The sequence below is a fragment of the Pleurodeles waltl genome, chromosome 3_1 (genome assembly GCF_031143425.1).
Source record: "Pleurodeles waltl isolate 20211129_DDA chromosome 3_1, aPleWal1.hap1.20221129, whole genome shotgun sequence".
Classification (NCBI taxonomy): domain Eukaryota; kingdom Metazoa; phylum Chordata; class Amphibia; order Caudata; family Salamandridae; genus Pleurodeles; species Pleurodeles waltl.
In genome coordinates, this window is record NC_090440.1 from 703,544,224 (window position 1) to 703,688,402 (window position 144,179).

At 45.3% G+C, this 144,179-nt stretch overlaps 1 protein-coding gene across 1 annotated transcript; it reads right to left on the reverse strand.

Annotated features, from left to right (window-relative positions):
• Positions 1–43,723: 43,723 nt before the first annotated feature.
• On the reverse strand, positions 43,724–99,626 carry SYNC (syncoilin, intermediate filament protein). The gene is made up of 4 exons (XM_069223386.1): positions 99,131–99,626; positions 85,872–86,658; positions 77,844–77,968; positions 43,724–44,508 (listed from the first exon to the last, which is right to left on the reverse strand). The coding sequence occupies exons 1-4, from the start codon at positions 99,220–99,222 to the stop codon at positions 44,454–44,456; spliced, it is 1,059 nt and encodes a 352-aa protein (XP_069079487.1). The 5' UTR covers positions 99,223–99,626; the 3' UTR covers positions 43,724–44,453.
• Positions 99,627–144,179: the final 44,553 nt, after the last annotated feature.

Below are 144,179 nucleotides of genomic sequence, written 5' to 3' on the forward strand. Positions count from 1 at the left end.
GGCCAGATCCAGAAGGAACCTGCTGCAGTATTTTGCCATTCCCAGGAAGCTTGAGAAGCTTCTGTAAAATTCCTTGGCACTAGCACTTCTTTGATCACTGTTGATTTCCTGGGGTTGACTTATAGGCCCTCCTGTGAGAACACACATCCAAATAACTCGATTCTGGACTCAAAGAAAGAGCACTTGTCCTTATGCAGTGCAAACCACTCTATTTCAGCCTCTGAATGGTGTCCCTGAGGCACTTGTGATGATCAGCCAGAGTGGCATTTTGGAATAAAATGTCATCACTAATGTTTAGGACCCCTTCGAGCCCAGACAGAGTGTCATTCATAGCATTCTGGAGTACTTCTGCAACTGAAGATATCCCAAAGTTTAGCCTCTTATAGCTCTGCAGTCCTAAATGCATTGAAATGGTAGTAATATACTGACTGTCTGGATGGAGCCCTACATGGTGGTAGCCTGCATTTAGGTCTAATTTAGACAACAACTTTGCCCCATTAATGTCAGCTATGATGTCAGCCTTCTTTGGTGTGATGTGACGCTCTTTCTTGATTGCTCAGTTAGGCAATCTCATGTCAATGCAGAGTAGAATTGCTCCCTGCTGCTTAGGTTTTTCTGTGATCACTATTGATGATTCCCATGGGGAAGGCCCAGAGATTTTTTCTATCACGTCCATTTTCTCTAGTTTTTCTAGAACAGCTTCTACCTGATGGCATAGGTGGAATGGAACCGACCGGTGTCTCAGTGCAGTAGTTTGTATTGACTTTTCTATGTACAGTGTAACTGCCCCTTTTCTGCATCAGAGCCCTTGAAAGAACTCTGAAAACTGCTCCAATGTGTTGTTTACCTGTAGGTCATGAACGTCCCTGGCAAAGAAGACAAGCTCCACGTCTTCGGTCCTGTGGCACCTGAGCAGCATGCCTTCCCCCTCCGCTGTCACATGAAATTGTATCCTGGTTTCTCGGTCTCCCTGGTGAACGTCCTCTTCCATGGTGCCCATTAGGAAAAGTGACTCTTTGCCTCCATACATGTACATTCAGTTACACAATCAGCTGAGGGGCAAACTTGGCTGTAGCAGTAGATACTGCTGATGAATCATAACATTGACTGATGCTCCTGTGTCAGTTAGGGCTGACACTGTCATGCCTATGATGACCACCTTGCAGAGGGGTTGAGACTAAGGACCTTTGCTGTCTGGGGCCACATAGGATATGAGGTATACGTCTTCAACTTAGGGGTCTTCTTACTCTGCCTCACCTTCCTTCCACCAATCTCCACTCCTATTGGCTGACGGGGACCACTCACTGACAGAAGAATGATGGATTGCCCTTGTTGGCATCTTCTGCCTCAGACCTTGAAGGCCATGTTCACCCTTTCTGCAAACCCTTGAGAATTGGTTGGGTTTGTTGCATGTTGGGTATTTTCGGCCTGCCACCGAGCACCTCTCCACAGGTTGATATTCCAACCCACAGTTCTGCAGGAAGCCTCTATGTTTGGAATCATTCTCTCTTTTTGGGCCTGCTGCAGACAGCATCGACTGTCTCTGACTTGATGGCTGACCCCTTCTGAGGGCCTGCATGCCCCTTCCCATCGCTGAGCGCTGTCTCTTCTGCTCTGGCACTAGAGAGATCATATGTGCCTGCCAGAACTAGCATATCCTCTAGCTTTATCCCTGGTTGTCATAGTATGAGCCTCCTCAACCTAGCTGACTTGCATCCTTGTATCAGCTGCGACCAGACTTCTACTTCTGTGCAGGTGCTTATTAGGGCCCTCAAGCATATGCAGAAGTTGTCTGTCGACTCCTCTTTTCTCTGCTGTACTTGGCGCAGTTTAAAATGCTCAAGATCAGGGTTTAATTAGGGGGTTGAAGTGTGCGTTCAGGGTCATTATGGCGATGTCAAAGTTGCCAACGTCACTGGTGTCCAGAAGGTTCAGGAACAGCTTATAGATCTCATCTCACCCAAAATGCAGCAGTAGTGACCTTTATACTTCATTGTGTTTCTCTCTGGTAGCCCTGAAATCGTTCTGTAGTCTCCCCACCCAGACTTTCCATCAGGGGTAGCAGTAGCTGGGTCCACAAGTTCACCAAACAGTGCAAGGACAGCAATGACTGAATAGGCTGGTGGTGCCGCCACAAAGGGACCTGGGACAGCCTTTTGGGTGCTGCCTGCCTGCGCATTATCCACCATTCTAAGCCTCAATCAGCAGCGTTGGGGAAACACAAGGACACCACACACTTGGTCTTGCTTTGGTACTGAGCCGGGAGCAACTCTTCCCCTATATATCACCTCGGCTGCACCAGGCCAAGGTGTTGCGTGCCTGTGCCACCAACCTTGTGGTGAGCCCGATGCCTCACAAGAGTAAAGACAAGGCTTTCCATCTCATCGTAATTGAGCGTCTAGACATCAGAAAGCTAAATCCAGGAATCTGCTTGCCAGACCTTAGTGCTTGTAAAGTCCTAATAGTGTAGTGCTCTACATTGTACAGTTCTTGGTAGCCAGTGCTGATTTCCCTTCAGTAAGCCCCTGCAATAGAGCAGTCCATAAACATGTTTAAAATCATCTTAAGGGGAGAGGCAATTTGAGCTAGCCAGTGCATAGATTTTGCCCAAACGTGCTGGAGTGAGATAGGCAGGATGCTGTGCTGGATATATTGAAATCTGGAATTATGAGAAATCTTGTGTGGGTTCCATAGCAACTTCTCCCATTCCATATAGGTGCAAGCATGGCCAACTTCAACCTATCATTGTACACGCAGCCAAGCCAAGAGGTCTACAGACTGAATGTGAATTGATCTAGCAAGCAAAGAACTCAACTTCCATCCTGAACCTATGGTGAATTATGTTTGGAGTAAAGGGTGAGTAGGTGGCTCAGTGTCATTTAGGTACTAGATGAAACTGAGTGCTGTTGTGAGGCATGAGTGGGTTACAAAGTGGCCCAATGGAATGCCAGATTGTTCAGTCAGTGAGTCAAAAGAAGTCAAGGCTCCATATTGGAACAAAACACCTATATAATTGATCTGCAAATTCTCCCATACCCCAGTTGTACTGCCCGTAATGCCCACTCTTAAATAATGAATGCTTTTAAAGAGAATCCCTGGTGCATATGGTATGATATTTAATGAAATGGCGTAAGCATTGCACTTGAATCTATTGGAGAGTTTGGGTGAGGTGGATTTAGGTATGAAAAGTTTCTGAATCCTATCCCTGATATCCTGTTTGACAATTTCACCATTTTCATATAGGTTACGGCTGGCTACTCAGCAGGCAGACCACTGTAGCTGTGCCGCAGGATAGAAGCGATAAAATCTGGAGCACCTGGAAGCATATATTCTGGGAAGATCAGGATGCGTCCAACCCTGAAAGTCAAGTTGGCCTGCTTATCTCGCCGTCTTCAGGATCACAACATCTCAATTTCAAACCTTTGAGCTTGATCTACAATAGGGCTAATCCACTATTGTTCGGGCTAATGTTCTACTCCAGCAGCAATAACAATCTATTTGCCAACCATTCCATCTGCTGGACGATCTAATACTACTTCATATTTCTGCAAGACCTTAATGAGGAAAGTTTCACCAGTTCTATACTTTGCTCAGAAGTTTAACCCTCTAGCCTAAAATGATTACGAGGAAATCTGTTCTTGGTTTGGAATCAATGATCACAAGTTAGGTGCTAGCAAGAGGTATTGGTGTCATGAAACACTAGTTGACTTTTCTGTGGCAATTCTCTTCAGAACTAAATGGGTCGCAATAATAAATTAGAAGAAGATTGATGAAAATAAACAATATATAAATGAGCATTGTTTGGAAATTACATACGATTAGATATGATTTGACCCACCACTTGCGATTTGTTTTAGAAGTTATTAAGTGTTTAGATATGTTTAGTCATTTGTCTGTTTTCTACATAATTTTAATTGAATTTGGAATAAATAGATTTATTCTATAAAATTTGTGTCTAAGAAGTTATGTTATGTGTAGTACTCCCCACTAAAAATTTGTTGTAGTATATCTTTCAGGATCACACCTTTATCGCATAAGTTTAATATTTTGGCAACCGCTAGCGTAGGAGGCGCACCCAGACAAGGGTGGTAGGCAGAAGTTGTGAGCATGCTCCACCGTGAAGGACGGGGAAAGGACAGTTGGCGCTATTTTCTTTGTCAGCCAGCCCTCGATGAAAGCAGTAAGGTCAGAGCTTTCAGGCACCTCCAGTAAGCCAACAATGCGGATGTTGTTGCTTTGCCCTGCCTTCTAAAAAAACAAACCCTGTCTAGGAGATCAGTCAATTATTTTTGTCAATAAGCTTGTTTTATTAACATTTTAAGCAGTAAGGAGTACAGCACTGCATCTTCAACCAGCATATAATCCAGCAATTTCACTGTCTAACATGGTCTCCAGCGTCTTTCAACATGTGAAGTTGGCGCTATTTTCTTTGTCAGCCAGCCCTCGATGAAAGCAGTAAGGTCAGAGCTTTCAGGCACCTCCAGTAAGCCAACAATGCGGATGTTGTTGCTTTGCCCTGCCTTCTAAAAAAACAAACCCTGTCTAGGAGATCAGTCAATTATTTTTGTCAATAAGCTTGTTTTATTAACATTTTAAGCAGTAAGGAGTACAGCACTGCATCTTCAACCAGCATATAATCCAGCAATTTCAGTGTCTAACATGGTCTCCAGCGTCTTTCAACATGTGAGTCCACCCCTTCAGCAGGGTCCCATTTCCCCATTCCTTTAGCCTAGCCGGGCCCGAAGGTTGAGTCTAGTACCTCCCTCATCCTATTCCTTCTGGCAGTGGGTCCAGGATCCTGCCAAGTATTTCCCCCCCATGTCTCTAGGTTCTCTCCCATCTAATTGTCTCTATGAGTCTGCTTGATTGGTTGCTCATCTGCTAGCACCTATTCTATCAGGTCTGCCTGCCATGCTTTACAGCAGGGGCCCTGGTGCCTTCCAATTTATCACCACTCTCCTCCTAGCCAGTACCACTCCCAGTGCCACCAGGCACATTTGCATCTTGAGGTGTTCCTGAGTCACTTGTTTTTGGAGGTCAACTTGTTGTGTAAGGGGTTTCTGTGGGGTTGCAACATTCTTCACTCATTCCATGAGCTTATGTTGGTTTTTGCACAGCAATCCCAGCTCGATCACCACTCTGTCCACTTTCTTTTTCAACGCTGATTTTGATTCTGTGATGGCTTGGAGGATCTGATTGAGTTTCTCTTATAAGGGTGCGGGGGGTGGTAACACCACTTAACTCCTCCATAGCTGATGACGCAGGCTTAAGAGATTTTCTGAGAGACCTTCTCACCAGCTGGTCTCGCATCATGGAGGAAGATGCGAGCGAGGGAAGAGATTTACCAGCTCTGAGTCTTCCCCTCTGGGTTGATGATAGATTAGCAGAATCACAAACCTTCCTCCTCCTCCCAGCTTCCCATCCAAAAGGGTACACAAGAGTGCTGGGGCTAGGCAATGGTGACAGTGTGTTGTGTTGTTACACTGAGGTCAGGGAGGCAATCCATATAGTGGAGGCCCGCCCTACCCTTGATTTGACAGCTAGTGCATCAATGATCAGGAAGGCATGAGCAGTCCCGACCTCTAACAAGGATGTCAGAGAGTTAGTACAGGGGTGCCACAGGACAGCGGTTAGACACCTTTGCCCCTGTTCAGTAGTGGGTGCCAAGGTTCTGCTCTAAGACTGAAGATGATGAAGCTGCAGGAAGTGCCACGTGTCAGTACCATTGGTGTAGGCCGTCTAAGACACCTGATTGTGGTGTACCTAAGAGGTACCATATAAGTAGGACCCACTGTGGGGGCGTGGCCAGGGTCCGGAACATGGCGGACGTCTGAATAACCAGCTCCGGAGGGGCCGGCCGGAATAATCCTGAAAACCGCGCTGGTCCGGGCTGCCCACTCACGGAGTGCGGGCGCCTTGCAGCGGACTGACGGGCGGTGCGGCCGAGCCCCCGCTGCGGACTTGGGGCATGCGGCGGACCGTGCTGATCCTCCTGATGCGAGAGGAGGCTTGCGGCCCCTCCTCTCGCTTGAAGCCGCGACCTTGCGTGGCACAGCAGGCCGCGTCGAGAGTGGAAGTGAGCGGCCCGCGAGCGGCGGCGCTCACGTTTGAAACACGCAGCCGGATCGTGGGACCCGGAGCACCCGAGGTGAATTGAGGGCCCTGGAGGGACCTCGGTCCGGCGGGCGCTTTCCCTAGAACCAGTGGAGCGGCCGCGGCCCTGATCTCACTGGGGCCAGCTCGAGGGCATTGAATCAGGCCCAAGTGGAGTACTGTGGAACGGCGACGGTGACGCGGTCAGCGGGCCTACTGAGAGGATCATCCGTGGAAACGCTGAGAGGGGGGGTCCTGGAGTATCCCGCCCGACAGGGAGTTTCTGTTCGTCTGCCTGACATGGGGGGGACCACGGAACTGCTGGACGTCCTGGGGCACCACTGACCCCTGAGCGAGAATACTGTGCACGAACAGGAGAACAGCCACGGGCGCGGAAGAGGCGCTGGAGAGTGGGTGAGTGCCCCACTTTGGGGGGGACAGCCAAGCCACGGTCACAGCCATACCTGATTCCGGTTGGCGGGGAGGGGCCTGGTAGGAGGAACGAGCGAAGGAGCCAGAACTGAAACAGGTGGCAATCGGCAATAGTCGGCTGCAGTAGAGCCCCCTGCCCTTGTAACTGAACCCCGGACGTGGCCGGCGAAGCGCCGGGAGATCGGCCAGTAATGCCCGTGAGCAGAAGTTAAAGCTGCGGAGACTGAAACAAGGGGGCAAACTCAGTAGTGGTTTGCACGAAAACACACAGGCCGTTTGCCGGGCCCCCCTGGGGAATACCCCCTTGCCTGACCGATGCCCCCCAAGGGCCACCACAAGAACAGAGCCATGGACCCCTTGACACCGCCTGGGGATGGTGAAACGGACTCACTGAATCAGTCACAAACCAAAGTTCAAGACACCCTAGACAAGATACTGGGGGCCATAGAGGATACAAAGTCAACATTGCAACGAGACATCAACCAAGTTGCGATTGAGGTGGGGCTCCTGAGAGCTGACCATCATAAACTGGCTGACAGAGTCAAAGAAGCGGAAACCACGTTGGCGGACATCGCACCGAGGCAGAAAGACATGGCAGCGGAGGTAACCTCGCTGGCCGGCAGAGTGGCAAGACTGGAACAACGTGCCGAAGATGAAGAGGGAAGAAACAGGAGGAACAATGTGCGCGTGGTGGGCCTCTCTGAAGGGACCGAAGGGACAAACATGGTGGAATTCCTGGAGAAATGGCTGAGCACGGTGGTTGCACCGGGGTGCCTGACCTCCTTCTACACGCTGGAACGGGCCCACCGAGTGCCATCGAGACGTCTTGCCCCTGGCAGGCCACCCCGTGCTGTAATCGCTAAACTCCTGCACTACAGAGACAGGGACATCCTCCTACAGAAAGCCAGAGAGATGGGCCCGTTTAAAGTAGCAAACGGGGAAGTGACACTATTCCCGGACTTCACACTAGAGGTCCAGAATAGACGAGCCTCACTTCTAGCGGTCAAAAGAGCCTTACGAGATGAGGGGATTATGTACTCGCACCTATATCCGGCAAGGCTAAGAGTGATTGTGGAGGGAAAGGCCACATTCTTCCAATCCCCGGAGGAGGCATGGGAATGGCTCGAGAGGCACGGGTCCCAAACGGTGCGAGCTGCGCATGAGAACTCGGGAGCGAGCAGGACCCGCCGAGCCCCGAGGGGGAAGAGGTCCAGAGATCGCCCACGGCTGGCGCCAACGCAAATGCAGAGAGAAACGGGCAGAAGGACGGCCAAGGAGGCAGCGGCCCGGGTGGGAGGTGAGGTGTCCCCCCAAGAAGGATCTGAAGAAGAGTCCGATGACACGATGGTGTCCTCTGCCGGGGACTCTGAGAGCTTGTCACGAGCACCGAAGAACGGCTCAGGCTGAAGAACGGCTCAGATCTCATAACACGCAAAAATACCTGGCATCCCTACAATCAGAGGAGGGGAGGTCGGGTAAGCTACTGGCATGGTTGGTGCGCCCGAGCGGGGACAACGAACCCATCACAAGTGTATTAGACAGAGGGGGAAATCTTAGACTTTGCCCAGGCCCCATCAATGACGCATTCAGAGATTATTACACACACCTGTATAGGAGACCTATCAGCCTGGAAGCGGCGACATTTGACAATTATTTGTTGCAGATCCCCCTGCCGGTGCTGAGTCTTGAGGACAGGGACAATTTAGGAGGGCCGGTGACTGCGGAAGAGATAAATGATGCCATAGCGCAGCTAGCCCCTGGGAAGACCACTGGTACGGACGGTCTTCCTGTGGATTTTTACAAAAAATATAAATCCTTACTGGCTCCCTGTTTGGCGGAGGTGTACACGGAGGCAATACAGAAGGGAGAGCTGCCATGCACACTGCGTGAGGCGCTGGTAGTCCCACTCCCCAAGACTACCAACAGGGAAGCCTCGGTGGCCGATTTCTGCCCATTATCGATGCTAAACAGCGACTTCAAGATCCTCAGCAGGATCTTGGCCGGCCGACTGCTTCCCCACATGTCCACACTAATACATGCTGACCAAAATGGCTTTATTCCTGGTTGCAGCACTTCCCTGAACCTTAGGTGATTCTTCTCTATCTTGCACATGCCCGAAGAATTGAAACCGCCGGCGGGGATCCTGTTGGCGGTGGATTTCGAGAAGGCTTTTGACTTGATTAGGTGGGACTATCTGAGGTCGGTGATGTTAAAAAATGGGCCTGAGGGAGAGCTGGGTTAGGTGGGTGGACCTGTTGTACTCATCCCCACTGGCAAGAGTGAAAACGGGCAGGACAATCTCTAGTGCATATCCAGTGTTTCGTGGAACCAGGCAGGGGTGCCCTCTTTCCCCACTGCTGTTTGCCCTGGCGATTGAGCCCCTGGCGGCCCGGTTGCGGGGGGAGTGGGTGGGAAGGGGGATCGAATGGGGGCCAACTGAGCACATTGTCTCCCTGTATGCTGACGATATACTAATTTATCTTAGGGACGGTGCTGGTGGTCTCCCCTGGGCCCTGAGGGCTTTGGAGGACTTTGGGGAAGTTTCGGGACTGCGCCTTACCGCGGCAAAACGTATGTGTTTCCCTTAACACCTGGTTATGCGTGTCCAGCAGCATTCCCGATAGACCTGAACTGGGCCCCACGGACCTTCAAGTACCTGGGTATTCAAATATTCCACGAGTTGGGAGATCTCAGAGAGGGTAATCTTGGAAAAGTGCTTCGATCCTTGAGGTCCTCGGTTGGGTTTTGGCACTCTCTGAAATTATCAGTAATGGCCAGAGTGGCACTGTCCAAAATGATTATGCTTCCCCGACTTCTCTACTACTTCGTCAATTTACCATTGCTGATCCCCCCGGCATGGTTCCGTGACTTGAACGTGTTGCTCAGAGAACTAATTTGGAATGATGGACATAGACGCACCGCACTTACGACCATTTGTAGGCCGACCCATATGGGAGGACTGGGTGCCCCCGACTTTGAGGCTTATTACTTGGCATCCCAACTACAGTGGGTGTCCTGGACCTGTGTACCGCCCAGGGGGTAATGGAAATGGCATGGATTACGGCACGCATGACAGACAAGAAAATAGCCCTACCTGGAAACAACATAATGATAGGTGTCGCAATGGCATGCTGGAAGAGGTGTGCGAAAAGGGCAGGAGTGGGCCCGCCATACTCTCCGGCTTTACCACTCTCGCCACTGGCTTTCGAGTCTGGGGGGAAGGGATCGGGAAGTCTGGGGCTTGGTCCCTGGACAAGTGCAGGGATTGAGACAGTGGGTAGGCTTTTTGAGGGGGGTGTACTGAGGGGTTTTGCTGACTTAACGGGCGTGGGTGTTCCCCGGGGTCAGTTCCTGCTCTTCGGGAGGCTGGTGCATACACTGAAAGACCACTGGCGCACGATAAACGCGTAGCCCACCTCCCACGGGGTGTTGCACCTCCTACTAACATCAGGGGAGGAACCTCACTTGATAGCCAAAATATACCGGGCCCAGGTTCAGACTGTATTAGATCCTTTGCATTCACTGAGGGAACAATGGGGAAACATGATCGGGCGGGACTTGTCTGACTCAGAATGGAACAAAACACTGGCTCACCCCCGGGTGATCTCACGTAACGCGCGGTTAAAATACATTCAATACAATTACCTACACAGGACTTACCTAACACCACACCGACTATTCCGTATATACGGGGGGCCCCCAGGACATGCCCGAGATGTTGTGGGGGATAAGCGGACTTTGACCATATGGTGTGGGGGTGCCCAGTACTTCGGGTTGGTTGGAAGGAAATATTGTCTATCCTATCTCAGTTATTTGGGACGGAGTTGCGCCCCACCCCGGACCTGTGCTTATTGGGTCTCAGACCGGCTGCGCTAAGTGGGAAAGTAAGAGGGCGTTTTATGGACCTAACCCTGGCCCTTTATAAAAGACTGATCTCAAAGGACTGGAAAGCCTCAGGCCACCCCTTGCTGGCTGACTGGAAAAGGGATGTTACGAAATGGTCCAGGGCTGAACTGCAGGTCCTGAAGGCCGAGGAGGCCAGGGGCATCCTACAGGTCCCTATTGCCTCGGCCTGGGAAGATTTAGTGGCGAGTTGGGATGGACTATTGAAGAGTGCAGTAGTCCCCGAAGTAGGAGTAGGAGATAGTTAGCACATTCTATGAGATCGACCCAGGGGGGAGGACTACCAAGCGGTGCCCTGGGTTGTCCGAACTCGCGCATAGCCCGCACCAAGGAACGCAAAACAGAAACTAATGAACCGCTAATTGCCACATCACCATTAGGGACGAGGGGTGGAGCGAATGGACTGCTGTCCCCCCTATATACTGGTGCGCCCCGGGCCTGGCCTCCCCTTTTATGTTGCCATGCTTTAGTTCCTTAAATATTATGAGCTACAAATCCCACCCATACAAAGCCGTAAAGTTGTTTTGCTTATATACTCCCCCCCCCCTTTTTCTTTCTTGTTTTCTTTTACTCGTTTTACTTTTTTCTTTTGTTTTCTCCTCCAAGCTATAGCTTAGTACGGGTTTAGGTTTGTTGTTTATACGCGTGATTTAAAACGATACTGTAGAGCAACAAAGAGCATAACGCAGTTTGTCAATGGGATTAGTTTATTAGAGGCAAGGGTTAACGAACGCATAAAAAATACTAACAGTACCAAATAAATATGCAACGAATCTCAAGTAATGCATACCACAAAAGCGGATTGTTTAATGGTCAGATATAACGAGTGCAAGATGTTAATTTGAACAGACATACAAATGTAAAGCAACAAAATGTTAATAAAATATTTAAAAAAAAAAAAAAAAAAAAAGGTAGTACCCACTGTAGAGATGCTTCCAAACATGCAAAGGGCAGCAGGTGTTGTAGCGATTAGACGCGCACCCGGGCATTGATTGACTGACTGGAGTGGAATGCGCCCTACCCTGTGACCTGTGGAATGGGTGCAGATGATCAGGAGAGGCACGAGCAGTCTCCAGTGCTGACCAGTGAGGGCATTATAAGATAATCAGCAAATGGAGAGGTGTGTCTGCAACAGTTGGGGTGGCCCCGGGTGTCTTTCGGATTGCAAGAAGGTAGAGAGGCCTCTAGGGAGTCCAAGGGTGGACTAGCCCCCAAATCAGACTGCCGGTGATCACACTTTGCAATTCCGGTGGGAAATCAATTTAAAGCGCCACATCCTGATCAAGAGGCAATCTCTGCTTTTCCACTCTTCTCTAGGAGCTGACTGACCCAACCATTCCAGGTCGCAGAGGCCACCACGTGTAACTCACAGCTTTGGGGGTGGGAAAGGCATACTCAGCAATATTTTCCGTCCCTTGGCAGCATTGTGGTAGGGTTGCTGTAATGAAGGATGTACTTGACGAGTCAGGGCTGTTCAGAGTCTGCTATGTCAGAATTCTTAGCCCCCGATGCACACCTCAACCGCCACACAGGAGCAGTTCATATGGGGAGCTGCACTAATCTCAAATTACAGCGCTATGAAATCCAGGAATATTGTGTAATGCAGGGTTAGGAGTCTTTATTTGTCAAGTATCTTTTGACAAACTTTTTTTTTTTTTTTTAAGTTTTGATAATATACTGGAAAGGAAAGAAACATATATTTTGTGTGTAAATACAGTTTTCATTGAGTCTTAGAAATTAATGTATGGGGAGCAGGGTTTTGATTGATTTATTTATCATGAAAAACAGAGGAATGTATTATGCAGCTGTGGCCTGGCAAGGAGAGGTGCTAGATGTCTGGAGTTCCCATCTTCTCACAAGCAAGACAAAATCACATTCTTTAAATCTGCAGTACTGGAGAGATTAGAGTAAGGAGCCCAGCCTCCATCTGCACTGTTCCTGGCTCTCATTCTGACAAGGAAGGGCAATGGTTTGACACACTTGTCAAAAAGTTAATCATGTAGCAGCCACAACCCTTAAGCCCTCCAGTGTGCTAAAAGCTTTAGAGAATTATCACAGGCAAATATGACATAGCTCATTTTGTTGCTGTGATAATAAGGAAGCTGTGGATGAGCACTTTCCTAAAGAGGAAATAACATTAGCTTACATTCAGGGCATCTCTTGTTCCTGGAGCCAACCTGCACCCAGAGCTGTGTTGAAGGCTGGTACTCATCCATGGTTTCTTATCATTGCACATTGTTCCCTTTGTTCCAACATTGCCCCTCGTAAGAGATCTACCAGAATTAAGGGAAAAGAATTCTGGTGTCGAGATGTAACCGAAGCTGGACACTTTAGGATTAATTAACACTAGGAGAACCACTTTATTCAAGATCTGTTAGCCAGACTCACTTACTTGTGGAGCTGGCACACTGTATGTTTGGACTTTATAGGATCCATGGGAGGAGATTATCTCTGAATTTAGGTTTGCTCTTGTAATGGTGGATGTAGTAGTAAAGGGCATGCATGAGATCACAACAGAAAGTACTATCAGAGTTCTGGAAGAAGTGTTCAGTGAGGAAGGATATCTGTTCAAATTGATAATAGACAATGGTATCCAATTAATATCAGAAGAGATGACAAGGTACTTGAGTTATTGAGGGATTTTACATTCTTGTACCTCCTTACATAACCCCTAGGCAAATGGAATAATAGAGAGGGCAAACCGCATGGTTAAGGGAGTGATTCAATTGGCCCTTGCAAGAAAGGGTGATGTCAAAAGGTTGGTGAGTGACTTAGTGTGGGCGTATCGCACCACTGAGAATAGAGTTACGAAAAACATTATTTTCAATGTGATGAGGTGAAGGAAGGCTAACACAAAAATGTCTCCAGCATGGGTGAACATTTTGGTGAGTCAAGGAGATACTGATCAAGGAAAGGAAGAAGTTGACAAACGGATAAGAAAGGGAGATTGGGTGAAGGTGAAATCAGTCCAGATTAGTGGGGGGGTTATCTAAGTTTCGTGGCCTGTACAAAGTTAGGGAAGTACATGGATTGTTTGTAATTTTAAGAGAATGGAGAACAATGGAACATGCGAAGAGTGGCGTTATATGAAAGGAATAAAAACATTAAAATGGGAGAAATATGTTCTCACAAAACATCAGAAGTGTAGTGGTTATATGATGATGGGTGATGAAGAAAACAAAAGCGCAAGAAGAGAGTGCGAGAAGGAGATGTGGTGAGGAAGAAAACTATAGAAAACAAAGTGAGGGGGAAGATAAGCGTGAGTACCATGGCAAAGAGTACCATCAAAATATTTAGAGGATTACACATGTTAATAGGAATGTATATGTCCTTGTATCTTTCATTAATAACATTGTTACATGTTTAATATTTTATGTAGTATAATTTTTTATATAGAAGCTTTCTTCTGAACATACTTAATCTATGCAGGAGACTGTATGATTTCTGTAAAGGGAGAAGATGTGTTGTAATGTTACTATGTCTTTAAGTACTTGGTCTTGAAGTATAGAATTCTTATGACTTATGAAGGTTCTGTGTTCTACACAGAGCTGGGGGGGTTCTCTCAGTTGAGTGCTTGCTGGAGAAGGAGCACCAGGGGTGTCAATTTTAAATCATCTAATACACTACTGTTAGACTGTTCATCCCTGGCGTGGTCTCCCTTAACTTTTTGCCTCAGTTTCCCAGGTTGTTGATGTATGCTGGACTCTGATTTTGCTGTTTTTATTACTCTGGGCACTTTACCACTGCTAACCAGTGCTAAAGTGCAAGTGCTCCTTTACAAAATGTGTATGTAATTGGCTTATCCATGATAGGCATATTTGATTTATTAGTAAGTCCCTAGTACAGTGCACTAGAGGTGCCCAGGGCCTGTAAATCAAATGCTACTAGTGGGCCTGCATGACTGGTGCCACCCACCTACGTATATTTGTAATCGTGTCTCAGACCTGCCACTGCAGTGTCTGTGTGTACAGTTTTTAACTGTAAATTTGACTTGGCAAACGTACCCACTTGCCAGGCCTAAACCTTCCCTTTTCTTCCATGTAAGGCACCCCTAAGGTAGGCCCTAGGTAGCCCCAACGGCAGGGTGCAGTGTACAGTTAAGGTAGGACATATAGTAATGTGTCTTATATGTCCTAACAGTGGAATATTGTTAAATTCGTTTTTCACTGTTGCAGGGCCTGTCCCTCTCATAGTTTAACATGGGGGCTACCTTTAAATCTGATTAAAGTGTAGATTCCCTTTGGGAGCGGATGGACATGTGAAGTTTGGGGTCTCTGAGCTCACAATTTAAAAATACATCTTTTAGTAAAGTTGATTTTTAGATTGTGTGTTTTAAAATGCCACTTTTAGAAAGTGAAAATGTTCTTGCTTCTACCATTTCTGTGACTGCCTGTTTGTGGATTCCCTATCTGTGTCAGTTTGACAGTTGGGCTGGTTGCACTTCACACTAGACAGTGCCACAAAGGGAGCTGGTGTGTAGTCTGCATTTCCTGATGAGCCATCTGTGCCAGGAGGGAGGAGAGGAGTGGTCACTCACACCTGAAAGGGCTGTGCCTGCCCTCACACAATGCAGTCTCCAACCCCCTGGTGAGTGTCTGGGGCCTGGCCTGGGCAAGGCAGGATTTTACATTCAAGAGAGACTTTGCTTTGAAGTAAGCCTACTTCAAAGGGGAAATTGGGTATAAGAAGGGCACCCAAAACCACAGAGTTTAGAACACTTCTGGAAACCCTAAGGAATCTCTGCCTGGAAAAGAGCTGAAGAGCTGAGCAAGAAGAGCTGCCCTGCCTGTGACTGTGCTTTGTGGAGCTATCCTGCAGTTGCTGCTTCTGCCAGAGTAAGAGGGCAAAGACTGGACTTTGTGTGCCTTCCATCTTGTGAAGATCTCCAAGGGCTTGATTTGGAGCTTGCCTCCTGTTGTTTGAAGTCTCAGGGACAGCAAAGACTTCTCTCTGCCAGCACCTAGAGTCTCTGGAGAGACTCCTACTCTGCCAAGTGGTGCCCATCCAGTTCCTGGGACCCTGAAAGGAGAAGCTGGCAGCCTAAGAGGAAGAAATCCACGCACAGGACGCCGTGCGGGGAAAAGATCGACACAACTCCGATCTGCTGCTGAAAAATAGATGCGCCACCAGCTTTGCGGCTGAAAATCGACGCACAGAGCTGGGAGAAATGACGCGCAGCATCGCTGATGAAGGCTGGTGAGATCGCAACCCACGCTGTGTGGTTTTCGGATCATCGTGTGGCTGGATTTCCAATGCAAACATGGCTGGGCGTGTAAAAACAACGCAAAGCCTGCCCGGACCCGAGAGTGCTGACCGGATCTACGCATCGCTCTCCTGCGGAGAGAAGACACGACACGACGCGCCCCGACCCAACAAAAGGAGAAAAGACGCAGGGTCTCGCTCGTGAGTGAAATCAATGCATCGTAAGCCATTTTTGACGCACACTCGTCCGTGCAGGGTTATTTTTGACGCGCCCAAGGTACATTTTCACTCTAACAGTGTTAGTGTGTGTTTAAAATTACATGAAGACTCTTTTTGCATTTTTAGTGATAACTTGACTTGTGTATTGTGGATTTTTGTTGTTTTGGTCTTGTTTGTTTAGATAAATATTCTCTGTTTTTGTAAACCTGTGTTGTCATTTTGTAGTGTTTTCATTAAGTTACTGTGTGTGTTGGTACAAATACTTAACACCTAACACCCTGAAGTTAAGCCTATTGCTCGTGCCAAGCTACCAAGGGGGTAAGCAGTGGTTAGCTGAGGGTGATTCTCTTTTACCCTGACTAGAGTGAGGGTCCTTGCTTGGACAGGGGGTAACCTGACTACCAACCAAAGACCAGATTTCTAACAACTACATTGATGAACCTACTACAAGAGAAGAGAGTATGAATTATAAGACTGATCTAGTCCTCAAAGAAGAGTACAAACCCTCAAAAGAGGAGTGCAAGTCCTCATCTTTTGTACTTAATTGGTGATAGTCTTTCAAAAGAACTGCAGTGAAGAACATGCAGGCCTTGGATATGTCCATCACAGTCCCCTGGCTATGGTCCACCACAAATGGGCTATAGCCTAAGATGCGAGGCAAGCTGATTAAATGGCTAAGGTTCCTACTTTTTTATCCTGAACACGAATCTCGCCTGGCCCTGTGACCAAAAAATCAGGTGGATCTGGGAGATGACTACTAAACCTGCCTGTGCCTAAACAGTTGAGGCTAATGAGACCCCATATTGGGGAGCAGAGGACGCCCCCTCGTGATAACACTATGACGTTGATTGGAAATAAAGGCATTACGCATGGCACTTTCAACGTATTACCACAGCTGCACATTACATGTTATTGTGTTCCTGACAGTGACTGTCATGTTTTATGTTTACGTGAGTTACGTGATAAAACTTAAAAATACAGCTTTTTTTTTTTTAATATGTGCCTTAGAATGAACATATGCGACGTAATGATGTAATTGAAGGTATACATTAGAATTTACGAACCTGACAGCTTGCTCGCTGGAGGTGGTCTATTTTCCTGGAAAATACCAAAGACCTGAATGTTTCTCTAAGTTCATTGATGCACTCAAACAACCAACAAACAGAACCAGCTCTGTAAGGACGCTGAAAAAGCCACCCCTGTTCCTGAACCACAAACTATCTCTTAAAGAAACATCATCGCACGGCATCAAATGGGGATTCTGAACAGACCCATCTCAACAACCATTTTTGAGGAGATCCTAAATATTAAAGTTTATCAGAAAAGCTACGCAGTCATCACCAGTCCTTTATGGATTGACACCATCATAGATGAATTAAATGTGCATTCAGTAAGCTAGAACTTGGTGTTAAAAAGCCTGCACATTACAGTCCAGTAGAAAACAATTGGTTACTTAAGGTGATCTTTATTGATCTGATTCCTTATCTTCCATGTCACCATTGGCGTCTGCAGAATTGTTCTCAGGGGGGATCCACGGCGTCCCAGACTGTTTTTGACAGGGGCGCAGCAATACTAGTGCAGGCAGTTTAACACTAAGGCGGCTATAGTGTTACGCTGCACTGTGAGCCTGCACACCAGGGTGTACCTAAATCCAGGGGGCAAGCACCTTCACACCCCCAACCCCCACCCATGTCCATACATGTCACAGTCCTAACATTGTGTAGTTTACAGACCTACGCTCCCGGTTAAAGTACTTTCACTTGGAACTTGCTCGTACTCCATCCCCCTGTATGCCTTAAAAGGTTCTCTTAACTACACTGCTTCTTGAAGTACTAAGCTCCCCTGGGCTACTGGCCATGTGCAGAGGGCCTTAAGACCGTGATGAGAAAGACCAGGACATGGTGTAAAGAGGATTTCTGGTAAGTAACTGTCATTACCTTTTAGTCAATCTTTCTCGTCTCGGTCATAACATTGTGAACATGTACCAACGCTAAATGGGCCAACAGCAGTGAACAAAATATGAGGCCGGGATATACTGTGACACCAGTGAAGTTTATGGAAGGAGTTTTACAAAATTCATCTAATTTTAAGCTTCTGTAGCTGATGTAACGAGAACCAAAATCTGTTGACAAACAACCAACCATCTGTAAACTGTAAATAGACATAAAGGTATGAGGGGATTCCCAGTGCATGTTGTTTATGGGCCACCCCCATAGTGGAACTATCCGATATTAGCTCAAGTTGAGCGTCTGGTAACTATTAAAATTACCAGATGAATCCAATAGCTAAGGCTTGCTGAAGATGGACGTAGACCCTGACCAGCCAATCCAGAGGTCACATACAAGGAACTCATGTTGCAGAAAGGAGCTGTTTGATCCAATAACACAGGGCCTGATAGTCATCTGAAGTGCAATTATGTCCTTCCTAATCTGAGGTATAAGAGGAAGAAAATGCCAGGAAAATATCCAGTGAGCAGTGAAACCGGGAAGGAATCCTGGGTAGGAAAGGGGGATCTGGCTGGAGAACCCCCTTGTCTGGAATAGAATACAAGAAAGGAGTATGACTCCAAAGAGCTCCCTCGTCTCCAGTGTGATGACGTGAACAAATGGCCACCAAGATTAAGGCCTTGACTAACAGAATTGAAATTAAGTCTACTGAATCCTCAGGTCAATAAGAATCTCCTGTAGAACTAGAGGAATGACTCATGGGGAAATACATTAATGTATAGGTGGAAGTCACAGAAATCCTCAGAAGTCTTGGTATTCGAGATGCCAGGTTAGCGACTGGTAGCCCCTAAAGACCTAAGTAATGACCCGCTGGTTTATCAAACTAATTTTCTAAGCTCTGAATGAATCAGTCTTAGAAAACCTCAAACTGTTGAAGGATAATACAACTCAGTTAAAAGACCTTTAGAAGAACACCAAATCTCAAAATCACACTACTGCTATGCATAAAGGTTGAGAGTACCAGTCTGGCTGGTCTGTAGACAGACACTTCTCTAGAGCAGCCTTTAGCTTTAAAGGCTATCCTTTCAAGTTCCTGACTCCTGAGAAGAGGTGACTGACAGAGACTCTGGAAGCCATGTGGCATAAGTGGAGATGTGAATGTTGGGAATTGTATTGACAGTTGGAGCAGTAGAGGAAACCAAGGTAGATGAGACCATCAAGAGCCTACCATCAGAATCTCCGCTTGGTTGGATCAACACGTCTGATGTACAGTGGGAAATAAAGGTAAAGGAGAAAATTTATAAATTAAATCCATGGGAGTGTTGGAGCATCTTATCTTATATTTTTGAAGGTGGATGAAGGGTGCAAAAACCTAGAAGAAGTGCATCCTTCACTGAGTCAAGCAGATCTGTTCAAGGTTGTCTAAACATGCTGTTACCTCCTGAAACAAGGCACGACTAGGACTGAGGCAAAGGGACTTTGGAGATGGAATGAACTGGCTTAATCAACCTGCAAGTCCATTTACCCTTCTTTGAAAATGCACAGCTTCAGGAAATGTAAGTTGTGCCCCGTACCTAAGGACTACCAGCTTCAGAAGTCGGCCCAAATCTGCCATTGCTAAAAGAAAAGAGTAATTTGGACTGTACTCAAGTAGCCAGCTAGTGACATTACTCTATTATTTTTTCTGGGACACCTTCCTCTGCAGATAGTAGCAAAACAACCTATTTTCTACATGGCAGCGAGTCTTTATAGGTAGAAGAGGAACAAAACTAACCTGGTCTTGGCTGCAAAGGAGTTTTGTTCAGTTACAGAGCAGGACAATGCAGTGACTTTGCTTCTCCTCCTCAGTTTTTCTGCTGCCTTCGACACGGTGGATCACAACATATTGATACTACTGTAGAAAGCATCCGAAATGTGTTGGCCTGGTTTGTTCCCTTACTCAGGGACAGGACACAGACTGTGGTGCTAGCACCTCTCCCCCTCAAAAGTGATTCAGATATCTTGCAGGGTATCACAGGGTTCTTCCCTGCTACCAATTATAATATATGTTTGTCCTCTCACGATTGTTATTAAATATGGATGATACACAAATAATAATCCGCCTTGATCTCCTGGCCCTGAACTCTGCTGACTTCTCCATATGTTTATTTGCAGTTCATGGACTGGCTATTTAACAATTTTCTACAGCTAAAAGTAATCAAGGCGCAGTTGTTAGTGGCAGGGAAACCTCCAGAAAGATGGTTCCCTCCCTTTTCCCCCAGAGAAGCCAGAACGTCTGTAAAGCCCCCTGGAGGTGAAGCCAGTCCTAAAAGGAGCACTTGCAGTTTGAAATGTTGGCCTTGGACAAAATAAATCTCTGAGATTCTCGGTAGGTAAGACATGCAGATAGTATATAGAAGGTAAGGATTTGAGTAAGTCTTGTGACACTAAAATCAGATTGTAGAGTCTGTATTTTCACACGTGGCCTGGGAAGGAGGAATTCAAATGCATTATTTTGAAAACCAAGATAGGTCAGAAGCCCCTGGTGGTTTCCGCACTAGAAACATGGTGGAATAGCACTATTGCTGAATCTGCGCATCTTAAAGAGGAATTATTGTTGCTTTGTCCAGTTCCAGTAAGTCATTTATTCCCTGCAGTAAAGCTTGGTCATATAATGGGCTCTGCCGAACCAGTGCAGGACAGGAAGGGTGTATTTGGAGTTCTCTAAATTGGATTTTGTAATCTGTGTTAACAGTGTTGCGAACATGGCAGCTGAAATGGAAGCATGCTAAGGACTTGATCCATACTCCCACCGGCTCCTTGGACTCTTGGAGATAGTCCTGTCTGGGGAGGGGGATGGTGGTGGTGGAAGATCCAAACAGGGACTTCTCATAGAAGGAGGCTCCCTGCCAACAAATCATCCATTGAAATGACATGTCAGAATCCCTAGGAGCAGTGGGAGTCCCCAAAATTTGCTTTGACCCAAAACCAACTTCTTTATTTAGAGGACAGCCTGGAACCATCAGCATTTCTCCTCATGTCTATCTTTCCCCCAACTTCTCCAGTTGAGAAACGAAGAGTTCTGCTTCTGTAAATAAATAATCAGAAGTTTTTTTTTTGCACATTGTCAGCTTACAGCGAACCTATTCAGGTAAGCCTGTGTTCAGAAATGGTGGAACCAGAAAAAGCTGCACAAAGACTGATAAATGAAATATGTGAAACAAATCGTGTTGCTCCATTGGTGACACGTTGGCAGTGCAACTTGACCCATGCTGCATTTCCTCTGTTAATGTTTGAAAGTATCCCGATATAGATTGGCCTCTATAGTGCCATAGGTAGTGGCCGTCGCATAAAAAATAGAAGCTGAATAAGCTCTCTTGACTACCACCTCCATCCATCCACCTTTTTATCAACTGCATCTGCGGGAGGCGTGTTCTTAAAGTATAGTTCCTTGGGGTGACAAACCTCCATTCAAAAAATGTATTTAACATCTAAATGGACTTTGTCTCTAAAGTGATAAAAAGAAGAAGAACACTTCATGAGAAAACTGATAAAGTTTGTGCGGTCGACTTCGATCCTTTCTCGAGAAGAGAACTATGTGTACTCCATGATGCCGAGGGAGTCCTGGTTATCTTTTCTGGCACTGAAGAAAAAATAAACTTATTGTCCCAGGGCTCGCTGTAGCTGGCGAGCACTTTCCATAAACTGTCTCATTGCACAACCCAGGGGGCATAATCTGGACCCGCCTCAGTCCATTGTGATGTCAACTAACGTGGCCGGGAACCACAGCTCCGGAACTGCAGCAGGCCTGATGATGCAACCCCCTCTCTGTCCACACGAAAGGATCCTCCATGCCAAGCCCCTCCCGATTCCTTCCCAGCTCTGCCTTGAGCACGCGGGGGTGGGGGTGAGGGCTATGAACAGCAAAGGACGAATATTTTAATTTAACAAAAACCTTACTTCATAATAGTGGTCATTATTCCCGGTCTCGCTTAGATTAGTCACACTTCCGTCTTTTATCACAACAAAACAAGGGGAGTTATTAGTAAATTATGTGTTGTAAGGTTTACAGTAAGGGGCGTTGATTGCGAAAGCGCAAAGTAAGTGTATTTTTAAAGTAAGTTTAGGAAGGTAAACTATAATGTCTCGAGGCAGAACCTCGCATTGTTAGGACTGGGACGATAAGGTATTGTATTGTATTGTAATAGTATTTATATAGCGCTTACTACCCCTGACGAGGCGTTGAAGCGCTTTTCCGCGAGTAGCACGCTACTCCGGAACCCAACAAGAATTAGTGATGGATTAGTATCGGGGAATATATGTACAGTTTTAGTATTATTATGAGTTCATTTGAGCCACGGATATGAGAGTTTGTTAATTAGATTGCCTGGAGTAATGGAGGGGTGGAGGAGGAAAGAAATCCAGAAGTGTTAATTGGGAGTACATCCCTCATTTACTCATCCCAAAGGGGATGGAGGAGGGAAGAGTCTGTGGAAGGGTTAGGGAGATCATAGTAGCAGGGTGGGATAAGTGAGGGCGAATTTAGTAGGGTTGTTTGGGAGGTCATGGTAGTAGAGTGAGGTTCGGTGAGTTAGATGTGGAAGCGGAGGGAAGAGCTTAGGCAGAGTTATTTAGGAGATGAAAGTAGTAGAATGGATTTGGGATGAGTCAGAGTGGGAATGGAGGATAGATTGATAGAAACATGACATATGATGATGGGTAGATAATGAGAGCATGGATTCATAAATATTTAGTATAACAACACACCCAGGAGCGCCATGCAATGACCCATGAACATGCCAAGCACAGAACAACATACACACATACAGATATATATATATATACACACACACACACACACACACACACACACACACACACACATACACACATACATACACATACATACACACATAAATACACACACATATGCACACATATGTACATACAATAAGGTAATGGATTAGTCCTGCCTAAAAACGGCCTCCACCCAGTGTCTGGATCTTTTTGAATTTGTATACTTCAGCATGCATAGACTGCATTCTGCCTCTGCACAGGAACTGAATCTGTCCTAGAATCCACCTCAGAGGAGCGCAGGATGATTCTAAAGGAGCAGGTGTGCTGATGCTCCATTTGAACTTATCAATCGTTAAAACCATGACCATTAATACTGCATTTTCTAGTCTGGTTTTCTAATCTAGTCCTCTGTGACCATGATGGCATGGTCTACCACCCTTCATCCAGTTTACTCCTTAGTGCCTCGAGACACTACTCTTCTTCAGGCCTCAGGTGTCTCCCTCTCTGTTTCAGCATCTGCCGTAGCACTCTGCCAGGCCTGATGCAGTCCATTGATGTTGTTTTAGTTATGCTGACGCCACCCAAATGTGCTGTAGGTTCCACATGCGTCATTGGCTACACCCTTCAATGCTTGCTTAATTTGTGTTAAAAATTAGATAGAAGTTTGCCCCAATGCATCGTGGTAAATGCAGTGCATAATAACACTTACTTTCAGTAGTAGTCTTTAATTTTTCACCCTTGTTGGTGCAGCCTGTGCTGTGTAACTCTAGACACGGGTTTCTGGATTCATTCCTTCATCAGTAGAGAGCAACACGTGGTTTTGGGGGTGCTGGAAATGCTTTCCAAAGTCTTCTCGGGCCTCTGTAACACTCACTTGGTGTAGGTGCATTTGAAAGTATGTTTCAACGGGAAGGACCTGTAATCACAAAAAGGAACAAGCACAGGGCTGGGTGCAGGAGAGAAGCGGTTAGACGAGACAGAGGCTATATTGCGTTAACACTACAAGAGAATATCAATAGACGAAGAAGGATTGTAACCCACCTCTGGCTTAAATGTCGTGTAAATATCACTAAAAATAATATTAACAAAGAGTGGGTAATACACCGTCCATCAACTGTGACTAATTAAAGAAGACTGTGTGAAGCTGGTGAGGCAGGTATGTGGGATATAAATGTTGGTTTGAAGGGTAGTATCTGCATATTTTGGGCATCAGAATTGCTATTAGGTTGATTTAGAAGGGTCTATATATGGAAGTAAATTGTCCTGTTTGTGTTACATTACTAAACATGCAGTCAGTGATCAGAAATGTTCTGCATATATCAGATTTGCTCCTGAGGAAGAGATACATCTATTTGCAATTCTAAAATCCAATTTGTTGATAATTCTGAGCCCTCCTCCTATACGATTAAGGGCCTGATTTATACTTTTTTAGCCCCGCATTTGAGTATTTTTTTTACGCAAAAGCGGCACTAACTTACAAAATTCAGTTATATTTTGTAAGTTTGCTTTGCTTTTGCGTCAAACAATGACTCAAATGTGGCACTAAAAAAAGTATAAATCAGGCCCTAAATATATGCAAAATCAAGGTAGAGAAGGTGATAGGGTGGTACTAGTGATTTTGAGTGAGATTGTTCATGTATTTTAGCAGTTATTTATCACTCCTCTCTTTCCCATTGTACTAAGAAGTCTCCCACTCACTTCTACGAGTTTGTGAAAAGATTTACAAACACTAGTTTAAAAGAATCTTTCTTTTAGGTGATTTTCAAAACCTGTTTGGATGAAAATTGATATTTTTTAAGATTTTCTAATTTTATTAGGCACCTTTGCCTTTTACTCAGCCAATACAATGTATATATTTTATATATTGACTGAGAGAGTACTCCATCGTAATGGTAACAGAGTTTCCTCCATTCCCATATAGTAATACCACCACCAAATTTAACTGCAGGCAAACCTTAAATTCACTCCGTTTCCTCCATGCCCAAACCTCTAAGACAGCCCAACAGAGTTAGGGACATTGGAAAAATGGCTATGTGTTTGCCCACCGAGTCAGGATGGGTGGACATATAGCCATTTCTTTACTCTCCTTCACCGCCAGGAAAACCCTGGCAGTGAGGGGCAGTAAAAAGTAAATTATTGCCCATCTGCAATGGGTGATGACTCTCATGGTAAGGGGAGTATTGCTTTTTTATTTCCAAGAAGAAAATCATGTTTTTTTAAAATGAAAATAGAAAACAGTGCGAGTCTACGTCATGCTGATACAACCTTGCACCAAACAGTGATATGCATTGACAGGACCCGCCATGACAGTGGTTACAGCCACTTCATTATAAATGAGCGCCTGCTTGGTTAAGTCATAGAGCCTAAACCTGCTGAGCTAGAGAATCAGCAGAAATTCTGAAATCAGAGGTTTCGGCCAGTCAGCCCAGTGGAAACCGTAAGGCGGCATTGGCCTTGGCCCCTCATGGAGCCGGGGCCAATGTTGTAGGAAAGAAGGTTATCCCCCCAGCACCCTTGGAATGTGCACTGTCTGCTGTGTGCTCTGGCTGAGCACGACTCCAACCACCGTTGGACACTGTGTTCGTAGCAGGGACGGTCTTAAGACCTCCAGCCTTGTAAAGAGGCCCTAAGTCCTGAGTGCTACCATTTTAATCACTAAGGGCCTTTCCCTGTCAAGTACCCCAGTGTGTTAGGATCAGTGTGCTTCCACCACACTGTCCACAAAATGCGACTGGCACTTCTCCCCCTTGCCGCCCAAGAAACAAGGCAGACTGAGTGCAGCTTATCAAAGTCAGACATGACAAAGACTGAATCAGGTACCAAAGTGTGAATGACACATCTGCACTGCAGTGGTCATCTTATAACTAACTCTTGGGTAAAGTGTGCACATACCCTGTAAGGCACAAGGAAGCTGCAAAGTAACTTGATTTACATTCAGAAGCTATCCAGACTTATAAAGATACTAAGCATATTATCTTAATAATATTAAAGTCTTGTCTCCTTCCTAAAAAACAACAGTACTTCTTTGACATAGTTATTTTGAGTGATATATGTATTAGCTGACTTAGATGTTGTACTCCACGCTCCAAGAGTAAGCTTGAACAGTTTGACTACCCCCTGAAAGTCAAAACCTCAAAAGGAGGTTCTTGGCAATTCAGTGAGGTACCAGTAGTGCCTGGTTCCTTTGTTTCAAAGGAAAGTGTCAGTACTTCTCACAAAGATCGCCTAAATGTTCCTTAGTCTCACTACCTCCAGAGTCCTGTCCTGAAGTGGTGCCTTAGTCCGAGCACTGCAGGTGAGTTTTTTGACAGGCATGTTGACACTCGCGTGGTAATAATACTTTACATACTATTGGAGGTACTGTGGACACCTAGGCCCTCATTATGACCCTGGCGGACAGCGGTATTTTGGAGAAGAGTTCTGCCAACAGGCTGGCGGTACTCTTCCCCAAAATATGCCAAACCGCCAATGTACCTCTCTGTCCGCCAGGGCGGTAACAGCCGTTGGGCTGGAGACTTCACTCTCCAGCCAGGCGGCCGTCACTGTCCCACCCGCTGATTATGACCCCGCCTACTGGCATGGTTTTTATGGCTTCCTTATCGCCACGAAAACCATGGCGGTAGGCACTATCGGTGACAGGGAATCCCTTCCCTGTCACTGATAGGGGTCTCACACGCCCCCCACTCCCTCCACATAGTCCTCCTCCCCCTCACGCTCCAGACCCCCCCCATGACATACACGCACATTCATGCACCATCATACACATGCATACACACACTCATACCCACATTCACCCACGCATACATACATCCATTCACACACACATCCACACACACTGACATACATACAAGCACACACGCATTCACACAACACAACATACAAGCACACTCACAACCATGCATGCACACGCACATTCCACACACCCGCATGCACAAACATACACCCACACCCCCACACACACACACACAAAACACCCCCCACCCCCTCCCCTGTTGGAGCACCCGACTTACCTTTTGTGAAAGGGTCCTCTGGCAGGAGATGGGACGGGGCGCTGCTGCCAGCAGAACACCGCCAGGCCGTATCATGGGTCATGATACGGTATGCGGTGCTCTACTGGCGTGGCACTGCTGCTGGCAGCAGCACCACCTTACCGTCGTCCACCGCCATGGCAGCAGCTGGAATTCCGCCATCCTTCTGGCGGAATTCCGGCTACGGTCATAATATGGCGGATGGTAGGTAGCCGAGGCGACGGTGTTTTGGTGGCCGTCGCTTGGCGGTAGGCGGTCAATACCGCCAATGTTACAATGAGGGCCTTAGTGCTACAAGAATATATGCTTGTTTACATGAAACTGTCTTACAAATCTATATCAGAACTATTACCTAATTTTGCAGTACTCGGGGGAACACTATTGACGAGGCTGTGCCAACTTTATACTTTTCATTTGAAGCTTTAACGTAGCAAGAGCCTTGAGGAAGCATCTTATTGTAAGCCGCAGAACATGTTGGCTTTCCCGTTAAATTGGAAGTGAGGTCACTCTCCTGGATGCAGCACCAGAAGATAAAGAGGTGCTTCTGATCATTAAGCAACAGGAGGAATCTCCTCATTTCTCCTCTGCACCCTTGATTTTTGGCAGCTTCTGTCGATCAGGAAACTTCTTTTCATAAATGCAGGTGTAGAGTCTGTGCTGAGGATGTTTCCCATTGATTGTGATATTGTAGCAGTTAGGGCTCGCACTTCAGTCCCATAAGGTTGGAAGGAAGAGATAATGCTGTGAAACAATTTTAGCATTATTCTTAATGATGGGTTGAACCATGTTTGCCATTTCTTGATAAGACAGAAAGCACTCAGGGCATTTTCTTTGTTTCTAGTGTAAAGTTTGCAAATGCACTTCTTCTTGCCTTCTGGGAGGTGGTATAGTCACATGCTGAAATTTTTTGTTATTTACTTAATTCCTGAAAAATCATAATTTTTTAATATACCTTTGGAGGTCTATATTCTCGCTGTAGTATTCAAGGAGATGAACATTGCGCTTAGGTTGGTGGTAGGTTTGTCTAGCTCCCCTGCATAAAACAGCCCTTTTTAATTTATAAACTCATTCTTCAGCTTTGGCCCCTGAGATGTCTTTAGCAATGTTGGCAAGTCACTAAATGCACAAAGTAAACACGCTCGTACTGAGGTTGAATAGTTTCTCAAGTCTTTGTGCATTGCACTTGTGATGTACCTTATAAATTTAGAACTATAAGTTACAGAACACAAAGAATAAAATCAGGAGTATATGCACTGTTCCAGACCCACACACAGCCCCGAACCTTGGAGGAGAGCTACCCTCACACACTCACAATGTCCTCTGTGGAGCAATTGAAATCAAAATATATTGTATTGCTATTTGTATAGTGCGTTCATGGCGTTGCAAGGCTTAAAGCACTTTCTGGACTGTTGAGTAAGTAGCTACTGTGTATTTACCATTTTTATAGCGCTTCTTATGTAGTACTCCGTAGCCCAGAGTTTATGTAGAACTTGCCACTTTTATTAGCATGTGGGTGCCCTTCATGTGTATGTTTAAAAGGGTGTTGGTTGTAGTTTAAATGGTATGTGAAAGGTTGGGTGCAATTTGTGAGGTTCGAGGGCAAGGAAGAGGTGGTGCATAGGTTTCACAGTGCATAAGCCTAGGTGTTGTAGGGAGTATAAGAAAAGATGTAGTCATAAATTTACCATGATGCAATGGGGCTGACTGCATGCTGGAGTGTGAGGAAGGGTGCTTCCATCTGTTTCCTGTTTAAGAAGGCTCCCTTGATCCAGAGAGTTGACGAACTCTGGTTGAAATACCTGCGTGCCAGTGAGTGGTACAGAAAACTGAGAGGACTTTTGGCAGCAATTCCAGCAACCCCACAGACAAAGCTGCTCTCTGCTGATGAAGGGCTAAACCCAGAAACACGTGTCCAGAGATGTACAGCACTATCTGCACCCACTAAGGTGAAAAACCACAGACTACTATATGGAGGAAAAACGAATTTGTACTGCATTTACCATGATGCAATGGGGCTGATTGCATGCTGGAGTGTGAGGCAGGGTGCTCCCATCTGTTTCCTATATGAGTAACGTTTAAAGAAGTCCATATGCTCAGATAGTGGGGACAAATATACGTAGAGGCGAAGACAGGTAATTGTCTATTGTGAGAATGGTGCTGAAAATAATGGAGCCAGGAACATGATTTGTGGTCTGTGATTTAGGACTGAACCAGTTTCATGGTCCAAACCTGTATTCCTGTGTCATTTAGATTTTCAAGTGGAAGGTGTTTGTCCATACTGTCAAAAGCTGCTTGTCAATTAGGTGGATGTTCAGCCACTCTGTTGAAGTCTACTGTATTCTTGAGATCAATTGAGATAGCCAGTAAAGCTAGTTGACTACCTCTCCAAGTTGGTAACCTTTCTGCTAGTCACATAAGTAGTTGTTTTTCTAAAGGAAATCTGAATGAAGTCTACTTTGTTGATCATTTTGCCTAGACATGGTCCTCTGGATTTTGATCTGAAATTTGTTGATTTGCCAGGATTCAGCCTTTACTTTTTCAAGACTGGCTTAATGTATGATGTTTTTAATTCATTAGGAAATTCTCCAGATAATAATGATTCATTATTGAATGTTCACACCAGTAGGGTCACAAAGGTAGTTTTGAGAATATTCTTGATTATATTTGAAGGGCATCGGTAAGCAGGCATTTTAGTGATATTCATAGTTTTAGTTAGTTGATATGTGTCTGTTATTGATGATATATTAAACCAGCAGAGGTTTCTATGTCTGTTAAAATGGCCCAATTAACAGTGACTCACTCACGAAGCATCTTCACTTGAAAGTGAGTCTCAAGACTCGAAAACTTTGGCTTTTTCAGTCCAGTATTTTGCAATAGAGTTACAGAAGTCTGTAGAGTGAATGGCATGGTATAGGATGCAGTGTTTTTCTGCAATGTGCAAACTATTTAGAATATTTATTAGATCTGGTAATTAGTCTTCTAAAGGCATTGAGAGCAGTAACATTCAATGGATTCTAATGGTTGCCTTATGAATTATTCAGTATTATCTCTTTACCAGTTTTTTTTCTGGTCATGATTTCATTTTTTGTGGGTTTATGACTGAATTAAGCCACTCAACCATAACGTACTGTTGGCTGTGTCTTAAAGGCATAAGTGGAGCGATGTTGTAAAAAAACATAGTAAGCCTGTGGTTTAGTTGGTTAAGAATTCTGTCTGGAATGGGTTGATGATGACATTTTTAAGGGGCATGGCATTTTGTGTTGGTGACAATGGTGGGACAGTTGGAGGGATTAGGTATAGTAAAAGTAAAAGTTAATATAATTGATATAACTATTGTTTCAGGTGAGAGGCTGTGTTCATTAACTCCTTCCTTTGAGGCAAATACGGTGTCAATAATGTAGCCTGCATCATATACAGCCCCAGCTACAGGCTGGTGGTAACAAAGTGCTTTGAGATTGTTGAGTAGGTGTGCCATCTGGGGGTATCAGGTTTGTCGAACCACATGTTCAGTTCTCCGAGGATACATACAGTACAGGAGGGAGTCAGTGAAAGCCTCTATCTGTACCCCAGCCCGCTCCTTCTGATAGGCATGGTATTGAGTAGATAGTAAGGACTTAGGCTAGGAGAGGAGACAGGGAAGAGATGCGTTTTGCTTGTTGTGGTAAGGTGTCTCTATTTTAGTCATAGCTCAGTGACAGGATGGTGCTGGATGTTGAGAGAAAAGTTGAGTTAAGGCATAAGAGAGCTTATACGAAAGTGGGGTGTCGGTTGGCAGTGTGAGATATGGGAAAGGCGGAGGAAAGATAGGAATAGGAGGAAGAGATGGGTGGAAACTCATGGAAGGGAAGGAAGAGTAGGGTAACTGGCTACATGACGTGGTTATGCAAGACCTTGTCAATGGAACAGAGATTTCATCTAAAGGTATGGGTCAGACCAAGAAGATTCAGCGTAAGTTTGTGTCAGGATGCACTATACTTCGTGCTGAAAACCCAGTGGGTCAATGCCCTTTTCCATCTCTTTCTACCCCGCCAATGACCACATACATAAATATATGAGAGCCAATAGGGAAAGATGAATGGGATAAGAGAAAAAAAAAAAACAGAAGACTCTGTCACCTCGATTCTTCACTTCGGTTGAGCAAGTGTGTCTGCAGGTTACAGTAGATATCTACAAAATAAAGAGATCCCTTATGTACCTTGTTATTAAAATTTCTGTGTTTCATTGTAATAGTGGATGTATATACCTTAGCAATATCTCTGTCTAACCACCTCTCTGTACTTTGATGTGAAACTGGTAATTCCTGAAAACTACACACACAGGAAATGAGTACTTCAAATATATATGCCCTAACACTGCTCCCTAAGTTTTGTATAACTACCTCAAGCTTCGCCACTGTGCACACTCTCTTATTAAATGAGTTATAGTTACTACTTGACTTATGTAGAACTAAAAATAACCTACACGTTTAATATTCTGGGGTTCCATATTCTTTATTTCTTTAAATTTTTGGTTCATACTAGAACTCTAATCCCTTGTGCATGACATTCATATATACATATGCTAAGCAACCTTCCATTTCTGTGATAGGATAACATTTAACAGAGTGTAACAACCCCAAGTCTTATAGGAGTTCAGATGAAATGTTCAAGAAGTAATTCAACATTTGTTTCATCAACAATACAACTTTTTTGGATACCTCTCTGCGTTCCTAATGTACATCAACACAAATCCATATGAAGCAATAGGTCTTGGCAGGGAGAATCTGAGATCCATGTAGCAAGGACCTGGTGGCAACAACACTGTATAACGACTGCCTAGCAGACATGCTAGGAAACATGATGGAAGGTATACGGGTAATTTAAGATAATCACTGCCTCTCGAGCAACCACAAGAGTTAGTGGCCTGCTGGGTATTTTAGTTCATTGTCAGCATGCCCCTACATAGCTTATTCTCTGCAAGAAAAAAGGAGTTCCCTGCTCGGTACTGTATTATTAGGTTAACAAAATTTGTAAAGAGCCTGGTTACTCTGACTGGAGTGTCCCTGCGCTAGGGCCCGGCTTACTATCTGCAAAGGTTCCTGCTCTAATCTAAAGTGTCCTGAAAAAGCCAAATCTTAAGTTTTGTCTGGAAGATTGGCTCCTGGCTTTCTGATCTCAGATCTAGCGAAGGGGAATTTCATAGTTTCGGGGCCAGGAGCCTGAAGGAGCAACCTCCCATCTCTGAACTCTAGGAATTAATGCCAGAGCCATGGTAGAAGATGTAAGACTTCGAGATAGACAGACACCATGGGGAGCAAATACTGGGGGCATTTGCCCTGCAGTATTTTGTGACAAAAACACAGAGCCCTGAAGGCCACTCTCTTTCTTATCAGGAGCTAGTGAAGGGAACTGAGAGTCTGTCCCATAGAAGAGAATTTTGGAAGATTGAGTAGCAGGCGTGCAGCAGCATTCTGCACTTTTTGAGGTTTGAGGAGTCTGCTCCTGGTGGCTCCAAAGTAGAGAACATTATAATAGTCTAGCCTTGACGTGATTAAGGCCTATACTACCGTTTTCTAATGGCAGTAAGTCTACGATTTTCCGAAGCATCTTTAGAATGCCAAAGCAGGTACCTGTCAAACTAGAGATCTGTTTTTCAAAACTCTGTTGGGAATTAAACCAGATGCTGAGATTGTTCACTGCAGTCTTGGGGGTTGGTACTAAACCCAGGGCATCAGGCCATCATGCTGAGGACCAGATTGAAGGTTGCTTTCCTATTTCTACTATTTAGGTTTTTCCAGCATTCAATTTAAGGCACCTCCATTCCATCCAGCTTTCAAGGCTAGCCAGGCAAGATCTAAAGTGTAATAAATCAACATTCACCATAAATGTCCCAGTGATCAATATGGTTAAGCAATTTTTAATTCTTTGGTATTAAATAATAAAAAATCTTGTCTGTCAGAGGAGCGGATGATAGACCAAAGAGCAGACATACAGACTCCACAACTTCCTGCCCCACCATAATTGCAGAAACCTCTAGAGTGTTTCCCATTTTGGGATTGTATGATACACATCCTTCAAATCTAATCGAGTCAAAAAGTCTCCTATCTGAACAATATCCCTCAACACATGCATCCCTTCCTTCTTGAAAATATGGTAAACTACCCAATTGTTGAGACTCGTCAAAATTATCACCAGGCACATCACTTTGTCTTTTTTCTTCACTAGAATTATATTGCTTATAAACCCAATCAATTTCTGATGAGCTTCTTCTATTGCACCTTTGTCCAACAATTCCTGTACCTCTTTATCTACCAACTTTGTCAAATCTGTTGTGAAATTTAACATTTCTGGAACCAGAGATTGAACCGGTTCTGCAGTGAAATCTATGTGATAACGTTGTACCTTTTGCAACACCCAAGGATCTGCTGCTATCCGCACCCAACTGTGATAAAACTGAGCAAGTCTGCTGCCCAATTTTAATGGGATTAAAAAAAGGGTCTAACATTACCTGTTCCCTGGGTGCGATGAGATTATCTTCCTCTGGATCACTGTCTCTATCGGTAGAGGCCACCTAATTGTATCAAATCCTGTTTCTGTAAATAGGTTCAGAATCCCTGAGAAAATGAATTTCTTGTGATTCCCTGAACTCGTACGCCTGGCCCATCCAGAAACACAATCACTGAACACTTTATTTATCTCAACGTTTTGACTTTTGTATGGAACTAAATGCACCCACAAATTTAGACATTTTCTTAATGAATGCATGACCGAACAAAAGACCATTACCCGCTGGAACTGCCTCATTGTTTGCCAAATCCACAAATTTTAGACCAGTCTTCAGAAAGATACCCTTTCTGCATTGTACAGAAATTGCTCTGTTGGTGTTAGCCAAGAGACAAACTGCATGTTGTCCCCATTGTCTCAGGTCTTCAACATCCAAACCTTCCTTATTTACATGTGACTTTTCCATCATATCCAAAAGTTTTGTTAACGGCCTATTATGTCCAGCAATCTATCTTGGCACACTTGCAAACCTTTATCTAGACTCTTGCGTGGAACTCAGCCTCTTTTTCCTATGAAGGGTAAAATCTTTGCATCCAATTCTGGAGCTGCCATCACTTTATTTGTCAAAAAAGGTCTAGGACACTCCGACCTCAACCTTACTCTAACATCCTTTGGTATTTCCCTCCTTAACCAGAATTCAACTAACTCTGCCACATGCGGAGCAGGTGCCCATTCTGGATGCTTTATCATCAAAGGGTCAAACATGGACTCACCCAAAGGACCCACCAAAATATTTGTCAATCTCCTAATAATTTTCAAAACTTCCTTTTTTTTTATTTCTCAAAATATTGTTCCTCATAATCAAAATCAGACGAACAACTTAATTCTATCTCTGCAGAGATTCATCACATTGTGCAACTGTATGTTAACATGCCTTTTTAAATAGTTTCTTTCTTTCCCTGGGCCTTTTATACACCTGCCTTGTGTATCCTCAACACTACCCTGTGCGTTCACAGGAATCTTGTTCTGCCTAAGGAGACCTCCATCTTTTTTTCTGATGGACATGCACTTCAATTGTGTTCCTTTTTCTGGACCCCTTACCCTTTTTTCTCTATATGAGAACTAGCCTCGCCTGCTGACCAACATTCTCCTCTTCAGAACAAATACCTCTGGCCTGTGGCATATAATACCCTCTTTTCTCCATCCTATTACCGACCTCTGAGGTAATCTTCTCAATAACCCCAATCTTCTCAATAACCTTTCTAATATCTCTTCTTTTTCCTTCTGAAACCTTTCCCCAGACATTGTACAGTCTCCTTCATGACAATTCACCACTGAATCAGGAAAACCTCAAAGTGTAAATATAGGATTCAAAACCTAATTCAGTATCACTGACAAACACTACTAATAAGCAGAACCAGATATCAGATGTAACTGACAAACCTGTATCTGAGTTGTCAGCATCACCTGTAATTGTAAGTGTACTGTTCCCCAATCGACCCTTACCACCCCCCCTATTTCTGTAGTTTTCTCAGAACTAGGACTGTTGGTTATAACTGGTGATCGTAATAAGGGACACTGAAGTATTTTTTTAAAGCGTAAACCAAATTAGGCAAAATTGGTGTAATTTTATGTTAACAGATGGTACTCTGTAACTTGTGCTCAGTTTGTTCCTTTAGAGTTTTGTACTGTTGAAAATGTAAAAGACCTATTGCAAATGAGGCCCAAAGTAATTAAGAGTTTCTCAGTTCTTTTGAGAGAGGTGAGTAGGCAAACCTTTGCCAATTGTCAAACAAAGAGATTTTTTCAATAATCTGCTGACTGAAAGAGACAAAAACAGTTTTGGTACATGAGAGAACAGGAAAAAAGAAGCATACTAAACGTTATGGGTCTTACTTGCTCTGATGTCTACAGCTTTGTTTCAGTGAATGCTGGTGACTTTGTAATGACATTTCTTTAAAACTTCGTTGAGCTGCAGGAGACCTACTTGTCTTCCAAGCAGTTGTGGCTCATCTAAAAGGCTTGGTCATGCTTAGGATGAGACAGTTCTGCAAGGGAATCCCTTTTCTGGTAACAGTGGCTTTTCTTCAGCTGGTGTTGCTTCAGAGCTCTGCATCCATCAGTGGTCACCTTCTTGCGTGATCTTGTGTGCTTTTGTTGCTCTTGTAGAAAGCACATAGGCATCAGCAGAAATGTGTGGTGGTGACATGTCCTATTGCCATGGCAATGGTCGGCTTTGTACTTGGGAGCAGCAATACTGTGAAAAAGATCAGGCATGATTCCTGTTTGTGTATGCATTTGGACTTCATTATTTTATAATGTGATGACTTCTTGACAGTGTTAATTTGCATGTGGAAAAATCTCCTTGGCACGATCACTAAGAGGCTCTGGCGCTTACATGTAGTTTACTCTGTGTGGATTGTTGCCTTGACGGTAGTGGGTGTGAACTGCTATACACTTCTGATTGGACAAGTAGTATTAAATGACCACAGAATCAAACATGACCTGAGGGATAATCCCAGAGCACCGAAAAATCGTATAAGCATTCAATGCCGTTGCAGGAAATTTGCCCATTTTGCAGCATCAACCCCAAATTTTTCACATTTTGCTGAACTCTATATTTTTGCTGTCTGGCGAACTATGTGCACTTTACCCCTGCTGCCCAGTTATAATGGGCTTGTGCTTCTCCTTTCAACATGGTGAAATTGGCATATCCCCAACTGGCATATTTAAGTTACCTGTAACTCCCTAGTATATGGTACAAAGTGTACCCAGGGCCTTAAAATTGGACTGCGGACCTACGATATGTTACTTAAAAGAAGGGTGGTGGTTGATGCTAACGTTGCACATCTGAAACAAAGCAGTCGGAAGTCTTATATCATCTGTGAGCAAGTACAAATGGTGCAATCCTGGTACGGAAAACCCAACCACCAAGGGTTTTAAAGGTACACAAGAACACAAGTGGAACACAAGGAGACACCTGTGTTATGTGCTGTAGATACAAAATGCAAGGGAAGAGAAGCAAGACCAGGGCACTCCAGGGTTAATAATAAGTCCATATAAGTCAAGTTGCCGGAGAAAATGTATTCTTTCGTAAGCAGAGGACCGATGTAATGTTCACAAGGTATACATGTCCATACATGAAACAACAGAAAAACAGCCAACACGTGTTTCGTCCTATCGGACTTTTTTTCAAGGCTCAGAAACTATGGTGGAGGAAAAAATGCTGACCGAAAAATACTTCTGTTAAATTATATCGTCCTATATCCAAATTAGAAAATTGCAGTGCGGGGGTTTGTAATGTTGTAAAAAACGGCGAATTTCCAAGATTGAACAGAAATAATGTTCAGTAAGTCTTCAATAAGGAGAAATATCTAAAATATAGGTCTGTAACTGGACCAATATCTGAGTGGTCAACCGTCCCCACATCTTGACAGCGTTATCATGCGCTGCTTGCAACTTACGGACTCGAGGATTTCCCGTTTCCGTATTTTGGACGGTTGACCACTCAGATATTGGTCCAGTTACAGACCTATATTTTGGACCTACGATACGTAGCCTGTCTTTTGAAGGTTTAAACTGCAAATTCAACCTGTCAAAATAACCAATTTTGGCATGTCAAAACTTTCCTTCTAAATATTTGTAAGTCACCCTGATATAGAGTTTATTGACCATCAGCCAGGGTGGATGGTCTGTAAAAGTATGACATATACAATTTAATGTTAAACATGTTCTCACAGTGAAAAATGCCCCACAGCTATTTTCACTGTAGGATGGTAGATTTTTTCATAAGAAAACACTAGGTTATATTCATTGCAATTATTAATGCTAATTCTGGTTAGAAAATAGCTAGAACAATAATTAAAATAACTATTTTTAGTAGTTTTCAAAAATACAGTTCAATAGTGAAGTTGGATTGTTGATAAATATTAAGGAAAATGAAGTTTTAGAAAGTTACCTTTTCAAAGCCTAAAGCCTCTAGAGATCCATTTACGTTTGGTCCTCCACTTCTGCCAACCAGCAATTAGCATTTGAATAAGTGTTCAATGCCTCCTAGGAGCAAACAAAAGGCTGACATAAATGGGCAAAGATGACCCCTCTTAACATGACAGAATATTCAGGGTAGGGCTGTGAGCATCCTCTTTGACATTACAGTGACAAATCCTGCTTGAATATCAAATCCTGCTTGACAGACCTGCTTGGGTTTTACATGCATATTTTGTGGCGTTCTTCAAGGAGGCCTTCTCTGTAACAGGCAAATGTTACTGACATTCTGGCAGGACCCTTCCTTTGTCCCTCCAGTCAATCACAGTGGGCCTCTTTTTGACATTAGAGTGTCAAATCCTGCTTAACAGGTCTGCTGGGGCTTTACATATGACACTTGGGATGCACCTCAAGGGATGAGAACAGGATGCCAAAACTATTCTTGTGTATCCACTGGCTAGTTGCTGAAAAACCCTGCTCTGTTCTACCAGACATCTGTCTGTGAGTTTGTTGGGAGTACAGTGACTGTCCCAAATTAAATTTTAATGTTAGATATGAGAGGACAGTAGTATTACTATAGTACAGTCCATACACACACCACTAGCCCTTTGAGCCCAAGTTTAATGTGGCAGAGGACCTCTTCCATCTTCAAAATTGCCACGAGGAGTAGCCTTGGCCCCAGGAACTATTATCCTATTGGGTAGGGCATGCCCGGGAGTCATTCCCACACTCCAACTTGTGCTTGGCATAAATGTGGCACGTGTATGTAGTCACTTTAGAACACTACTAGACCTGTGGAAGATCCCAGGAGGACTGAACCTGCTGTCTGACACCTGTCTAAGAAGTGCCCTAAAGGCCTGGATCTGCTCTCCCTGTTGTATCAAGGAAAAAGAAGTGGACCTCAAGGGTCATATGGCTGACCTCCTGTGCAAGTTACAGGATACAAAATGCTACATGAGGCCTTTCCTGCAACTGCCCAGCTGTGCAGTGCCACTAGACCTGGACTGGGTCCTACTGTCGGCCTCAGACTGACACCATGTGAATCTCTAAGTGCCTCCCCTGAGGTCCTGGGGCTTTAGAAATGTACTAGTGTGATAGACAGGGACCTAAAGGACTAGAAGCAAAAGTTAAAATATCTGACCAGGACAAACCTGGTTGGTGTATCTGACCAGCACTCCATTGCGGTCAGCATCAAATTGCCCCTATGTCTTATCATATTGATCATCATTGACATTTTATGCTTCTTGGCACTATTCCTGCTTAAAACTTTAGAATCAATCTCTGGTTACTTGATTTGGATTTTTGTCATTGGGGTGTCATTTTGTTAATTACATTTTACTCTATTGTTATAATTTGGTTTGGGATTTTTGTTATTGTTTTGCATTTTTACTTTATCACTGTTTTGGTACTGCATAAATAGGGTTCACCCTGACAAAGGTTGTGATTATTCCTTTTGGTGGGTAGTTACCCACCCCAAATAATAATCCAATTTCTTACAGAGATCTGTCCAGAGGAAGAGTTATTGCTACCTAGGAAATACCTCTGAACCCACAGTAGTTGGTTTACTCTGACAGGCCACCCAGAATGTGGATGTTGCTACCCTGTAGATAAAAAGAAAACTCTGCATAGGTCCGTAGGGGCCACACAGAAGTGAGGGTGTTTTTATTAGAGGGTTAACTACAGAACCCACATAAGTACGACCTATTCCCAGATAGACTTGCTTCTCCTTTGATTTATTGTATGATGCTTTATTCCATCTCTGACCTACATACAATCTTGCCACAAATTCAAGCTGCATGCAAAGCCCTCCCTGGCAGTGAGAAGATTGCTCAATGCCTGCTACTACCTTTCAATAAATCTAGGCGGTGGTGCGTTTATACTGCAGTACAAAGCACTTAGTCTGTGGGTAACTTATTTCTGCTGTGATTAAGTAGCAGCTATGGCTATGCTGATAGCAGACTGAAGTGATCAGATGGCAGCAAGACAGGAATTTCCAATGCAACTCATAAACCCCAGACATCTTGTTCTCTCTCAGGCATAGCTCCAGCTAGGGAAACTTCTTGCTCCCTCTGGGGCAATTCAACATCTCTTTTTATTTGCATGCTCTCCTTACACAATATAGTTAAAGTCTTCCCAAGTGAAGGATCAAAGTGGAAAAGAAAGCTGGGACGAAGGTGCATCCTGCCCTCGGCTTTGCCACGGATACAAGACATGTTCTCTCGTTCTACCTTTGATCAAAAAGACAGTACTTTTTTAGGTCTGACTATAGACAGCTTCAGTTCTGTGCCAGAGTTCATGCTTTAAACACCACAAAACATACAGAGAGGGACTTTGAATCACGACATTTCAGCCAATGACTCATGTGGGTCAGCCCCCTGCAGCCATTGCATGAAAAATTCCTTTCACCTTTTGGTTCAGACCAAAAATGTACTTCAGTCTCACCCCCAGCTGTCAACTACTAAATATGTTATTCTGCAAGTCTATAGAGTTCTTCCCATTGCAGTTCTCGTGTGGTGAGGTGAAGTGTTCGTGAGCTGCTAACGGAGTCCATGTTGTGCTTCGAAAAGTGTTTTCACACTGCTGTTGATTCTTCACCAATGATAAGTTTACACAACTTCTAGTTTTGCTCCTGAGTGTGATTTACACCCCTAAAAGTGTTTCCACACTCCTGATATTATATCAATAGTGGATGTGCACCTAAATATGAGTTTTAAATATGAGTTTGTCCTTAAATAATGCACCAAGGGTGATTTTGCAGGCAGAAGTGATTTGTTCTCTTAAACGCGTTTTACAATCATGTTGATGCTGCACCATTAGTGATTGTGCACCTTAATGTTTGGTCGGCCAAATGTGATGTCATACTGTTGCACTCATTTTACACATAATGTGACAACTTACTATTGCATCTTCTGTTTGTGCTGAGCGGTTTTGCACCTACATATGATACCAAGCTCTTCTGCAGACTTTGCAGCAAAGATGATTTGTGCCTAAATGTATTTACGCACCAAATTGTGATTTTTGCTTCTAAATGTGTTTTTCACTTAAAAGAGCCTCATGCTCCGGCTGCTGATGCAATGGGAGTTTAGAACTGAAATGATAGTTTCGCACCTTAATGTAATTTCTCATCCAATTGTGATTTCACGCATAAAAGTGTTTTTATCTAGAAATGTGATTTGTAATCCTGATTGTGTCCACGTCTCTGATGACAAACCACCAAGGGGCATATTTATGAGCTGGTTTGTGTTGCGTTTGCACCACGCAACGTGGTACATGCGTGACACAAAACAAATGCGATTTATGAAGCCACGCAAGGCCAGTATGCATGGCCCTGAGTGTCTCCATAAATCTTGAGTAAAGCAACACAGTACAGATCACGGTGTTGCCTTACTTTGCCCTGGGAAGGCGTTCCATGGGCGTTGCATGGGTGTTCCTGTGTAACTCCCATGGATATTGACACATTCCCAGATTTTTCAGAATTAGTAAACCTGGGAATGCGGAATAATGCTACGCCTTCCCAGGGAAGGCATAACCAGGAGAAATATCTTTATTTATCCTTGTTACTTTCTCTATGTGTGCTGCAGCACACAGATAGAGGAATATGCCTCAGGGGATTGTTTTTGTATAGGAAGGTGCCTCTTCCTACACAAAGACAATCCTGCATGCAACGGAAGCACCCTTACACCATGGTGCAAAGGTGCCTGCATTGGCGTTAGGCTGCCGAAAGGGCACAAGTGCACGGTAAAGGAAGGAATGCACCATATTGACTTAAATCTGGTGCATTTCTAGCCCTTTCCCTATCACGCAGTGCAGCGCAGCAAGGTGACAATCTCATAAATATGCCCCCTAGTGTGCTTTTGCACCTAAAAGTGATTTTTGCATCTAAATATGATTTTGCAAGAGTAATTTTACCGGTCCGCCTTACGTTTATCTACACTCCTGATGATGTTGCATGAAGGGTGATGTTGCACATAAATGCGATTTGCATCCAAGTGTGATGCTACAATCCTGAATGCTTAGCCCCAAGGGTGGTTTTGCTTCTACCGTTTTTCACATACATGCTGATGATGTACCACTTGTGAAGTCAACCACAGGAGCCAGATTCACCAAATTACTGGTGAGGCCCAGTTTATAGGAGCAGTTCCACTGGGATGCGAGATGACATGCCTCTTTGGATGCCTTTACTCACAAGCATGATGATCTGAGGAAAAGACCCTGGAATAAAAGAACTCGTCCTAACTCAAGAATAAACAAGCAGCGTATTCATTAATTGTGAGTAGTGCCAACCAACCAGTGCTGGACATGCTTGCTATTGCTTGCCCTCGAGGGTAGGGCCCAACTCCTAATACAATTTGGAGAGGAAACTAAGTAGCATTGGCAATGTGAATCAAAAGAAGGGGTGTCTCAGACCTGTCGCCCCCTCCTTTATATTCATAGGTGAGGTAAAAAATTATTAATGCATATTATATATGCATTTAAATATGAGCTCTTTGGTGCCTATTTACATATATAAACCTCATGCAGGGGTCTAAGAGGTTTATGATCATGTTTGGTCTTTATCGGTGCCCTGAAGATTTTTCCTAAATATTTGAGCATTATAATTCATTTTACTAATGTAAATCACTTGCTTATTTTCCACGTATTGAAGAACTGACCTCATGAATTTTTCAAAATGACATCTTAAAACATGGGTTACATTTGCTTGGTACATTTAAAATGGACAAATTTTCAACCAGTAAAATAATGTTGTGCCCAGAATGTTATAATGCTTGGGCGCTAAAGGTATGAAAAATTAAAGATGGCTTTGCATTGTAGCGTTATTTATCACTGGCATCCGAGAAACGCTGATTACTCTTTCACACCCTCTATTTCTCAAAGAAGGTCCCTGGCAATATATGAGCCTCCGCCACGTTTAGCCAGGAAACACTGTGGGAGTTCCTGGCCAAGTCCTTAGATGCGTATGACAAAATATTGGTGGGGCCAAGCCCAACAAGCCCTTACAACCTAGTGCCCTTGTTGCCTACTATGAGGTCATACTGATTTGGACCATTTACTCCCAATATCGCAATTCACCAACACATTTTCCTTCTGCACTGACTGATACTCCATGGCTGCATAATGCAGCTGTTTAATGATGCTTTTCAAGATCGATATCCTACACACTTTCATGTGATTTTAACAAAGCCACCAGACCTAAAGCAAACAAGAGCAACATATCAGATCAGACTCCAGGATGAACCAGACCGAGGTCCGTGGGAGCCGCCTACATTTGTTTCAGTTTTTTTTAGTAAGCCACACCCTCCTGAACCAACATAGAATGCACTTCCTTAGTTTCCAAGGACACACAATTCTTTACAGGAAAAATCTATTTCAGATTACAACCACAACAAATGTGAGCTACAAATCACCACGTCAACGGACATCAACTTCCATATCTGGCATCTTGACGGCGAGAAAGTGTCTACCATAGCGAAGGGCACTGACGTGGATCACTTCGCTCCCCCCATCAATCCATTATCAACCGCAGACCCTCTGGGGAATTAAACCAAGACAACATAATAGCAGCATAAATCTAGGCAGCTTGGACCATAATCAGGCCAAACCAGCTGCTGTATACAACTTCCCTCATCGACCAATCTCCAGGTCCATTGCTGCTACATACAGACAAGAGCACACAAAACAACTGTCCACAGAAGCACTCAACCACCCATAGGCCTGACTGGCATGAGAGGGCTAATTACTTGATTCATACTTTATTTCAGTCAATTGCTGCTGAGCACTGCACATGTTTATTATCCACTCCTCAAAAAGAGCTGGTTGGCATCAAACCGAGTCTGGTTCCCCTCCATGACATGGTACAAAGTCTGAAAACCACTCTCCGTTTCACTATCCAAACACTTCTCTAAAAGTACCTGCCCAACCTACACCTTATTCACCAAACCTACACCTGAAGAGCCCAGCACATACATAAACGACAATGTTTCAGATAATTTCTCTAAATACGCTACCTCTAATGCACGCCATACACTCTGCAGTAACAGACCCCACAACATGTCCTATTACCACGATCTCCAGAGCTAGAGGCCCTAAATATAACCAAAGATGGATCATTGTGTCTGCTCTGTTCTTTGCGAAGGAACCCTGACTACTAATGCCAGGGCTATGCTGCTGTGTGTGTGTGTGAAACAGAAGATTCCACTGTCCATGGAAATTCGTAATGTTTGTGGGTGTGTAGTGACAGCAGTGTGATGCATGTGCTGTTACTGTTCTGTGTGTGGAGCAAACTTATGATTTTTCTGCTTGTTATGTGCGTATTCTGTGCATTCCAGATCCATCTTGTGTCTGTGTGAAGGTGTACGTGTAGATGCGAGCATTGTACTGCATCTGCTGTGTATGTGATGGAACATTGCCCTGTGGCTAACATGCAATATTTTGTGTTTGCTGGTTCTGCTGTCACTGACCCTGCACTGTTCTTTGGAAAGCAGTAATTGTTTACCATGTGAGGGAAGCCTGGTAAAGCGTTTCTACCCCACAAACAAAAATGGCTGCTTTTGTTAATGGTTGTTTCAAGATGGGTTCTGCTTGTGCGTAACAGAGCTTCTAAGAAGTCCTTTCTTCCATTGAGGCTCCAGGCTTGGTCTTGTGATTGTTCTATTTGCACTTTCATCATCAAGAATACTACTTTATTCCACTTTAGCAAAATACTTATACATGGATATAAAACATTTGACATGACAATGCACAATGCACAATGCTTACAAAAATAAAATCAATAGAAGGCCCCATTAGGACTGCACTTCCTCATAATGCACTTAAATTACTCATCGCACATCAGGTACTACATTACTGACGCCTCTCACCCCACTGGATTGATGCTCTCCATGGCCAACACCCTACACATCTCACCACTGGGCATCTAGCCCGGACCTACATTCATAGAGCATTGTGTTGCCTCAATGATGCAAAGGTTTACTGCAGTAATACTGAATACCCAGTCTGGTTGGTCACCCAGGATATCAAGTGAATTTCTGTCTAAATGGAGCTTCTGGGAATCCAGTAGGACTGTGGCAGTCACATTTCAGGTGTTTCAGGTGTACTCAGGCATGGAATTGCCTGCCCAGAACTACCTGCTTTCCAGGTTAGCTGCCCAATAGACCAGCCAGCTTTAGTAAAGGACTGGGATTCTGAAGACTACTGACTTCTATCACTTTGGTGGCCCTTATAGAAGCAGTCTATATAGTGTTTTTTCATTGTGCTAGGGCCAATCATTCCCCTCCCCATAGACAGATGAACTGTCAGCCAGAGAGGTGGGGCAGCAGCCACTTTGCCCCAAAGATCACAAGGAGGCCATCGACCACTCTGTCTCGCAGGTCACCGGTGAGGGCCAGCAGTCACTCGGTTTTGTCCTTGGCTGTGCAAAGCTGTCCATATATTTCAAGGCAGCCTCTGTGGGTGAGAGAAAAAAGTGACACCAGTAAATAACTCTATTCCTGCATTATTTGTTTATTTATTTGTTTGTTTATTAATGTCAATTATTTATTTGCAGTTTTGCAGAACTCACACTAGACCAGTGGGGTAGAAAAAGACTTTTCATAGAAGCATGGGATTTTGAGTCATACAGTCTGACGGTAAAAGGGAAATAGTATGAATCTAATACAAGTTAAACAATGGACACAAATACGCGATGTCGAGAAAATGTGCACATACATGAGGAGCAGATATATATCTAAGTCGGAAACTGTCATCATCCGGGTCCGAGGAGTAACGCAGAAAGGTTAAGCATGCAAAGAACATCTGAAATACATTGCAAGTTTATAGTGAGTGGAATTACGTATCAGCAATAAAACCAATAAGTGGTCTCAAAATGGCTCCTGTAATAGATCCCTAGTAACCACCACATCTCAACATCTAATTGAAGGGCAAATGCACCCTATCATATCCAGGGACGGCTTTACCGCTGGTGGCGCCCAGTGAGACAATGATCGTAGGCACCCCTCAATGACCACCTCTGCCATGGATTCCCTCACTACCACCCTTAAACAGAGCCACTCAAGTCTCCATAACCACCCCCTCTCAGATGCATTTGATTAGTTTTATAGCATCACTCATGCCAGTGTAGGATAGGGTATTAGAGCACAGAGACAATCTATTTGTATAAATAAGTGTATAGGAAGTTTTATGTGGGACAGAGGACTATAAGGTGTAGGAGTCACAGGTCATCCAAACTGGTAAGCAGTATAGTTTAAGAGTGCTTATTCTGAAGAAGCACAAACTCAGAATTTAAAATGTAACATCATGGTTGGGGGGTTCTCTTTAATTATAAGAATATATTTCTACCCAAATGAACCCTTTTGGCAAAATTAGGATAATGAATGACTGGGTAAAACGTCATAACACTGTAATCTATACCTTGCTGTTTGCATGCAGCTCTTTGATGACAGTCAATAGCTTACTGTTCTGTATTATGATTTAAAGTTATAAACTACAAGTAACTAAAGGATCTCTCTTACAAAAGCAGTAACATTCAGTAACCATAGAGTCAACACGTCCACTAGACAGAGCTCTGATCTCTCTCTAAAAAGAACATTAATCACAGAGTTATCCTGACATTGTTATTGTTGTCTGAAAACATCTGTTGTTTTTGCATTTGTTGCCCCAAGTGGGAAGGGTATACCCAGATGTGGGTCCTGTGCTTGCTATGCCACCAGATTCAAGCTAGCCTGGCTGATACCCTGAAACCGGTCCCAGGATGCTTTTTTCTGGTCCAGGGAAGATCTGGCTTGGCAGTTCGGGCTGGACTGTTCCCGTGGGGAACAGGGTCAAGACTGATTTTCATATGGATGGGTCCAAACTGGAATGGCATGGCAAACAAAAAAACTGATGGATTAAACCCAGATCTGTGACTGGGGTGAATGCTTGATTTGCTCTGCATTCCGTCCATCATCTGTTGTTTTTGCATTTGTTGCCCCAAGTGTGAAGTGTATGCCCAGATATGGGTACCGTGCTTGCTATGCCACCAGATTCAAGCTAGCCTGGCTGATGAAAGGTGATACCCCGAAACCGGTCCCAGGATGCTTGTTTCTGGTCCAGGGAAGACCTGGCCTGGCAGTTCGGGCTGGACTGTTCCCATGGGGAACAGAGTCAAAACTGATTTGCATATAGCTGGGTCCAAACTGGAATGGCATGGCAAGCAAAGAAATTTATGGATTAAACCCAGATCTGTGACTGGGGGTGAATGCTTGATTTGTTCTACATTCCGTCCATCATCTGTTGTTTTTGCATTTGTTGCCCCAAGTGGGAAGGGTATGCCCAGACATGGGTCCTGTGCTTGCTATGCCACCAGATTCAAGCTAACCTGGCTGATAAAGGGTGATACCCTGAAACTGGTCTCAGGATGCTTGTTTCTGGTCCAGGGAAGACCTGGCCTGACAGTTCGGGCTGGACTGTTCCCATGGGGAACAGGGTCAAGACTGATTTGCATATGGCTGGGTCCAAAGTGGAATGGCATGGCAAGCAAAAAAACTGATGGATTAAACCCAGATCTGTGACTGGGGGTTAATGCTTGATTTGCTCTGCCTTCCGTCCATCATCTGTTGTTTTTGCATTTGAAAATATCTGGAGCTAAGTGACGCCTGCAGCAGGTGCTTTTAAAATCATAATACACTTGCAAACAGGGTGCCCCCGCCCGAAGTCAGCACCTGGTGCAGTGGCACCAGTCCCACCGCCCCTGAGCTGGCCCTGATCATATCTGGTAATGATGTTTCTTGGAATTGTCATTGCAGGGGTTTGTAGTAACAGCCTTAGGGAAGGGATTTCGTGCTTTGACAGCACTCCCTGAGACATCTTCTTTCAGTGGACGTTTTGGAAGATAGGGTTCAAGATGGAGAGATTGAGCACTTCTGGGTGCACTGCAGCCTCTTGAGATTGTTAATTTGTGAGCCATGTAATTTGCAGCCCTCTGGGTTATCCACGTTGGTTTGAATAAGCTTGTGGCTTCAATGTGAAGCCATTTTAGAGTGGTCAGAATTAGAGTGGTATAATCTGATCTTCTCGAGCTGCATGCAAGTCCTGCTGCAGAATTGAGGGATTCTTTTAATGGGACCAGCTATAGTTGCCATAGTTAAGTCTTGAGAGGAACACCAATTGGCTAACTTTTTTAAAGTCCTGTTTTGGGATAAAGGACTTTATCACTTGGACGGTTAGATCTTATACTTTACTTGTTTTGTTACTGATACAGATTTAGGTTTTTGTCAGGGGTAAAGTCGAGAGCTACATGAATTCTGTTTTTAGGTGGGTTAGGGAGTGTCATCATCCATGTCTAAATATCTTTTACTATCTTAGGGAAATCAGTTATGTTTGCAGGAAATACGTATAGCATTGATATATATATATATATATATATATTTATATATATATATATATATAAAACAATGGGTTGGAATGATGGAGGAGGCAACTAAAGAGTTCCAGGTACAAATTAAAACGCTTTTAGAAGAGGATGGAACCTTGAACTCATTGATGAAGAGGCAGTTACTGGTGAAACTGTTTGAGATTTACCTTGCTGTTATGTGCTGATAAGACAGGAGTTGCACCATCACAGAACTCTTCCACTGTGCCTTACTTGTTCTCCAGGGTATTAGAACCGAGGCCCATTTTACAGTGTCAAACACTACTGACAAGTGAAAAAGTGCTTGTTGGGAAGGGAGTGTACCGTGCATATTGTGCCCCTGCCCTGAGTGCCTGACGGCATGCATCTGGTATCCAGATTTTTTTATTTTGGCCCTACTGTCTCACTAACTTATCATGAGCGCAGAGGCCTAAACTGGTCCCTTGACTTCAGCAAGGTCTTCGACTTGTCCTGTCCCTTGAAAAGGTGCACCAAGCCCCAAGCAACAAGTTAGTGGACTATTGTCCCTTTTTGGATTTAGCATAGAGTGGTGGCAGCAGAGTTTGTTTTTTTGTGAACCCATAGCTGCAACCAGACTTTTTATCTCTGTTACTGAAGTAGAGGTCTACAGCCCACTTATGTAAAGGCCTTCTTCTATGCACTTTACTGGTTCATAGTGCTGACATCTTCAATGTAAGTGGTGCAAGTATGTCTGTGTAACCTATGTAGTACATGAATGGTGTATGTGCAGGTAAGCCAGAGTAATGAAGACTGGTGGGATGCATTCAGGTTATTTTAAGCCTGGCTTTTGCACAAGATGAAGGTGACGTTATTTTCCCAGACAGTAGAAGTGTATTGCTGACATTCCTGAAGCCGGATGCAGGAGATCTAGACACTGAAAGGAGGGGAGTGGAGACAGGGCTCCTTTAGAAATTGTCTTAAAGATTAGGACAACTAAGGAATGCTTACTCCACGCCTGCTGGGTCCACTTCCAGAATGTGGCTCAGCGGACGTAGTGAGGTTCTGTCAAAGACTGGCCATTTAGCCAGGTTTATCTTTCTTGGTGCCGTTTGCTAGAGGAACCAGAGGTAAGAGCGACCCCTACCAGAAGCCATGATGTTACAGGTGCCAGAGAAAACACCAATCAACAATTCCCTCTTGAATGAGCCCCAAAAGAGGAAAGCATAAAGCAGCAACAAAACAACCTAGGATGGTGAGTGGGGTGCACAATAATCCAGGAGTAGCAGAAGATTGAGCTAGAGCAAAGGGATGTCTTCTGAGGCAGAACTGGAGCTACTGAGCAAGGAAGAATGTCTGAGGAAAATACACAAAAGGAAGAAAAAGAGGAAGTATTGGAGGTGAACTACACCACAAAACAATACTTTCTAAAAGTGTTGCGGCATAGGGAAATATGCCAAAGCTCCTCCTCTTGTAGCTGTTAAACTAGAAGATATCCCTTCACTCCAGTTCATCCTTCTTGGATTGGGATATGTTGATTAGCAATTTTCATGTCATCTGTTGTATTGCTTTGGGATATCCAATCTTCTTTCATCTAAGGTCCGTTTGCCTTCTGGGAAATTAGAGGAAACTTGGAATTGCTGACTACTGGGAGAAAACATGTCAGTACGCAGCACAGCTAAATAATTGGTCATGATGCAAAAATCCTTCATTAAGAGCACTATGAAAACAATCGCCAGAGGAGTGTTGGTCACTCCAGTTAACTGTTATATTAGCGAAGCCGCTGCGCGATGCAAGGTCTTTACAGACTGTGCAAGGCATCTGAGATGAGCAAGGTGAGCGCTGAAACCTCAGGGATCACGGCAGCACAACAGTACACCCTCACCCTGATGCCCCAAGTTTGTTTGGAAACTGCTTTAAATAATGATGGAACAGGGCAGGAGCATGGGCTACAGGTGCACCTTCCCAGGATCATTCCCTAGGTGGATGAAATTTACAGTTTAAAGGAAACTGCAGCTTTTCTCTACATATTTGGGAATCACAGATTGCTTGGACTTTATATTCCAGAATATCGCCAACTACAATGGGAAGTGGAAGTGGAAAAGAATGTTAAAGAGGATTTGCACAGAAAGGTTTCAATTGAGAAAAATGAAAGACTGGATGAATCTTCCAAACTTGAGGGCGTTGAATCCTGAAAGTCAGAGGATTAATACACTGGATTAATACACTGTATTATTTTGAATGGCTCACATCATACGTTGAATTTGTCAGTGAGATGGAATGGTAAGAATCTACAGGACAACCATGCCTTATCCTCTACCTTGTTTTGAAGGGTTGGATCAGCATATTTTTACATCTTGACCTTAGACCTTGGAAGACTTTCTTAGAAGTTGAGTTATGTGTAAAAAAAAGCCTTTCATAAGTGAGATATGAATTGAGGCGCTTAGTCTGAGATAATGATTCATAAAAGACCCTCTAATTAAAATATTGTTTGAAAGGTTGGAGCCATAGTCTTAGCTGATGGTAGGTGTTCAGGGCAATCCATTGTGCCATTATCGAAAAAGGGCCCACGCTTATCATAGTGACACTCTTCTCCAATGATGGTGGTAAAGCTACTATAAAATCAGTAGAAAGTGCATACCAATGCTTTGGAAGAGGATGAATTGTTTGTAAAAACTCTGAATGAGATGGTTTTCCTTGGGCTGGGACTGGACAGGAAGCCACATAGTGTTCAGTATACTTTCGAACAGATGGCCACCAAAAAGACCTGGAACATTTTCAGGACTTGCCATTTCAATTCTTGAGTTGGGATGACTAATGCTTGTCTTTTCAGATAAAGGCCCTCATTATAACATTGGTGGTAACTACCGCCTACCGCCACGACAACGGCCGCCAACATACCGCCGCCGTGGCTACCAGCCATCTACGCGTATTATGACCGCCGACGGTATTCTGCCAGAATGCTGGTGGCATACCACCGACGGTCATGGCGGCGGTGCTGCTGACAGCAGCACTGCCACGCCAGCAAAACACCGCCGACTGTTTCATGAGCAATGATACGGCCTGGCGGTTTGCTGGCAGACGCTGCTGCTGATAGCAGCACCGCAGACCGTATCCAGCCAGAGGACCTCCTGCAAGCAGGTAAGTCGGGTTCTCCGACAGGAGATGGGGGGTGTTGTGTGTTTGTGTATGTCATGTGTGTGTGTATGTGGGGTGCGAGTCGCATTGAATGCATGCCTAAATGACTGATTGTGAGTGTACGTTGTGAATGCATGTGTGCGACAAGGTATGTTGGTGTGTGTTGCGGTGTGTGGGTATGTATGTGTGCATGTGTGGGTGGTGGTGGGTATGCGTGAGACATGTGTGTATATGGGTGCGCATGTGGCTGTGTATATGTGCGGGGGAGGGTGGGAGAGGACTCTGGGGAGGGGGAGGGGGAGTGGGGTGGGGATTCCCTGGCACCGATAGTGCCTACCACCATGGTTTTCGTGGCCGTAAGTTTTGGCCCGAAAACCATGGCGGTAGGCTGGGTCGTAATCCAAAGGGTGGGCTTGTGAAGGCCGCCGGGCTGGAGATCGAAGTCTCTAGCCCAGCAGCCGTTACCACCCTGGTGGTCAGTGTGTTAAAGTGGCGGTCTTTCATGGCGGTTACCGCCAGGGTCAAAATCCCTTTTTTTTTTACCGCCGGCCTGTTGGTGGTATTTAACACTGCTTTAACACCTACCGCCATTGTTGTAATGAGGGCTAAAGAATGCTGTGTTGTGTCAAGACTTTTTCAAGAACTTTCATCTCATTGTTCAGCATGTTGGTATAACTTGCCCAAACTCTTTCTAAAAATGATTGAACTGCTCCCAGCTGAGGTGGAATTATGTTTTGGTTATAGTTGACTAGAATTTCTGTATTTCTGTGTAAAAGTTCTTTCGCCAGAATATTTTTTGAACCTGGAATATATGTAATGACAAAATTGTACTAATTAAAAAAACATAGCCAGCATGCCTGGCAACTTTTCTTAGACTGCATATTTGTGAAGAACTGCCTCTGTCTCAGCAATGAATTTCTTCATCAGCCCGGATGCCCCAAGTTTGGAGCCTGAGTAGTCCCAGCAAAACCATTCTTGTAGCAACTCCTCTGCAAGTAATATCGCTGGTTAAGAGGATGAAGTTGTCATTAAATTGCTGTTAAAAGTTGGCTACGCACAGAAAACATTACGCTTCAATTTCATACTTGGAGTTGGCCTGTCGGAAATACAGTTGGTGTGATCAAAACACAACGAATTGTAGATTAAATGGAATAAAACTGCTCTGGTTAAAAAAATATCCATTGTGAAAATATCAGAGACCATGTTTTATAATACTGCTTAAACCCTGGAAGATGTTAGCCCAGAGCAAAATATGAGACTTACAAAATGGTGGGGGCAGTTCAGGAGCAATGTGATGCGTGGTCTGGTTATTTCATTTCTAGCATAAACATCAGACCCAATGTACATCCAAGGGGTTTGCGCTGCGCATTTCAACTGTTTTCTTGAGAAAAAGAGCAGCACAGACTGCATACGCTGGACCGATGTTGGAGGGAAAAGTCTACTTTTTATCAGTGCTCCTCATTCTTGTGTGAAAGCAATGGGGTATTCCTCGTTTTCTGGAGCTGCTTTTTGTGAACTCTTGTCAGCGCTCATCTAGTAGAAAAATTTCCTGACAGTCTGAACATCAAAAGAGGTAAATAGCCAGCAAGCAAAAAATATAATCTGTAGGAATTTATATGAATGACTTAGGAGAAATCTATTATTAAAAGAAATTTAAATGCACAAATAGTCAGCAACCTTGAGCACAATTAAGAGATCAGAAGATGTATATACTTGTAAATAATATGTCCTCATAAACTGTTAAAAGCATAATAAGATTGTAGATGAACTTCAATTATTAAAGAAGCTAATCCGAGTGAGTTGGATATTACTCAGACATCTGGAGAAGACAGTTGTATAAATGTCAAGTTGCATGTTAAACATTGTATGATGTTTAGATTGTAAATGTATAGGAAATGCATGCATTTTAATGGAGTAGTACATACAAGGCTAAAATGTATATTATGTTTAAATTATAGATGCTGAATCACACATACCCATTCAATTGCTTCAAGAAGATTTTAAAGAGGTGTTCAATCAATCAATCAATAATTGAATTTGTAGAGCGCTCTACGTACCCGTGAGGGCTGATGTTACTGATCGAAGAACCAGGTCTTGAGGAGTCTTCTGAAGGTGAGAAGGTCTTGGGTCTGTCGCAGGTTGGTTGGGCGCGTGTTCCAGGCGAGGTATAAGAAGGATCTGCCGCTGGAGGTTTTTCGTTGGATGCAGGGGACGACGGCGAGGGTGAGGTTGGCGGAGCGGAGCTGACGGGTGGGGGTGTAGAAGCTGAGTATGTTGGTTAGGTAGGTTGGTCCGGTGTTGTGGAGTACTTTGTGAGCGTGGGTGAGAAGCTTGAAAGAGATCCTCTTGTCCACGGGGAGCCAGTGAAGGTTTCTCAGATGGTGAGAGATGTGGCTGCGGCGGGGTACGTTGAGGATCAGCCGGGCGGAGGCGTTTTAAATGCGTTGGCGGCGTAGTAGGTCTTTTGCTTGGATGCCTGTGTAGAGTGCGTTGCCGTAGTCTAGTCTGCTGCTGACGAGGGCCTGTATCACCATTCTTCTTGTTTCTATCGGGATCCACTTGAAGATCCTACGGAGCATGCGGAGTGTGTTGTAGCAAGAAGAGGAGACTGCGTTGACCTGTTTAGACATGGTGAGGGAGGAGTCGAGGACGAAGCCCAGGTTGCGTGCGTGGTTGGTTGGTGTCGGTGGGGTTCCTAGTGCGGTAGGCCACCAGGAGTCGTCCCAGGCGGAGGGGTTGGATCCTAGGATGAGGACCTCCGTCTTGTCCGAATTGAGTTTCAGACGGCTGTTTTTCATCCATTCAGCAATGGATTCCATTCCCTCGTGGAGGTTGGTTTTGGCAGTGCGCGGGTCTTTGGTGAGCAAGAGGATTAGCTGGGTGTCATCAGCGTAGGTGAGAATGTTGAGGTTGTGTTGTTGGGCTACTTGTGCGAGGGGGGGCATGTAAATGTTGAACAGCGTCGGGCTGAGGGATGAGCCTTGGGGGACGCCGCAGATGATGCGGTGGCTTCGGAGCGGAAGGGGGGGGAGGCAGACTCTCTGGGTTCTGCTGGAGAGGAATGAGATGATCCAGTCGAGGGCTTTTCCTTGAATTCCGATTTCATGGAGGTGGGTTTTCAGGGTGCGTTGGCAGACTGTGTCGAAGGCGGCAGATAGGTCCAGGAGGATGAGGGCTGATGTTTCGCCGTTGTCCATTTGACGTCTGATGTCATCTGTGGAGGCGAGAAGGGAGGTCTCAGTGCTGTGGTTTCGTCTGAAGCCGGATTGGGAGGGAGCCAGAATGTTGTTGTCTTCGAGGTGGCTGGTTAGTTGTGTGTTGACTATTTTTTCAATCACCTTCGCTGGGAAGGGGAGTAAGGAGATCAGTCTGAAGTTCTTGAGGTCGTTGGGGTCTGCTTTGGGCTTCTTGAGGAGGTCGCGGATTTCGGCGTGCTTCCAACTTTCCGGGAAAGTCGCTGTTTCGAAGGAGATGTTGATGACCTTCAGTAGTTGGGGGGCGAGGGTGGAGTCGGCTTTGTTGTATACGTGGTGGGGGCAGGGGTTTGACGGAGATCCTGAGTGGATGGATTTCATGATCTTGCGTGTCTCTGTATTGTTGATGTTGGTCCAGGAGGTCAGGTGGTTTGCACAGGTGGAGCTTTCGGGAGTGGGGGCTGGCGTGGGAGTGGCGTTGAAGCTGTTGTGGATGTCGGTGATCTTTCGGTGGAAGAAGGTGGACAGTGCGTTGCAGAGTTCTTGGGATAGAGGGATGTCGTTAACGTTGGCGCTGGGGTTGGAGAGTTCTTTTACGATGCTGAAGAGCTCTTTGCTGTCATGTGCGTTGTTGTCCAGGCGGTCTTTGAAATGGGATCGTTTGGCTTGTCTGATGAGTTGGTGGTGTCTGCGGGTGGCGTCCTTGTGGGCTGTGAGGCTGTCGGGTGTGTGTTTGAGGAGCCATTCCTTTTTTAGTTTCTGACAGTCGCGCTTGGAGTTTAGGAGTTCGTCTGTGAACCAGGCGGCTTTTCTTCTGACTTGGTTGTTGGTGGGTTTCTTGAGTGGCGTGAGGATGTTGACGCAATCGTTGATCCACAGAGTGAGGTTGTGGGCGGTGGCGTCTGGGTCGGTGGGTGGGTTCTGGGTGAGGGTGTTTGTGAGCTGGTCTTCCGTAACTTTGCTCCAGCATCGGTGGGGTGGTTGTTAGGTGCGATGGTGCTCTGTATTTTTCTTGTAGGTGAAGTGGATTCAGTGGTGGTCGGTCCAGTGGAGTACGGTGGTGTGGTTGAAGGTGACGTGGGCGCTTGAGGAGAAGATGGGATCAAGCGTGTGGCCGGCGATGTGGGTTGGTGTGTTTACGAGCTGTCTGAGGCCATGGTTTGTGAGATTGTCGATCAGAGTAGTGGAGTTGGTGTCGTTGTTGTTCTCCAGGTGGAAATTTAGGTCTCCGAGGAGGATGTAATCTGTTGAGGTGAGGGCGGCGATGGATTCGCTGAAGGGTCCTCGTGGTCCAGGAGGTCTGTAGATGAGCGTTCCTCTGACAGTGGTATTGGGGTCGGTGTGGATGCGGAAGTGTAGGTGTTCGGCGGTGTTGAGGGTGTCGTCGGTGTGGGTATAGACCTAGAGGGTGGATTTGTGGGCAATGGCTATTCCTCCTCCGATTCCGTTGGTGCGGTCCCTTCGGATGATCTTGTAGCTGTCCGGGATGGCTATTGCGATGTCGAGTGCCGAGGAGTCGTTCCACCAGGTCTCGGTTAGGAAGGCTACGTCTGGGGCGGTGGAGTCGAGCAGGTCCCAGAGCTCGATGGCGTGCTTGCGTGCGGAGCGGGTGTTGAGGAGTATGCAGTGGAGGTGGTTTGTTCCGGTCTTTGTAGGTTTCGTTGTACTGTTGCAGGTGAAACTGCAGTTGTGGCATGAAAAGGGTCCGTGGGTGTTCCTTGGTGAGGACTGGAGGCATGCTGTGATGCGGCCGGGATTGAGGGCGTTGAGTTGGTCGGGCGTGTAGCGGCGTCTGGCGAAGCAGGGGTCTCGCGGACCAGGGGGGGTGGCGCTGGGCGTGGTCCAGGCGCGGACGGGCACAGACGGGCTTGCCTCTGGCGTGGATGCGCAGCGACCGCCATTAAGAAGTGAGGCGGGAGGAAGGAGCAGGTGGGAGGCGGGAGGGAGCGGCGAATGGGGGCACGAGGGGGGCGGGGCCGCAGGGAGGCAGCGACGGGGAAAGCGGCTCAAGGACAGCCGACAGGGTGACGGGGGGTGCGCACAAGGGGCAAAAAAAGCGGCAGAAATAACAGAAGGAAACTGCAAAAAAGAGCGGCACAGAAAATTTAAAGGCACATAAAACGGGTCACAAATAGACGAGAGGCACAATAATTCAAGGCACAGAACGTGAGTCACAGGTAAATGAAAGGCACAATAATTCAAGGCACAGAACCCGAGTCACAGATAAATGAAAGGCACAATAATTCAAGGCACAGAACGCGAGTCACAGATAAATGAAAGGCACAATAATGCAAGGCACAGAACGCGAGTCACAGATAAATGAAAGGCACAATAATTCAAGGCACAGAACGCGAGTCACAGATAAATGAAAGGCACAATAATTCAAGGCACAGAACACGAGTCACAATCACATAAGACGGCACAAAGCACAAGTCTAGTGAAGCTTACCAGAGCCCACTAGACTACAGGGATGAGGCGCAGGAGGATGCCTGCGGGTGGAGGAGGCCTCGAACACGCAATAGGCAGCACATGCAGGGTCAAGGGCAGGAGTGCTGCGGGCGTGGGAGAGCGGTCTCCTGACCAAAAACAGGTCAGAGGTCGCTCACCCTCGACGCGCAGCGACCGCCATTAAGAAGGAAGGAGCAGCTGGGAGGCGGGAGGGAGCGGCGAATGGGGGCACGAGGGGGGCGGGGCCGCAGGGAGGCAGCGGCGGGGAAAGCGGCTCAAGGACAGCCGACAGGGTGACGGGGGTGCGCACAAGGGGCAAAAAAAGCGGCAGAAATAACAGAACGAAACTGCAAAAAAGAGCGGCACAGAAAATTTAAAGGCACTTAAAACGGGCCACAAATAGACGAGAGGCACAATAATTCAAGGCACAGAACGCGAGTCACAGATAAATGAAAGGCACAATAATTCAAGGCACAGAACGCGAGTCACAGATAAATGAAAGGCACAATAATTCAAGGCACAGAACGCGAGTCACAGATAAATGAAAGGCACAATAATTCAAGGCACAGAACGCGAGTCACAGATAAATGAAAGGCACAATAATTCAAGGCACAGAACGCGAGTCACAGATAAATGAAAGGCACAATAATTCAAGGCACAGAACAGGAGTCACAATCACATAACACGGCACAAAGCACAAGTCTAGTGAAGCTTACCAGAGCCCACCAGACGCCAGGGATGAGGCGCAGGAGGATGCCTGCGGGTGGAGGGCCGCGAACGCGCGATAGGCAGCGCGTGCAGGGTAAAGGGCAGGGGGACAGCTTGGTGGTGCTGCGGCCGTGGGGGCGTGGTCTCCTGACCAAAAACAGGTCAGAGGTCGCTCAGAGGAGGTGATAACTTAGAACATTCTGGGTGTGCCTTTATCTACTTCTAAGGCAGTCTCTCTTGTCTTCCATTTCCCCTTTTCACCCCCTATTGCACTGTGGTAGAATCATCCCTATTTGGGTGAATATAGTGGGGGAAGAGAATAGGGAGTTTTCTTCTTCTCCTGTGGAATTCGCTGGCACAAGATAAGTCTGACATAGGCAATCTGAAATTTCTGCAGCTTTCTGAAGATCCATAGAAAGACCATCCATGCTTAATAAAATATTCTACTTTGTTCCTACCAAATTTGAATCTCTTCGGTTTTCAGCATAGATGGCTCTGTTTTAACCAAGATAAGACTTGGACAACATGTTGAAGAGTTTTCATGTATTGTGCTGTAGTGTAATTGCTGAGCTCAAGCACCCCCCACACTACATCCCATAGATGTCTGTGAATGCTCACCTTCACTACCACTGAGAATCAAGTGCTGAAGGAGCTGTATTTGGTCCAGTGTGCAGGGCCATAATAGGTGAACCCATGACAACAGAGGAAAATTGCCTCAACCCCCACGGTTGAAGCCCAGTAACGTCTGCCTTCCTCACACCGACCTGGATGGGGTCTCCTAGAGCTGCATCCTGATCTAAAGCCCAATTGGAGCTTATTGATTAGCAATGCAAGACTTTTACAAGGAAGGCAAAACTTGGATACAGAGCAGAAATTGTTCATATCTACATGGTAGGCGTCCAGTTTTTTTAAACTGAGTGATGAGACTAATTTCTGAGTAGTCACCAACTACACCTTGTAGCAGAGATGTATTGATTGCAGTAGTCGGGTAAGGAATGAGAAACAAGCCTATGTCCTTTACAATCTTTGTTGGGATGGGGGGTTAGAAAAATGAGAAGATGGCTGGTGATCTATGAACGAGACAAACAAATCCTTTTGCTTTACTGTACTGAATGAGGACCATTCGCCCACGGGTTCTCAGGTAAGGTTCTTAGACTGTCAGATTCTGTGGCAGTGGTAGAGAGGTCTATTTAGGTTGAGCGTCTTTAACTTTATCACCATCACAAAGTGTTTCATGTGTCAGTGTTTTGCTGTTGAGCCTGTGATTAGTTTCAACGAGATCTTGGATTCCAGAACAGATTGATTTAAGTCATTGAAATTCTGGCCCAAGTCTTATTTTTGTTTATTTTTTTGCCTTTTCCTTAAGTGTACTTTGTGATGCATAGGAAATAGGAAGGTAGACAGAAGCAAGGAAATATGCCAAATCAGTCTACTGCTATAAAAGTTTTGATCTGAATTATGTTGTTTATGGAGATTAAAAGGTGCAGGATACAACATTTTCCATGCAGCAGTTTTCAGTAATTGTTTTCAAAGTCTTTTCTGTGTGGAAAGAAGGAACACTGTGATACATCACGTGGTATCCTGCTCTCTTCTATCACACATTCTCTACTTTTTTTTTACCTATAATTGGGCAGAATGTTATACTTAGAATGTTCAAGTCTGCTACTTCAGTGTTGCAATCCTTATTTGATGTCTCTGTTGGAGCCCTTATACCTCTGTGGAATAAAGATGCTGCTGACAACACTTTTGTTTTACGAGCATCGTTTTCATCCACTTCACACGTTCGGTCCATTTGTCTCACCACCCTTTATGTTGAAGTCCGCCAAAAGGATATTTGCAGTGAAAGTAGTTCTTTCCGAAAGGAGCTCCATCAATTGTTCAATAAATACATTTTTGGTGCTATGGGAATAGTAAATAATGTGGAATATCACAGGCTTCCTTTCTGATGTTTTTACCTCGATGGACAGACATTGAGCAGTGAGTCCATGGATTAAAAAAATCACACAAAAGATGATGGGAAGATGCCTGCAAAAAGTCTAAACTGGCAATCGCTTGAAGTAGCAATTCGACTCACCCGACACCTCAATTTGAACCCAGTCATATGCAAATCAGTCCTGACCCTGCTCCAACAGAAACAGTCCAACCTGAAATGCTAGGGCAGGTCCTCCCTGAACTGGACCACAAGCAACTCATGACTGGTTTTGCTCTGATTGGGGCTCGTCAGTCGGGTTTAGAGAGACTGGAGCATCTGGAACTTAAGTAGTTCAGCAAGGAGCACTCCCGGCTTATACCTGTACGGAAGGGCATCCTTTTATCAGCCTGTATCAGGCGGTTAGGCCTTTTTTCAACTTAAGCCTCCGTTTTTTAATCCTGCATGTTTGGAGGTTTAATTGTACATAGTACAAGGTTGCAAGAGGTGTTCCAACAAAGACACTGCTCCTGCAAACAGTGTATATTGTTCAACTATGAGGTAAGCAATACTGCCCGATATTACTGTTATAATGTAATTTGCTTCCACAGAATGGCCTGAGCGTGGTTATAGTAAAAGGATACTTTGCTTCTATATATGTCTTTAGTTGTTCCATGGAACTACAAGCCACATGGACGAACCTTTGAAATGGAGAATCGGACAATTTGCGACCGCTAAAAAGCTTTGCTCATCTGGCCCAAACCTCCTTGTTTTGCCCACATATGAGAGGTAGATTCCTAGAGGGCTTGAGAATTCTTTCCATTTCTGCCCTTTGTAGGGCCTGCCGCTTATTTTTTACATGATCTTGGCCTTTTGGTTGGCTTTTTTGTTTGACTCAATTCATGCTCTTTAAGGCACACGAAAATAACAACAGTTTTGCTAACATCGGCCCGAAGGATGTATGGGCTGCAGCCAGTGACTCTTCACCTATATGCAACCTTTTCCACCACAGTGTAGCTATGGGAGTGAAACCTTCCTTCTTGCAAAAGGGCAGTGTCAGATTTGTATCTTTATTGAACGACCTCTTCCATCTTTTCTACAAACTCCCCGCTATTGATTGAATAGACATAGATGGGCCATGAGTTTCTATTTGGAAAAAGACCAAAGATTTCAGAGTTGATGACTAATTGTTCATTGAATTTCCAGTGCTGGGCTATTCCTTACTGTTGTTTTCCAGATGGTTTGCACTGTATACCAAAGATTGTTATGACCTGACGTACAATTCTCGAGAAACTTTCAAAGTCCAATCTGCCATAAGAAAACCCCAATATCGACTCTACTCTGATTGTCTAGGTCTAAATATTTGCCAATCAGCTACTTGTTCTACTTCACAGTTTTACAAACTATTGCCTTTATTCAGCCACAAATGAGTTACAGTTTGTAAGGGTAGCCTTTCGGAGTTTTGAGGTCAATTATGAAGTTGATTATACCTCTGCTGTGGATCAATGTGTGGTCCTGCTTTAGGATTAGGTTGAGATGAGGAATCAGCAGCGGGGACATCACAAGAAGAGAGCACCTGGGCTATTTGCCCTATGGCCAGCTGTTTTTCTTAAGACATTGTAACCTTGGCTACCACACGGTGTCCCAATAAGACCAGAGAAAGGCCCCACTTCACCTTTTTGTCCTGAGCCTGATCAATTGTCAGGAGTGGACATTAATTGAAATAATTAAATTCGTTTTGGCAAAAAAATATTTATGATGGATACAATTCTTCCTCCTAATTCCTTTTATGCATTTTGTCTTCTGCATCCATTCCTGTTGAGGACAGTCTAATTTTTCTTTAGTGTTGTTTATGATGAGCACCACTACTTGATCATGGAGTTTGATTTAAACCAAATGCATCATACCTTTGGTCCACCTTTGTAGGAGCAGAGGTTGGGTTGGGCAGGTTCTGAGGGGCACGAGGTGCCCCTAAATTTTTAATTTGAGACAAACAGTCCCTCTACTTTTCCTTAACCCCTTCACTGCCAGGCCTTTTCCCCCTCCTGTGCCGAGCCTTTTTTTGGCTATTTGGGGCAGTTCGCGCTTAGGCCCTCATAACGTTTTGTCCACATAAGCTAGCCAAGCCAAATTTGCGTCCTTTTTTTCCAAAATCCTAGGGATTCTAGAGGTACCCAGACTTTGTGGGTTCCCCAGAAGGAGGCCAAGAAATTAGCCAAAATACAGTGAAAATTTCGTTTTTTTCAAAAAAATGGGAAAAAGGGGCTGCAGAAGAAGGCTTGTGGTTTTTTCCCTGAAAATGGCATCAACAAAGGGTTTGCGGTGCTAAAATCACCAGCTTCCCAGCTTTCAGGAACAGGCAGACTTGAATCAGAAAACCCAATTTTTCAACACAATTTTGGCATTTTACTGGGACATACCCCATTTTTACGATTTTTTGTGCTTTCAGCCTCCTTCCAGTCAGTGACAGAAATGGGCATGAAACCAATGCTGGATCCCAGAAACCACAACATTTCTGAAATGTAGACAAAATTCTGAATTCAGCAAGGGGTAATTTGTGTAGATCCTACAAGGGTTTCCTACAGAAAATAACAACTGAAAAAGAAAAATATTGAAATTGAGGTGAAAAAAACATAAATTTTTCTCTACGTTTTACTCTGTAACTTTTTCCTGCAATGTCAGATTTTCGGAAGCAATATACCGTTACGTCTGCTGGACTCCTCTGGTTGCGGGGATATATAGGGCCCTAGGTACCCAGAGCCAATAAATGAGCTGCACCCTGCAGTGCGTTTTCATTCTATACCTGGTATACAGCAATTCATTTTCTGAAATATAAAGAGTGAAAAATAGCCATCAAGAAAACCTTTGTATTTCCAAACAGGGCACAAGATAACGTGTTGAGGAGCAGTGGTTATTTGCACATCTCTGAATTCCGGGGTGACCATACTAGTATGTGAATTACAGGGCATTTCTCAAATAGATGTCTTTTTTACACACTCTCTTATATTTGGAAGGAAAAAATGTAGAGAAAGACAAGGGGCAATAACACTTGTTTTGCTAATCTATGTTCCCCCAAGTCTCCCGATAAAAATGATACCTCACTTGTGTGGGTAGGCCTAGCGCCCGCGACAGAAAACGCCCCAAAACACAACGTGGACACATTGCATTTTTTGAAAGAAAACAGAGGTGTTTTTTGCAAAGTGTCTACCTGTAGATTTTGGCCTCTAGCTCAACCGGCACCTAAGGAAACCTACCAAACCTGTGCATTTTTTAAAACTAGAGACCTAGGGGAATCCAAGATGAGGTGACTTGTGGGTCTCTGACCAGGTTCTGTTACCCAGAATCCTTTGCAAACCTCAAACTTTGGCTAAAAAAACACATTTTCCTCAAATTTCGGTGACATAAAGGTCTGGAATCTGAGAGGAGCCACAAATTTCCTTCCACCCAGCGTTCCCCCAAGTCTCCCGATAAAAATGATACCTCACTTGTGTGGGTAGGACTAGCGCCCGCGACAGGAAATGCCCCAAAACGCAACGTGGACACATCACATTTTTTTAAAGAAAACAGAGGTGTTTTTTGCAAAGTGCCTACCTGTAGATTTTGGCCTCTAGCTCAGCCGGCACCTAGGGAAACCTACCAAACCTGTGCATTGTTAAAAACTAGAGACCTAGGGGAATCCAAGATGGGGTGACTTGTGGGGCTCTGACCAGGTTCTGTTACCCAGAATCCTTTGCAAACCTCAAAATTCGGCTAAAAAAACATGTTTTCCTCTCATTTCAGTGACAGAAAGTTCTGAAATCTGAGAGGAGCCACAAATGTCCTTCCACCCAGCGTTCCCCCAAGTCTCCCGATAAAAATGATACCTCACTTGTGTGGGTAGGCCTAGCGCCCGTGACAGGAAATGCCCCAAAACACAACGTGGACACATCACATTTTTTGAAAGAAAACAGAGGTGTTTTTTGCAAAGTGCCTACCTGTAGACTTTGGCCTCTAGCTCAGCCGGCACCTAGGGAAACCTACCAAACCTGTGCATTTTTGAAAACTAAGGACCTAGGGGAATCCAAGATGGGGTGACTTGTGGGGCTCTGACCAGGTTCTGTTACCCAGAATCCTTTGCAAACCTCAAAATTTGGCTAAAAAAACACGTTTTCCTCACATTTCGGTGACAGAAAGTTCTGGAATCTGAGAGGAGCCACAAATTTCCTTCCACCCAGCGTTCCCCCCAAGTCTCCCGATAAAAATGATACCTCACTTGTGTGGGTAGGCCTAGCGCCCGTGACAGGAAACGCCCCAAAACACAACGTGGACACATCACATTTTTTGAAAGAAAACAGAGGTGTTTTTTGCAAAGTGCCTACCTGTAGATTTTGGCCTCTAGCTCAGCCGGCACCTAGGGAAACCTACCAAACCTGTGCATTTTTTAAAACTAGAGACCTAGGGGAATCCAAGATGGGGTGACTTGTGGGGCTCTGACCAGGTTCTGTTACCCAGAATCCTTTGCAAACCTCAAACTTTGGCTAAAAAAACACGTTTTCCTCACATTTCGGTGACAGAAAGTTCTGGAATCTGAAAGGGGCCACAAATTTCCTTCCATCCAGCGTTCCCCCAAGTCTCCCGATAAAAATGATACCTCACTTGTGTGGGTAGGCCTAGCGCCTGCGACAGGAAATGGCCCAAAGCACAACGTGGACACATCAAATTTTTTCATAGAAAACAGTGCCTACCTGTGGATTTTGGCCTCTAGCTCAGCCGGCCCCAGGGGGGGCAGAAATGGCCTAAAATAAATTTGTCCCCCACCCCTCAACCCCCCCCCTCTGGGAGCGACCCTTGCCTACGGGGTCGCTCTCCCTGCGTGACATTGGTGCCAAAAAAAAAAATCCCCGGTGCCTAGTGGTTTCTGCCCCCTTGGGGGCAGATTGACCTACAATCGGCCAATCTGCCTCCAAGGGTGGCAGAAATGGTCTAAATACAATTTCCCCCCCCCCCAGGGGAGCGACCCTTGCCTAATGGGTCGCTCCCCATCTCTAAAAAAACAAACAAACAAACAAAAAAAAAACACAAAAAAAAATTTGCCCTGGCGCCTAGAGGTTTCTGCCCCCCCTGGGGGCAGATCGGCCTAATAACAAAAGGCCGATCTGCCCGCGTGGGGGCAGAAATGGGCTAAAATAAATTTCGCCCCCAACCCCCCCCCCCCCCCCCCCCCCGGAGCGACCCTTGCCTACGGGGTCGCTCCCCCTGCATGACATTGGCACCAAAAAAAAAATCCCTGGTGCCTAGTGGTTTCTGCCCCCTTGGGGGCAGACTGACCTAAAATCCGCCAATCTGCCCCCAAGGGGGGCAGAAATGGTCTAAATACAATTTCCCCCCCAGGGGAACGACCCTTGCCTAATGGGTCGCTCACCCATCTCTAAGAAAACAAACAAACAAACAAAAAAAACACACAAAAAAAATTTGCCCTGGCGCCTAGAGGTTTCTGCCCCCCCGGGGGCAGATCGGCCTAATACCAATAGGCCGAAATGGCCTAAAATAAATTTTCCCCGCCACACCCCCGGGGAGCAACCCTTGCCTACAAGGTAGCTCCCCTTGCGTGACGACGCAAAAAAAAAGATCCCTGGTGCCTAGTGGTTTCTGCCCCCCTTGGGGGAAGGTTGACCTAAAATCGGCCGATCTCCCCCCAAAGCGGGCAGAAATGGCCTAAATACAATTTGCCCCTCCAGGGGAGCGACCCTTGCCTAAGGGGTCGCTCCCCATCTCTAAAAAAACAAACAGACAAAAAAAAAAAAATTGCCCTGGTATCTAGAGGATTCTGCCCCCCCTGGGGGCAGATCGGCCTAATAACAAAAGGCCGATCTGCCCCCGTGGGGGCAGAAATGGGCTAAAATAAATTACCCCCCCCAACCCCCCCCCGGAGCGACCCTTGCCTACGGGGTCGCTCCCCCTGCGTGACATTGGCGCCCCAAAAAAATCCCCGGTGCCTAGTGGTTTCTGCCTCCTTGGGGGCAGATTGACCTACAATCGGCCAATCTGCCCCCAAGGGGGGGGCAGAAATGGTCTAAATACATTTTGCCCCCCAGGGGAGCGACCCTTGCCTAATGGGTCGCTCCCCATCTCTAAAAAAACAAACAAACAAAAAAAAAACACAAAAAAACAATTTGCCCTGGCGCCTAGAGGTTTCTGCCTCCCAGGGGCAGATCGGCCTAATAACATAGGCCGATCTGCCCCCGGGGGGGCAGAAATGGCCTAAAATAAATTTGCCCCCCCAATCTCCCCCCCCGGAGCGACCCTTGCCTACGGGGTCGCTCCCCCTGCGTGACATTGGCACCAAAAAAAAAATCCCTGGTGCCTAGTGGTTTCTGCCCCCTTGGGGGCAGACTGACCTAAAATCCGCCAATCTGCCCCCAAGGGGGGCAGAAATGGTCTAAATACAATTTCCCCCCCAGGGGAGCGACCCTTGCCTAATGGGTCGCTCACCCATCTCTAAGAAAACAAACAAACAAAAAAAAAAACACACAAAAAAAATGTGCCCTGGCGCCTAGAGGTTTCTGCCCCCCCGGGGGCAGATCGGCCTAATACCAATAGGCCGAAATGGCCTAAAATAAATTTTCCCCGCCACACCCCCCGGGGAGCAACCCTTGCCTACAAGGTAGCTCCCCTTGCGTGACGACGCAAAAAAAAAGATCCCTGGTGCCTAGTGGTTTCTGCCCCCCTTGGGGGAAGGTTGACCTAAAATCGGCCGATTTCCCCCCAAAGCGGACAGAAATGGCCTAAATACAATTTGCCCCTCCAGGGGAGCGACCCTTGCCTAAGGGGTCGCTCCCCATCTCTAAAAAAACAAACAGACAAAAAAAATAAAAAATTGCCCTGGTATCAAGAGGATTCTGCCCCCCCCCCCGGGGGCAGTTCGGCCTAATAACAATAGCCCGATCTGCCCCCAGGGGGGGCAGAAATGGCCTAAAATAAATTTGCCCCCCACTCCCACCCGGGCAGCGACCCTTGCCTACAAGGTTGCTCCCCTTGCGTGACGGTGCAAAAAAAGATCCCTGGTGCCTAGTGGTTTCTGCCCACCTTGGGGGGCCGATCTGCCCCCAAAGCGGGCAGAAATGGCCTAAATACAATTTGTCGCTCCCCATCTGTAAAAAAAAAAAAAAAAAAAATCCCTGGTGCCTAGTGGTTTCTGCCCCCCTTGGGGGCAGATCAGCCTAATCAAAAAAGGCTGATCTAACCCCCAGGGGGGCAGAAATGGTCTAAAATACCCCCCCCCAGAGAGAGACCCTTGCCTAAGGGTTCGCTCCCCTTGCGTGAAATTCACGTAGAACAAAACCTGCCTGGTGTCTAGTGGTTTCTGCCCCCCTTGGGGGCAGATTGGCCTCATCAAAATAGGCCAATCTGCCCCCAAGGGGGGCAGAAATGGCCTAAATATAATTTGCCCCCCAGGGGAGCGACCCTTGCCTAAGGGGTCGCTCCCCACCTAAAACAGAACCAAAACAAAACAAAAAGAAAAAAAAAATGATCCCTGGTGCCTAGAGGTTTCTGCCCCCGGGGGGGCAGAAAAGGCCTTCCCAAAAAAATGCCCCCCCTGGGAGCGAACCTTGCCCAAGGGGTTGCTCCCTTATGTCAATTTCCAAAACAAAAAAATCCCTGGTGTCTAGTGGGGTTTCAAAAGCCGGATTGCAAGCAATCCGGCTTTTGAAACCCTGGGAGAGACTTCAAAGGGAAGGAAATACATTTCCTTCCCTTTGAAGTCTCTCTGGGCCTCCCCCATGTGATTAAAAGAGAAATGCTGAGCATTTCTCTTTCAATCGCGCTGGAAGCAGAGCTTCCAGCGCGATGGGGGAGACCCTGTGACTAATCAGCGCACGCTCGTGCGCTGACGTCACAGGGGGGGTGGGGGGTCGGGGGTGGAAGGGCTTCCCATTCCATCCCTGACTTTAGGGGGGGTGGGGGGAAGCACACAGAGGGAGCGAGAGCGCTCCCTCTGGGCTGTGTGAGAGGACGTAGTGGTTACGTCCTCGGCACAGCAGCACTGTGCCGAAGGACGTAACCACTACGTCCTCGGCACAGAAGGGGTTAAAAGACAGCCATTCCAGGACGGTTAATTCCTAAAGTTGAGACACCTCAGCTGAAGTGGATCTGAGGGAGTATCCAGTGCTGTGAAGTTGAGGGAGGGGGGTACACAGCTAATCAAGGAACAAGCCTTCTTGCCAGAGGGTATACTACCTGAAAGAAATATAAATGTATGCAATTAGTTAATCTGCAAATGTAAAGGCTGCCTAAAAGTCAGTATTGGCTTGAATTGATGGAGTTGACTTGAAGCTTCCTGAGGACAAAGATGTATTGTTTTTAAGCGATATTGCAATGGGTTTTTACCAACTGATCTGTGGAGTGCATGCTTTTAATAGACAGTTATAAAAATATTTACCTGGGTAGAGTCTAATACTAACATCTATACTTTGGAAGCACTTTTTTCAATCATATATATAAATCTTAATTTTCACATTGTGTGACAGCCTATCATACTGTGTGTGATGCAACTTTAAAATAATGACATATTCTCAATGCTTTCTGCCACAGGCTGGGACCTCTTAACACTAACAACACACAAGTCACTATTTCCCAGTGCACCAACCAGAGTTCAGTTCTTTAACTCTCTGTTACATACACACACACGAGCAGTGATCACATTAACCAACAGAGGTTTCATAACACAAGATAGTGCATCTCTCACTGATTAGTTTAACTTAAATGTATTTTTCTTTTAAGGTGTGCATTATTTTATAAGTAGTTACCTGAAGGTGAAAGACCGACAAAATAGTTAAAGCATATTTTGTTATTTTTTTAGCCTCACCTTTGTTCCTGCCCCCACGCTCACTGACCCTGCCCCATTTCGCTCAAGATCACAGTTCCAATACTTTTCTTAATGCACTTTGACAGCTGAGTCATAGCGACCCCATAAGCTCAATACTGCATCCCAGGACCCTCATGGCTACCACCATGTTCTGGGGAAAGTTAGCACCATCCGGTTCTAATGTATTGAGGATTTGCAGATGACGCAGCAACAGTGGCACCTGGCAGCTGTGAAAAGGAATTGCTAAAAACACACTTAGGGATACAGTAAGGAGCCTGAGAACGCTTTTTAATGAGGAAACTGGGAAATAAATGTCTCCTTCAGAATGAATATCAGAAGTAAGAAAATTGTTCTGTATAAGTTTGTAGTGGTTGCCTGTACAAAGGATGATGTGACTGGAACGCAGCCATTCATATTATCCTGTTGTATTGATTGGGCGGCAGCCAATAGCAGCTTCTTCAATGACTGACTTGGACACTTTCTTTGCTAAACAGTGCTTCTGTTAAAAGAATGAGGAGTCTTGTGGTTAAACCTCTTGTAATGCTATCTATCTGTATTTGATCACTGACTCCATTTTGAACACTGACTCCATTTTGTGCTTAGGTTCAGGTGCCATCACAGTGGTGGTTTCCACACTTGCCATCATCATATGCCGATGACACACAACTCATCATTTACCTCACCGAAGACCCGGACACAACCAAAAGGACGCAGGAATAGAAGCGGTCGCCACCTGGATGAGAGCAAGCTGCCTCAAGCTAAACTTTGAGAAGACGGAGCTCATCATCTTTGGAAACGCCACTTCAGCTTGGGACGACTCCTGGTGGCCCACATCCCTCAGACCCCCCCTGCACCGACTGATCACGCCCGCAACTTAGGAATCATCCCCGACTCCTCCCAATCCATGACCCACCAGGTAAACTCTGTTGCCTCCTCCTGCTGGCACATACTCCGCAAACTCCGGAAGATCTTCAGATGGGTCCCAGCAGATTGTCGCAGGACAGTCAGCCATGCCATAGGCACGAGCAAGCTCGACACCCTCTATGCCGGCACCTCAATTAGGAACATCAAAAAACTTCAACTCATCCAGCTACGCTTAGAACACATCTCCCAACACCTGAGTACCCTCCACTGGCTACCAGTCGAGAAGCGAATCACCTTCAAGCTTCTCACCCACACGTACAAGGCCATACACAACGCAGGACCAGACTACCTGAACCACCACGTCTCCTTCCACACCCCCACCACATCTCTCCACTCCATCCAAATGGCCCTGGCTACTGGCCCTCACATCCGCAAAACCACTGCCAGAGGACGATGTTTTACCTACACTGCAGCTAAAAGCTGGAACAACCTCACCCTGCACCTCAGACAAAACCTGTCACTCACCATCTTCAGGAAGAACCTCAAGATGTGGCTATTTCGATGAGGCTCCTCCCCCCCAGCGCCTTTAGACCCTCACAGGTGATTAGACATGCTTTACAAATACCGATTGATTGACCAAGCTTGTTTTCCACACAGAACGTGTTTGCGCTTCTACTCCATGCAGGAACATGAAATGGGGGATGTGGAAATGAGACGTGATAAGAAAGTCTCAGCATGGGAATGCTTTCATCAAAGAAAAGTAAAGCTCCTCTGTCTCTGGAATGCGCATTGGGGCAGGGACCATTCTTTGCGTGTTTTCGGAGCAGACTGCGCTTGAATTTCACAACTGAAGGGAGGGGGAAATTGCCAGTATCTTCCTCTTGAGTTTGTTTAACGTATATAAGATGGGGAAACTTGGCACTGAAGTAGAAGGAGCTCGGCTGAACGTGGACGCACAGTTGAGGGTCCAATGTTAGGAAGACCTGCCTCAGCCATCCAGAGTTCCTCTGCTTGATGCTGGCAATGTGATGCATTTTAATTCTTCATTATTTAGCTTGGCTGCAAATATATAAACATATACTGGTTTGAATTAATATATATATATATATATATATATATATATATATATATATATATATATATATATTAATTCAAACCAGTTCCTGCCTTTCTTCCTGGTCTCACCAGCCGGAATCGGTGCACGCCTATGGGCACAGGACCTGTAATTATATGACAAACTTTGAAAATTATGAAACGCCAGCACTTCAGACAGCTCCAATACTTCCTTTTATGGCTCACATCAACTGCAACGCGTTTCAACCATTGCGGCCTTCTTCCTAGCCAAATTCTTTTACAGAGGTCCCATCCTCCGTAGAAAATATACAGTTTGGTTTACTAAACATAAAAGAAATATAACTACCAATGAAATACTACACAAATCCATCAGATTTTTCTTCCTTCCAAACATTTCCCAATTTTGAATATAAATAAATGGATGCTCATTCAATTATAATTCCTGAAAATATATCACACCATATCCTCTTCGACTTAAACTATGAATATCGTGACCTTCCTCCTATTTCCGTATAGGTCTCATCCTCATTTAAAACAAATGAATACTCCTCATATTCTATGATCAAGAAGAGATTACATTTCAAGTTAATACATCCATTTATAACAAAATATCCATTTCTATAAATATAACATTACATCATTAGAACAATTTCATATCTTTTGAAATTAACAAGATCATGTCATTTAAATTATCCTTGGGGTGTGCCTAAACTTACTGTGGTGCAAACTATCTATGATCACGTGATTTCAGGAACCAAAATATCTCATAACCTAAAATTACCACTAAACTATTGCCAAATTTTATCAAATTAATCCACATGAACAGAAGGTTCCTCATCCTGGTTCAATCCCCACTGGTATCTGCTATTTAATCGAATTATATACTCCGATTCCATTCTCCTAAGGATGCGTTCCCTGTCACCTCCCCTCGGGGTTAACAATACCCTGTCAATGCCCAAGAACGACATTTTGTCATTTTGCCCTCCATGTACTTGGCCACAATGACGTGCTACCGGATAATTTACATCATTATTTTTAGTTGCTCACCAATGTTCCAAAATTTGTTTTTTCAATAGAAAAATTGTACTTCCCACATAACGAAGCCCACATGGGCAACAGATACCGTAAATTTCAAAGTCAGAGTTGCAATTCAAGAATTTTTTTATCTTAACTTCTTTACCCGTGGGTAATGTTTTACAATTTACACTATTTTTGCAAGCCTTACAATTGGCACACTTAAAAGAGCCCTGTTGGTTACCTAAAAAAGGTCGCTCTTCTCTTATTCAAATAGGTCAACGGAAAGCATTAATATAATTAAGTAAAGCTACTTCTTTTGTTATCAAACCAGCTGATAAAGGTGGAAATGTAGTATTGTGGGATTTAAAGAAGTATCAGCAAGAAGCAAATAGGCAGTTGCTTTCCTTGAAGTGTTATGAGAAGTCAACAGTGACAGCATACCGGAATTCAGTGGCATCTTTTTTTAACTTACTCTCAGAGAGTTATAATTATGGTCTTCTCTCAGATGATGAGTTACAATTTTTGACAGTTAAAAAACCAGTGGCACCATGTTTTAACATGCTGCCAAAAATCCACAAGAATAGCAGAGATCCACCTGGTAGACCCATAGTATCCACAAAAGAGAGTCTCCTTGAGAATACCTCGATTTATCTTGATTATTTTCTGTGTCCCTATGTATACAATCTGGCTTCATATTGTAGGGACAGCGTGGATTTTATTAATAAGATACAGGATATTTCTTGGAAATCTAGTTATATTGTGGTGACTGTTGATGTGGTATCTTTGTACACTTGCATTCAACATGACTTAGGTATCCAGGCTTGTGAGTATTTTCTTAGGGATAAACCTATAAGGTTATATGAACATTCTAAATTAATATAGAAAATGTTGAGATTTTGTCTGGAGAATAATTTCTTTCTATTTGAGGATCAGTGGTGCAGGCAGGTCACAGGGATTGCAATGCGGAGTTCCTTTGTTCCAAGTTATGGCTGTCTGTTTATGGGATGGTGGGAGACACAATATGTGATATTGAATGAAAATGAGAAATGGTTTAAACATATTATTTTCTGGACCAGATATATTGATGATATTTTTGCAATATGGCATGGTCCAGAGACAATATTACAGAGCTTTTTGGATTCGATATCCAACAATGAATTTAATTTGAGGTATACACATAAAACACATAGGCAAATTATGGAACTTTTAGATGTACTGGTCACAGTGGAAGGGGGTATGTTGCAGACTAGCCTCTTTAGGAAAAGTACGGCAGGGAACAGTATTTTACATGCCCTTAGTCGTCATCCCCCGAAACTAAAGTGGAATATCACTTATGGGGAATTACTCAGAGCTAAAAGAAATTGTAGCTCGTCTCAGAATTTCCAGCGGGACCAGATGAATATGATAGGAAGATTTAAATTTAGGGGATACGCAACAAAAGTTATTCAGGACACCTGTCAGAAGGTAGCAAAGGTGAAAAGAGAGACTTTACTAGTTCTTAAAAGTAGAAAGGAAAATGAAAATATTTTGAGATGTATCACTACACACAATGGCCCTCATTCTGACCTTGGCGGTCTTTTCGCAAGACCGCCGAGTTACCGCCGCGGTAAAGACCGGCGACCGCGGCGGTATGCCGCTGCGCGTATTCCGACCGCTGGGAGCGTTCCGCCGGAATACCGCCAGTAGCCATACTGGCGGTCGGCGGGAAAGTGGAGACTGGTCAACCTCCACCGCCACGCCAGCAGAACACCGCCCCCAGAATTACGACCCACATTTCTGTGTGGCGGTCTTCTGTTGGCGGTCTTCTGTTGGCGGTCACGTCCCTATGGCTCCCGTCGCCTCCCGGAGGACCAACGCACAAGGTAAGTTGATCGTCCGTGAGGGGAGGGGGTGGGGGGGTGTTGTGTGATGTGTGCGTGCATGGGGGTGTGCGTGTGAGTGTGTAGAGGGGGTGTGTGAGTGCGTGCATGCGGGCGGGGAGTGCTGCTGTGCCTATGGGCAATGTGTGTAGTTCGGCGGGTGCGCATGTCGGCATGTATGTGTGCGGGTATGTGTCCCCGTTGTGTATGTGTGTGTGTAGGGGGTGTGTATATGTGCATGTTGGGGGTGTGTGCATGTCGGGGTGCGTGTATGTGCATGTCGGGGTGGGGGTGGGGAGGGGGTTCGTACCACCTCTGGGGGGTGGCAGGGGGGTGGAGGGTGTGGGGGGAGGACTCGGGGGGGCAGTGGGGGGTGGGGGAGACCCCTATCAGTGCCAGGGAAGGAATTCCCTGGCCCCGATAGTGCCTACCGCCATGGTTCGCATGGCGGTTCCCGACCGCAAGAAACCGCGGCGGTAAGCAGGGTCATGATACCGTTGGCGGTCTTGGGTCGACCGCCGGACCGGAGTGCGCAGACTCCAGCCCGTCGGTCATGACCGCCGTGGCTGTCGGAGTGGGGAAGTGGCGGTCGGTCGCGGCGGTGACCGCCGCGGTCAGAATGCCATTTTTAATACCGCCGGTCTGTTCGCGGTCCGACCGCCGCCTCTCCGCCGACCGCCAAGGTCAGAATGAGGGCCAATGTCTATTCAGATCAAGTGCTGAAAATTGCGAAACAATATTGGCATCTAATTAGAACAGACAGGGTAATTGGAAAAATTGTAAGTCCCTACCCGAAAGTAACTTATAGGAAGAGTAGTTCCCAACAGTATATGTTGGTACACAGCAATTTGAATAAGAGAAGAGAGACCTTTTTAGGTAGCCAACAGAGCTTTTTAAGTTTGGCAAATGTAAGGCTTGCAAAAATAGTGCAAATTTTAAAACATATACATTACCCATGGGTAAAAAAGTTAAGATCAAACTATTCTTGAATTGCAACTCTGAGTTTAGAATTTACGTTATCTGTTGCCCATGTGGGCTCCGTTATGTGGGAAGTACAATTTTTCCATTGAAAAAAAGAATTTTTGAACATTGGCGAGCAATTAAAAATAAGGATGTAAATTATCTGGTAGCACGCCATTGTGGCCAAGTACATGGAGGGCAAATTGACAAAATGTCGTTCTTGGGCATTGACAGGGTATTATTAACCCCGAGGGGAGGGGACAGAGAACGCATCCTTAGGAGAATGGAATCTGAGTATATAATTCGATTAAATAATAGATACTCGTGGGGATTGAACCAGGATGAAGAAATTTCTGTTCATGTGGATTAATTTGATAAAGTTTGCCAATAGTTTAATGGTAATTTTAGGTTAGGAGATATTTGGGTTCCTGAAATCACGTGATCATAGATAGCTTGCATCACAGTAAGTTTAGGCACACCCCGAGGATAATTACAATGACATGATCTTGTTAATTTCAAAAGATATGAAATTGCTTTAATGATGTAATGTTATAATTATAGAAATTGATATTTTGTTATAAATGGATGTAATAACTTTAAATGTAATCTCTTATTGATTATGGAATATGAGGAGTATTAATTTGTTTTAAATGAGGATGAGACCTATACGAAAATAGCAGGAAGGTCACGATATTCATAGTTTATGTAGAATAGGATATGGTGTGATATATTTTCAGGAATTATAATTGAATAAGCATCCACTTATTTATATTCAAAATTGGGAAATGTTTGGAAGGAAGAAAAATATGATCGATTTGTGTAGTATTTCTTTGGTAGTTATATTTCTTTTATGTTTAGTAAACCAAACAGTATATTTTCTATGGGGGATGGGGCCTTTGTAAAAGAATTTGGCTAGGAAGAAGACCGCAATGGTTGAAACGCGTTGCCGTTGATGTGAGTCATTAAAGGAACTATTGGAGCTGTCTGGAGTGCTGGTGTTTTATAATTTTCAAAGTGTGCCATATATATATATATATATATATATATATATATATATGTATATTCACTGCATATATTCTTGGTTGATGTACTGTACTTTTTCTGCCTGCCATTGCTCAGCTGTTGTGAGCTTTTTGGCATCTACAAGTGTTTCACTGCATTCAAGTTAAATGCTCATGTTCATATTTTCGTGTGTTTTTATTTGAGATCTGGAAAGTGCCTTAATATTCATTACTAAGACTAAGAGTGCTGCATTCTTTGGCATTGTTTCCCCTTAGTTCAAATTAGAACAACACACCTCCCTATTTGGAGGCCAAGCCTGTATTCTTCAATACCCTCACTTCCAAAGGTCTCTGTTGGCTACACCACTTTATTGTTAAAGTCTCTCCCTTACTAAGGATGCAGTTTACTAATCTGTTCAGGTCTTTATCTGCAAACACTGCCTCCTAAAACATCTGCTTGCTGCCCCCTCAGCCTTGCTTTTTAAAATGTAGCAACCCTGGCTGCTGCCCACACCAACCTCCCCTGCTGCTTCCTTCCAATGTATTCAGGCTGTGCTCAGTAACGTCCAGTCCACTGAAGGTACCTGCTTCATCCTTCTCCATGCATTCGGCTTGCTCACCACCCCTGCCAAATGTACTTGCTTCCTAGGACTCCCCCCGCCCCCCAAAATAACTTTGGTCACTAGCCTCTACTGTAGGTCACTGCTCACGAACTCAAAGGCCTCTGCTTGTGAAATCTGCAAATAAGGTCTTTCTTTATTATCCCCTCATCAGAACTGTCTTCTGCTGAATAAATGCCTCTTTTACACCCCCAAATCATCTACTTGGTCACCTCTATGCAAATCTTATGATTTTTAACCCCTGACCTAGGCTTGTTTGCCACCTCCATTCCCGTCCAGGCCGCAGCTTGCCAACTCTTTCCCCAATGTCTTTTTGTCCCCCCCGTCCCCTTTCACGAGTTTCTGATATGTTGTAGTCACTCCCACCAAGGACTTTGCTTACTAAGCCTCCTCTGATTCTTCCTAACGTCTAATTTTGCCTCTATGAGGTCTTGCACCATTTAAACAGTCTTTGGATAGGGTCAGATGGTGCAAACCTCCTTAAGTTAACCTTCTTTCAAGGGGCTCTCTGCTCATTGTTATGCAATGTTTTGTCGCAGATAACTCCAGAGGTCGCTGCTCCCTCACCCCCTTCATTTACCTTGGTTAGTCTCTTCCCTCCTCCTGCATACCTCATGTGCCATATGTGCCCCCCTGTTGACACCTAATCCACCCCACCTCAGGAATCTACCACTACTTCATATCTTTCTTCTCACACTCAGGGTATCACACCGTTCCACGCAATACCCGCATCCGTGCACCGGCAGAAATTGGAGTAGCGCAATTTAGATTCCACCATTTACATGTCACCATTGTGCAATTATGCATTTAAATTTGCCATTATATTCACTGTGTGCCCTAATCATATTAACCTATGTGAGACACTTAAACATATTAATGAAATGTAATTATTAAAGAGACAAAGGCCCTGATTTAGAGTTCGGTGGAAGGGATTACTCTGTCACAAACATGACTGATATCCCGTCTGCCGTATTACGACCCCATAAAAGCCTATGGGGATCGTAATACAACAGATGGGATATTCCAAACATGATGGAGTAACTCATCCGCCAAACTTTAAATCAGGCCCTATGAGATTTATACGTGTGCACTAATGATCAGTTGAAACATTCTTACATGTATCCTTTATCCATGTTTTACACTTACACTTCAAGTTATATTTGTACATATAAACACATACTCTTATGTACATGTTTTGCATTTAATTTTCAAGTTGCATGTGTGCATGTATAACTATGTATTTGAAATGCATATTAAATGCTAAGTTAAATTAACCTGACTAAAGGCCTCAATCGAAATGCATTTTGCTTTGCCAGCATGTTCCTTCCTTTGTTGCAGGTTTAGTATCATGATTTTCGTTAGCTAGAGAAAGGAGTATTGTTTGTATTAGACTGCTGATATTGAGGCCTGAAGAGAAGAACTTGGCAAAGAGTGTGGAGACTAATGCTGAGAAGAAGCCTCCTGTTCATCATATACCAGGAATGTGAGATGTTCAAGGTTGCAGTTACAGTCTCAGTTTCGATGGGAAACCCAAGGGATGTTGCCAACAGCAGCTGGCAACTAGGTAGAGTGGAGGGGGGCAATGGGCGGTGGGTGGGTGCATGCATGCAAGGCGAATGGCTACTATAAAGAGAAAGAGACACTTATCTTGCTTGCTGCACAACGTCTGATGTCGTCCTCAGCACCAATCCTTGTCCTGCTTCTGTCTCATTCAGGCCCTGCAGGCTCTCTAACCAATCCTGGTGCTGCCCTCATGTTGGTAATCAGCACGAAAGCAGCACCAGGACTGGAGGGAGCAGCCTCTTTCAGCTCTTTCAAGAGCACTAGATGCCTGTGTTTTTTCTAACCCAGCTGTTTAAGACACCTGGTTTAGAGAAGTTTAAAATGCGCATGTCTGTCTGGCTGTCGCAAGACAGCCGGCCAAAGAGACATACACACTTTAAACCTAAGTGCACAGGCATCCCACCACTCCTCCCTGCTGCAGAAATGGCCCGCCCTGTCCTGACACCCGGTTCAGCATGGGTTGGTTAAAAAATAAAATGGTGATAAGTTAACTTTATCACTTTATTTTTCATCTCTGGGGGTATTTTTGTTAGTGAGGTGACGCTCTTCACCCTAAAGGAGGAGCTGCTCCTGGATGTTGCAAATGCACGTCACAAGTAATTATTTGATTGGTTCCTGGTGATGTGGATCAAGATACGAATGTTGATGAAACTCTTGTTGTTTAAATTGGTGTTCACACAGTTACTAGTTAGTCAGATTCCTTTTAGACTTTGAGGGTACAGATATCTAATCCTGCAAGTGTGATGCTTTATGCTAAACAATTATTCCTGTTTCTGGAGACTTCTACAGGAGTCTATGCTATGCTGACACCTTCAAAAACTCCTTAATTAGAGCCCTGATTAGACAAACCTGAAAGGAAGCTTCTTTTTGAAACACCTGTTTGGTGTATTTTGTTTTATTATTGTTGTGGCTGTCACTATTCTGTATCTATTGAGACATTTCAGCTAATCAGCTGTATTGCTGTATCTTTGGAATTTATTCCTAATATGTCTATATACCAGATTGATTAATAATCTGAAATAAACCCTTGTTAGCTACAATTGGCGATTCCTGGTCCTTACTGTGGAGTCACCCTGGCTTCACAAGTCAGAAATGTATCGTTGATGTTTGCTCCCTTTCAATCCTTTATGTCAACCAACAAAGGTCCCTATGACCAATGGGGAAAAATGAATGACAACATTACTAAGAGACTGTGGTGCACTTTTCTGCGTGCTTTCACAATAAAGGGTTACTTGCTTGTAAATGGAGAGCTCGTGGGCGAGGCCACTCCTGAGTTGCTCCAGCTCCTTGTTCTTCCGCTCCTGGAGTTGGACCCCAATCTTCATCTCTCGAATACTGTTTTCCATTCCCTCCACCTGTTCCTGCACAGTGAGAGAGAGAGAGAGAGAGAGAGAGAGAGAAGGAGAGACAGAGAGAGGGAGAGACATGGATCAGAGCAGCAGGGTGAATTAGTGACATCACTGAGGCTGGTGTGCCTTGAAACAAACGGTCGAAACACTCCACAAACCAGGTGGAAACAAGGGGGTGTGTCTATGTCTATGGTGGGGTTTTGTGACTGATTAAAGCCAGGTGTGGATTCAAGTGAGCCTGCCTGCCTGACCTTAAACTTGAGACTGTCCTACTAGTGGATAATTCCTCTTCTCACTGACAAGCCAAGAGTATCTTGTGGTAGGGCTGTGGGCAGACAGATAATTACTTTGTAAAATTAACAACAGTTCTGAAGAATAATGGCCTTCGTACGAGTTTTGTTGTAGGATTTACAGTCTGGCATATAGGTGGATTAGCGTCCTTCATGGCAGCATTGGAAATTAGCGACTATAGCAATGGTCACAAGGCATAGAAGTTTCTTCACCACTGTGGCTGTACCTACATGGGAAGAACAACTTTGTTACCAAAATGTTTTAGATGGAAACACGTGTCAGTCAGTGCCACTAGATATATGTCAGCAAATATGGGCTCTGGGAATGACTTTCAGTTTAGAAGTATGCAAACACTACCCACATAGTCTCCTCCTTAATATGCTTTGATGCAAGAGGAAGGGGCGTTTCCAAGAAGGCTAGGGTGGCCGTCTTTCTGGGAGGTAACTCTGCCAGTGATGGTGATGGGCCAATCACTCTTGATGGGGAAGCTGTTCAGCCACCATGTCTTGCAGAGTTCACTCAAAACTTCTAGAGAGCTGATGGTGGCCTAGGGTACAATAAGCAAGACGGTTAAAATGTCATAGACATGGATGGTGAGTCTGGCTTCTTTTGGTAGATTTTACATAGTGGGCCTCCTCTAAATATGACGGCAAGATGCTGTGGTTCTGCAGCAGGCACGAGTAACCGACATCTACTGGGATTTTGACCAGTAGACTGTCTGGGGAGTCCCCTTGACACTTACATTGGCAAATACTCAGCCACTGAGTCCTCTCTTAACTCACAGATGTGAAACCTTTAATGCTTACATTTTCAAATCATGAACCTTATGCTATGAGTGTAAAGATTTTGGGAGCATATTTATGAGAGGCTTGGGCCGCCAGAGCATCGTTTTTTTTTACGCACCGGTGGTGCAAGCCTCTCAACCATATCTATGAGGCTACGCAAACTACATTGCATGGCTTCGAATGGCCTAATAGATACAGAGTAAGGCAAAGCAGTGCAAGTTTTTGCGTTGCCTTACTCTGCGCCAGAGAGGTGTCCCATGGGCATTCCACTGGATGTTCCCACACAACATCCATGGATTTTGACACATCCCCACATTTACAAGACCTTGTAAACCTGGGGATGCACCAAAACCTTGCGCCTCCCCAGGGCAGGCACAAGGAGTAGACATGTCTTTATTTCTCCTATTTTTTTCCTCTTTCTGCAAAAGAGGAAAACGCCTCTTGGGATTTTTTATGCAGGAAGGTGCCCCTTCTTGCACAAAAACAATCCTGTGTGCAACGCAGACACCCTTGCATTATGGTGCAAGAGTGCTTGCGTAGGTGCTAGGAGGCCCATTGTGCACTAGTGCAAGGGAAAAGAGAGGAATGCGCCATATGCTATAGATACGGTGCATTCCTGCCCTTTCACTTTGACACAGGGCTGCGCAGCAAGGTAACTTGCTACACTCCCCTGCGCCAAAGCCCCATAAATATGCCCCTTGATCTGTAGAGCAAAGTCTGTCACTCTAGCAGGATTTCATTTGATACTGACGTTCATCTACATACAGATGCCAGGTGACACCCAGTCACTCATGCCATGCATGTTAGAAAACATAGCTGTAGGCAAGGAGGCAGCCCTGTGCATTCACCAGCTCTGCAGTGCTCAGTCTGAGGCTGGATCAGATCAGGCAGTGCCTCTGGATCGCCCAACTCCAGTAGTCTAATGCTCATCTAAGAAATATCCTCATACACCAGCCTGGAATGTTGGAAACCTCTAACACGAGGTCAGGCTTTGGTTGGTCTCCCTGGAACTAACTATAACCAGAATATTTCAGCGGTGATCGCCATGTGAATGGACAGCTTCCTTTTTTGGGACATTAATCTCACATATTCCAACGAAAGGGCATTTTTTCCCTGGTTTATACCTAATAATGTAAAAGGGGTGTGTGTCGGAAATCCCCGTCATTTATGCATGTAGTGTCCTGTTCTGGAGTATAATCCACCTTGCAAGGGAAGGGACAAAGCGCAAAGGTATTGTCAGTACTTAATCCATAAAAGAATGTGTGCTGTCGCCCAAAGCTCTGCTCAGAAGCCTGCAGCCGGCGCTATTAAATGTCGGTGTGCTGACTACCAAGGTTGTTTAGTCTGTGATGTCCCTTTTTTATATATTGCCAGACACTCCCTGCCATCTTCTTACACTATTTCAGTTTGCTGCCTCCTCCCTTTGTGTCAGTTTTTCCATCCTTCTCTTTTTACTTCTTACCCTTTTGTGAAATGGCCAATAAGTGCCGGTCCCTAAAAGTGAGTGTCGGTGGACTCCACCAGCAACCTCAGGCTCAAATTAGGCACGGATTTAGCTGCTTCTGGCTGACGTTCTGAGCAAACCCTGCATAGCAGACTTCAGTGGACTGTTGCCTTTGAGGGGAAGCCAAGAGTGATTTGCATGTAGCTGGTCTTTGTCTTCAATGACTAAGATTAGCAAATATGAGGGTAGGTTTTACAAGTACTTATCAGTGGTTCTGACCGATCTGAGCATTTTTGTTCACACTTTATACTGCGCCACGCTAAGTGTTTGGCATAGGCCCATGCGTGGCTGCAGCATTTCCTCTGCCATATGCAGTCGAGCTGCAGCCTACCGAGGAGACCCAAGAAGGCTGAAACACACCTGGTGTTGCTGTTCTCCAGATTCCGAAACATATGCCATAAAATATTTAAAAAGGGAAAAAGAGAGAAAACGTGCCACTGTCTAAAGGTAGAGGCCATATGCTTGCTAGAAAAAAATTATGTTAGCATAATTAACAATTGCATATAAATTTAATGCTTTCTAGTAGACAGATGTACTTAGAAGTCACTACTGGATTTGCATTACTGTAACCAGAAGACATCGTTTACATACAAAAGGATGACTAAAAATGTTTTTAAAGGGTAAAGAAAGGAAAGATAAAAGCACTGATGAGGTAAAAAACTGGCCTGCCATCCCTGGTACTGTAGTGTGCTACTCTTTAGGAGAAGGTGCACATATCATGAGGACAAATGTCATGACACAAGAGAAAACCAATGGCTTACGTGGGATTGATCGACTGCTCTCTGCTGCGGAAGCTGAAGCGAGATGTGAATGGTGGATAGAAAGAACAATGGATGAAGGGGCTGAACTAAAGGTCCACTGTATATGGATGAATTATTTTTTTATCTGGAATTTTCTTTTCATCACACGAGGTAGGCAGACCATTAAATCCGACTCTAGGCTAGACCAAAATCAAAATAATTCCCTAGTTACGTCTCTCACTGTTATTCACGTTCCGCCAGAACACTGCCACTGGGAGCAGGAACCTCTTAAGGATTTCAGGGGCCCTGGGCCAAAAGTAATTTGGGGGCCCTTGTTCGGAACAGCTTTGAATATATGATACAATTTCAGCTCTTTCGTACCCTCTTTGGCTAGGTCACTGCAAAGACACACTGGCCCAAATTCTTAATGTGTTTACATCTAATATTCAGCGACAGTGACGTGTGTTTTCAATATTATAATACAACAGCAGATCACTAATATTATTACAAATAATCTATATAAGCCCTGCCCATTTTTCATGTGTGAGGTACCGTTTTGATTTATAAGAAACTTTGTTTAGGGATGTTGGATGGGGCTGAAAAATATAAACATTTCTCTGTAAAATGTTTCTTCTGGACTCCTACTCTTCACTCGAATTAAAAAATAAATTAAAAAAAACGTTATTTAAAACAATCTGTTTAAGATGTATTCAAGGTCATCAGACCAAGACACTGCAGAACATAGTTGACTCTATTCAGGGGGCCTCTGAAAGGCTGGTGCCCTGTGCCAGGGCCCACTCTTTCCATGCCTTAAAACGTCTCCGCCTGAGAGCAGTGGTTCTGCCTCTCGGGGCAGCACCTCACTTGCATGTCGAGGTGCAGTTCACCGCCTCTGGAGCTTGCCTGCAGCCTCCTAGAACAGGACCCCGCAGCTTCTGGCAGCAGTCTCCGTCTGTCCCTTCCAGAGACCGCAGCTCGCTCGCGCTGGTACCAGCTCGCCGTTTCTTCACACAGAAAGCTGGGAGAAGCATCTTAGTGGCACTGGGACCGTTTTGCTGCTACTGGGAGGCGTCACTGCCGCGCCACGACGGGCTGAGTTGGATGGTCAAGTTGTCCTCATGCTCTGAGCTGAGGTTACTGCACAAGATTTCGAGTTTCTATTTGGGCATACCTTCTAGGATTCATAGTGTTCTGGCTCCCTCTGTCGGTCAAAGCGTTGATATTTTTTCCACTGAGGTTTCAGTATCCATTGGGTTTCCCACACACCCACCTGTCTGCTTCTTATTCATATCCCAGCTTGTCAATCGTGTTTGTTATTGTCATGTATGGAGCACGGCCTATTTACTATCTCTACTGATTGTTCGCCGTCTATGCTTCCACTGCTTGCTTTTCACGCAATACTTTTTTCTTTCAGGCTAGGTCCTGCATGAGAGCACTTGCGGTGTCCAGCTGTCTCCCTCATGGAAGAATCCCCCCGCGCACTCTGTCGCTCTCTTTCATTCTTGTGGTTCTCCCTACCCCACTCTATGTTGCGCTTGTCCTCTGGTATTTTGCCCAGTTGCTCTCTCGCCTGTGTTCTCTTCTCCCCCCACCCTACCCGCCCACGCCACATTGCTGTCACTCCTGTCGCTTTTTCTCCCAGCCCCACCTTCCAAGTTGCTTCCATCCCCTGCGTGGCATCTTACACACCGTCTGTGTTTCTTCCCCCAGTGGGTCTTCCGTGTAGCTCCGCCCCCCACCTGCAACCTTCGTGTTGCTCCGCCCCCCACAGGCAACCTTCGTGTTGTTCACATCGCACTCACCCTTCAAAAAAACTCCTCTGGGCTACTTTTTTTTAAAATTTACCAATCCAGCTCGGTAAATAAAAAGAAACACGCGTGTCATTTGTAGGTGTGCAACTGCATGGCGCGGTGCACTATGCAAACTGCTGCGAGTGCATCATCATAGCACTTTTTTAACAGTTGGTTTTGATGCCATGCTGCACAACATGGACAATTTGGCAGTGAACCTAAGAACTGCAATCTGCTATTTTAGATCATATTATTAGCAAGGATATATAAGAGAAGGAAGAGGTTTCTCCAAACCTTCAATCTTGCCACATCCAGGACAACCACCCTAGAAAGTGGGAGGGTTTAAGCAAAAACAACAAAATTCTGGTTACTGTTGCTGGAAATGTATGTAAGTGTGTCTCCGTGATATGGCCTATAATTACGAGTCTCTGCTATGGAAAGATTCATCCAACAGCCTCGGGGCTGTTAAATGAAAGGGATTACGCTACCATCCTTAGTTAGGGTGGATGGTGAAATGTTTTTTTTGTTTTTTTTTTCCAACCATCGCCACCAGGAAAAAACAGGTGGTGAGAGACAGAAGAAAACTGTAATGATCCCCACACGCTGACAAAAAACTCCCAAGGTGTGGGTCTTTTGAGAAACAAACTACATTTTTGGGAGTTTGTTTCTGATAAACATAAAGTTTGGAAAAAATGGTGAATGGCCATCAAAACAGATGACGCACATCAACCAAACTTTCACAACTTTGAAAGGAACTGCCATGATGGTGGTTCCTTTCAATGTACAGAGAGGATCCCTTGGCTGGGGCAGTCCTCTCAAAATCTGGTGGAGGGTAGTCCGTCAGGGTGGCAGAGGACATTACCTCTGCCAACCTGATGGATGGAGTACCTCCAACAAACTTAAATCAGACCCTATAATTTTGTAAGGCAATATTTAGGACATAATATTTTAATACCATACAGAGGAACTGTGTATAACCTAGCAATGCATTCCCCATCAATACATGATAGTTGACATAACCTGGTGTATTGGGTGCATGCATTAGTAGGAGCATACCCATCAATGGATGGTTTCTGATGCTCCAGTCTCGTGAGAGTGACTCAGCGAACACATAATCATTATGACACTGAGGCCCATATTTCTGGAAGTTTAGTGTCACCTTAGAGCCATTTATTTTGGCACTAAAGTGGCGCTAACCTAACTCCATATTTATATTTTGACGCTAGACCTGTCTAACGTCAAAATATTGGAGTTAGCGCTATTTTTAGGATGTGCCAACCCACCTTGTGTCAATGAGATGCATGGTAGGCGTTCCTGTCCTAAAAATGACGTTAGCCCCCCAGCGCCATATTTAACTCTCGGCGTAGAAATGACGTGAAGGTGGGAGGCAGACCAAAATAATGGTGCTAAGCCCTTTTAGTGCCATTATTTAATGCCTGGTCAGACCAGGCATTAAAGTGCAGGTAAGCCCATTTCTGTGGGGAAACACCATGGAATGGGCACAAAGATGCCCATCCCAAACCCCAGCATCACCACTACCCACACCACAGGGACACTAGAGGAGAAGGGAGCCCATCCCAGGTAAGTTGCAGGTAAGTGTTTGTGTATGTGTATGGTGTGCCATGTAGGGCTTGCCCAGGGGACACTGTCCCCCTGTGGTGGGCAGACAGGTGGTGGTAATGACTCCTGTCTATAGCTAGACAGGAGTCATTATTTGGCTGCCTGTGCGTCCAAAAATGATGCTAGGCTGATTAGTGGCAGACATTTTGCCTCTAACCAGCCTTAATTTATTTCTGACCCACTAGTGCCATTTCACCTAATGCCATCCCCTACCGGCTAGCGTCTTTTTTTGTGATACGAGCCATTCCTTAGCGCCATCGCGGGTCATTTCATAAATATGGCGCACAGGTGGCTTTAAGGAATGGCGTTAGCTGGCATTAAAAAAAATTATGAACAACTGCGTTAGCGCAGTTGTGTGCCATTTTTCATAAATATGGGCCTGAATGTTTAGCAGTGTGCATGCATCTGGAACCCTATTAATAAAGTGCAGTGTTTGAGGCTGGGGCATTATGTGCATGTTACAGCAAATGCAGACTCCGTTAATAAAGACTGATAACTAAAGCTGCTATATTGAATCCACGAATCAGAGAGTGTATACCCAATTGATAAATGTTGGTGGCTGACACTTTGGCATTGTATGCATGACTGTGAATAGCTACTCTTATGAACAAATGGTGCTGTTGGGTGTATGATTGAGCAGGTGTATGGTCTATTAATAAAGGCTGGTGTCTGATGTTGTGGTATTGTATACAAGCATCACTCCATGCATATTCCATTATTAGAAAATAGTAACTTTAGTCCCAGCATTGTATGAGCATCAGTCAGTTCGTGCCCAATTAAAGGCTGGTAGCTGAGGCACTGGATGTCTGCCTGTCTGTAAAGCACTGTACCTAAAGCTGCAATATTGTGGATATATAACCCACTATAAAGGATGCTATCAGACACTGCAGCAGTCCATGCACATGATACAGAATAAGGTGAAGTTACTTGTGCACCGTCTGGTGGATGTGCCTGACTGAAATCTGCTTGTGATTTTGGATGGATGCGATAGTCATAGGGCTGTACATCCCTTCAAAGTATTCTGATATAAGGAATGAGGGCATTCTGTGATTCTTCTGTCCTGGAACCTTAAAGCTATTGTTTACTACAGTGGCACAGAAAATGCATATCCTCAACTTCCAAGCAAGCCACGTGGAAACATGGAAAAACATGGAACTGTAAACAGGAAGTGCTTAAGAGCAGTACCCTTAACTGGAGCACCTCCTCATCTCGCTTGCGCTTCTTAAGCATGATGCGTTGCTCCAGCCTCCAGTTGTGCATGTGCAGCTCGCTGACCTCAGCCTGCAGGGGTCTCAGTGCCTCCTTCAGCCGATTCACCTCCTCCCGAGTCTGCTGCAGATCCTTGGCAGTTGCTGCTCTCCTCTCCAGGAGTCGGACAAAGACTGGTTCATACTCAGCCTCCAGGACATGCCGGTTTTCCAACATGAAGTTCTCAAACTCCATAGAGAGTCTCCTGCTCTCCTGCAGGTAGCGGCTGCCTCTTTGATTCTGAGGAACCTCCAGGCGCTGCAAGAGGGCCTGCTTCCTCTGAGCACAGGTGTCCCTTACACTGGACAGCTCTTCTGAGAGCTGTGTGACCATACTCTGCATCTCCTCCTTGCTGACTTGAAACTGCGCCACATCATGCCGGCTGTTCTCCAGCTGGTACTGACAGGCCACATATTCCCTGGTGACCTGGAAGAGTTTGCGCTTGACAGCCCTGATCTCCTGCCTTAAGCTGTCTCGCTCCAGCACCACCTGGGCTTGCAGCCTGTAGGCCTTTTCAATGTCCTCATGGGCCCCACGAATGTCTTCTAGTTTGGGCTCCAGCAGCACGGTGATCTCCTGGATGAGGTTGTCTCTCTTTTGCTCCAGCTCCTCCACTGTCTGGATGCAGAGCTCAAATCGCTCTCCTAGATCCTCAAGGCCAGAGTCGCCGTCCTCCTCCTCTGTGAGCTGCAGATATACACCATCATCAGGCATCATCTGGTCCCTGCAAAGAAAATGCCATCAGGTGAGAGTGAAGCTGCAGCAACGCACATGGATTCCATCCACATCTACCACAGACTTCTACTACATTTTCCCGTGATCCCCAGAGAAGTACATAATTTACTCCCATATCTGGAGCGGAGAGGGTATTTGCTACACAATACAGATTCAAACTGTGGCGGGAGAGGACAACATGTCACTTGTTATGTACAATATTTACATTAGCATTGTGCACAATCTGCCAGTGGTGTGTCATCTCAGTACTTTTGGTGGTTCGGGGATCATTTTCCAAACAGTTCCCAGGCCTCTGTCTCAAACCGCAGACTGATTCTGCCTGTGAAAGTCTGCTGTCTGTAGGTGTGCTGTAGGTCTCCATTTCAGCCACTAAGGACAGCTATTCAGGAACCTATTGGAACAAAGAATTAGTAGGTTGTGCTTACAGTCTTTTAACTGGTCCCTGCATTTGCTGGAAAGCCAGGAACAATTTATTTCCAAGTAAGAACACATCACTCTAAGATCTCGAGCAAGGGGTGGAATTAGAAAACCTGTGACTAAGCAAAGCTGGTTACTTATTTGATCGGTATGCTCTATGTAATAATGTAGGGAAAAACAACTTGTTAAGGCTGTCCACTGTAGACATCAAACACCACCAGACAAGTCCTGACCTTGAACACTCAACTAAAAAGGAAAAAAGGAAAGCCAAAAAAAAACTGGCTCTGAGGCCTCAAAGTTGACTGCAAGAAGATGGGTTACACCAGGAGTCAGACTGAAAGAAAAGCCCAGAAAAGAGTTGGCTGGAAAGTCCTAGTTGGTGGCCTATACAACAGGAGAAATAGTAGGCTTGAATAAGTAAGTGTCCAATGTGGATTTAGTGGGGCCAATTGCATGCAAGTTGTTATGATATACACATCAGCTAAATGTGGATACATTAATTTAAAATTATGTGTATTTTCTTAGGGAATAATCATTGAAGTAGCTCTTGTTGGCCTTTATTGGATACGCCAGTTTTTAAGTACTGACTATCCTGTTTCACGAACAATGGAATAAATCTGCACTTGCAATTGTACTCCCATGAATGGGTACAAAATGAATAGTTTTTGTAATTTATGAAAATGGGCAGCATGTGCCTGAGAAGCCGTGCCAGGAAAAACCAACCACAGGGGAATCCCAATAATCCAGTCGAGACCCGGGTACAAAGGAGTATCTGAAACAATGACTCGACAGGTATTATTTACAACCATAACTTAGATGCTTAATGAATAAAAATACCACGGGGTGAACTCATGATATTATTACAGTCTATCTACTTACTTTGAAGACAATAAAGAATATAACAGCTTCAACGTTTCTCAAGAACAAGTTACATGAATCATACAATGTGAACACAAAGTGCTCATGAATTGGTGCTTGTGAACGGCGCATGTGAAATCCAAGAAATAAAATACAGGGCTACAAAAATATGCACATATCTGATTCTAACACATAGGAAGGGTGTTAACATAAAAATTGCTGATTTGTAAGCCACATGTAATAGATCAAAGAAAAGCCTGATTTAGCCGTATTAAATGTTGATATTTTGATCCTTGTTTATTTAAGGGTCATCATCAAGGCAGAAAAGGATGACAATGTAGGGCTGTCGAAAAAAGAGAGCAGATAAAGAACAATTGATAAGGAAAAAGCTCAGGTAAAAAGAATGGGGCGTGCTTCCTGTATTTTTGTGAACAAGCCAAACAATTTGCAACACATTACCTCCTCTAAACTAAACGGAGGTGAGCCTTATATCCCTTAAGGAACTTCTCCTTCTTGTTGATGGGCCCTTACAAATCCTTATCAATTTCTTATTCTCTTGTTTGGATTGCATAGGTATTCATATTGGGTTCATAGCAGCACTGGTTTACAATAGATTAACACAATAAAATTTGGGAACAAATTTTGGAGGTTGGTTCATCTAATCTCTATGGTGTTCTGTGATGGGACGGGATTAGCATAACATTATTACTAATAGGTTCTAATCTTTTCCTTAAATCAATAGGGCTGGGCACTGGGGCTCACAACCACCTTTCAGATGCCCCTTGGATCGAGGTGTTGATTGCTTATGGAAGTTTTGATTGATTAATTGGTCCCAGTGAGAACCTCTAATGGATTCTTTTTCAGGTTGGTGGACACTTGAGGCACTTTTGCTTCATTCTTTTTGCCCAAGCTTTTTCTTTATCTAATGTCCTTTGTCTTCTCACCTGTTTTTTTCAACAGCACTACATTCTCATCCTTTTCTGCCCTGATGATGACCCTTAAATAAACAAGGATCGAAACACTGACATTTGCTATGGCTAAATAGGACTTTTCTTTGATCTTTTACATGTGGCTTACCAATCAGCTATTTTTATGATAACACCCTTCCCATGTATTAGAATTGTATATGTACATATTTTGTAGCCCATATGCGCTGTCTTTGACTTCTTGTTGTGTTTCATATGCGCCATTCACAAGCACCAATTCACAAGCACTTTGTGTTCATGTTGATTCACATCACTTGTTCTTGATAAATGTTGATGCTATAATATTCTTTGTTTTGAAAGCAACAATATAGACTGTAATAATATTATGAGTGCTTCCCCGTGGTATTTTTATTCACTAAGTATCTACATTGTGGTTGTAAGTAACACCTGTTGAGATATTGTTGCAGATACTCAGAAGCTATGTCAGTCACAGGTTTCCAGGCATACTAATGGGAAAATCATGTGACATTTTTCTATTCCCCCAATGACGAGTTGTACACACAGAACATTTCTACATTGGAGAAAAGTCAGACTCGTTGTGAAATTGTACATTTTTTTTCTTTTTATTCTCCACTGGGGGAACATTTTTGACTGCAGATGAAAAAACTTCCTATTCTGCCCCACAATGTTTGGACGTGTTTTGTTAACTTTCTCAGCCTGGCAAATGATTTGGTCCACCTCATGACAAGTAATTCTATAACCGTTTCCAGGGTCGGAAACTAGTTTAAGAACACCTTTAAACTCACAAGTTTGTGGGTGTTCACAAATCCTCAAAGCAAACTATGGCCCTCATCACGATGTCGGAAATACCGCCAGTGCTGGCAGTCTTAAGACCGACCTAATACGACTGATCCCTGACTTCCACCTGATATCGGGTGGAATTCCAAGACCAGTCGTGCTGGCGCTCGGCGGTGCAGAGGCCGAACTGCTGCGCCAAAAAGAGACTGCATGCCGTATTACAATCCGTAAAGCGGTGTGGCGGTGTCCAGATGGTGAGGCGCTGCCAACGGTGGAAGCGCCAGGACCCGTCCCCACCTGGACGACCTCCTCGACCCCACCTGGACGACCTCCTCGACGGACGAGGTAAGTGGATCATCTGACAGGGGAGGGTGTGTGCGTAAGTGCGTGTGTGAATCTTGTGAATGTGGGGGGTGTTTGTGGGTCATGTCTCCGTGTGTCAGTGATTGTGGACAGGGTGAGTGAGTGTTTGTGGATGGTGTGAGGGGGTGAGTGTTTGTGGATGAGGGTGGGGTGAGTGTGGATGGGGAGGGGGTGAGTACATGAGTACGTGTGTGCGGGTATGAGCGATTGAGTGCGTAAGTGCAATTGAGCGGACTGAAGGTGTGAGTGTGTGTATGCGTGTACATGTGTAAGTAAGTGGACAGGGGAGGGGGTACCTGCTTGTGTGAGTGAACAGGGGAGGGGGGCGTGTGTTTGAGTGAGTGAACAGGAAGAGCAGGTGCGTGTGTGTCAGTGGACGGGGAGAGCAGGTGAGTGTGTGTATGCGGTGCAGGTGGAGGGGGTGTGAATGTATGTGTGCGCTGGGGAAGGGGTGTGTGAATGTATGTATACGCATGGGGGAGTGAATGCATGTGTGTATGCGTGCAGGGGTGTGTGTGTGAATGTATGTATGCGCATGGGGGAGTGAATGCGTGCAGGGGTGTGTGTGTGAATGTATTTATGCGCTTGGGGGAGTGAATGCTTCTGTGTATGTGGTGTTTGTGTTTGTCAGTGTGAATGGGTGTGCATGTTGCTTTTGCGTGGTTGAGTGGGGGTGTGTTTGTGTGTAGAAGTGTGTGAGTGCGGGTATGTGGACGTGTGTGTGGGTGTATCCTGGTGACAGGAAAGCTTATTCCTGTCACCAGGGTGCAAGACCGCCAGCTTTTTCTGGCGGTGCAACCACCAGAAAAATGCTGGCAGTCTCCCGCCTCGTGATACCACTAGCTGTATCACTCCATCCGCTATGCTGGAGGTGCTCACCTCCAGCCTGGCGGAATGTGGTAATGTGGCGGGATGGGTGGAGGCTCGGCAGTTTGGCTTCTGCTAAACTCCTAATTTGGCGGTATTCACAGCCGCCCGTCGGGGTGACACCGCCACAGCCGCCCTTGCTGTCTTCGGACCGCCAGGGTCATGATGAGGGCCTTTGTCCTGCTTGAGCCACTTCCCAATCCTTGTGTGGGTATCATTTTTGTGTAATTGTGCATAGTCATGGTTCACACCTACACAGTAGTAAATATCCTCACACCTGCTAGGTATCTTCTTGGTGATAAGTGGCAGGAGAAAAATCATTTTATGCCTCCTACATATATTTTTGTGAATTCCTGACAGACATAAATGCAGCAATTTTCAACTATAAACATCTGTTGACTGTGGGAAATGGTCTTGTTAATCCGGCATTGATGCCTTTACATCATATTTTCATAGAGGGAAGGAACGTCTCATACCCTTTCCATACCGATCTTCCCTTTTTTGCAGTTTAACATTGCTGTCTAGAAGGGAGGGGGAGAGCAGTTTGTGCAATCACAACACCGTCACGTTGACCAGTAGGAAGATGCATATGGCACATTGTTTTTGGTGTGCAGCAGTTGCACTTTTGTTGCGAAACAGTAGGGCTTCCTAGCCTGCACACAAATGGCAGAGAATATTTGTGTATAAATACTGGTGACGTCTGGCATATTTTATGTTTCAAACTACTTACATTTAAAATGCACAGCATTTCTGTAGATGATGGGAAAGTAATATCAGTCTACACCATGGTAGACTTGTACCTGGCCTGATTACAAGCTTTTATTTTTAGGACTGGATTCCTGCATGACCTGGTTGCATCTGAACAACAGCTTTGTTTCTATGCAGGGCTTTTACCTTCTTCTTAAACTCCCAAGGTTTGTCATTGGCTCTTCTATAGCTAGTAATTATCAGATGCTGAGCATTCTTTATAGCTTCCTGAGATTACATTGAGGTAGAAACATGATGTTTAGTTACGTCATGGTAGTTGGCAATCCTGAGTTTCTCTGCCAGCGAGCTAATGAGTGTTTCTACTAGTTTCCTGAACCAGCCAGACGATGGCTGTATCTGACTCCCTTTCCATATTCCTTTTTATTAGGCCTTTCCTAACAGACAATGTAGGTTGTGTGTTGGCATGAAGTCCTACTGTCAGCTAAAAATGGGCTTAGAATTAGCACACTGCTTACCATTGTTTGTATTTGTTACTCTTATTTGCTTGCTTTTTATTCATCAGCTTGTGCATGCTTTACTTCCTGTGCTTGTGTTTGCCATATCCCTTCAGCATGGATGCATTACTTGTGTCCTTCCACTCCTCACTTTTGAAGCACTACTTTTTTCTTTTGGTACAGCACTCCACAAAATTGCATGTGTTTTCCAGGTGTACTATCCCTTCCGTCGCACTCCGTGTTGCTTTCTCTCGCTCGTTTGCTTCTATCCCACCCCCTCCATTTTGAACTCACTCTAATGTGCTTATCCCCCATGTTGCTGATATTACTAACCTGTTGCTAGGTGATGTTGTCTAGCAACTATTTGCTAGGCATGGGTGCTCGGCAACCAGTTGGAGGTCACAGCAATTAGTAATCAGTTGCTAGGTCTTGTCCCTCAGCAACCACTTGCTGAGCCTGGTGATATGGAAACCACTATGGAGGAAGGTGTTCTACAAGAGCCCAGCGTAAATGTCATAAAGGCATAGCTCATGTTACTGTAGTCATGTAACCAGTTCTTTGTTAGTAAATAATATATCGTATGACAAAATATACAAAACCAATTATATATAATTAGACCGTAATGGCTTGATAGTATGGGAAATTAGTAAGGCACTTAAGTATATATTACAAGTTACTGTGTATCCCATACAAAGGGTGTACTAGGGTGGATCATCGGTAGTAAGGCGAGGATAGGAAATAAATCATTCCGAAGCGCTGAAACCACACCACACTAACGAGCAGCAGTGCTCTAAGAAATGAACCTGAAACATGAGATAGAGAGAGACAGGAAGTCTAGGCTACTTGAGAAAACAGGCAGGAGGTCAAATCAAAACTAGGCAGCCTTAGTGTTCAGCAACCTGCTATTCGGAAGTGCTGGGCGTGGGTCCCACAGAAAAACTTTAGACACCTGCATTTTTAAAAATATTTATTTATTAGGTAAGCAATATTTAGATGGCATGTATATGCAACATTACCTTCCTGGCTGTGTTTAGGTCCGAGTCTGTTCACCTGGTACATTTTAAGATGTATCCTGACCACGTAATTCTATTGTTGCAAACAAGCGTTCATTGGTTCAAAAATACATTAATTAAAAATATTCTTCCTTTGTTTTCCCAATACATGTTAAATACAGTAAATGTACATTTGATCAGCACAGTTCCAAGTGGTTAATGAAGGGGACTTCATACCTGATTCTTGATGAAATACCCATTTCATTTTGACTGGAGAGCAACCCACCTTTCTGAACTCCCACTGGTAATGGTGATGCAGATTTCTGTACATCGAGGACCTTGCTATGAGGTCCCTGGTGCACCCCGCCCCCCTGTAGAGTTACTGGTAACAGGATTACCAGTAACTCTGGGGAGTGGGACAAAGACAGTGGAAGTTACCCTAAGAAATTACGAATCACTGGAGGAATCATTAATTCCGGTCCGATCCACCCAGTACTTGCTCATGTTTCCCTTACTTTCACTAAATATGTCAGCAACTGGAGTTCCCAGATGAAATGCACTAGCTCTAAGATTTTTTCATGGACCCTTAATTCTCAATTCGACCACTAACCAGGTCCCAGTTCAGCTGAAAATTGGGAGGACCTTGTAAATAGATGTGTAATATGTTTTAGATTTTCTGAATGTATTCTTTCTGTGTACACCCTCCCTTGCACACGTTTAAAGAGTGTTTGGTAAATGGTATGGTAATTTTGACTTATATTAATGTACAAGTTAGTTAGCCAAAAAAAAAAAAATGTGCATGTAAAGTTTTGAGAAATTTGAAGCATCCAATTAAGAAAAAATGTATTTATTAAAAACGTATGCTATATTCGAATATTGCTCCAAATTAAGTTTGAGAAAATGAAATCACCTGCTAAGAAATGGTTGATCGATGTCTGTGAAACGTCATATGATTAAACACACGTGCTTCCAATGAGGCTCTTAGAAATGTATGAATGTATGTACTTCATTTCTATATTTATATGCAATAATGCCTCATTATGGCTACTTGAAAACATTGAATTATTAATTCGAAGAACTTTAGCCAAAGGTTGCAAAACTCATGTCAGATGATTTATTTTGACTTCCTTGTGGAACATGTACTTTAACCTGGTCATTGTGGCACTGCAGCAGAACCACTATCATATTTGTATATATATATATATATATATATATATATATATATATATATATATATATACGTTCACTATATAAGTAAACAAAAACTTACTTATACATACTCACCTCGTCGAAATGTTGATCCTCGATATTTCGGAGGCACCCTGTTTCTGTAGTCGGTAGTTCGACATACAACCACAATATGCCAGTCTGGGGAGATGACGTCAACAGTGCTACCGAGCAGTTTGTCAATGTTACCATAGCACAGGACATTCGGCTCTAGGGAACTGTACTCACTGTCACTCAGTGGTGCCAGCCGTGAGTGACCAGGCGGACACACAACCAGCTGACAGCTTGCACACACTTCCCCTTTCCTGCTTCCAGAAGCCCCGCCCGGGGCTTTTAGTTTTTACAAAGGGGGCTATGTGGCTTATAGATACAGGAAAGATGCTGCTGCCATGCAACATGCTCTTGGTCCTGTGGAGCATTAGAAACGTCCCTGCTGCTACTCTGGGCACGCTGTCTGCTGCTTTAACAATAATACAGAAAAACGTCGCTAAAGTTTTAAAAAACGTGACACGCTATTGTTGTCAACTTCATAAACCCCTATAAAGAACTTCAATACACAATTGCTCATTATTTATTCTCTATACAAGCAAACCGAGGAATATTGTATAGGCAAAACAGTGCCTAGTTAAGGTTAAGTAAATAGTAATAATTAAGTAATAGATAAGGTTAAGTTTGCCTTCTGATTGGGAATTCAAAATCTATTCCGATTAAACTTTTGCAATCTTTGACACAAGGGCCCCAATTTGCAAACAATCTCTTGGTATTGAAATCTGTTTACAGATACCAAGATTCTTGACCAAAGATCAAGGATTTTACTAATCAAAAGTTACTTTTTTAAGACACTTTTAAGCACTATTCTAGTTTGGATTACTTCACAGACCACCTCAAAGCACAATTTATCAGTACTCTTTGCATCAAATGTCACACAACTTGACCTGCACGTATGGTCAGTATACTTGGCACACATTTACATAAAGAAATTTGACAAAAACCCTTTAAACCTGTTCAAAGTTTATTCGTGGCCAGTGAGCACAGAAAGAACAAGCTGATATTCAGCCAGTAGCTAAGAAACAATATAGGCCCTCATTACAACCTTGGCGGGCAGGCGGCCGCCGCGCAGCCGACAATGCGCCCGCACTCCCGCGGTGGCCATTTCGACCGGCCCAGCGGGGATGACGGCCACAACATGGGAGCCGGCTCCAAATGGGCCGGTGGTGTTGCGGCGGTGCGCGGGTGCAGTTGCACCCATCGCGCTTTTCACTGTATGCTATGCAGACAGTGAAAAGCTTCATGGGGCTGTGCCAGGGGGCCCCTGCACTGCCCATGCCTAAGGGGCCCGCGACTCCCCTTTCCGCCAGCCTTTACATGGCGGTTCGTACCGCCATGAAAAGGCTGGCGGGAGGGGGACTCGTAATCCCCTCGGCAGCGCTGCAAGACTGTAGCCTTGCACTCCCCCAGGACAAAGCACAGGGCATGTTGCCCCCTCCAGAACCACTGGGCAAGACACCCACTTGAGAGACTATGGTCTTGCACTGCCAATGCAAGCAGCGCTGCCCTGGAGGATTGAATCCGCCAGGACCAACGTGGCGGAAAACCGCCGGTCCCGGCGGTGCGAACGCGGCGCTCACGCCGCAGTCGTAATGTGTGAGTTTGCACCGCCAGCCTGTTGGCGGTACAACCTCCAGAACAGCCCTGGTGGTCTTTGACCGCCAGGGTTGTAATGAGGCCCATAGTGTTCCACTGGATCATTACCGATGCAAGCTCGGTTACCATCCAGCCAAACGGTAAAGAGCAATCAGTCCTTGAAGAAGTTGATACAAATGCCAGTTCATTATTATCTGGATCACATGAAACAGCCTATCATGTAGAGCAAAGAATATACATTCACAAAAACAAATGTACATTTCTTCTTTGTCTGCAACCCACAAAACATCACATTTACAGTATTCAACTGCATATGTACGAAGTGACATGAGCACAAAAGGCAAGTTATTCATCCAGGATAACACATTTCAACCATGTGCCCTCTACTAACATGAACAGAATGCATACCAAAAAATGGATAAATTATTTTGTGTGCAGCAAAGCACTCCCTAGAACCGGTCATTCACTTAATATAAAGTATTCAACGAGAGTTAAGTACAATGGCCGATGACTACAACACTTAAACAATATCTTCCAAAAGTAACTGAAATATGAAAGTTAAGGTGCTTTTCAAAAAATTTAATTGTGCTGTACAACACCCTTGACGAATTATGAATGATAACCCATATTCCACGCCTTCCTTATTTTTGCAGGGCTGTAAATGACAAGTGTTCCTATTAGTCAACTGATTGATGCTCATTTTATAAACCTCAGAAGGATGAACTGCTGAGACGTCTCTGTTGGAATTCTAACCAATGCCATGTCGATTACAGAAAGATTGCAGCAGCAACCACAATGTTATCACATATACTCATCTTTATACTCATAAAGAGTATGCAGGGCCATACCTATGAATAGTGCAGCAGGTGCAGAGGCACCAGGACCCATGTGTGAGGGTTCCACTGCATGCCAAATACAGCTGCTATTTACTATTCAAATGGATGCAGGGGGCACATTTTCTCTGCTTACATTGGGGGGACATACCTATCTTCTTATTCCACTGAAATTACGTGAAGTAAGTAGAATGTTTTATAGAATAGTCTTTCATTAAACCCAAAGTCAGGATGCAACATTCTGTTTATTCATTTATTTTTTAAACAGTGCCACAAATGTCCTAAAAGTAGGAAGGAAAATACCCTACAAAGATATGTTATATTTTATGCATATGTTAATTTGCTTTTCTTGTTAAGTGTCTCCTCGCAGTGTCCCTCCCCTCTCTTCTTCAGGTCTTCTTTCCTTGCTCCTTCGGGTCCGCTTCCCTTGCATTCCTTCCTTCTCTTCCTTGGGCACCCTTTACCTCTACCTTCACATCTCCTCTTCCCTCTCGCTCCCATCTCTCTCTCTCCAGGGCACATCATCCCTCTATCCCATGTGTTCCTCTTCCCTCTCTTCAGGGGCAGCTCTCCTTTTTGAGCATTTCTTCCTACTCTCTTCTGGTCACGTCTTTCTCCTAGGGGTTCAGGGACATCTTAGGGATTTTAGGGTCCCTGGGCCAAGCATATTTTGGGGAGGGGGGCTATTCAGAACAGCTTTGAATTTGTGATCCAATTTCAGCTCTTTTATTTATGGATGTTGCATGAAACATAAACCCAACATTTCTCTGCAAATGTCAGTAAGATGCTCTCACACATCACCCACATTAAAATAAATGTAGGGAAATCTGACAACAAGATGTTCAAGAATTATTCAAGGTCATCAGGGCAGGGCTCTCTGCAGAACAGAGCAGGCTCTATCGGGGGCCTCCGAAAGGCTGGGGACCTGGGCCAGAGCCTGCTTTGCCATGCCTTAAAACATCTGTCGGGGCTTCTTCACCCCTGAGCACCTCGTCCCTCTCTTTCCCGGGCACCAGAGGCATGGGCAAAGTGGGCAGTTGTCCAGGGCCACTACCTTCCAACAGGCGCCCTGCCAACTGAACTTTGTGCCTGTTTGACCCATCTCTATTCTATGATCCCTCTTCAATCCTCTCTCTCTGCCTACCTCTACCCTGACTCAGTCTCTCTACCCACTGTCATTTTAAGGTTTTTGGGACCCCCGGAAAGACATATTTTGACTGCTGTGTGACCATTTTAAAGCTTAGAATATAATTTCGTAGTGGTTGGCATCATGGAGGGTATGAATTATCAGGAAATGAGTAACACAACTGAAATGTGTTCCAAACAGGGGCCCCAAGATATGTCTTGCCCGGGGCCCTCAAAGACCTTAAAATGACACAGCCAGACACCTTGTACTGCTACCTGCCTTTCCAGCTCCTGTGGCCTCTATCGCCTTTTCCTCTCTTTCCCGAGCACTTGTTACTGCTGTCTTTGGGGCCCGCCTTCCCTTTCTCCATTCTGATCCTTTCCCCTCTCCCCTCAGGCGCCCAGTACTGCTGGCTCATCTCCTATCTCTCCCACACACCTCTTCCACCTTTCTCTCATCACCCGCTCCCCCACTCAACTGGCCTTTTTCCTGCCATCCCCCGGCTCCCCTTCCATCTATCTCATTCGGGATTCCCTTCCCTCTCACTCATCTGGGACCCTCTTTTCTGTCGCACTGGTCTCTTCTGCTCTCTGGGATACCTTTTAGGTCTGGCTCTCTTGGCTTTTCTTCCACCTCTTTACCTCTCTCTGTGGTACCTTCAGTGCTTAAGTTGTAAAAGAATAAACGCAGGGGCTCAAAGTTTTGCTCGGATGCTCACGTGGTGTTGAATCCGCTACATGCCTCTTTAATCCACCACCAGACACTCCTTGTCTCTTTGTCTCACTTTTCCAGCTTCTTTTTCATCCGTGACTTCTATATTTCTCACAGTTTTTCTTTTCCTTCGTCTTTCCTCGTGTTTTCTCTCTCTTACTCTCGATCAAAGTCTGATGAGGAAAAATAAGGGCCAGTCCCTGACAAAGAGCGCCAGTGGGCCCCACCTGCAACCATCAGGAGCGTGGGCAGCCAGTCCTTCCCTGAAGCACCTCACACCCTCTCCACTGGGGCTCTCGTCTTAACTCCTTTCCCTGCGGCGCCTCTTTCCCTTTCATCCCTGCTCCCTCTCTCCCCGGGCACCTCAAACCTCCGTTTCCGCGCTCCTCTATTCTCCTCCGGGCACCTCCAATCCGGGGCTCCCCGAACCTCCGTCTCCGCTCCCATGACCCTCTCCCTCTCCCTGGTACCTCTTCCCTCTCTCCAGCATCGCTTACCCCTGCGTCCCGGCCTCCGCTTCCTTCTCTCCGCCGGACTCCGCTTCCCCCTCTCCCTCGGGCCCCGCGTCCTCCTGCTCCGAGCCGGACATGTTTCGCCGCCGCTGGTTTGTGATATTAATAAAGCCCGCGAGTAACTCGAACCAGCTCCGGGCCCTGGGCCAGCCCCGGCGCCAGCTGTCACCGGCCCCACCCCGGGCACGAAGGGGGCAGATGCTGTGCTCATCGGATCATTTATAGAATTTATAAAAACGCCGCGGCCCGCGCCCCACCTAGCCACCCTGAGCCGGGGGCTCCCTGGAGAGCTGCGCCGGAGCCAGCGGATGTCGCAGAAGCTCCATTACCTCGGGAGGGGGCAACGGGGGCGGGGAGAGGGTGATGGGTGTCAGGGGTGCAGTTGCATAGGAGGACCACGCTGGCCTAGGAGCTGGAGTTTGAAAGTTGGGGTCTCCAGATACGAGAGGAAGACTAGTTCAAACAAACGCGTGGTGTTCCTCCCTTTAGAGTGGAGCCCCCTTCGTCGCAGCCTTCAGGGGCCAGGTCAGGGGAGAACACTCACTTACTCCCTTGGCCGAGGTTGGCCTGGCACTACCGGGCTTCGGGCGTGTCCCCCGGAGGCTGGAAGGGTGGAGGTCGCTTTTGATACTGGGGGGCGGTTTTGTAGCAGTGCAGCAGTTTTAAAAGCACTGCATAGTTCCTTGTATATCCAACATTTTTCAGGCAACAATAAAAGTGGCGAAATAACTCTGGTGGTTAATGTACCTGCTGGAGAGAAACTGGATTTTGTCTAGTGGCAGTTTTGACTCATCTGAGGTAACTCAGAGGGTTAATATGCCTCCAGCAAAGAACTTGTACTATGCAGAGCACAGAACAGTATTTTATGTGCATAGCTCTGTGGGATGAATGCTCCTTTTGTTATTGGGCAGTTCAAAAGTCACAATCATAATTAGGGCTCCCGGTTTTATGTTTTTTTTTTTTTTTAACATTTCTGTCCGTATTTATCCATATTTATTTTTTGGCCATCTTATCAGTATTTATCCATATTTATTTTGTGTTCTGTGAATAAACGAAGGTGTAAAATTGTATATTTCCACAGTTATTTAACTAATAAATGTGCGCTTATACTTTGACGCCTGTTGTGTTTTGGCAAATTAAGCAGCCAAATTTAACATAACGATACACCCACAGATAAACATTAGTATTATACTACAAATGCATGTTGACATATGTTGCTTTGTAAGTAAATCCCATCTTGTTTTTAATTCCCCATGTCATCTATCTGCCCAGCGGTTTGCTTGGAACTGATGAAAAGAGTATGGAAAGTCAATCAAAAGAAGACAACATTTTCTGTATTTTTCCATGTTAAAATATAAATACAGACAGGAAACACTTTATTTTCTCTCTGTATTTATCTATAAAAATCAGTACAAATGGAAAACAGGGATCCTTACTCATAATCTAGCACAGTGAGCTACGAACAGCCGTCAAAGAGCTCCATGAAAACTGCATGGTCCAACTTAGACAGGTATGTTTTTTTGTCAGTCTTTAATTATCCAAATTTTGCTAAAAGGGTTCGTTTGGGTAGAAATAAATTGTTAATATAAAGTCATCTCTAACCACTATGTTACATTCTGAATCCTGAGTTTGTGCTTCCTCAGCCCAAGCACTCCTGAAAAATGCCTACCAGTAGGGATGACATGCGAATCATACACTGCGTAGTCCCCTTTGTAAACATTTTGCATACACTGATTTACACACATGATTCATTGTCTCTCTATGTGTGTGTGTGTGATGTAAAGTGTTCCAACACCCTATGCTGGTAAGAGAGGCGCTATAAAACAAATGAAATACATTTGAGAGAGGGGATTTGGAGCAATGAGAGACACTGTTGGAGGGTGATGGTGAGGGATCATTGAAGAACTCCAATAAAGATTGCTGCATCCTGGTGCAATGCGAGGTCATCATTTATTATACTCTAAAAAAGAATACAACTAAATATATAATGAAAAATGTGCTTTAAATGCACCTTTTTTGCCATTTTTCCCCAAGTTTTCTTTGAGGGGGTGGGATGAGATGCTCCATTGTAGTGGTCAGGATTGCTCACTATGCACCCTATGGGGGGCTGATCTGACACACATTTCCAGGGCTGCTTTAGGTTTCTGGTCTGGGCCTGGCCCTAGCTGGCTCCCACCCTTGTAGTCTTTGCCCCAGTGGATCTCACCAGCAGGGGGTTAGCTTCAGGGGGCTGTTTGGGGTGTTACACCCCCTAATTAATGTATTTTCTGGTAAATAGTCGGGTACATGTGCTTTTAGTCAGATTTGGTGCATTGTCTGTCGGATTTCACCACAACCTTTTACATACACAGAGAAAAAAATGTAGACACACTCTCTCCAGCTCCAGGGTTTGAAAGTATTCAAAAATGTTGGTTATTTTACAAAATAATGTGATTTCTCTCACTTAGGGGCATATTTACAAGCCCCTTGCACCATGTTGTGCCACCCTAGCATCATTTTTTTTTACGCTAAGGTGACGTTAAGGAGGTCTTTCTCCCACGCCATATTTATATGCATGCATTGAGCCACTTTGTAATCCCTTGCGCCACATTAGTCCTGCGTCAGGCATAATGTATGCAAAGGGGGGTGGGTCCTCATACAGGGAGGCCCCCCAAAAAAGGTGCAGTGAAATTTACAACATTTCACTTGGCCATTTTTCCCGTCATTTTTAACAGCTGCCCATAGCAAGTGTTAAAATGACACACCCATATTAACCTATGCGCTTTCCTAAGCTTTGCTACACTAGCGTTAAAATTATTTTGCTAGTGCAGCAAAGCGTCACAATAGCATCAAAAAGTTTGACACTATTGTGCTAATGACCGCCATGGTGCGCCATATTATAAATACGGCACAACCATGGTGTCGTTAGGTGGCGGTAGGGAAACGCAAGAAAAGTGGCGCATTGGGGCCACTGTTCTCTCCCTTTTCACTGCCCCTTCATGGGCCTTCCTTCTCGTATAATGTATTTTAACATATTGTTGGAAAATTTGAAGCTCATCCACCCAAATCTTACTGACCCCAAGCTCCTTCCAGCATAAGCCACTGAGGGAGCTCTGGTTGATAAGGCACCAGCTGGAAAATCTTCAGCATCAAATACAAACTTTCGTGTTCCACCAAGGATCCAAACACTTTTGTGTCTTCTCTAAAATTCAGGTTTGCAAATGCAGAGGCCTTACGGACACTGGCATTGGAATAGGGGTGCAGGGAGTGCTTCAGAAAGTCAAGGGCTGTGAAAAGCAATGTTTGAGTGTATGGTGTCATTCACCAATCCCAGATACACTGTATGTATGGTAATCCGTTATCAGTTCAGAGTTTGCTAAGTATGTGTGATAAAGAACCACTTTTTTGAGTGATCGTGCCTGCTGCTCTGTGCATGTGCACTGCCCCTTTGCAATAAATTGGCTGCACCCACTTCGCTTTTCAGTGCGGCTATGGTAAGTTGGTGCTGGAATTGCACAAGTGGCCAGCAAGTTAAATGTCACATGTTGTTGCAGTTTATATTTACACCACCTACATGTATGAATGAAAACGTATAGCTCCTGGTACACCATTCTGAGTTGGCCAGCGAGCTGCAGTTAAAATCCTGAAGTAACACGCCAGAGTAAAATGCACTGCCGGGCAGAAATATCTACTTGTATTCCCAGGATAACATACTCCTAAGTGGGTCCTGTAGCCCACTGGGTTTAGGTTGTACATATATAAAAGTGGGCATGCTGGATGTTTCAGAAAAGTATGTTCCAACCGTGAACATGCGCACAATGTAGTTTTCACCACTGTATAGGTAACGCGGCCTTTTCTTATGAAGGGCTCACTGTGATTAAGTTTGTTTTCACAACTTTGTCTAGAAAATAAGTACAAACATGTTTTGCTTAATCATTCTTTTTACTTATTCCCAAAAATCTAGTTCAGCGGTGAGTGAACGTTTATGTTAACTATAGTCCAAACGCACTTTTAAAAAACATCCTTATTAGTACCTGGAAACCAGGCAGTAATAAGCCAGTTTGCTGGCTTCCTTTCACTCCAATGGAAGTAACTGTCATTCAATAACAGACAAAAATGTAAAGGCCAAAATACTGAAGCGCAGCAGGTGCTGAACACTTATCTGTGTTGTGCCTTTTGGGAGTGGACGGGTACATTTGGTATCAAAAAGGGCCCAGGAAGAGACCTGGCTTTTGTTATCAAGATGGGAGGGTGGGCTTCCTTTGTAAGACATCTATCAGGAGAACCCACTATTTCCCAGTAGGTGAAAAACTGTTCCTAGATCTGGAACTCACAGTGGCCCATCATTTCTAAAGGACTGGACACGGAGAGGGCTGGATGCGTGGGACTTGGAGCTCTGGAAAATGGATCCTGATTTCTGCTGTCTTGAACAAAGGTTTCTGTGACAGTTTACAGTCAAGTGAAGTAGGAAACACTAAAAAATTGGGATGATTAGTGATGGGAAAATTGCATTGACTGATTTGGACTAGGAAAAGCTCCTGTCAATGGCTAGTGCACAGGATAAAAATGCCATCTTATCACCGCCTTATCAAAGCTTGGAGTAAGGGTCTGAACCTTACAGAGACCTGGCAACAACATTAGCCTGCCTGACCTGTCTGACCTTTCCTGGCCTGACCTGAACCCTACCAGGAACTGGAAGAAAACTTAGCCTGCCTGAAATAACTGTGTGTTGAGACCCATTTTTTGTTGGTATTCCCATGAACCCAGAGACTGGAAGTTCTTTCCAAGGGTCAGTACTGCCTCAGTGACACTGAGGTCAAAGAAAGGCTCCATCCAAAGCAATCTGCCCTACAGGACCGCATCAACTCCACCACCCACAGCACCAAAGAACTCTACAACATCATCAAAGAATTTGCTAAACCTTAAGCCAAGACCACAGACATTCCTCCATCGCAGGATCTGCGCGACAGACTGGCCACCTTCTTCCACCGGAAGATCCAAGACATCTACAACAGTTTCAGACCCGAAGACTCTCTGAGCCCAGCAACAACATCCCTGCCAGGACCAGCTGAACCCACACAACTCCTGCTCGCCTGGACCCCCCCTCACGACAAATGATACCTACTCCATCACGGGCAGCATCCACTTGGGAGCCCCGACTGACCCCTGCCCACACTACATCTTCAACAAGGCCAGCGCCTCGATCGCGCCTAAATTCTGCAAGACCATCAACTGCTCCCTAGAGTCAGCAACCTACCCGAAGACTGGAAGCAGGCCAAAATTTGCCCACTTCTGAAAAGACCCCCAGCCAACCCGATGGATCTCAAGAACTACCGACTCATTTCACTGCTACCCTTCCCAGTGAAAGTTGCTGAGAAAGCAATCAACACTCAGCTACACCAACACATCGAGGACAACAACATCATAGACGTCTCACAATCAGGATTCAGAACCAACCACAGTACCGAAACTGCCCTGCTCACAGCCATAGATGACAGTCGTCCCCTCCTCGCCTGCGGACAAACAGCAGTCCTCATCCTACTGGACCTCTCAGCTGCCATCGATACAGTGTCCCACCGTACACTATGCGCCACACACCATGTGGCAGACATACGCAGCAAGGCCCTTCAATGGATACACTCCTTCCTAATAGGCAGAGCACAGAAAGTCAGGCTCCCGCCACACCTATCAGAACCCACTGACATCTCATAGATTCCTTTGCCCCATTTTTTCGGCCCCCCCAGTGCCGGAACGCCCCCTTGCATACATTATGACTGGCGCAGGAATAATGTGGTGCAAGGGGTTACAAAGTAAATTTGTAAATATGGCACGTGCTTTTGGCCTCGTTGGGCCACATTTGTGTCAAACAATTGCTGCAAGTGTGGCACAAGGAGGCGCTAGGAGCTCTTAAATATGCCCCTAAGTGTGGTAGCTTGGATCCCATGCTTATACACAAATTCCAGATAGGGGATGTGGACCAACTGTCTCAAGCTTCAGAACCGGTTTGGAATGGTTTTCTTTCAAGTATCTTTCTCACACTGCTCTCCAGGCACAACCTTTGTGTAAAATGATGCTTCTCACAGCAGATAGCACTGGGCTTGGCTCTACACTGGAACATCCAACACATGGACACAAGTGTGAATTTCCTGAAGCTGGATGTTCATCAGCCTTTCCAAAAGGCAGACTTGGCCTAGAAACTTCCTCACCTTGAATAACAGAAATTGCAGTCCCACCCTTCAACCCTACCATCTACCAAATGGCAGCTACCAGACCCCATTTGGGTGGCCACAGAGCAAGCTGGGGTACAGGGCCTCAACCCTGGGGGTTGGAGTCATTTGCCTCTGATGTCTCAGGGTATGTCCTACTATGGCTTTGCGAACAGGGCCAAGCACAACCCCTTCTGCCCTTGTCTCTCTCTGGTTGTGATGGCAATCAGTCACATGCTTCTCAGGGGGGGTAGTGTAGTGGTGCTCAAATTCAGAATGTAACAATCACACAGCAGCGGAATAATTGATTGTCAGATACATTGCCTTACATTTAGAAGGAAAAGTAGTCCAATACACAGCAAAGGTAAATACTGCATGTGCACGATATTGGTCACTTACAATTTAGTGAGCTAGGTGCTGAGGCTAGCTATGCCTCTTCCGGCTATCCTATTCCTCACCCCTGGGTTCCCTCTCTGTTAAATAAATCTATATTTCATTTCATTAAGACAGTTCACCTCCTAGCTTTTATAGTGGTAACATCATTAATTTAGGCTTAGGGTAAGATTATCCCTTTTTTGATTTGTCAGTGCTCTTAGTCTTAGTTCATGTAGACTTTCACACACCACGGTAACTTCTGAAGGTGTTCAGCTGTCAGGCAGCAGCCAGCCAGCAGCAGCTCCTATCCCACGTATGGAAGGGTGTACTCACTGTGGTTCTGACATGGTCTTCTCAGGCTGCTGCGAGGTTGCAGAAAGCCCTCAGAGTCAGAAAAACAGGCAACTTGGAGTCACTGTGGCTCCACATGACATTTGCCATCACATCCAGAATCCAGTCAGTGTCTGGTGCTAGGCAGTGCTAAGGCCCCTCTTTGGACCATTAGACTCCCTGATGAAAGTAACTCAGGCAAGACCCAGTCTCTTTGAGCTTGGCAGCTCAGTCTTCGGGGGAGGTGTAAAGCACAGGTAAACCTCAACAGTTCTTTGGGTCACACAGGCACAGGATCAGTCATGGATACAGTTCTTTGGGATCACACTGTCATGGATCAGCTGTGCTCTTACTCCTCATTGCAGAGGGCCATGCAGCCATGATTCTGTGGTTCCCGCCTGAAAGTATGGGATAGTCTGTAGCCTGAACATGCATGGGGCACGCAGATCTTTCACCGCCATCCTCCTTCTTCTAGATGACCCAAACAGCATTGGCATCTCACTTCACATGGCTCCTTCTGCACAGTTTCTCCTCCTCCTGACACTTCAGGTCAGATGAACAGTTTCTTTCAGCAAGATTCAGGTGATGCTCTCTTCACCTCTGGGAAACTTGCTGTCTGCTCAGCTCAGGTTGCATAGCAGTTCTTTCAAGTAGTCTGTGGATCACTTCCTTCCTTGGTCATAGAGAATTTGGAATTGGAACAACAAGTGGATCCCATTTTTATACAGTCAAAGCAGGCAGACAGGATATATGGATCCACATGCTGCTCTTTGAGAACCCATTTGAGGTGAGTCTCCTATCAAGTGTCCTTTCCAGGCAGCTCCCCAGACACAGTATTTGTGTAAAGTGCTGCTCCATGCAGCATGTATCCATGCAGCATGTAGTCTCCAGCTTTGAGCACCCAAACATAGGCACAAAGAGGGTGTGAGCTTTTACACCTGGTTGTCATCAGGCACACTGGAGAGTGGTCAGAGGAAAAACAAAAGGCTGGCCCGATCTGAGGGGATCCTTTTTCTCTCTGAACAACAGAAACTACAGTCACGTCCTTCACCCCGACCATCTACCAAGTGGCAGTAGTACAGGAAGAATACAAGTAGCCATGAGCTGTCCCTGAGGACCCATACTTAGGATAAGAAATCCGTTAAGAACCCCTCAATGTTTACAGTAAGATTCCTGCTCTTGGCATGCATTGCAATCAAGTGAGCTCTAAGTTCAGGAGAGTTTCCCTGCAAGTTACAATCCATCTGATTTGTAAGTCTGTTCTGCAGCTTATTATTAATCCAGGCTATGGTGTTGTATCCTCTTGCAATGGAGTCTAGTTAATTCCTTTTTTATGTGCATACATCATTTATGTTAAGTTGGAGTCAATCTGCAGAGAAAAAGTCTGGTGGATGCCAGGCTTCCCTCTCCCAGCACAGTAAACAATCACCGGCTAAGCTAGTAGGTGTGACTTATAATCAGTGGTTAATTTCTGCCAATTTTTTTTATCAGGGCTCTGCAAGCTGAGTGAGAAGAGGGAGTGGGCCATGAAGGAATACTTCACCTAATTCTCTTTCCTCCTGGCTCCGGAGTAGACCTGCTCAGAGAGCTGCATACATGCCATCTAGGAGGAAAAAACACTTTCCTTCCTTTATTTCAATTACGGTGAGTGGACTTGGAAAAATAGTTGTAAATACAAATATAACAAATGGATAACTGTATTAACTGTTCTTCTTCTATTTCTATGGACCATTGTGGCAATAAAAGGACTGCTACTGTTCAGAAATTAAGGAAGTCATAGAACAGGAATGCGACAATGCGGAAGATGATAAAAGTCCTAGTCCTCAGAAATAAGTGCCAGTAGGGTTAACTGGCAACCACAAGCAGATATTAACAACTGGGTATCAGGACTCTTTTCCACACCCTATCAGTGTTGTATAAACAGTCGTGAAACTGGTGCTACCCTGTTTATGCAACATCAATGAGCTGTCTTGCATTGCAGCCTGAGAAAAGAGAGAGAGAGAGGGAGAGAGCAAGAGAAAGAGTGTGTGTGAGAGAGCACATGTGAGTGTGTATGAGGCAGGGCTTTGGATAGGGTGGGAACTGTTCTGAAGTGGGTGTCTGGAGGTGCCACATTTATGTCTGGCACTAATTTGTTGGTAGGAATGACTCCTAGGCACCCCATAACCTATGGTGTAAAGGTGGCAAAAGTCTTCAGCCACATTAAGCTTGGGCTCCACGGGCTGGGGGATGTGTGTGTGGGGAGTGTACTATGGTAATCCTAGTATCCTCCCACATCTAACACTAAAATCCAGTTTGAGGCAGACACTGTATCCACAGTAAAATCATAGAAAGAAGTCTGCTAGAACAAAAGCAGGGTCCACAAGAAATGTCTTGATACGTATGTCCCAAACATTATATGTAAACCCAGCGACAGAAGAATGGTAGGGCAAAAGCAGATTCCATCAGCAAGCCAGATGTACAAATGTTTTAATTTTTAAATCAATTTGGTACATTTTTGCATTTCTCAAAAGGACAAACATAAATCCTGGAATGCCAAATATAGTCCTGAATTTCTGATGTCCGACAATGCCAAATATATATGGGTTTCCAAGAGAATGTAGTCTACGTAGTCTAATCCTACATGGACTTTGGAATCTATTGTTGCACTCCTGATACCTCTTGTCCTGATTGCTTGGTCAGAATAACACTGCTATTTCCATTAAGTCTCCCTCTTGCAGAAACATACCATTTGTGTGGGATCCTTGTTCGACTGCACTGGATGCGGTCCCTGGCTGGCTGTTCCCCTTGGTCTTTGTTTGCTTCCAAGATGATCTGCCAAAGTCCCTCATTATTTAAGACTCAAGTCTGATTATTACCTATCTCTAGCACTAAGAGACACATCCCTGACTGAGAGATACATCTGCTTAGCCTCACACTCAATGCCACCCAAAAAATGAATTTAAATAAAAGTCACCAATTTCTTTGGCACTATTCAAGGGATAGCTACCACAGCTTCTTGCCTTGAGCAAAGCAATCCAGCACCTAGCAACGTTTCACTCACCAAAGATGATTTGATATGAAGTCTACACTCCTTCAAAACTCAACTACAAGGGGAAATTAAATTGGACATGATGACCAGTTTGCAAGATCTGAAAGCTGACCTAAGCAAGAAGATAGCCACACTTCAAACTGTGTGGGCTCAGTGGACACAAGAGTACCCGAAGCAGAATCCAAGATGATTGCTCTGGAAATTGGTACAACAGCAATTAAAATGAAGCTGACTCATCTTCAAGCCCAAATGATATTGGAAATGCAAAACCTGGAAAACAGGGTCAGACGTGACACTATACAAATGAAATGCCCGACAGAAAACACAGAAGGAGCAGATTCAGATGCCTTTCTTCTTGGCTTTTTTTCCTCAGTGCTAGTTGACAGCCATACAGATATCCACATTGATAGGACACACAGAGTGGGCCCCGGACAAACTGGAGGAATGCTAAGACCTAGAGACATTTTGCCAAATCAGTACTATCATACCAAAATACTTGACTAGCTCACAGTGCCTTACTTGCCTTCCTAACCTTACAGAGTGACACGTAATTGTGGCAACCAAAAAGGCACAACACTCTAGCCCCATCTCTCAGGGAACAGTGGAAAACAGGTCAGTCCTTTTCATACATTATCTCAGTCATACATATCCATAGCAACAGTTAAGAAGACACAATGAAAGTACACAATATATTTATTGAAACTCACATAGGCCACGGACCGCAAGGGCGGTTTCCACCTGCAGCCCGGCGGAAGTTGGATAAATGCCAAGGTTATTCAGACTCAGGACACCACCAGCATTTTCCTGGCAGAGTCATTGCCACAAAATGCCAGCGGTAAGGTAGCCTGACAACAGGAACTTATATTCCTGCTGCCGGGATACCCCCCCAACACCTCCGCAGACACACACACACATGCACCCCCACACACACAATCACACACAGACACAACCCATCTCACACACACACTCACAACATTCACCCCATAGGCAAGCATACACTCATACACACCACACACACTCACTATCTCCCCATCCCCTCCTTTCAACTACATCCATAAATACACACAACTGCATGCACTCGCTCACATCCCCCTTATCCTTTACACATTCACCTATGCACACCCTCACCCCATCCACATGCATACACACACGCATCACCATCGCCACATTTACACACAGGCACACACGCATGCATGCACAGACAATCCCCCCCACATTCTCAACACACAAATACTCGCATACACCCATACACGCACCCTCCACCTCCCTCCCCTTGCGGAGGCACTTACCTCGTCCGACGAGGTGCTCCTCTGTTAGGGGAGGGGACCCGGCGCTCCCACTGCCGGCACCACCATCCCACCAGAAGACCTCCACACAGAATTACTGGTTGTTATTTTGTAGGTGATATTTTTCTAGTGTGGCGGTGCCGGCAGTGGAACCGCCTAAGCGTCGTCAACCGCTGTGATGAATGCCACCGGATATCTGGCCTCCAGTGGTGCGGATATCCAGTGGCAGCCATAACTTGGCAGTCAGAAGACCGCCAGCACTGCCGGTCTTGCGGCGGCTGCGGCTGCAGCAGTCTTGCCAAAAAAACACAGCAGTCATAATGAGGGCCATAGTCTATTATGAAGAAAATTAGATGCGATTACAATACTGCAATAATTATAAAAATCAGAATAGCAGTTAGAAAACTGTATAACACAAATAGTGTCACCATAATGCAAATCTAGTGGCCTGAGCCTACCCTGTTATTGAATGCGCAGGAAGGCTATATTTATTATTGATGATCTCTGGGAGCAGAGAACCCCATTCCTATGTTTACGTAGTCAAGTGGTTCTCACAGGGAGGTGTAAACCCATTTTACTCAGGCTGCATGCCCCAGAGGGCACCTATACCCCTGAGGTGTCAGCTCTGCTAGAATCCTCCTCTCTAAAATTAAACACTATGTGACCTAATTTAGAATGTTAGCTTGAGATAGTGAAAAGCTATTGTGTTATGTCTATAAAAGCCTGAGAACGATTGCTGGATGGACAGAAAACAACACCTGGCACTTGTTGTGCCCATTGAGCCATTGAAAAATGTGCAGACAGAAAGTGGCTGAACAGCAAGTGAAATTACAGTGTATTTTTTTAAAAATGGCACAAAGGAAAAAATGTGCAATGTATAACAATGCAAGGCAAAGACATTGTGATTTCTAGTGTGCTAAAAATGAGGCATAACTATAGTGAGTCCATGCACAGGCCTCATGACACCCTCCATGGAGGAGACAGCAATGTAATAACAAACGAAATAAAAAATTAATTCATAAGCCAAGCAAACTCAATGCAATAATAAAAGCGTACTATAAAAATTATAAAAACTATTTACAAAAATGGCCGGTGAGAATTTTTGAAAAACAGGCCAAATTAATTGGGTTTGGAGGCACTCAAGATCTCTTCCACCAAGTCAGTGGTTAGTGAATCCAGGACACATTCCAACTCCACAGACGATTGCTGAACAGTCCCATTCAGTAGCTCCTGACAACAGATATGATCCTCATTACCAGCCAATGCTAAGGAAATGGATGATTGTGCTGCCTCCGTGTTATGTAAGTCTGAGGTGAGTAATCCTCGTGCTGATGCACCCATCTCCCCGGTGGGAAGAAATTCATACCAAGCATCTTGAAGCAAACACAAGTTTATTAGACAACTCAGGAAGAGGTTCTTTATGGGACTCATCAACCAATTTATGTCCATAGGAACAAGAGGTTGCAAAGCAAGGCGGAGATCCGGTGCACATTCAAAGGGACACCACAGGCTGCAGAACACCAGTTGAACAGTGGCAAACCAGTCTGGTCAGAATGACAGTGACCAGTCAAAGTCTAGTTCCTGGAGTAATGAGGTTTCAAGCCACTGGGTCATGCTCCTACGGCACTGCTTGACTGTTGGCAGGCCCAGCATTAGCGGGCTTTGGGCAAACATATCCATTGTGGAGGAACAAAAATTGGACCAAAATACTGCAGATGAGGAATAACACCAAGGGAATGCCGCCAAAAATATTGGAAAATAAAGAATGAATAAAAACTAGTATAGTTCCAAACATATATGCTGAAGGTACTGACCAGGCCAGTGCCTATGGTTTTAAAGAAATGTGCTATGCCAGCAGTATTGGAAGCATTAAAGATGCCGAAATGTAACAGGAGGTTGGTAGGGAGAAGTGACTGTTTTTCGCTAGACGTCCTTGCGACTTGAAGTTCAAACATTTCCCTAGCCGAAGTTAACGCTTCCTTTTACTGAAACAATAAGGCTTTGAGTCTGCTTATCTTTTTTTAATCTGCCTTCAAAGTTGGAATGGTAGTCCATAACCAACCATCAAGAACTGCATGTGTGGGAGGGAAAGGGACGTTTTTACAACATTTCACTAGTTGGGAAACCAAAACAATATAAGGGATCCCAGCTTTCATTACGCAACAGTCCTGAACATTTAAAACTGAATAACTGCCATTGAAAAGAACAAAACGAGTGGGTAAAATTGCAGGAAGTGGAATTCCCTTTAAAACACTTCCCGACCCAGCCATTCACAATTATATTCAAAGGTGAGTGACTATGTGTCATTGATAAAGCTCGCTCCCAGGGCCTCATATGTAACCACAGGGAAATATTTAATGCAAGAAGTGAACTGGAATGTTGAAATAGGGAGCAATATTACTCCATGTATTAGCCAAACTGCGGATGGTTTTTCTGCAGTGGTAAAGGGTAGCTTGTATAGCTTCTCTATATGGAACATTATGTATGTAGCATCTTTTTGAGCCATGAGTCAATGATTATGGGTCATAATAAATGGCAGAAATAGATGACTCAAATTAGGTATGCCAAGGTACGCAACCATTTTTAAGGCCCTGTAATGTCAAACTATATTGCATATTTGATCTAAGCTGACTTTACCCATGGTACAATACAGACATATCATTTTGCATAGTATCAATGACAGATGCCAAAACATTATTTAAACTGTAAATTCAATAAATCAATGTATTAATGCTATTATCAACAACAGTGAGTACTTTATCCAAATTCTCTTCATAAATTTGTCTTAAATGTGCAGCAGCCTCCATTTGTGACAATTTCCAAATTTCATTATTGGTTGCAAAAATAAATATTTTTGAACATGGAGACCTAGGACCCAACAAGAAATCAGAGAGGTCTATGTCCTCCAATAGGAGAGAAAGATGTTGTTTTACTGCAGACAGTGTGGAATTTTCTAACCATTGTTGACATAACTTCCCCACTGAATATATTGTGACTATATCTGAGTATTAAGATGGGGAATAATAAGGGTCTGGCCTGCTTGCCTTGAAAGAATTAAAAAAACAAGCATGACAACCATTTGTGTCAATGGCCACAATAACCATCTGTTTGGACCTGCAAGTGTAGAGTTAAATGTGCCATTTTGGACCATTTCATTGAGCTCTTCTTCAGTGTAATTTTATATATTCTGCCAATTGTCAAAGAGAGCAATAGAGGGACTATTGGGGCCATTCATGTCCTTATTCTTCGCGAATCCCAGACATGCAGTCTGTTGAACTGCATCATTCAGAACATCATTTGTGTAGGGATTAAAGAGGCTTTAAACAAAGTGTCTGTTCACTGAATCTTCCAGGGTTTGGTTCCTCAAATAGATTTCATATCTATGGTTTCTTTCTAATACTCATAGCCTTGTACAGCTAATGTGTTAACAAAGGAGTCTGTATATATGAGTTTGGTTTGTGTCATTATGTATTTCTTTGCTAGTGTAGGGAATACTTTAAAATAGAAGTATGTCGGGTCAGTTATATTGTGACTGGAAAAATATGTAAATTTACCTAGGAATTTTTGAGAAGTTGGACAATGTTTCTACTGTGTATAGTTGAAAATTGTACGCTTAATGTTAGCTCTATGCAAATAGTGATCTCCATAATGGTGGTAACAGAACATGTTTCCATAATTAGCTGAATTTAAATAAAGATCCTTATCTTTGAAGGCAGTATCGTATTTTGACTCAGACAACATTGCATTAACGTTATCAATATCCCAATCATCAGAATGTAACCTAGGTACAATGACGTCACCCATGGCTATTTTGAATACATATGGAACCTGCAGAATCTCGATGGTGCCAAAGACATTGAAGGCAACCTTATCCCAAACAATTCCATTTGTTACCTGTACAACTGAAATGTTGACAAGGGACAAGTATCTTCTCAGTCTGTGGGAAGAAGAATGAGGCGTTAGCACCTCCTCGGCCAGTTCTGTGCCTGAATGCTCTGGGAGATAGTGGCTGTTGATTAACAAGAAAAAGACAGTCACAAATCCAATCCAAACAGAAAAAATAATCAAGGCTGGGATAATCCAAACATATATGGAACCACATAAGTATGTTTTAGCCATGAAAAGAAAACATTTTCATAGGTGGAGTCTCTGAGATGGTGAAAGAGTCAAAAGAGTGTGATGAAAAATCATCCGTACTCACAAAAATAACCAGAACCAGTCTGTTGAAAAATGGGAGCCACAGGTGGAAATAGAGAACTGGTAGAGTCACTGAGGGATGGATCTGTAGAAACCAATTATCAACATAAGATTTTGCAGGAAGTACAGTACTCATGACTGTATTGTGGCTGGTATTTTCAGAGGAAATTGGAAGTAACAAATGTGATTCCAGGACTCCCCCCACCAGATGGGGGGAAACAGCTTCTGTGGTGCTCACCTGCTGCACAGGATTTTCCTGTATGGTAGCGAGAGGAGTTAGGGAACTACTAAGGACCCCTCCTGATCTGCTATTTAGTGTCAGCTACTTGATGTAATTTGACATGTTCAATAGTGACAAAACAATTGTCTTTGGAACCAGCAAGCGGCGGCAAAATTACAGTTCCTGTACCTTGTATGTCAAGGACTGGCACAGGAGAACAGTATGCTGGGCCCAACTCCTTCTTCACCATGACCTTCTCTCTGACAAGGCCTCCGATTTGTGGGACCCAGCTGGAAGGCTCTGGTTTCTCCTTGATTCCAGCAGAGGCAGACGTCTTCAACTGGTCGCTTGCGTGCAAGTCACGGAAGTTTTGCAAATCCTGTAAGACAGCACAACGATCATTTACATCAAAGGACGTGGCAGCCGCAAAATTGTCTGGACCATGAAGGTCTGAAACATACATATTTATGCCAAAGAGGACCTGGTATGGAGTCCGCCCCCTCTAGGAATTGTTTAGGAAGATTATTTGGTGCTCGTTGGACCCCATAGAGTGGTGGATCCAACTACATCCTGAACCTAATACTCTAAGTGTTAACCACTGCTTTAAGTCATGGTTCATTCTTTCCACAACGGAAATGCCCTCAGGCCTGTATGGTGAAGAATAATGCACCTGTACCCCTAACAAAGCCATGGAGTCCCTGTACGTTTTGGAAGAAAAAGCAGTGCCCTAGTCCTAGTGGAAAATAATGCAGGCATATGTCTCAACAAAAACTTGAAAATCTTTAATGACAGTTCAAGAGTCAGCTGAATGCTGTGGCCACACTCAGAGGAATCTACAGCAAGAATCGAGTGCAAGAAGGATAAAGTTAAACGCACCATCTGAATTAAGAGGACCTGCATGATCCAAATAAAGGCAGCTGAAAGGTTTGCTAGAAATGAGCTGGTGTGTCTGCGGTCGGCGTGCTACTGTGGAGCACTTAATCTGTTGACAGATGTCACAACAAAGGACCTATTTCTTGGCCTGCGTGTATAAGCCATACCACCAATAACAATGCTGAAGCAGTGAAATTGTAGCCACCACACCAGCATGTGCAGAGGCAACGCCTTCATGCGCAGCTTTCACCATAGCTAGCCTGCGGTCCAAGTTGGGAATCAGTCTATCACCAACCCCAGGGATTGTAACACAGAGTATATTATGTTCACTTAAATTGTATGTATGTTTATCTGGAAAGCCTTTAGGTAAGGGAGTGCTATTTCTTGTAGCATTTACAGCTGCCAGTATATCTTTGTCAATGTGTGTGTGAATGTGTAATCGCAGTTACAGTAGCAGTTTCACCTGCCGATTTGGCCGCTTCATCAGCCAATTACTTCCCTACAGCGTCTGTTCCGACACGTTGATGACCCAAAGTATGTACAATATGAGTCTGTGGCAACCTATCTTTGAGGTCTGCCACCTTCACCCAAAGCGATTTATGCTTTATAATGCTACCTTTCACGTTTTTGAAACCATTCTGATGCCAATAATGCAGATTGTCATTAAAGGACTGAACACAATAATACGAAACACACACAATGAGCCTTGGGAATTCAGGATCCATATTTTCTAGTTCCAAAATCAGAGCTTTTAATTCAGCTATCTGCGCAGTACATTCCCTTAGGGACTGTGTATGAGTTTTCTGACGTTGGAACTTACCATCCAACATAGCACCATGAATGGAGGTTTACGCCACTGAATACTGGTGCAATTCTGCATAGGAATATAAATGTGATTTATATGCAATCGGCACCATTTCACCTTCATTAAAGGGTATTTACGTAAACCCAAAGGCACCCACAATTATGAGGATGACAAGGTTTGCGGTATTTACACATGTGTGTAAACGTTGTGTAGCAAGTAAGTCAGATTGTAGTGATCTGAGTATGTTAGTGTGTTAAGAAGTCCAATGTGAACTGGAAAAATCTGGATGTATTAATTCATACAAAGGTTTTATGCACTGAGCATAGTCAGGAATATATGTTCTGCCAAAATTAAGGAAACACAAAAGCAATTGAAGCTTCCGAAGAGTACTAGGTGGCTGTAGAAGTGCACACTTCTCTAAGAAGTGAGGTGCAAGGTTTTGGCATTGCTTTGTGAGTTCATATCCCAAGAATATGACACCAAAAAATGCAATGTGAGATTTCTTATAATTAAATGTGTAGCCAATGGCAGTAAACCACAAAATAATGCAGTCCACTCTGTCTAAGTGTGTGTCCAACTCATAGTCAGTGAGGTAGATACCATCTACATAAGACAATGCATCTGGGTCAATATCATGTAGAAATGACACTACACAGGCAGCTAACAGTCCTGGACTGTTCTTGTACCCCATGGCCAGCTGTGCAAAGCGATGCTAGAAGCCAAGAGTGGAGAGGGCAGTTAAGTCCCTACTCTCAGGTACTAGCTTTTGACTGAAAAAAAGGTTCAAAATGTCCAAGGTTGTTGTAATTTTAACGGACAATATTAATAATAAGTGCCGTACTGTGTGTGTTATGTATCACAAAAGTGCGTGTATGACTATTCAAATCTTTATAGTCATAAGACTATTCTGTAGGATTGACCCGGTTTCAAAACAGGAAAAAGTGGATTGTGCATTTGGGAGCTACAGGGTTCAATTACTCCCTGATACTTCGACTGGGATAGGATGTCCCTTAAGGGTGCTTTAGCATTCTATTTAATAGGATATGGTGATTGCGATTGTGGGCTGGACCTTAAGGGTATTATGTGATAAGGAGAGTTGTTATCCCAGCCTACATGACTGCGGTATTATGCTGGGGCTTGAGCAAGAGCCCATTTCACTGCAAAAGGTTATTTGATTTCATCAGGGACAAGGGCAGAGAAAGAAAAAAGGATTACTACTTCACCCTGCAGGGAAGAGCAGACAAACTCTGGGGGCCAATTTACCTCCGCTAAGAGAATGTCATAGGATAATGTTAAAATGTCCCAAAAAACGAATAGTGTGTGATATGTCACCCTCAATTTGGATGTCTAAATCATAGAGCTGATCTGGAGTGGCCATGCGCCTATCCGCGGTTTCAACTATCACATATTGGCCAGTTGCCTTCAATGCCGGAAACTCCTAGAGAGTCCGGAAGACTATGATAACCTTTGCCGCACTATTGAGGAGAGTCATCCCCTCCATTTCCCACCCAGGAGAAGGGTTCTCAGGATTTGGAGCATGTTTGGCTGTTATTAGTGAAACCTTTTCTTTTGAAATAGGGGTTTGAACTGAGGAGGTTTTTCCTCCTGCTTGGTCTTCATGTCAGACGAGCGTTGTGAGTCCTTTCTCGGTTTTATGTACTCTTCTTATCTGCGGTCAGAACGCCCACCTCTCTCATATTCTCTGTCAGACAATTCCTGGAAGGAACGAGAAGGACGACTGTCAGACAGCTGTTATCTCTCAGGTGGTTTAAGTTGTGTGCGATCAAGCAAATTATATTTTCTCGAGATTTGGCCTTTCCTTTAGAGTTAGATTTGTCACCTCGTCTTTTAACAAACTCTGAGTTCTGCTTGGCAGTGTCCTTGCTTGCGCTATGTTTGCCAAGTTGTAGTTTAGGTGGTCTGGTCCCCAAACTATTGCGACCAAGTGAAATAGAAACTTCAGCTATACGTAATGGTGGCAGCTCATGTTCCTGGTTGGCAGCAGCGACTGCGGTGAGCCTGTGATGTATAGACAGAGCTGCAGCTTCACCTCTGATATTGCAAAGAATCATCTCAGAAACAACAGGAATATCTCCCATTAATTTCATACCCAAATCTAGGGCCGGGTCGTCCCCATACTCATCCTGCACTTGCTTCAGGACATCCAGTAACACAAACAAAGATGGTGTGCTTTGAGTCGGGTTATAGACAGCTGCAAAGACTGTACCCCATGTGTTACAGTCCACTATCTGGGGTACAATTCCATGTCGTAAACACATAGTGAATATTCTATGAGTCAGGTTATAGACAGCTGCAAAGACTGTACCCCATGTGTTATAGTCCACTATCTGGGGTACATTCCCATGTTGTAAACACATAGTTAATATTCTATGTTTGTCGTGTGGTCCCTTAAGGAGAAACACAGCCTCAATCTGGTCTATTTTTTGGGCAATCCAAAAGAGAATTTTCTCACGAACCGTGGGTACTTTACCCATAATTGCATTGATAATCACATTATTGGAGCAGTAGGCAACTGTGGCCCACCCGCCGCCGCCACTCACGCAGGAGCAGCCCTCAAAGTGCGAATAACAAATTGAGCTAGGTGAGTCGAACAAGGGTAGTATATAACTGTTACAATTTAGCAATAGTCAAGTTCCGTAAATCAGGATAAGGTGTATAACCAGCTAAGGCTGGCCAAATGGCCCCTTCATTACTGAGGGGTCCCATGCGTACCGGGGCAAGTACATGTTTTAGGGCACCTTGGAACCAATTAGTATGTTCCCAATGTGTGAGTTGTATTTCTAAGAATGCATATCCTCTGTATACATTAGGTGGTGCAATATTAGTGTACCCATGAAAATGATTTGTATTAGCCTCCACAGCTGGGAAATTGACCCAAGTATAAAATACATCCATTCTGTAAGCATCATGTGCCTTAACCACGAAACTTAAATCACCGTCTGTCTGCAGTTTACTGCAATTTAAACCGGTTATGGTGGATCTCCATTTAAAAACAGAAGTGGTAACAAAGTAGTAACACCAAAAACGGGTAAATCCTTTTAAAAAATATGATCTCAAACAACCACCTGTATTAAACAAATACTGTGGAGGATAAATCCCTCCGGTGTAGTTGTGAGGGTACTATGGACACTGAGGAGTACAACTCAGGTGACCCATTATATAAGTACCAGCACATCATTGGTCCCACCATATTGCAGGGAGCCTGCTTTTGCATAACTGTGACTTGGGCCAACAGAAAGTCAGAATGCAGGGCTGCGTCACTTCTGCCAAATCAGTACTGTTTCACCAAAATACCTGACTAGCTCTCAGTGCCTTTCTTGCCTTCCTAACCTTACAGAGTGACAGGTAGCTGTGCCAACCCAAAAGGCACGACACTCTAGCCCCTTCTCTCAGGGAACAGTGGAAATCAGGTCAAGCCTTTTCATACATTATCTCGGTCATACATACCCATAGCAACAGTAAAAAAGACACAATGAAAGTACACAATATATTTATTGAAACTAACATAGTCTATTATGAATCATATTAGATGTGATTACAATACTGGCAATAATTGTAAAAAACAGAATAACAGTTAGAAAACTGTATAACACAATTAGTGCCACCATAATGCACATCTAGTGGCCTGAGCCTACCCTGTAATTGTATGCACAGGAAGGCTATTATTATTATTTATGATCTCTGGTAGCAGAGAACCCCATACCTCTGCTTGCGTAGTCAAGTGGTCCTCAAAGGGAAGAGTAAACCCAGTTTACACAGGCAGCAAGCCCAGGAGAGCATGTGTTCCCCAAACGTGTCAGCTCTGCTGGAATCTTCCTTTCTATAAAGAAAAACTATGGGACCTAATTTATACCCTAAGCTTGAGACAGTGAAAATATATTGTATTATGTCTATAAAAGCCGATTGCTGAATGGACAGAAAACAACACCTGGCACTTTTTGTGCCGACTGAGCTGTCAAAGAATGTACAGACAGAAAGTGGCTGCACAGCAAGTGACATTACAATGTGTTTCAAAACCATGGCACCAAGGACAAAATGTTCAACAATGTAAGGGAAAGACATTGCGATTTCTAGAGTGCTAAAAATGAGGCATAACTATAGTGAGTTCATGCACAGGCCTCATGACAGCAATACCTTCACATTAAAACGGATTATTGAAAAAACTAATATCACCTAGTTCTTGGGCAGCTGTGGGGGCTATGGAAGCAGGGAGATGAGACGCTGCTTAAACATTTACTCTGCCAGTGGGCATGGTTAGCCCCTGGGCAAGCTGGCCGCATAAATAAGTGCCTATTGCATCGCTGGGGTTATTGCCCCTGAAATATGTTCCAAAATGCTTCCATAGTCGGAGGCTAACGGCACAGAGGTGGTCTGTGCTCTTTGGGACCTGGTTGGCGAGAAACAGGGGAGCCGTGAAGGGCCTGAGTCTCAATACTGGAAAAGATCTGTAAGCAGCGCATGGGGAGAAGATGGCAGCCGGTGGAGCCCGGGGACTGCGACTGTCTCCCTGCGTGGCACAGCTGGAAGGCCGGGGAGAGTGCAGACACTGGGTGCCGATCCGGAGTTGAGAGTTGTTGTGCCCGACTCGCTACTCTGTCTCCCCTCTGGGCGTGAAGGATTCAAGGCCTGGGAAGTGGCCTGCCCGGGAGATTGGGGGACAAAGAGGTAGGGCAGCCTGGGAAGCAGTGAGGCCAGGCAAGTGTGAGGGGGCTGGGCTCCATACGGGCGGCAGACATAACAAAAAGGCCGTGAGTAGCACTACAAGGAACATGTGGAGGGCCCAGTGAAGGTGCCCACGAGAAGAAAGAGGATGACTGGGCTGCAGGAAATCTGGGAGCAGACCCTCTTGTGGTCGGCTAACGTGACAACCGTTGAAGGGGGGCTCAGTAGGCCGTGTCAGAGTGGAACACAAGCGTATGTCCCCAGAAAGTGCTGAGCAGTCCCTCTGGGGCCCGAGAGTAGTGTTGCTGGAGTGGTGGAGTCACTCAGCTGGGGACCAGATGGGGAAGCCCCTGGAGGGTCCGGAGAGGACCTAAATGGAGAACTAGGAGAAACCTAGGTGACATGGGAAGGAGAGAGCAGTGACCTAGGCGAGACACAAAGATGCCAAAATGCCTACAGACAAACTGGTGATACATTCTTCTGATAACAAGGGAAGTGTATCTCCGAGAATGAGAGACTAACAAATATTTTGCCATAGTGATGTTAGCCCACCCACGGTTGTGTTTTCAAGTTATGGGGTGGCAGGCGCTCTACCAGTTTACGCAGTGGGTAGTTGGGGAACCGTGAAGCAGGGTAGCTGGGAGGGGGGATAGGAGTTCTTTGGGGAGTTTGTTTGAGTTGTATAGTTCGTGGCAGTTAACTTGCAGTGGCATGCATGGAGCAGGTGGAGTAGTGTGGGACGGAGCTTCTGACCGAGGTATGAATGGTCCCTCTGGGAGTGGGGTTCCATGGAAAAGAGGCCGGGCACTTAATTTTAGGTGTACAACATGGAAACAGTGACACAGAGGCAGGAGCGGGTCTGATCCTGGAATGTGTGGGGCTGGGGAGCAAGATTAAATGCGAGGTAGTATTGCAGTGGCTCTGACGCCACTCCCCGAATGTGGTCCTGTTGTAGGAAACTCACCTGCGAGGGAATTATTATAAGGTCCTGGACAGGTTTCAAGACATCCTGGTGGCACATGCAGGCTACTCGACGGACGCCAGAGGGGTAGTGATCCTGCTAAAAAGAATCTTGGCCTTACATGCTCACCCACACATGGATAGACCCCCTGTAGGAGGCTGGCCTAGTTTGTAGTGGGTAACTTGGATACTTACACCTTATACCAGGTCCAGTTATCCCTTATTAGTGAAATGTAGTAGTGTTCTAGCAGCTTAGGCTGATAGAGGTAGCTATACTAGAGCAGCTTAGGCAGAATTTATACACAAGTAAATACAATACTCAGTGTTACCAAAAATAAAGGTAGTTTATTTGGGTGACACAGTACCAAAAATATCTTAGAGGCAATACCTTCTGGAGGTAAGTATTATACACAATATATACAGTAGACACCAAAATAAGGTAAGTAATTAGACGTAGGATAGTGCAAACAATAGGAAATGCTATAGAGTGCAATGGGAGAAAATAGGTCGAGGAGCAACACAAACCATATACTAAGAAAGTGGAATGCAAATCACGAATTCCCCCCTAGACGACTGTAGTGTGCGCAGAACCGCTTGAAGAGTAAGAATACAGTAAAGGTAAGTCAATTACCCCACCCCAAAGCCCGGAAAAGCAGGAGTAAAGTACTGCAAGTTTCCTTAGGACACACTACAACTCGTGATTGGAATTATTGCAAGAACCAACCAAGTCTGCAAACAACAAACAGTGGATTCCTGGACCTGAAGACCTGCAAAAGAAGGAGACCAAGTCCAGAACTCGAAAGAAGTTCCAGGAAGGACAGGAGCCCCTGTCAACCCAGAAGAGGGTGCAAAAGAAGAGACCCCAGTTGGACAAAGACTGCAGAAATGCACCCTAGGAAGATGCCAGCTGGTTCCTGCATGATGAAAAGGATGTTCCACGTCGTGAAGATGGATGCAGGTGAGTTTTGGCACTGGATTCCTCCAACAAGCCTTAGTTCCGGCAAAGTCTCATTTTGCATCAACTAGGTGCTATCTGGACCCAGGAGGGACCTGGGGGCCTCAACTCTGTGTGAGGAGGAAGAGGTACCTCTCAGCACTTCAGAAAGCCCTCAGAGCACCAGATAGCACCCACGGGTGTCTCAGGACACGGGGACAAAGGGGGTGCAAAATACAGTTGGTGCAGCACTACAAAGGAAGATCCCACACCGCAGTAGATCAACTCAGCGAGTTGAGCGTCGCAGGATAAAGTGAGTGCTGGTGACCTGGGCCAGGCTGTGCACGAAGGAATTTTGCAAATAGTGCACAGAGGCCTCAGGAGGTGAAGAAGACGCAGTGCATTGGGGGTACTGTTGTTCTGGGGGAAGGAAAGGTCTTACCTACTCCAAATTGCGACAGCAGGACCTCGGGACAGTCTGTATCGATAGGATCCACCCTCTGTGTTCCAAGGAGCATGCTTGTCGCTGTGAGAGGAGTCTAAGAAAACCGGTCGTCGACTTAGAAGGTGCCTGCGTGAGCAGGGGAGTGACTTTGTCACCCCTAGGGAGATTCCTTTCGTCCTTCTGGTGCAGGGTGAAGACAGGGAGTCCTCAGAGCGTGCACACTGTGGAAACAATTGCAGTTGCTGGCTGCAGCTTAAGTTGCAGAAGAAAAGTATACCTTGTGGATACTTTGTTGCTTGCTGTTACAGCTGTTCCTGGAGCAGGCTGCGGTTGATCCGAGGTCAGAGGATGAAGTAATAGTTTCAGAGGATTCCTGCTGGAAACTTGCAAGTGAAATCTGAAGATAACCCACAGGAGAGACCCTAAATAGCCCTGAGAGGGGGATTGGCTACCTTATCAGGTATGGATCTATCAGGAGGGGTATCGGACGTCACCTGCTGGCACTGGCCACTCAGAGCCCTCCAGAGTGCCCCCACACCTTGCAAAGCAAGATGGCTGAAGTCTGGGACACACTGGAGGAGCTCTGGGCACCCCCCTTAGGGTGGTGATGGGCAGGGGAGTGGTCACTCCCCTTTCCTTTGTCCAGTTTCGCGTCAGAGCAAGGGACAAGGGGTCTCTGAACCAGTGTAGACTGGCTTATACAAGGAGGGCACCATCTGTGCCCTTCAAAGCATTTCCAGAGGCTGGGGAAGGCTACCCCTCCCCTGCCTGTAACACCTATTTCCAAAGGGAGAGGGTGTAACACCCTGCTCCCAAAGGAAATGCTTTGTTCTGCCTTCCTGGGACTGAGCTGCTCAGACCCCAGGAGGGCATAACCCTGTCTGTGAGGTGTCAGCAGCAGTAGCTGCATTGCAAGCCTCAGAGAGGTGGTTTGGCAGTACTGGGGTCCATGGTGGAGCCCCCAGGATCCATGGAATTGTCTCCCCAATACAAGGTTTGGAATGGTGAGACAATTCCATGATCTTAGACACCTTACATGGCCATATTCAGGGTTACCATTGTGAACCTACATATAGGCATTGACCTATATGTAGTGCATGCGTGTAATGGCGTCCCCGCTCTCACAAGGTTCCTTGAATTGGCCCTGAACTATGTGGGGACACCTTTGCTAGCACAAGGGTGCCCTCACACTTAGTAACTTTGCACCTAGCCTTCATTAAATGAAGGTTAGACATATAGGTGACTTATAAGTTACTTAAGTGCAGTGAAAATGGCTGTGAAATAATGTGGGCATTATTTCACTCAGGCTGCAGTCCTGTGAAAGGGGTTGTCTAAGCTCCTTATGGGTGGCAAAAGAACTGCTGCAGCTCATAAGGATCTCCTTTAGGCCCCAAATGACAACCCAGATGCCTTTCTTTTATCATTTCGTGATTAATTGGGGAAACAGCAATCAGAGGTCTAGTGATTCTGGACAACTTTAACTCAGTGTGGGACCCGGCAGTGGACAGATATGGAGGTACTTCTCGTAACTCTGGAGTGGGCTTTAATTTTAAATCTTATGTCCCCTTAGTCTGTGGTCTCCCATTCTTCCTTTAAATGGACAAATACATCCATTAAATATCTGGGCCTACCCATTGCTGCCAACCCTTGCGACTTATACAATTGTAATTACCCACAATTGCTGACCTCTGTGGAAAAAAAGACCTCCTTAGGGGATGTCCCCCTTTGTCTCATGGTTGGGAAGAATCAACACTGTTAGTACGATGCTTCACTTGTTCCGAGCTCTTCCAATCAAAGTGCATAAAAGGTTTTTTGCCAACCTAAAATCTATGCTACTATGATTCATTAGGCATGGGCAATGGGAGGGGATAAGCTGTAACATTTTGAGATTCTCTTGACTGGCCATGGACTTGGCACTCCCAGATTTTCACTTATACTACAAGTGGGACCAATTCTGCACCATAGCATGTTGGTCACTTCCACTTCGAACTACCTACGAAAATTTGGTACACATGGATCACACAAGACTTAAATTGGGAACCCAAAATAGAGAGATCTACATTAATATGCTCACCATCACAGCACTCACAGTGTTGGGAACTCTCTCTAGACACCGACTAGGACCCACTATCTCTTCCCAACATACTCCAATATACTTTAATCCCATTTTCAGCCCAGCCCTTCACCCCGACTTCTTTGACAAATAGATGCAGGCAGATGGACTGCTTTAAGATATCAGCTATGTTATGCAGCCAGGATGTGTTATCTTTTAATGCTCTTAAATAAGCATTCTACTTTGATTAATCTGATCATTTATCTAGACTGCTGAGGCACTGGTTTATGCAATCACAAAATAAACAGGCAGCCCCTCAGGAACTTACCCCCCTAGAAAATCTTTAATGACGGCTGGGGAAACCAGGTGGCAGAGAACTTTCTCATAATGTTCTACTGCAATCTGCAACATCACACACACATGCTTACAAAACACAATGGCAGAGAACTTGCTGGAGGATATTGTTTAAACCTGGAGGGGAAGCCCTGTAACTCCACTGTATCTGGGCTGAAATTACATTTGCAAAAATAATACAATATACAGGCGAGATTGATGTATCTAATAATATGAATCCTAGGTGAGAAAACAAATTACTCACCAAAAGACACTTTTTGTCTATTTTTTATTTTTATAACTATTCATCTGTTCTTTTATGGCTTTTCTCTGCCACCAGTCAAAATATTTTTATGTATATTTTAGCACAACACTAAAGTACAAAACTCATAATTAACATACATAACACATAACAAAATGTGGCTAAAAATGATAACATATTCACAATAATCACAAAAAATACTTTTTTTTTTTCCGCACTAGAGTCTTTTGTTCTGGCTAGCAGTCCGCTGGAAATAAGGTAATGTCATCAGGTATCATCTTTTTAGGTTAAATGGTCATCCTATTTATATTTGTTACCATGTCTTTTCCAGTCGTTAATTAAAAAATTCCAGAAACATTATAAAAATTAAAAATAAAAATAAAAAATAGACAAAAAGTGTCTTTTGGTGAGTAATTTGTTTTCTCACCTAGGATTCATATTATTAGATACATCAATCTTGCCTGTAGATTTTATTTGCAAATTTGCTGGAGGATATTAGCAAGAGAAAGTGGGATGTGTTCTGGTAAGAGACACCCATACATCCTCATTCTATAATTGGTAGAGAATCCCACTTCAAGTGTTGCATATCCTGTGACTCTGGCCCAGGTGTCCAAGGTTTGGCTTCCCTAGCCACGGTTGCCTGGACTGAGCTTCGTACACCATCGCTTCAGCACGGGAGAGTCCAGGTTATTGTAGCCCCATACAACCCACTGAGCATACCTGCTGGTGTGGTACCTGTGCTTTCTTTGTAACCAGCAGACCCATAAAGGATTTAAGGATGCAGTGGTAATTCAAACCCAATTTCATTCTTTAGAATAGCATGCTCAAGCAGTGCACTGTGAAAAAACACTATACCTGTTTCAAAGTGTTTAATTTCAATAGTCTCTTCCTGTTGCTTAGTACATAAGTATTAACACACAGAATATAATTAAAACAGCACTTATGCATTTTGCTAGCAGTGTAACAAGTCTAACATAAATTGAATATTCCTAGCAGCCTATCATTCTAACGACTACTTCAATGCGCTACACTATGAGAGCATGGAGTTAACTTGCCTCTAAGTTTCTTGGGGCCCAGCACACTGGATACCTGTTCACATCAGATCAGCTGTGGTTTTCAGACTTCAGCCAGGACAGAGTGTTCCCTCAAAAGGAACACACACAATCAGCTGGGCTAAGCTCCTCTAATCTCGGAATTTACTTTTGGCATAAGAGTTGCTACGGCAGTCTGGCAAGACCCCTTTTAATAACCTGCTACAAAGGCCTCTCAAATTTAGTGGTCATCCCAGGAGTTTATATACGATGAGCCACTTACTTTTAGCCTACACTGGGGACTTTCCATTAATCCAAGATATGACCGGTCTAAACCATTATGATGAAAATACGTCAACTCGGACTAAATGTTGATTTTACTTGTCCACTGTCAGACCTCAAAATGTAGATATTGTGTAGCTTGTAGCAGACTCCTGTCACATTATGTGATAGCAAAGTCATTGTTTAGGTGAATTGAGACATTCACAAGTTCAGCAAAAGGTAATGACATGCTGAATGTGGGCCAAAGATAGATAGGCTAATTTATTGTGCTCAAAGTAGAGTATGGCTTTGGGATTTTTTAACATCCCCAGCTTGTACATCTGAGTATGACGTAATTCTGTTTCATATGAATCTAAATAAAACTAAATAAAATCCACATTCTTAACATAAGGTAATGTAAAACTTTGCATCTAAAATATTTCAACTAATAAAACCAATGTCAATTGATATATGTAAAACAACATAAAATGATGCATTAAGCTTTACACAAGCCTGGCATATTTCAAGCAGTACTAAAAACATTGTCTAATTTTAAAAGACATTATTATATTGGTGCAAACATTTTGGAAGAGATGCATTTTGATAATTGAGTAGTACAGCCATGATATTGAAATATGCACATTGTAAACATTTGGTAAAAAGTAAAGAAAGGTTATATATAGTCTGATAATAGTTGTTCTTTCAAGGGAATCCAAAATGGGGTTCCTTCCATTTGTTTTATACTCAATAAGGGGTACATGGATTCTTTGTTAGGTTTCAAGATTTGACTTCCCTACCCTAGGGTGCTTGGACCATCGCTTGAGCAGGGGAGTCCAGTTTATTGTAGCCGCACACAATCTACTGAGCATACCAGCTGGTGTGGTTTCCATGTTTTTTATTTTACTCACAGTCCCATAAAGAGTTAAGGGACACCGTGGTAATTCAAACCCAGTTTTATTATGTAGAATAGCACACTCAAGCACTATGACATTGGCAGTCAGGTTACCCCCACGCCGGCGATGGCAGTAGTACCTTCGCCAGGCTTGCGGTAATGACTGCCAAATAATGACCATGGCAGTGAACCCTCCCATAGACAGCCAATGTACCACACCAACGGCCAGCGTGGTACGACCACTGAACATGGCGGTAGCCACCTACAGGAAGGCGGAAGACAAAGGTCCACCCACCATATTATGACATAGCACACCGCCAGAATTTCCAGGGCGGTAACAACAACACCAAAAGCCTGGCAGAAACAAATCATTTAAAAGGAGACACTCACCTCCAGGGACACAGAGGAGTCCGGGGCTGCCATGGAAGCAGAACTGCAAGCCTTCCCAATGCTGTACTATGCCATGGCCGTCCTGCAGCACCAACACCAACGAAGACGATGACAGTGAGTACAGCCGCCCAGCACACAAGGGAGGGAGAGAGGGTGGGGAGAGTGAAACACACACACACAACACACACCATACACATACACCACACACCCAGAACCAGATGCAGAGTAAATCAACAGTAACAGGACCCAGGAGCAAAGAAGGCCAGGACAAATACCTCTGTTCCAACCACTGTAATCATGTAATTCAAATTAAAAAAGCATACAACTGCAAATGTACATGAAGGCCAAAAGGCCAGTTTAAAGTCTCTAATGCCCACAGGGCAAAGTCCATGCCCCAACTTGACTCCTGAAAACATCGGGACTCCACTGTTCAGGGGCATCATGTTGGAAATGGGCAGGTACCTCAGGGGGCGGGGGTGCATCTCACTGGGAGGGGGCTTCTTGCCCACTGGTTACTGAGGGGGCTCCTTGCCCACTGGTTCTGGAATGGACCCTTGCCCACTAGATACCGAGGGGGCTCCTTGCCCATTGGTTACTGAGGGGACTCCTTGCCCACTGGTTCTGGAGGGGACCCTTGCCCACTGGACACTGAGGAGGCTCTTTGCCCACTGGTTACTGAGAAGGCTCCTTGCCCACTGGTTCTGGAGGGGACCCTTGCCCACTAGATACTGAGGGGGCCCCTTACCCACTGGTTACTGAGGGGGCTCCTTGCCTACTGGTTCTGGAGGGGACCCTTCCCCACTGGATACTGAGGGGGCTCCTTGCCCACTGGTTCTGGAGGGATGTCCTTGGCCACTGGATCTTGAGGGGTGTTCTTGGCCACTGGTTCTGGAGGGGTGTCCTTGGCCACTCGTTCTTGAAAGGTGTCCTTGGCCACTGGTTCTTGAGGGGTGTCCTTGGCCTCTGGTTCTGGAGGGGCGTCCTTGGCCACTGGTTTTGGAGGGGTGTCCTTGGGCTTTGTTTTTGTTGGGGCCTCCTTGGGCTTTGTTTTTGTTGGGGCCTCCTTGGGCTTACTTTTTGTAGGGGCCCCCTTGTCCTTGGTCTTGGGAGGGGTCTCCTTGGCCCTAGGTTTTGGAGGTGGCTCCATGCTCTTGGTTGTCTGTTTGGAAGGGGGTGGCACTTTAGCCCTCTGTTTTGGGGACGGAGGAGTGTCCTTGGGGCGGGGGGCTGGCATCACACTCATGTGCCCTCTAGTGGCTGCTGGAGACTTTGGGGTGGTAAAATGTCAGACTGCGTGCTTGAGGTACTGTCCTGGTGGGGGGGAACCTTCCTCTTATGTGCAGGATGGGAGGGGAGGGAAGAGGTAAAGGCGTGATAGGAAAAGCTTCTTAGGGCCAATAGGGAGGGATGTGGGAAAAGGGATGGGAGTGGAGGTAGAGGGAGTGATTGTAAGAGGAGGAGGTGTGCTGGACTTGGGTGCAGGTGCATGGACAGTGTGCATGTGTGAGGTGGATGGCTGTGGGGGTTCTGAGTGCGAGCATTTGTGTGTCTTTGGAGAGGGTGCAGACAGGGTGGGGGAGGACAAACAGGATGTGTGGATGGATGTTGTGGTGGTGTCTGCAAGTGAGGTGGGTGTGCTGCATGATGTGGTGATGGTGGTGGCGGTGACTGCGCATGTGGTGTGTGGGGTGCATGTCTGTGGGTCTGCTGTTGTGGTGCCTGTGGGCAAGGCTTTGTAGGTGGTAGGTTCAAGGATTGTTGGTGCAGGGCACGCAGGTGTGTGTGCCGATGTGAGGGAGGAAGGGGAGACAGTGAAGGCAGTGGATGATGTTGTGTGTGCATATGTCTGTTGGCTGTGTGAGTGCTTGTGGACTAAAGTTTGCAGCCTGTGCTTGTCTGTGCGAGTCTTGTGTGATGTTTTGTGTGCATGCTTGTCTGAATGTGTGCGTGGGATGGATTGGGGGTGAGGAGACTGGAAAGTGGTAGTTGGAGGGGGGACGGAAGAAACAGGGACACTGGCTGCCGTCAGAGAGGAGGCCAGAGCCTGAAACGATCTCTGTAGAGCCACCAAGCCACTGTGAATGCCCTCCAGGAAGGCACTGCATTTCTGCATCTGGGATGCCAGCCCCTGGATGGCATTCACTATGGTTGACTGCCCAACAGAGATGGATCTCAGGAGGTCAATAGCCTCCTCACTGATGGCAGCAGGGCTGACTGGGGCGGAGCCTAAGGTGCCTGGGGCGAAGGAGATGCCCATCTCTTGGGTGAGCGAGCATAGGCAACTCGGTGGGGGGCTACTGGGAGGGTGGTGCTGGTACGGGGGATGGTGGTAGAACCTGTTGCTGGGGTGGTCCCAAAGGGGTCCGCCACCACCAGGAAGCTCCCATTGGAGGAGAAATCAGAGTCAGTGGTATGACCTCCTGTCCCCGCCGTGGTGCTCCCCTCGCCCTCCATCCCACTGGTCCCCTTAGCATCGGTGGAATCTGCCTCCCGTGGGCTGCAGCTCCCTCACTCGCCGGTGCCCCTGCTCCTTTGCCAGATGATGCTAATGCACACATGGACAGGATGAGAAAAAGGACAGAGATGGGGGAGAAAGAAAGGGAGTACAGGGTCAATCACAGCACCAACAGCCCAGATGGCATACACATCACTGTCACACACTGAGACTGAGAATGGGCAGTATGGCACACACTGGCATTCCATTGGCTAATTACTACAGCAGGTAGGAACACTGGGACCAACTAAGTCCTGTCTGCCATGGAAAGCCAGTTACCTAGCTATCAAAAACATGCATTTTACCCTATTAACCTAAGCTGGACCACGCAGCAATGTCTAAACTGGCATATTGGGGTATCCACTGACTAGTACCCTGCACCCAAATCACATGCCAGGCAACAGAGATGGTTGTCGAACACACTGTACTCACCCCCTTGTGGCTGCTGTAATGCCCTCAAGCACCCATCGAACTCAGGATTGGCCACTGCCAGTATGCGGGCCATCAGGAGGGTCAGGTTCCGACAAGTACCCCTCCCTCATTGGGATGCCATCCTCAGCTGGGCCTCAGCGGTCTTCCGGGCCCAGCGTCTCAGGTCCTCCCACCGTTTCCTGCAGTGGGTGCTCTGCCTGCTGTAGACCCCCGTGGACTTCCTTGGCGATAGCACACCACAACCCCTTCTTCTGATGGGCGCTGACCTGCAGGGGAAACAAAAACAGTGGGACACCATGAACATGACAATCCAGCCTGTCACACATATGGCCTGCAAACTGTATTAGCCTCTCATCAGGCACTCACATGACCCGTACCCCTGCATTAACACTGCCACCAATCATACCCCCCAATGACACACTGCTGGCACACTCATACATCTCCCTGCAGCCATGTCGCATGCAACGTACCCATGATGTACTCACCAGTTGGTCTGGAGGTCCATACAACTGCCCATACAGGGGTAGGACCCCATCCATGAGCCTCTGCAACTCTTCTGACGTGAAGGCTGGGGCCCTTTCCCTTGTTGCACGTTCCAGACACAGCTCACAGCAGCACATGCAGTGGAGATGTCGTCCTGTGGAAAGTCAGGAATCAAGTGAAGTGGTAGAAATAAAATGGCGGTTACGTCCGTGGCGGTGAACACCGTCACTGCCTGGGCTGATCATCATTGTTCCCATACTCTATAGAGAGCCATCTTAGCCAATGAGGAACTGCACGCCAGTGCAGACCACCTCCCACCATGACGCGAACGCCGGCGGAGTGAGGTCACTTCCACCTGTCCCTGCATACAGGACAGGCAGGTAACATTTTCTAATGCTAGTACACGTGTACAGATTTAAAAGTGCATCATTGTAGTCGAATACACTCACCTATACAATTACAGGGTCCAACATACAAGCATGCTCTGTGTACACTGCTGTAGTGTGTTCATGGATCCTGTTGTCCCTTAGGCACCAACCACTGTGGAGGAATAGGAGGAGAAGGCAAGCACCCATGTACAGACCCCTTGTGGAATTGGCTACACTGGAGGCCAGAAACATCATACTCACTTATCGTCTGGACAGGGTCACAATCACAGAGCTGTGTGCACAATTGGAGCCTGATCTGCTACCTGCTATCGGTTGCACCACAGTAATACCCCCTCTTGTGCAGGTACTCTCAGTGCTCCATTTCCTGACAACTGTCTCTTTCCAGGTAACAGTGGGCTTGGCTGCAGGAATGTCACAGCCAATGTTCTCTATTATACTTGCAAGGGTTTTGTCTGCCATGCTCAAACACATGTGCAGCTACATCGCATTCCCTCAGGTAGATGATTTACCCACTGTGAAGGCTGGATTCTATGTGATGGGACGTATAGCACATGTAATTGGGGCCATTGACGGGATCCATATTGCCTTATTCCCCCCCAGGACCAATGAACAGGTGTACAGGAATCGGAGGAGTTTCCACTCACTCAATGTCCGGATGGTGTGCCTTGCTGACCAGTACATCTCCCAAGTCACTGCCAAGTATCCTGGGTCTGTGCATCATGCCTTTGTCCTGAGGAATAGCAGTGTCACACAGCTGATGGCACAATCACAGAGGCACAGAGTGTGGTTTATAGGTGAGCCTAAGTCCCCACCCAATGTATCTCAGTGTATGCCTTCAGGAGTCATGCCCCATACCACTGTGCAGGACTAATGTGTGTCCCTCATTTCCTGCAGGTGATTCCGGCTACTCAAACCTGTCCTGGCTCCTGACCCCTGTTAGGAATCCGAGAACAGGAGCTGCAAATAGGTACAATGATGCTCATGGGCGTACCAGGAGGATTGTTGAAAGGACCTTCGGGCTCCTGAAGGCTAGGTTCAGGTGCCTCCATCTGACAGGTGGATCACTATGCTACTCCCCTAAGAAGGTCTGCAGGATTGTTGTTGTGTACTGCATGTTGCACAATTTGGCCCTCAGATGGCATGTGCCCTGTCTGCAGGAGGAGGGGGGTGACAATGCAGCTGTGGCAGCGGTGGACACTGAGGACAGTGAGGAGGAGGAAAAGGAGCAGGATGTGGTCAACAGGACACATATGATACAGCAGTACTTCCAATGACACTCAGATAAGACTGTTGAACTAAACATTTCTCCATTTCAGTGTTGTGCTGTGTGGCTATAGCGTAATGCTAGTCATTACCATTTTAGCATCCCACCTGACTGTCACCTATGCCTTCCCTTATTGAAGATGTTGCTGTGGTTACAACAGTGTAATGCTGTGATGTGTGCAAACTGCTGAGAGACATTTGTAGGATGGATCAACATATAACCGAACATATACACAGGTTGATGCAGTTCATAACAGTTCTATACATTGTACATCACCTTCAGATAAAGCACTGTTACTCAAGTTGTATCCAAGGGTGCTTACTAAGAATTGGTATACAATGCAAAGTGCAATAGAGTGGGGTGATGGTTGGGAATAGTCCAGTGTAGTGGGCCAGTCTGTTTGTGGCACAGGTCCAGTGTTCAAGGGGCCATAGCAAGGGGAGCAATAGCAGTTCCAAGTGGACAAGGTGACACAGTGGAACACAAGAGGAACATTCAGGAGGGGCTCATTTCCTGACAGTGGTCTTGGCAACTGTCTCTGGTGTCTGACTGGGTTGCAGGGACTGTTTTCGGGGTGGTTCACCTTCTGCAGGGGGTGCTGGTGGCCTGTGGGTCCTGTGGCAGGGCCTCCTGTCCACTAGCTGCAGCAGTTGTGGTGGACTGGTCAGTACAATTGCTAGTGGAAGGGCCTGCAATTCATGCTTAATCTCCTGGTGGTGTCCCCCCTGCAGCCGCTGATTCTTCTGCATGATGTTTGTCACCTGACCCATCTTGTCCTGGGAATGTTTGTAAGCCCCGAGGACATTAGTGAGTGCCTCCTGGGCAGTGGGTTCGCTGTGCCTGTCCTCCCCCTGGTGCACAGCTGCCCCCGACCGTCCCTGGCCCCCTGTGCCTGTGTCCCCTGAATGGCATACCCACTGACCCCAGGACCCTCATTGTCTTGCTTGTGAGGTGTGGACTGGGGTCCCTGTACAGGTGGGCGTACTACTGATTGACGTGTTCTGGGGACAGAGGTCTGGGGACGTTGGGTGGCTGCTGTGGTGTTGGATTCTGAGGGGGGAGGCTCTGTAGTGAACTGGGTGTGGGATGGGGTATCTGACTGTCCAGTGGTCCCTGATGGGCCAGGGAGTTCATCCATATCCAGAGCTCCAGAGTGGCTGTCATCACTGGGGGCATCTTCTGGTGGGTGACTGGGAAGCTGTGGCACCTCCTTGCCGCTGAGATTGGCTGGGGCACCTGTGGGGATGTAAGTGGTGTATTATGCTACATGTGTGTGGCATATTTTGTATCACTAGCTTCCCCTAAATTATTGTTGTTGCCCTGCCACCTTTGTTTGTGTATGGTGATGTATTGTGGGATTGTTAGTTCTCCATGCTGTGCATGCATTGGTGGTGGGTGTACATGCAGGGCTGGAAGGGATGTGCATGCAGTGGTTATGGCATGCCGCGCTTGGCATTTAGGTTTGTTAATTGTGGTGGTGCACTGCGTGGGATGGAGTGGGGTGATGGGTGTCAGGGTGAGAGGTGGTGGTGGCATGCAGGTATGGGGGAATGATAGGTAGTAAATGTTGACTCACCAGTGTCCAGTCCTCTGGCTACTCCAGTGAGTCACTCATGATGCAGGCTTGCCAAGACTTGCTCCTCCCTTGCTGTCAGCTGTGGAGGAGGAGGTGGGGGTCCACCGCCAGTCCTCTGGATGGCGAGCTGGTGCCTTGCTGCAATGGAACGCACCTTCCCCTGTAGGTCATTCCACCTCTTCCTGATGTCATCCCTTGTGCGTGGATGTAGTCCCACGGCGTTCACCCTGTCCACGATCCTCCGCCATAGCTCCATATTCCTGGCAATGGATATCTGCTGTACCTGTACTCTAAACAGCTGTGGCTCCACCCTGACTATTTCCTCAACCGTGACCCGCAACTCCTCATCGGTGAAACGGGTGTGCCTTTGTGGGGACATGGGTGTTGTGTTGTGTGTGTAGGTTGTGCAGAGGGTGATGTGTGATGTGGTGGGGTGTGGGGTGTATGTGTGATGAATAGGTAACTGTGATATGTGTGTGCAGTTCTCTTTGGTGTTAGTGTTGCTAAGTGTATCCGGCTTGTTGTGTTGGCAAAGGATTGTGGGTGATGTGGGTGTGTGTTTTATAGTGCTGTTGGTGGGTGTGTGGGGTGGGTGTATTTGTGTCAGGTGTGGGTTTTTCGTTCTGACCAATGTTATCTTGTTTTGTATTTGGGTGGCCTTATCCGTCACGGCGGTGTTCACCGCCAATGGTTTACCGCCTTTGAATGTCCGCTGTGGTGATTCATGGGCCATTCTTTGGAGGATGTAGTATTGGTGGTGTAACGGTATGGGTGGTAGTTCCGACAGTTTATATCATTCAGTGGTTCTGGTGGATTTGTGGTTGTGGCTGCTTTCTGTCGATTTTGCGTGTATGTGTCATAATCTGGCGGATGGATGGTCGCCTCCACTGCGGTATGTTGGCAGCAGTCACTGCTGCGGTATTTGGAATTTACTGCCAATGTCATAATGAGAGCCTATGTTTGTTTAAATTTTATTTATTTTTAACAATCACCTCCTGTTGCTTTGTTTATGAGTAATAACCACACAGAGTAAAACAGCGATTATGCATGCTGCTAGTAGTGAGAATAAAATGTACAGTTCTAATATAATTAATGATAGAGTGGAATTTCCTGAATCTCAGTCTCTTGGCGAAGATATCAAACAGAACACTCCACTGGTCATATGGACCTTTGATTTTCTAAATGAAGTACAAGAGAGGAGATTACATCGGCAACGCATTTCATGTATAGTGACACCAAAGTGGCTTCATGGAAATGACAGTGAGGATGGTGTACAAACCTTAAGGGTTTTATTTTTATTTTTATTCAGATTACAGATTAAATCAATCCACAAATGTGGAGGAAACATATCGTAATAGCGTACATATTCAAATTATCGTACAGCCAGAATTAATATTATTAGAAAGAAAATGCAAAATAATATGACATACAACAAATAGAATATGACCCAAACGAGTTCCCCAAAGGAAGGAATTTCCCTATTGTCAGCATCATATGAACCAGATCTAAAGTTCAAAGGAAAGACTCTGAGTATTTCAGCATAAATTTAAACACTCTGGTAGAGAAAACCAGCAGAGTCAAGAAGAACATACAATTATAGCATGGAAAAAGATTTTAGACGGTTTCTCTTTGCCACTTTCCACCCAACTAACCAATCAAAAGACAGTGTTCTCAGGGAACAAGTAGACTCCCTAGCTTTCTCAACTTCCAACAAAGGAGCAATCATCTGGACGACCTTAAATGTAACATCAGTCCAGCTTGCTTGGTACCAGGATGGTTTCTCCCACTGCCTCAGTCTCCATATTGGAGGACACGTTTTAATTAAATAGTCAAGTCCCCCCAATCTAACAAACTGAACAATGAGTCTGTTCTAACTTAATGTGGCCACTGATAAGGCACCTGCAGAGGAGAGAAAACAAAACACTTGCAAAACGTTTTATAAAACGCATGTATTAAGGCCTACTTACAGACCAAGCCAACATTAGATTTAAAACATTCTAGTGATTACATTAAATGCAGCTTAATAAAAGTATACATTTCTAAATATATGGGTGGCTCTCATTAATGTGAATATATAGCCACTTACTACAATTGATTAAAGGAATACACATAGAATAATACATTTCAACACACATGGAATGTATAAGTTGCATATAAAGAGTTGGGTGCTAAATTATGCTGCTCCATTAGCCTCCAAAGTCTACTTCTATGCTACACTATGAGAACATGAAGTATCTAACTTGCCTCTAGTGTTTCTTGGGGCCCAGCACAATGCATTTCTGTTCACAGCAGATCAGATGTGGTCAGGGCTGCCTTTGGGGGCCACTATGCCGAGTTTAGTAAAATAATAAAAACGTCAATATAACTCTGCCTGCTGCAAAACATGTATACAATGAAGATCACATAATTGTACTTTACGTAGATAGCTGTGTGGGTTACTGTTTTCGTCACAGAGATTCTTTTGTTACTTGCAGTTCATAGGTTACAATATTAATATAGCACAGTGAGCTATGAACTACATCAAAGAGCTGCATGCAAACTGCAAGGCACAGGTTAAAAACTTACGTTTTTTTCCCCTGTCATGCGTTATCCTAAGTTTGCTAAAAAGGGTGTGTCTGGGTAGAAATATACTTTTACCAGTAAAGCCAACACCGTCCACTGTGTCACATTTTAAATCTTGAGTTTGTGCTTCTCCTGACCAAGCACTGATGTCATAGAACATGACATGAGTGACGTAATATGTGAGGTCATAAGTAGTGTATGCAGAGGGCACAAGTTATAGTTTCTGTGGATTTTTGAGTTCAAAACATTAATGTTGTCACTGGGGTATTTACCTAACTATAACGTTACTTTAACCTTTGTTTTTTTCAGCATATTTCTAGGATTTTTTGACATAAAGGATTAATTTATTACCATACGTAAAGCCAACCCTGTGCCATGCTTTTGGCTTTGCACTGCTTCTGGCTTTGCGCGGCGGGGGTAGTCTTCAGGGCCTAGTCAGGCTTTATGTCAACCCCCCCCAGGCAGCCAACTCCACACTGCACACGACCTTTTCCCATGCACAGCAGGTTTTTTTTGTAACCTACCAGGAGACAGCCAATCCCCTCCCATGCAGGCACACAATGCTGCACATTGCCTTTCATTGCGTGGCCGCAGGACTTGGCTTGCACCCAGGCCCTACATTTAGTTTCTTGCAGGCAGCCAACCGAACACTGCGCAGGGCCTTTGGTAGTGCGTGTTTTGTGGTTCACCGCAGGGCTTGTGTTGCAGCCAGGCCCTGCTTCCAACTCCCCGCAGACAGTCAACCCCACCCTGTGCACATCCTTTGGCTATGCACAGCAGGGGGTTGGCCAAAGGCTTGGCAGGTCGCCAGGACCTGTGGCCAAACCCCCCAGTAGGCTGCCAACCCCACTTTACGAACAGTGTTTGATGCATACAGCATAGGGTTGGCCTTTGGACCCCAAGGACCCCATCCCCTGGTGCCAAAACATATATATTAAGGGGAGGGAGGCGTGCAACCACTACCTGATCCTTACTTGGCCCCGGGGATCCCATCCCTGGGGCAAATTTCAATAAAAAAAGATAGCGGGCCATGTGGACTCCCTCCTCTCCCCAAGTATTAAAAGGCCTCAGATACCACATTCTCCGGGGCTAAATACAATTAAATAGTGAAGGAGGGTGTGCAGCCCCCCTCCATGAGCCTTAATTGGCCCTGGGGACCACATACCCTGGGACTATACACAACAAAAAAAGGGGGTGGGGGGCATGCGGTTCCTTCTTACCAAACCTTCTTGGGCACCAGGGACCTCATCCCCCAAGCCAAAATTTAAGGGGAAGGGGGGGAGTGCAGCCTTCCGAGCCTTATTAGGTCCTGTGGATCCCATTCCCTGGGAACAAGCCAATAAAAAAGGGAGGCATACTGTGTGCCCCCCGAGCCTATATAGACCCCAAGAACCCCACCCTCCAGGACTGTTTTTGTTTAAAAGGGGGGAACGGGGTTGCAAGGTGCCACCTCCCCGAGCCTTAACAGGCCACAGGGACCACATCCCCCAGGGCCAAAGCCAAATTGAAAAACAGAGAGGGCATATGGCCCCCTTTCCTGAGCACTTTTTGGGCCACAGGGAACCCAACCCCTGGGGCCAAATTTAATAAAAAAGGGGAGGAGTATGTGCCACCCTCCCTGAGCCTTATTGGCACCAGGGTCCCCACACCACCTGGATCCAAGTAACTAATAAAGGGAGCGGGCGTGTTGCCTCCCTCCCTGTGCCTAATTAGTTCCTTGGGCACCCATACCTTGGAACCAAAATGTAAATAAAAGGAGAGGGGGGGGGCATGTAGCCCCCCTCATAAAGCCTTGATAGTTCTTGGAGTCCCCATCTCCCGGGGTTATGCTTTATTTAAAAGATGAGGTGGGGCACGTGGTCCCCCTGCCCATCCTTCTCAGACCCTGGGGACCCCATCCCAGGGGGCCAAGTATTTTTTTTCAAAAAGGAGAGGGTGCTGTACGTCCCCCCCTCCCTGAGCCTATTTTGGCCCTGAGGACCACTTCCCCAGAGTCGTCCGGGGGCACCCACCAAGCACAATATTGGGGGTTGCGTGGGGAGTCCTAGTGCCCTTGCATCTCCAGCCAGCTGGGGCCAGCATTGCTCCCGCCCAGAGGGAGCAGCTATTTATGCTGCACCCTCTGGGTGGGAGCAGCTTGTTGTTGAGTTTCCCTGCCCACATCAGTGCAGGCAAAAAATAGACCACGTCTGCTCCTAGCTGGCAGGAAAATTTTTAATGCTTTCGCCTACTGGAGCTGACTTTGTGTTTGCTCTGATTTGGCAGGAGTTGTCAAACTGTTGCAACCAGATGGCAACTAACCACTGTGTCCTGGGGGTGGGCTCCCCAGGACACAGCAAGTGAGCCAGTCTTGGGGATGGGTCCCCAGGCAAATAAAGGCTCAAGCAGGGGGCTGCATAACCCCGCCCCCCCATGTTAAAATAGAAGTATGGGGGATTGATGTGCTCTCCCTGAGACACAGCAAATGAGTTGGTGGGATAGGGTCCCCTGGGCTCCCATACCCCAGAGCCAATGTAAGGGGAGGCGAATGTGTAGCCCCCCTTGAGCCTTATTAAGCCATGGGGATCCTATCCGCCAGGGTCAAACCAATTAAAAAAGGGGGAGGCATGCCATATGGTTCCCCTCCCAAGCCTTCATAGACCCCGGGGATCCAATCCCCATGGTCCGCCTTTTGTTTAAAAGGGGAGAGAGTCTGCACAGCCTCCAATCCCCGGGCCTTATCAGGCCCAGGGGACAACATCCCCTGTGGCCCAAGCTAATTCAAGATTGGAGAGGCATGCAGCCCCCTTCCCTTTGCATTTTGGGCTCCAGGGACCCCAACCCCCAGGGCCAAATTTAATACATGGCAGCAAAGTGTCTGACTATGAGGGCATGCACTCCCCCAACCCAAGCTTTATTTGCCCCAGGCCCCCCACCACCTGGGGTCAATAATTAATAAAGGGGTGGGGTATGGGGTCCGACTTCCTCTGTTTAATTAGGCCCCAGGGACTCCATCCCTTGGGGCCAACACGTAAATAAAAGTGGATGGTGGGCTGCATGGCCCCCTCTGTGCGCCTTCATAGGCCCTGGGAACCCCATCCCCGGGGGCAGTTCCTTATTTAAAAGGGGGGGGGTGACCCCCATCCCGGGCTTTCTCAGACCCCAAGGACCCCATCCCAGGGGCTGTCTATTTTTTTAAAAAGGGGAGTAAGCTGCGTGGCCACCCTTCCCCAGCCTATATTTGCCCTGTGGACCCCATACCCCACGGCAGACTGTTGTTCTGTTTCCCTGCCCACATCAGTGTGGGAAGGGAAACAGATCACAAGTCTGCTTCCAGCCGGCAGGAGAATTTTAAAACTCCTCCCTGCAGGGAACAGACTTTGTGTTTGCTCCCATTTGGTGGGAGATTTGAAAGTGCTCCTGCCAGAAGGGAGTAAACACACGTCTCCCTCCTGTCCCTGAAAATTTTAACTAGGGCCCTGAGGGATGGGGTCCCTGGGTGCACCCCACTCCTCTTAATAACTTGATTGTGGCCATGGGGGATGGGGTCCCTTGGGTGAAAGCAGCTAGAGTGGGGTTGCCTGCCCCATACCCTTAAATAACACAGTCCTGGGGATGGGGTCTCCGGGGCTGTAAATGGGCTGGAGAGGAGGGCTCTACTGACGCGTCCTTCCCTTTTTAAATTACTAAATGGTGGCTGCCATTTTATTTAAATTGGTTTTGCCATGATCCTGCGGGACTCCTTTAGGATCTCTGCAAAATTGACTTTGTTATGTTTTGCCTTCAGGCCGATGGGTGAGGCAGTGGTTCTGTTGGAGTGTAGTTTTATAATCAAAATTAACATGAAATGTTTGCAAATTAATGAGTAAAACCCCGCATAGAAAACATATTAATGTGCTTTTACTAAACGTGTGTTTGAAATGTGCCAACGGGGAGTGGCCACCAACGTATACGATGATAAATGAAATTGATCAATAATGAATTATTAATGTACTAATGTATGATTCTGTATTTGCATTAAGAGTTATATGTTAAGAGTTTGCTAAAATTAATCACTAGGCCTTAGTTAGCATGATTTGGGCCTACCTACCTGGTTTCATATTAAATGTGTTTTTCTAATGTGCAATGTGCTGACTTGTTGAAGGACATGTAGCCGTACTTTTCCAGAAGCTAGAAGATGTGTGTAACCATAGTAAATTCTTTCTCATGAGACTCAACTTGCTCAAGGAGACATTCTTGCCGAATGCAACAGTGTAAACTTGCAACAGGTACAAGGTCGTCTGAACTGGTATAGACAATGGAACTACTGACTGAGCCCGTGAGAATAAAAGTTTGTACCTGACATTTTACCCGTTGGAGACGTCAATTACTGGAGCCAATGAACTACGTGAGAACTGTTCTAAAGTGACAATCCTAATGAGGTAATGAGCTAATTATTGGTTGGAACTAAGGATGCACCAAATTTTACCCAATTGGAAATTAGGGGACTATACAACAAGATTGATATAACCCTTTGACACAAGGAGAAATCGGCCATTACCTGCCATTCTTTGTGGTTACCTAGCCACTCTGTCACTCTGTCTCAAGACTTTGCTACTTGATTTATTCCAAACCATCCTCACCTCTCTTGCCTTGCCTGATACTTTTCCTCCTTATGAGGGAAGTGTCCCTTATTATCTATCTTGCTGAACTTTGCTGCGTTTCCTGGCTGTTGGCGAATCAACGGATGTCCTGAGGACGAAGACTGACTCTGAATGCTGACCCATTACGGAGGGTAACTATATAATGATGAAATTGTAATTGTCTGTTTGCCTTTTCTTTCTAGGTACCAACTGCTCTTTTGATAGAGACCATAGTTAGATGATTTCTAAATTTGTGTTGCTAAATTGTTTTGCATGAAGCCCAACATTCTAATGCCAATTCGAGGTTAGTTAAGGGGTTCACTGAGTCAGACGCAAACAGACAAATGACTGAATCTATGCTTTGTTGGATGATGCGTGGATGATGCTCTGCTAAAGTTAATCCATGTTGATATTGTGCTTTGTTCTAATGTTTATGATCTTTGCTTTGATGAAAGCTTATTCGAGTTGTCATATTGTGACATTGTTGATGTGTTTTCTGGTATTGAGACTAATAAACTTGCTAGTAGAGTGTAATCAATAGGGAATAAACATCATAAATTTTACTAAAATTTTGTGTGGTTATTCATGACTGAAAGGTCATGGTGTGTTTTAATTCTTATCAATGTCATTGATTAATTTGATTCATTTGCTATTGTGAATATTGATAAGGTTATTGATCTTTGATTGACATGTTGATTAGTTATCTCGTCCTAAGGTGTCTTCAATCAGGGTCAAAAGATTCATCGGCCTAAAACAAGTCCCAGATTGAATACATTACCTAGATTGGGACGCGTTATCAGTTCCTAGGGGCAGGGTATGCATTCCCTCCCACTATATTATTTATTTTTTAAAGTTCAGGACAGGGATTATGTCCCCGATCCCTGTTATGGCTGCCAGTAACATTTCTCTCATGTTGCTGGCAGCCAATCAGAGTGATGGCTCCTACTGGAGTCTGACTCCCACAGGAGCAAGCTGGCCCTAGGGACTAAAAGCTCCCTGGGCCAATCAAAACACTTTATTTGTAAATTGCACTCTTGCAAGACACTCATGAGCCTCTTGCGGACCCATCCGTCTAGATATACAAATAGTTTAAAACATTAATTTCTGAAAAACTACTGAATGGATTTACACCAGATCACAAAAAACACACTTTGTGAACCAAGATCTAGCTTCCTGCCAAATTTGGTGCAATTCTGTTCAGCAGTTTTTGCTGTAGGACTGCCTACAAAAATTTGTGAAAAATGATTGAGGACATTTGCTTTTTTGACCCCCCTTATTTCTCTGCACCCACTTGACAGATCACCCCGAAACTTTTCAGGAAGGAGCTAAAGTGAATTTGCTATTTTGGGGGGACGTTTTGTGAAGATTTGTGAAACGGCGCCAAAGTTATTAGCAGACCTAAAAACACCTTGTCTATGGAAAGCAATACTGACTATAACTACTGAGTGGCGAGCCGCCATAGACAGATAGATAGATAGATAGATAGATAGATAGATAGATAGATAGATAGATAGATAGATAGATAGATAGATAGATAGATGTGAAGTTAAGCATAGTAAATCTATACTTTCTCATATATACTTACCTTCAAGACATTGTGGTAGTCGATATTTTGGCTAAGATATGCGTGTTGTACAATATTTTTTCCACACAATATTTTGACATACAAACATGAACAGCCGCCACT

Excerpts from the sequence above, each read along its gene's own strand:
- SYNC (XM_069223386.1), bottom strand. The coding sequence starts at position 99,222 with ATGTCCGGCTCGGAGCAGGAGGACGCGGGGCCCGAGGGAGAGGGGGAA. Across the intron at positions 86,659-99,130 it reads GCGGAGGCCGGGACGCAGGG|GGACCAGATGATGCCTGATG; the intron begins GTAAGCGATGCT and ends TTTTCTTTGCAG. Across the intron at positions 44,509-77,843 it reads CACGAGCTCTCCATTTACAA|AGGCTGCCTTGAAATATATG; the intron begins GCAAGTAACCCT and ends TCTCACCCACAG.